The sequence below is a fragment of the Vanessa cardui genome, chromosome 19 (assembly GCF_905220365.1).
Source record: "Vanessa cardui chromosome 19, ilVanCard2.1, whole genome shotgun sequence".
NCBI lineage: Eukaryota > Metazoa > Arthropoda > Insecta > Lepidoptera > Nymphalidae > Vanessa > Vanessa cardui.
In genome coordinates this window covers 3146370-3261226 of record NC_061141.1, presented here as the reverse complement: position 1 = coordinate 3261226, position 114857 = coordinate 3146370, and the positions used below count along the sequence as shown (strand labels likewise).

The following is a 114857-nucleotide window of genomic DNA, read 5'->3' as shown; positions in this document are numbered from 1 at the left end:
GGTCAAGGAAAACATTGTGAGGAAACCTGCATGTGACAAAATTCATAGAAATTCTGCCAAATGTGTATTCCACCAACCCGCATTGGAACAGCGTGGTGGAATATGTTCCAAACCTTCTCCTCAAAGGGAGAGGAGGCCTTTAGCCCAGCAGTGGGAATTTACAGGCTGTTATTGTTGTTGTTGTTAACAATCATGCTCAGATCGACATAATATACTATTTCAATGGCTTCGCGTGGATAGAAAAACTGTAGATACATACATAATACTACATATATTTAAGGAAACATGTACATATAAACATGAATTTTCTTTCCGACTCAAAACTCAATTATCGTCATAGTTTATCCAATTTACATCAAACCGTAATTAATGATATCCTAACACCTTTCCCACTAATATTTTCTGCCATGGGTAAAACCCATGGGAAAATCCGTTTGGTAGTTTTTATTTAATATATTATTAATTATATTATTTTATGTTTTTGATTTATAATAATTACTTAGTATATTTCGAATATTTTATAGATCTGATGACTATCATCTACGCAGGAGATATATCAGTGCACAAGTAGAATCTAAATTAAAATTAAAATAACATAACAAATAATATTAAAGTAGATTTTTGATTTTATATTATTTATTTTTTATTCCTATTTATATAATATATAAATCGAGTGTATTATTAATTCACAAAATAAAAAATTAAAACGAAAAGAACATTTAATCATAAGTTAAAAATAAAGAGATTACATGTCTTATATTAAAAATAAATTAAATTTTATTATTATAACAATTAGTAGGTACTAATAAAATTATGCATCATCTCATGATAATCTTAGATCCGGCTGTTATTAATTACCCGACGCAAAAAGAGGGGTGTTATAAGTTTGACGTGTCTGTCTGTCTGTCTGTGGCATCATAGCTCCCGAACGAATGAACCGATTTCAATTTAGTTTTTTTTGTATTATAGGTGTTTTACGGGCGAGTATTCTTAGACATGTTTGCTGAAAATCGGTTTAGCCGTTTAAAAGTTATGGGGGGTTAAAGTGGGGAAGAAAAACCGAGTGTCTGCAAATATGCGCAAGTGGGGTATCAAATGAAAGGTTATGACTTGTACATCACAAAAAACAACAACTTTTATAAGTTTAACGTGTCTGTCTTCCTGTGTGTGTGTATTTCTGCGGCATCATAGCTCCAGCATAGCTCCAAAACTAAATTACTATCTATTAACCAAAATTAAAAATTACTAATCTAAGCAACAAACATGAAAGATGAGATAGGTAAGCATGTGACACTTATACATATAGGTACTTTAGGATTAATTTTCTTTTATTATTTTTTACTTTTTATAGGTAGCTTATGTTTTTTTGTGGCGGGGGTTTCTGAAATTTTTAATTTAATTTTTTATTGCGTTAAATTTCCGTTTATACAAATATATCATATAGCCAGTACCTACATGGTACACCCATGTCTCATATTATATTAAGAAAATAGTTAACATTTTTATTTAGAGATATGTTTGTTAGTTAGTTACCCATCCCGGCTTCGCACAGAAAGGTTGACTACATAAAACTACTACCTGCCTGGAGGATAGACCTACAAGGAAACGTAAAGTTTATTTATTAAACTTAAAGAAGAACACTTGGTTTCAGTTATTTTTACCGTCTAAAAATATACCATACCATTTAAACGTAATGGATTTGAAATTTCGAATTTTAATTAATAGACCGTGCAATAATACTTTTTTTTTAAATAATTTATTTTCTCGATGATTCGTCTCATTAAAATATTCTTTTAAATTCAAAATCAAGGCTCGTAAAAATCTGTTTAAAAAAAAGTTTTCACGATCAAGGAAATTTCTTTATCCATACAACGGGCTAGAACTAATAAAAAGAAAAAAAGCGCTGGAAACTGAATTAAAGCGTCATTAATTTTTCAATAATTATAACTGTAGGTCAATATTGCTTTATAATTTGTTTAAAGGATTTATTACGTTTTATTTGGACTTTTAAGATTAATTGTGTAACTAGACTATTTGCGTTTCGATATTTCATAATTTAAGTTCCTTTTTTGGGTATGTTAGTAAATAGTAAATAGTTTTGAGTAAATGAAATTCATAGTTATTATTTTATATATTTCACTTCTGAATTCATAATACATAATATAAATGAAAGAAGAAGAGTAACATTATCTAGTGTAACCTTCTGACTTCGATGAGAAGAACAATTCAATATTTCGTAACATTTTAGGACAATCGTTCGTGAGGCAGACATCACGACACGTTACAACTTCGCTGTGTTCAAATATGACCTTTAGCCCGAACATTTGTTTATACGAAATGGTGATTTTACGAATACTTAATGTGAAATTAAAATTAGATTCCATCTTGCATTATTATATCGAAATTGTTCGTAATAATGTATGTAAGTAGGTTCGTGATTGTCTAAGTTTATATCATAATATTTTTTAATGTTATTTAATTTTAATATATTATTGGCGATGACTATATGATTTCGGAATACAGTGTAATTTTCAAAAGATTCTTTATACAAGGATATAAATGTATGTGTATGACACCGTAAGATTACAATATATAGAAAAATAATACATTAAATTACAATCATATTCACAGATAGATTATAATCTATCTCGTCAGATTGTAATATAACTAATTTTGTAATCTTACGGTGACATATATACCTATCAAAACTTGGGAATCAATTTCATTCGAATTTTTATGAAGTTTATTTGTACTGATTGTTTTTTTAAACAATATATTTCAACCTCTCCAAGCTAATTCTATCGAGACTTCCTCGGGGAGAAATCAAGTCACTAATACTCCTCAAGCTCCACTACACCAAGTTCGGTAAATAATCTTTGGAATGCTAAGCGAACGAATCAAATATGTGCTATATAGGTTACTTCTAGTATTTTTGTTAGGGTATATATAAGGTCCTGTAAGCTCTACAGGAAAGTAGGTAGGTAGTTAGGGTCTAGTTGCCTTTGAGAGGTGAAACTGTCATTGTGTATGTGACAGACATTTTTAAAAATTCGAACTCATTCGGTTATGACGTTCTTTAATCTTAGCCATCAGAGTCATTTTTCATATTTTTTGATACAAACTTTATTTTTAATTACTAATCATTCCACCAGTGTGTCCAAAGCCTTTGTAATGAAACTTTTAACGTGTTAATAGCGTTTAAGTGATACTTATGTTTCATTAAGTCGACTAGCCTTGGAGATCCAACACTTTGAGTGAAGTGAAAAAGTGAATGGATGTCTCATTTTTGATAAAACGTAATTTCCACTGCACACATTAGTTCAAGTATGTTACAAGTCACTTCAAAGTGTTAATATATTTTATTTTATTATTATTAACAGAATATTGTACCTGTGGAAGTATCTTTCATCATATTTTCAAATGCCAATCATGAATACTGTGTATTGTTAATAGTATGTTAAGGTTTGAGGTATAAATAAAAAAAAATAGATGTAGAATATTTCCATCTCAAAATGGCTGAATTTTTATTATTCTCCATCAATAAAAGTTGCTAATTACGGTAATATTACTTATATATAATGATTATACCATCCTTTATATCTACAAATGTTAACTGTAACGTTTAGTACTGCTTAAAAAATCGTAAAATATTCTTTATGATTAATATATGTACATACATTGCACTCCTATCTTTTATTTTGGTTTGTTAAGTATATTTAAAATTATTAACCATCAAAATTATATAGTATGTACAGTCGGGGTAAGAAAAGGTTCGTCACCTTAAGATCTATTTTCTTGTGTTCAGTATGAGCGATAATCTGCGTACTAAAAGTTTAAGATTCGATAAAGGAATTAATTTGAAAACTGACGAAGGTTTTTTTTACTCCGGCTGTACATACGTTTATAAATAGAATATTGTATTTATAAACTATTTATTGATTGTTTTATGATTACCGTAATACTGTAATGTTTGTTAATAGACTTTTATGATACTAGCTATGAATTTTTTTGCCTAAAAATTTGATAATCTTTTAAAGTTACTATAAATTTAAGCGGCAATAGCGCAATGATCCTGACCCCTTGGAATAATATTGTCCCAATTTAAGCTAAGTATTTTGAGCTGAGATGGCCTAGTGGTTAGAACGCGTGTACCTTAACCGATGATTGCGGTTTCAAACCCAGGTAAGCACCACTATATATATATATATATATATATATATATATATATACATATGTGTGTGTGCTTAATTTGTATTTTTAATTCATCTCGTGCGTGAAAACATCGTGAGGAAACCTACATGTGTCTAATTTAATCGAAATTGTGCCACATGTGCATTCCACTGAACGTATCATCTTTTAATTCGTTTAAGTTATTGTTTAATAAAGTTAACATTAATGAATAATATTAATGACGTCATGATATGAAACCCGATAGGGTATTTCAGTACCCTACTTAAAATTCAATTTTTAATGTAATTGAAATGGCTAGTATAAATCCTGCATTGATGTCAGTCCTATATGACCCTGGGTATTGATTGTTCGTTAAAATCTTTGATCTTTGTAAAAAACCTATTTCATTATTAACCTCAGTTTATAAAATAAGTAACATTAGCTAATGATAGCATTTATAATAAATCAAAAATATATCTTCAAATCGCATATGAAATCAACATTTTTCGTTTCAGGGATGCAAGTATTTTTGTATTATCGATCATTTGCATTGGAAAATATAATTAAATTTTATTTGTTTTGGTTAACATATTAAATTACTTCAAATACATATTGATTTATTCAAAATAAATTAGCTTCAAATAAGCATAAATATAGAAGCAAGGTTTTATTTTATATTGAAATAAAAATGCACTTCATTGAATTTGCATACGCCTCATTTAATATTAATATTAACTTATATTTATAATATTAGTGCGTTTTCCACAGGTAGTATTTTTATATTATGTTATTAAATAATATGTATTATGATAAAAACCTTTGAAAATAAAATAATAGTACCATATGTCAGTGAGTGTGTGTTTTATCGGAATTTCCAATATACAAACAATATAGTTGAAACATCATACTATTACAAATTAAAAATGCAATAATGATCGAAAAAGAATGATAAATATCTAGAAAGAAGCCATAGGAATGTGAAATATCGTCACAAAGATGTTACAGGTGTCCCACGATATCGATATATCGATACGGTGAGTCACTATGAGGCGGATGCGGTCAATGCTTGGCCTTCACACGTGCCCTTTCAACTTCTATGTATGTGATCTCAGCGCTTGTCAAGCGCACACATTAGGCTAAAATGTGGTTTATTATCTCATGTGGATTTGCCTTTATGTATTGGTTTTGTTAAATATATGTCATGCATTTAAATTACTGGTATTATTTTTGTGATCGTTATGCAATATGCTATCGGATCATTTGCAAAAGGTTATCAATGCATCTGTGGAATGCGTTTCCTGTCCTGAATTTTCACTGTCTTACTCATCATCAAACAATTTCATAAAATGTTTTAGTCTAATTGTAAAATTACAAGCGTGGCTTCTGTTTCTTTGAACTGACTCTATTATTATTATTATTTTTATGCTATAGATTTGCGGACAAGCAGATATTGGCGCTGTTACATATATTAACCATTCCTTACATCGCCAAAGCGCCACCAACCTTGGGAACTAAGATGTTATGGCCCTTGTGCCTGTAGTTACACTGGCTCACTCACCCTTCAAACCGGAACACAACAATACTAAGTACTCTTGCTTGGCGGTAGAATATATGATAAGTTCGTAGTACCTACCCAGACAGGCTTGCACAAACCCTTCTAACTATTGACTAGCTGATATCTGAATCAGCTAGATATTCTAGGTTTTGGGCAATTTGGGATCGTGCAGTATAAGTGCTGGGTTTTACTGGCAGTGAATTCTTATTGTGTCAGAAAACTGGCAGTGTTACAGTCTAACGTCTCAGAGAGCACATCAAGTATTGACCCGAAGATCTGTTTACAGTCGTGTCTGTGACTGCGTACAATATCATCTTGTTGAGTAACGCCTCAAAGCCGAAATTATTCTTAATTGTAATAGCAATGACATGAATATAAAATAACATTTCATTGATAACTAGTTGTTCTACGAAATTTTTCTCATGTAAAATTTGTACGATAATTTCATGATTCAATTTTTTCGCAATATTGTGAGGCGTTTACGATTACCGTGTCATTCTTTTAACACATAGTTTTATATGAGGTGTGAACTTATATCATTAGAAGCTCATAGCTTCATTTATAGTATCTTAGCAATTGTCGACCTCCGTGGTCGAGTGGTGTGTACACCGATTTTCAATGGTACACCACTCCGATGTCCCGGGTTCGATTCCCGACCGAGTCTATGTAGATTATCATTAGTTTTCAATGTTGTCTTGGGTCTGGGTGTTTGTGGTACCGTCGTTACTTCTGACTTTCCATTACACAAGTGCTTTAGCTACTTACATTGGGATCAGAGTAATGTATGTGATGTTGTCTCACATTTATTAGCCATTCAGATTGATTTCCTCCCTATTCTAGATGGTGCTCAATTGTTCAGGTCAGGCCCATCTACCAGATCCAGCAATAACGTAAAGGTTGTCAGCAATAATAATTGGTTGTTTTTTTTTTTAAATTAATAAACGTTAACATATAATCCAAGGTCGTATATATTAAGCCAAATAAATGACATTAAAGAACAAAATAATTAAAGAAAATTTAAAAAAAGAACAATAGGGTTGTCAATTTATCTCAGCGAAAGATATCACTTAACGTCACTTACACTTAAACTTAAAACTTATTACAAAGTAAACACATCCTTGACATATAAGTAACAAAGGAATAGAATCATAACTGTCAAAAGCAATACATGCAAAGCGTAATAAAAATATAATATGGATATTAGCATATAGTATATTATGTAAATTGATTGCTAAATTTTACACAACTTGAGTAAGTTTTTTTTTAAGCAATCGTTTGGAAATGGTATCATATATGTATACATTTCCTATATGTTATTAGTAACAGTGTGATAGTTCAAATAAGCACACACACAGATAAGTTCATACATATACTGTTTACATAAAACGGTGTGTGGCTCGGCCAAAATAACTTTGTAATGAAATGCAACTCTCTCGTGTACTATACACGATATAGTATAATTATAGTATAGTATATTGTAATCTAATAGAGCTGAGATGGCCCAGTGGTTAGAACGCGTGCATCTTAACCGATGATTGCGGGTTCTAACCCAGGCAAGCACCGCTGATTCATGTGCTTAATTTGTCTTTATAATTCATCTCGTACTCAGCGGTGAAGGAAAACATCGTGAGGAAAACTGCATGCGACAAATTTCATAGAAATTCTGCCACATGTGTATTCCACCAACCCGCATTGGAACAGCGTGGTGGAATATGTTCCAAAACCTTCTCCTCAAAAGGGAGAGGAGGCCTTTAGCCCAGCAGTGGGAATTTACAGGCTCTTGTTGTTATATAGTAATCATCAGCTAAAGGAACAGATGCTTATGCCACAACCACAAGTACGCCATTTTCATACTTTTTTCTTATCTAAGGTTTAATTTCCTTCATAAACAATAACCGTTACACAAATGAGTGGCTCAAAAATATTATGTTGTAATCGATTAAAATATTCGATTCTTAATTCGGTTATGTTTTACATCGATTAATTATATTAATTAAGTATTATTTATACAAAAGAATATATATAGCATAATTAAAATATACGATCGTTTTCATTGGAAAGTATCGAGTTACTAGCTCAATGATTATTTATTATTATTAATAATCTAATCTTTTTTTTTTGGTATGGGTTGGCAGACGAGCATATGGGCCACCTGATGGTAAGTGGTCACCATCACCCATAGACAATGACGCTGTAAGAAATATAAACTATTCTGTACATCGTCAATGTGCCACCAACCTTGGGAACTAAGATGTTATGTCCCTTGTGCCTGTAGTTACACTGGCTCACTCTCCCTTAAAACCGGACCACAATTCTGAGTACTGTTATTTGGCGGAAGAATAACTGATGAGTGGGTGGTACCTACCCAGGCGAGCTTGCACAAATCCCAACCACCAAGTAAATCTATTTTTTCTTTACCATAACTTATAGGTTTCAGAACTTTATTTGTTAATAGTATCAATTGTAATAGTTGCATACATATATAAGTTTATTTATGTTTATTTTAATAATTGACTACTACTAATCTATAAATGTGATAGTAACTCTGTCTGTCTGTCACTCTTTGACTGCCAAACCAATTAACAGATTTTGATGAAATTTGCTATGAAGGAAACATGATCCAAGGAAAGACATAGGCTACATTTATGTCTTAAATATGACCGAACCTCTAAAACACGAGCGAACCCGCAGCCGACAGCTAGTTTTGAAATAATTAAATAAATATATCTTTGTAGATACACATATAAAAATCTCCAAATAGATTAAAATCATTGTATATATGCTTATGTAATACTAACGGCTAAACGTTGTAATTATATATGTACGTTGTATGTTGAAATCTATTGTATGATAACTAAAACCTCTGAACCGCACTTAATATGATCACCGATTTTTGCGTGGCACGCGTTCAAAAAATTTCGATATATGTACATATGTGTATGTTCCAAAGGCAGAAGAAGTAATATTAAGAAAACTAGATAGTCTATTATATTTGTCAATAGACACATACAACAATACGAACACTATTATAATATAGGTACTATATTCTTCATTACCTACTTATCCAATTTAATTTTCCTCCAAAACACAAATTGGTGTCATTATTTTTAAGAATCAATATTGAATACCAGATATCCCGACCACTCTTGTTCTCAATTCGAGGTTGTATATGTTTATTTACTACTGCTGCCATTGAAATAGACGATTTAAAACTTTTTAATTAATGCAAAATTAGGTATGTAAAAGTTTAATTAAAAATAGGATTTCGATTACTTACTTTGTATATAAGAAACATGTAATAAATAACTATTAATTCAATATTGAATGTATTTTTTAAATATTTTATCTCTATTTAGAGCTGAGATGGCCCAGTGGTTAGAACGCGTGAATCTTAACCGATGATTGCGGGTTCAAAACCAGGCAAGCACCACTATATATATGTGCTTAATTTGTGTTTATAATTCATCTCATGATCGGCGGTGAAAACATCGTGAGGAAACCTGCATGTGTCTAATTTCATCGAAATTAAAACAAAAATTTAAATATTTGTATGTTAAATATGTCTCTTTTAAAGCGTTCTTGTGTAGAATAGTATCAGCGTCGTTTGTAGTAAAAATGACAAAGTATGACCTAATTTTTAAGTTTAAAGATACTTACAGCAAAAAATCAATCATGATATTTACGTATTGAAGGATAAAAGAGAACATGCTTTTAGTAATTCCAAATTCAAGATTAAGATTAATATTTAATTCATTAACTTATTAATTCATCATTAACTTCTTTAATCACTTAATAAAATTAATGATTAATTTATCGATTCGTTAAAGTAACGATAGTATAGCTAAAACATAATATACTACCTATATTATATGTGTAATGAGTACATGAGCAAATATGACTCAATACGGAATGAATATAAACAAAACATCTCATTAGTAAGTCAGTATGGTATCCATAAATATAAATATATATTAATATGCTACATGTGTACAAATTCAAAACACAAAAAACCACTGAAATATCATAGAATTATGTAACATTTACTGTTATACTTATAACTAGCTGTGCTTGCGACTTCACGTCGTTTGAATTTAAAAAGAAGTTAACGTAATAACTTAAGTTACTCCTTATTTCACCATTTTGCCAGTGAAAGTCCCGTCAAAATCGGGCCAGCCGTTGCAAAGATTAGCCGGAACAAGCAAAGAGATAGACAAAAATTAAAAACATGACATTTTGGGATATGTACCGCGTATATACATATGCATTTATTAAAAAACGGTTATTTTAATGTTACAAACAGACACTCAAACTTTATTACATGTTTAGATTATAAAATTTTAGGGATACACCCATCACCCAATCACACCACAAATTGCGTTACCCTAAATCGGTTTTTAATATTTAACGAGTGAAATGGAAAGTGAGTATGAAGAAGAGTAACAACTGAGTTTTTTCGGTTCAACTCAATAGAATCTACATTCCGAATCGGCGGTAGCTTCTCTTAATACAGTTCGTAAAACGACGATTCAAAAGTGTTTGTAAAAGCCTACTTGAATAAAGTACATTTTGAATATAATTTTGCTTTCTTGTTTCCAAATTTCATCAAAATAAAATTCTAAATTACACAAAGCTTTGATTGAATCTAACTTTCTAAAATTTAGCAGTCTTGTACATCCGAAGGCTATGTTTTTAAATCTTAACCCCATAGCCTTATCAGATTATCAGATCTAACCTAACCTAACCAAATCGATACGACTTGAATACCTTCAAGAAAAGACCATACTTCTTCCTTAAAGGCCAGTAACGAATCTGCAAGCCCCTCGATGCTGCAAATGTCCTTTGGCCCTAGTAATCACTTTCCATCAGGTGACTCCTGCTCGTTTGACATCTATAACATAACAAAGGTTGTGTGTCATTTTCATTGATTACCTGTGCTTGGCCCAGTGGTTAGAACGCGTGCATCCTAACCGATGATTTCGAGTTCAAACCCAGGCAAGCACCACTATATATATGTGCTTAATTTGTGTTTATAATTCATCTCGTGCTCGGTGGTGAAGGAAAAACATCGTGAGGAAACCTGCATGTGCCTAATTTAATAGAAATTCTACCACATGTGCATTCCGCCAACCCGCATTGGAACAGCGTGGTGGATATGTTCCAAACCCTCTCCACAATGGAAGAGGAGGCCTTATCTCAGCAGTGGGAAATGTACAGGATGTTACCTTACCTACCTACCTATGCTTGTGCAAATCTCACAATGTTCAGCTTATGTTCGGTCGTTAATGCCGTAATTCGGTAAGGAGGACATTATAATCTCTGTTCTAGTCTCTGCAAAATTAATCTTATTACACAATTACGCTGACAATGATCGCTATTGTCTTGTTCTGTTCTTGTATTTTTGTGTACCTCCTAATTAAGACGATTCCCTTGCAATTTGGTGCAATCATGTTATATAATTATTTATCTATTGAATAGAATCATGAAATCAAGTTGTAGTTACAGCAGATGTCATGGTTGCATGGGAAAGTAATCCTGTGATGCTGAAGATACCGAACCGTTAGCTTTTAGTAGGTATTTCGTCGAGTCACAAATAACTAATTTATATTAATAGCTTTTCCTGGCGAGAAAAAGCTTCAACTGCTGAACTATTGTTAGTTATTGATTGTTTTTTACATTGATGACTTCAGTGGTCGAGTACTGTGTACACCGGTTTGCATGGATACGCCACTCCGAGGAATGGCGTATCCATGCAAACCGGTGACCCGCCAATCCGCCACTCCGGGAATCAAACCCGGCACGGATTGGATTCCCGGCCGAGTCGATGTATAAAATGTTCGTTAGTTTTATATGTTGTCTTGGGTCTGGGTGTTTGTGGTGCCGTCGTTACTTCTGATTTTTCATAACACAAGTGCTTTAGCTACTTACATTGGGATCAGATTAATGTGTGTGATGTTGTCCAATATTAATATATATCTTTGTATAACGACAAATTTGTCTTAAATATAATTCCTATTGAATTTAATTTGATAAATATAAACAGATATTATTATTTTTTTGCTGTCTGCACTCTTATTTGTATTCTGTCACGCACACTAAGACATCTTGTAATCACGAACGTCGGTCATACCAATGCATACTCCAGGGTGTCCCAGTACCCTGGGAATCCCCCCTAGCTGTTGAAGGCCCGTATAGGCGGGCCGACCGTCAGGGCGTCACGGTAGCATGCATAAGCGATCCCGTGGCACCCGCCGAAAGACGGAGAGGGTACCGCTGGTTTTTTAGTGGGTAAACCCGGTGTGCTTGGGCGCACTCGGCGTTCAGGGCTCCGGGGAGTCCTACACACCCCCCCACTTTCCATCACATGGGGAAGCGCGTAAAGCGTTTTTCCAGCGTAATAAAAAAAATACCAATGCATACAAATATAATTTGACGTGGAGGGGAGCGCCTTCGTGAGTGAATAGACCTATAAGGTACAACAACGGCTTGTAAAATTCCCACTGATGGGCTTCGGCCTCATCTACCTTTGAGTAGAAGGTTTTGGAAGATATTCCACCATGCTGGTAGAATGCGAGTTGGTGGAATTCACATGTGGCAGAATTCCTATGAAATTTGACATATGCAAATTTCCTCACGATGTTTTCCTTCACTACCGAGCACCTGATGAATTATAAACACAAATTAAGCACATGAATTTTCAGCAGTGCTTGCCTGGGTTTGAACCCGCAATCATCGATTAAGATGCACGCGTTCTAACCACTGGACCATCTCGCCTCTCTATAAGGTACATGCAGTCGTATTTAATACATCGATAAACAATTTCCTTGATTAGATCCGTTTGCGGGCATTGTTAGGTCATCATTATTTAACCAACACAATTTATAGTCCAGGGTATAGTACAAGATATTTTTATTTTATTTTATTTTATTTGGGATAAGTCTTAATATTAACAAATACAAATTAAATCACATCCCTCATATATATACTCATATATCGTCTTATTTATTCAACTTCACTTGCAATATCGTACGAATGCTCATGACATCGTGAAATAGATATAGGGTATTTTTTTATAAAGATTCAAAAATAAATAATCCACATATATTGTATACTAGTATTCGCCCGCGTTTTAGAGTGTTGGTTATCATGTGTTAGGCAAAAAAGAAGCCTATATGCTTTCTAGGTGTTCAACTTTGCTTCATACGAAATTTCATCAAATTCTGTTCAACAGTTTACTTTTGAAAGGGCTACAGACAGACAGACAGACATAGTTACTTTCACATTTATAATATTTATAATAGTATATGCTCAGGCGAAATAAAGACGAAATTGTGTTTTCTGAAATAACAAATTTTATTTAATTCACATCGCACTTATACAGAAGTTTTACTACAATTAACATATTGTAAACAAAATAGCTTACCTGAAATAACAAAAAACAACATTTAAAGCCTTTACTTCTAATTTAAATAATATTATAACGTTTCTTTAAAGATCACAAAACCTCTCTTTTCCACATTATTGGTTATTTGTGTTGTAGTTTAAATATTTTCTTTTGCGGTAGATTGACTGATACGGTAAATTAAAGATAATTGTTTTAGAGGTTAGCCTACTTCCTACTTCTGGTTCTAAAAATATATTATATAAGCTGCATAATATAAAGAAAAACAAATCACTAACAAAATATTACCATTAGCTTCTGTACTACAATTTCAGTTATAACAGGTTTTACTAGCCAATAGGATATTTAAACGTTTTATAAATAGACTAACTGTAAAAAATTGAAAGTTTGTTTTGATAATTTTCATACAAAAATTACGTGCGTGCTCAGCGAACTATTATGATTTTTTACATCGGTTTTTCTGCGGTTACTTGGGTATTTCTGAAGTTTAGTTTACATATTAAATTTAACTGTTTAGTAAATAAATAATATATAATTTGAATTTGCTTAGTTGTATGAGTCGTATGATTTAAAAAAAGAATTGAATGAAGTTGGTGAGGGTTTATCCAAGTTTGTATAATTTGAAATTGCTTCGAGGTTCGTTGATATAGAGAGATTTTAGATCTGAAACACACTCAGCAAACTATTGATTTAAAAACAAAATCTATTCCTCATCAGTAGTATAGGATTTTTTTTTATTGTATTCCCAAAACTCAAAGCTAAGCATAACTATAAAAACTAGAAAAACTAACATAACCTACCTTTTTTTATCTAGCTTGAAAAACGCGTTACGTTAAAACGTTAAAACGTTTTTACGAGGAAGTGGTGGTGGTATGTGGGTCACTAACTAGCACTCGGTACCTAGGACTACCCACTCAAAAACCAGCGGTATCTTCTCCGTCTCTTCGGCGGGCGTCACAAGATCGCTTTCCCATGCTACGGTGAAACCTAACCTAACTAGCAATTTATGGCAGATTCAACAACACAATTCATTAGACAGAGACCGATTATTACTATGATACTTTTCACATTATAATTGTACAAATTACTAACTGTTCAAGATTAAGTGAAACTTAACCTAACTAGCGATATTTAGCAGATTCGGCAACACAATTCATTAGACAGAGACAGATTATTACTATGATACTTTTCTCATTATATTTATACAAATTACGAACTGTTTAAGATTAGGAGAAATGACACGAATATTTTTACTCATTTCGTTACTTACCTTAAAATTTCCTAATGTCCCTTAAGTTACGGAACCATTTGGAAATAATTTCTTTACCACAACCCAACAATTATATCAGAACTTGTAGTTTTGGTAAAATATTTCATTGAATCGACTTCTGATATTGTATACATTCACAATAGGCCCATTGTGTCTGTAATTACAGTGTAATTTCCATGAGGCTCTACAAACTAGAGACTATTGAACAAATGTATATTAACCTATATTTTTACTAAATATTCAGATCAAAAGTTACCTTTGCTCAGCACGTTTTATGTTCATAACGATTTAATAAATTAAATTGTTTCGTTTATAATTACATATTAAGACTTGGGAGGTTTATAATTTCATATTGTTTTAACTACTATAAATCTTATTTGTGTTTATAATACATCTCGTGCTCGGCGGTGTAGGAAAACATCGTGAGGAAACCTGCATGTGTCTAATTTCATAATAACTCTGCCACATGTGTATTCCACCAACTCGCATTTTCTAGAAAACTTACTCCAAAAACGGAGAGGAATTTACAGGTTTTTGTTGATGATGATGTTATTAATGTTTTAAATATTTCATTCAACCTTTGATTTGTAGTTTAAACTTGTATATACATATTTCTAATATATTCTTATTGTTTCCAGAAACAATTGTATCATTTCGGTTTTGGATTGTCAATAGTATGTAAAACTTAATTTTAATTAATAATTGCTTAGCTTCAATGTTTAATTGGTATTTGAATTGGAATCTATCAATGCTACTGTTTTTTATTGACAAGCAAATATACACACCGAAATAACGGTCAGTACTGTAGATGAATTAGAAACACAAATTAAATATATGAAAATTCAGTGATGCTTGCCCGGGTTTGATCCCATAATCATCGGTTAAGATTCTATGCGTTCTAACCACTGGGCCATCTCGTGTCTTGAATTTATCTCATGCTCAGTGTTAAAAGAAAACATTGTGAGAAAATATACACGACATAAAATTGCCGTATTCAATTTAGTTCACTACTAAATCAATAAAATAACGATCATTTCTTTGTCTTAGCTAGGCAATGTCAATTGAGATATAGCAAAAATTATACATATCTTGTGCGTATATACACTGGCTCAATGGAGTTTGATAATGGAACGCTTCTATGAATAAGTAAGTTCCTCGATTTTAGAATCAGTTGGTTTGTTTCACCGAGCTTCATACATTACTTTTACAATAGCTTCTATATGTTATTAGATAGACAGATATAGTATTAAAAAAATCTTATTATCTATATGCGTAGATCTTTAAAACTACGATACATTAAAATGCGGTTTTCATCAATAAAGAAAACAACAGCAGCCTGTAAATTCCCACTGCTGAGCTAAAGGCTTCCTCTCCCTTTAAAAAGAAGGTTTGGAACATATTCCACCACGCTGTTCCAATGCGGGTTGGTGGAATACACGTGTGGCAGAATTTCTATGAAATTTGTCACATGCAGGTTTCGTCACGATGTTTTCCTTCACCGCTAAAAACGAGATGAATCATAAAGACAAATTAAGCACATGAATCAGCGGTGCTTGCCTGGGTTTGAACCCGCAATCATCGGTTAAGATGCACGCGTTCTAACCACTGGGCCATCTCGACTCAATGCATAAACATTATACATATATAGAACAGAAAAACGCAGAATGATAATTTTCTTAGATGGAAAAATATTAATTTTCCTTTTCTTTTTTACCCATATACCCGTTGCTTTTAAACCGTGTACCGTTTTTGTATGAAGCAGGGACGGGTAGCAAGTATGTTGTTATAGTCTTGACATTCAATATAAGATGTTCACACGGTGATCAGGTCAAATTTATTTTATTTTAGCATTGGTTTTATTAAAATTTCGTCACAGTTCCAGATATTAAGCATAGAAGGTTATATTCATATGTTTCCTATGTAACCTTATCACAAAAAACAGTAGTAACCTTTAAGAAACTACATATTTTAAGTACTTTAGATTAATGTACAGTCGGGGTTAGAAAAGGTACATCACCTTAAGATCTATTTTCGTGTGCTCAGTATGAGCGATAATCTGCTTTACCGATCGAGAATGACACATGATGTTTAGATTCAAAAGTTACTAAGAGTTTAAGACTTGATAAAAGAATGAATTTGAAAACTGACGAAGGTTTTCTTACTCTGACAGTACGTTATTATTGAAAAATATATAAGTTTATTGATTTTAAAACCTTTCCAATTTGAGAGCTTTATTTTTTAATGACATACAATTATAGAATCGACTAGCGTTGACATAGGCCGGGTAATTAGGTCAACTTATGGTAAGTGATCACCACTACTTACAATGGAGCTGCAAAAAATATAAACCAATAATCATGCCCTACCCATTGCCAATGAATCACCAACCTTGGGTACTAAGATATTCCTGTCCCCGATGTCCCTTTTGCCTGTAGTTTCACTGGCTCACCATCTGAAACACAACAATACTAAAACATTTTTATTTGGAGGTTGAATATATGGCGAGTGGGTAATACCTATCCAGGCCTATACAAAGCCTTACCACCAAGTATTACTAGCTTAAGGTTTAATGTATTTAGTATTAGCGACCCACCCTGGCTACGTACGGGTGCTCATACTAAATATACAACAGAATGTCTTTATATACCATATTAGAGCTGTCTTTATAAATGCAATGTAAAGTAAATAAAAAAAAATTCTTTGGGTCTTACATAATATCCTTTGTACATAACTTACTGTGTAAATGCTTCATAATAATTGGGTCTTGAATAATGATCCTTAAGGGTGTTAGCATTTCCTTTAACCTAGCCTTCAGGGTCATAAACCTTCCTCTACATACAATCTATTAAAAAAACAAAATCTTTATATATATAGAGAGAGACAGAGTATATAATGATAGTCCAATGTCAAAGAGCTTTAGAGAGATTACATAAAGTTTATTTTGATATGGGTTTAATGCGTAATGTCACAACAGACGAAAGAAAATTGTCGTGTCCGTTTAATGCTATTTCGTAAGTGACAGGGCTATTCAAGTCGGTATTGTTTAGAAATCGCAGAATTAGCGGCGAAGCGATAATTTGTAATGCTATTGAATAAGATGCTATCGTTCTAAACTGACTTACGAAATTATGTTATCAATTTATCTAGCCTTAACTTTTATTGAGAAAATGTTGATTTTTTTTTCGTTTTACATATTGTTATATTCAAATTTTTTATGTGTAGTAAGCCTAGTGATGTGAGCTGAGATGGCCCAGTGGTTAGAACGCGTGCATCTTAACTGATGATTTCGTATTCAAACTCAATCAAGCACTTTACATTTCTGAAAAGCTAAGAAAACAGTTATGTTTTTTAAACAATCTGCAGGCCAAGTTTCATAATGATTTTTTTAGTTTTTAAGGCATTTTTGAGGAAAAAATATTGAAATAAATTCGTTTTCCGTCTCGCATTTTTAAATTTGGACCGATAATTATTGTTTAAATATTGACAAACATCCAGTGTTTAATCGTTTTTATGAAACAAAAAAAAAAGATAGATTTTAATTGATACTCTTTAAAATAAATTTTTGAAGTAGCATTTTTGACAAATTTTGAAAAAAAACTAAAAAACGTGATAACTCAAAATGGTTCGCTTTTGGATTATGCATATGGGGGTTAAAATTTTTGCAAATAGCCACCCCTATTACCTCCTAACGGATATACGTCGAGTTACCAATAACCCTGTACATGTATGTGCTTAATTTGTGTTTATAATTCATCTCGTGCTCGGAGGTCTGACCTGCATGTGTTAATTTCATCGAAATTCTGCCACATGTGCATTCCACCAACCCGCATTCCAACAGCTCGGTGGAATATGTTTCAAACCCTCTCCTTAATGGGGCAGGAGGCCTTAGAGGCTGTTACTTTTACTTTTTAAGCCTAGTGACACTTGATGGTAAATGTCATTCAATAATAGCCACTGATGAAATGTTGTGTTGTTCCAGTTTACAGTGTAAGTGAATACAGGCACAAAAAATCTAATATCTAAGCTTCCAAGGCTGTTGTGTATTGGCGATGGAACGGATGGTTGATTTTTCCCACAGTGCCAATATCTGTAGATGATGGAGACTTACACATTAGGCACATTTGCTATGTACGTATTTTACCTACAAATTCGTTTTCAATTACGAAAATAAAACTCTTGTATAAAACAGTGGTCAGTGATGTTCCATGAAATTAAACGAAAGTAAGACTAGTCTTATTATTATTTTTTTATGATATAGTGTGGCGGACGAACATATGGGCACCTGATGGTAAGTGGTCACCATCACCCATAGACAACGACGCTGTAAGAAATATTAACTATTCCTTACATCGTCAATGTGCCACCAACCTTGGGAACTAAGATGTTATGCCCCTTGTGCCTGTAGTTACACTGAACACAACAATCCTGAGTACTGTTATTTGGCGGTAGAATAACTGATTAGTGGGTGGTACCTACCCAGACGAGCTTGAACAAAGCCCTACCACCAAGTAATAGAAAATATTATAATAGAAAATAACGTATAAAAATATTTACAACATGGATATTATATATTCATCAGGAGGATCGGAAATATATATATTCGACCACGATTATTGTGAATGCTTTTTAAATATCCATGTAAAGAATTATATATATTCCAATCACATCATAACGAAACTCAAACTGCAGTCATTTCAATAATCTTGAGAGTTGAAGACAATATTTAAAAGAGAGATTTATTTTAGTATGTATATTAATACTTTATATATACTTAAAAATATAAACAGATCACAGATATTAACATAAAATCGAAATTAAAATAGTAATAATAATTAATTATAATTTCATAAATTAGGTCAAAGTTTATTGGAATCCTTTTTTATTATTGATGAGATTCTAATTTTATTATTTATAACCGTAAAATGTTTAAAAAAAGAATTGCTATTTAAAATATCAATGTCATTTCAAGATGCTCTATGTAGAGTTCGATTTGATTTTAACTACTTAGTATAAATTACCTTTAAGGCCAAACATATAGTCATATATAAATTTCGAAAGTGCTAAAATGTTTTCGATTCGATAATCACTACATAAATAATAAATATATTTCTCATGATACTCAGAATCTGTTAGGAATTTGAAATCTATGAGATGCTGAAAAGTTTCGTCCCGTTATCGAACATATTTTTTGGATTAAAATTCAATCAATCCTATTATTGAATGTGTCCATATATCTCTATAGTGGCCGAGTGCCTGAATATCTACTCAAAACAAATGGTACCCTTAACCTAACCTTGAACCGTGGAAACCTAATTTGCCTGCACCTATTACCTCGTTGTGCTGACTTTAATATATTGGATGTATTGTTGGTTACGCTAAAGATACAGGCCTATTGCCTTGTCCGTTTTGTACAGATTGTGGAAGTAAGAAGACTGCATATTACCTAATGGTAAGAACCTGGTTGATAACAACCGACATTTTGTGGTGAAGGTAGTTCGGCTTATGACGCACAAAGGTTCTCTGCCCATTGATAGCAGACAAAATTGCATTGTGCTACATGTCCTATCCAACGGCGCTTCAGTTAGAATTGTTTACAAAATATTCAAACTTCGGACCATTCAGATCTCTGACAGAACGCTACAAGATTTTTTGTTATTTTTAATTGATTCCTTTAATCTGCCTTATTAAGTAGTAACAAAGCCAGTCAGTAATCGTTAACGAAATAAGTGTTTTATATTTAGATAAAATAACTATTGACGTGCCCTGGGTTCACAGGGTTGTAATTTATTTTAAAACGAGTAGTGCTCATTTCATTTCTCGTTCATAAAAAAGTTTTGTTAGGAATTTCGAATCCTACGACAGCCTATGAAAATGCTTTTTTGTTTCATTTTATTTTAAAGTGCTTATATAATATTTAAAATATGAAATGAAACCTCTTTTAATGTCAAATAGTGTACATCAATTCAATTATTCTCGGAGTTTGTTGAAACATCCATAGCTTCGCTCTCAAACCAACCAGAGACTTTTTTCAAAAGCAATTCTTTGTTAATTCGTAACAATTTAGTAACAGTTTAATTTTCTGCTCCAAACAAAAGCGTTTCAACAAATCTTGGCTTACGCTATATTAATATATAAGATAATTAATACCACATAGAAGAAATAATGGAACATTCAACCAAAAAAAATAAGTACTACATCATAGGTCCGAAGATTTCCTACATACAAACAATCAAATCGTACTAATTTATAATATTAGTAACGATAAGCTTTTTATACACTATATGTGAGCGTTTTTTGCCTAAATCGTGTAAGTAGCCGATAATAACCAATTTACCCAGAGACCTTGATCATTAAATCATTGATATTATAAGTGATGTAAATTAACAGATATCCTATTTGTATTCGTGTATATCAACTCACATCAGACAACACGTACGGTTAGTATGACATGTGTGTCAAATTAGATAAATTAATTAATTTTTTTATGTTATAGCTGTCAGTCGTGCAGGAGGCTCACCTGATGGAAAGTGATACCACTAACCATGGACATCTGCAACGTCGAGGGGCTTGCAGGTGCGTTGCTGGCCTTCAAGGAAGTACGCTCTTTTCAAGGTTCCCATGTCGTATGGGTTCTGGAAAACCTTAAAAACCTTATCAATATGTTGATTGAATAGTAAGATTGACTGTAATTTTCAGTATTATAATAACAATATTTAAAGTACGTTTGATTTGTTGACATAAATTTACTTTAAGTTTTACATACAAAATTCATATTAATTGCTGAAGTGTTTTATACATTGTTATCATTAAAAATATTAAAATATGTTTACGGAATAGTGTTCTTTTACGGGACGAAGAAAAAGGATTTACCCCCCCCCCCCCAGATGACCTTTCCCTCTCTTTCTAATTGTCCCTTTCTATTTGTATAAGATTTTGTATACCTCAAAAATACCTTGAAAACCACAATTAATATTTTTTTTAGTAATATCGTTTTTCAAATATAAATTTAAATTTGAGCAGGCGCGATCTCGATTTTGTAAAACCATTAAATTAAAAATAGTCTCATATATCAAACATATAAAAAACTAACATAAAATGTGATTTTTTTTGTCGACGGTACATCGCGTTGGATGCCTCACGTCTAATACCGGAAACTTTCAATTAATATGAGATTCAATTAATTGAAAACCGTCAAGTTTTATACACTAAGTAGGAGTTTTATTAATTATTTTATTAAATAACGACGACAAGGCGACGAGTACACCTGGTCAGGACGGGTCTACTTGGTGTTAATATATCTAAGACATTGAAATCTAATTAAGCACATTTTAACATGCTTTGCTTTTTCTACCATTTATAACATCTTGCATCTTAGTAAAGAAAATTTGTAAACTTTGTTTTAAAATTGAACATTGCACGAAAGTTATATTATCATTCAAATTTTAAATTTCATTTGAATAGACTGTTAAAGCTGAGAAGAATAGGTCCTAAGATGTTATGTCCCTTGTTCCTGTAGTTACACTGGCTCACTGACCGTTCAAACCGGAACAATAGTACTAACTACTGCTCTTTTATAGAAAAGCTAATGAGTCGGTACCCTTCCGCAGACATTTTTAACTTTGCCGTTTCGTAAATCGAAATCGTTTATAAAAAATACATTGGTAAAAAAGGTGTGGAAGTAATACCTGTTGACTTCCAGGCAGGATATATTAATTTAAATAATTGTATTAACATGACTTTGTATTTTTTAAATGTCGAAAAAGTGTAACTACTGAGTTTCTTGCCGGTTCTTCTCGGTAGAATCTTTTTTTTTATGTGATAGGTGGCAAACGAGCAGGAGGCTCACCTGATGGAAAGTGACTACCACCGCCCATGGACATCTACAGCACCAGGGGGCTTGTAAGTGCGTTGCCGGCCTTTAAGAAAGAAAACTACTTTTCGAACCGGTGGTAGCTTCACTTAATTGTTAATTGACGATTCAAAAGTGCTTGTAAAAACCCACTTGAATAAAGTTTATTTTGATTTTACACAGCCTTGCAACTGAGCTATCAATAATTTTATTGAATCATAATACTCTCTTGTGCCTAATTGTAAGTTAATTATAATTCACGTATTAAAAAAAATTAAATATACCAGAGCCGCCATCTTTATTATACGATTGAAACACTTGTAGAGAAACTAAACCATTCTCACTTGTTTTCATTGTAGGTTAATTGTAACGCGATATTAATCATAAATAAGATGTAATTCATTGTTAATTAAATTGTATTACTTCCTATTACAAACGTCAAAAGCGCCGACGCCGTATATATGCTTTGGCTTTATGTAATACTAACTTAAGCCACATGCTTTACAATGCCTCTTCAAAACATTTTTAACTACTACTGGACATGGCTTGACTGGATCTGTATATATATATATAATTGTACTAGCGACCTGCCCTGCTTCGCACGGGTGCGATGCTGATACTAAATATATACAGAATTTGTTTATTTATATTGAAGTAAAGTAACAGCCTGTACATTTCCGATGGCTGAGAGAAGGCCTCCTCTTCCATTAAGGAGATGGTTTGGAACATATTCCACCACGCTGTTCCAATGCGGGTTGGTGGAATGCACATGTGGCAGAATTTCGATGAAATTAGACACATGCAAGTTTCCTCACGATGTTTTCCTTCACCGCCGAACACGAGATGAATTATAAACACAAATTAAGCACTATATATGTAAGTGGTGCTTGCCTGGGTTTGAACCCGCAATCATCGGTTAACATGCGCGCTTTTTAACCACTGGGCCATCTCAATTGCCTGCTCATATTTATATAATAAACAATAATTTTAAAGTGGTATTAATAATAATGAAAGCAGATTTTATTTGTAATTTTAAAATTAAAACTGACTTTTAATATTCAATCGTAATTCCAATATAAAAACTTTTTGCTCAATATGTTTCAATATTAAAAAAATCCTATTCCAAATTCAAAAAGATTAATGACTATAAGGACAAACAGGCTATTAATTCTGAAATAAAAAAAAAATATGTCAAAACGTAATTCTAGGAAAGTAAAAGTTTTGAGCCTATGACACATTGAGTGCGTTTAACTACTGTTTCGTAAACGGCTCCTCTCCAGTTACTCAGTTCAAAACCAGTTCTCATCGCTATTTCGCCCATGTTGTGATAACCATCTTATTATGTCATTACCATGAGAATTATTAAATCATATTGAAACTTGTTTAAAAATATATGTTACAAAGCGAACATATATACGTATATTAGGTGTGTTGCTTTGCTCAATGATCATTAAATATTTTATTTTTTTTATGGTATAGGTTGGCGGACGAGCGTATGGGCTACCCGATGGTAAGTGGTCACCATCACCCATAGACAATGACGCTGTAAGAAATATTAACTATTCCTTACATCGTCAATGTGCCACCAACCTTGGGAACTAAGATGCTATGTCCCTTGTGCCTGTAGTTACACTGGCTCACTCACCCTTTCAACCGGAACACAACAATACTGAGTACTGTTATTTGGCGGTAGAATAACTGATGAGTGGGTGGTACCTACCCAGACAGGCTTGCACAAGGCCCTGCCACCAAGGGCAGAGATTTTTGTTACAGAGATAATAATAATTTGTGTTAAAGATATTTTTTCTAATGAACTCTGTGTGGCAATTATTTTTGGAGACAATAACAAATTTTTTAACAATATTGATAGTTGAAGGCTTTATACGTTTTTTTAAGCAACGCAGAGATGCTGGCTGGAAATATACAATAACATCATTTATTTTTTTACTTACTAAACTTAATAATAGAACGATACATCAAGACAATGTTTCTGTCAAAGATACAATACTACTAGCTAGCAGTTAGCTAAAATGTGGGCAATAATACTCATACGTAATCTCGAAGCCTCCTTAAAATGTGGAAACATTTTATGTTTTTCATGCTCAAATATAAATAAGAAAATAAATGTTGGACAACATCACATGCATTACTTTGATCCCAATGTAGTAGCTAAAGCACTTGGGTTATGGAAAATCAAAAGTAACGACGGTACCTCAAACATCCAGACCCAAGACAAAATAGAAAACCAATAAAATATTTTCTACATCGACTCGGCCAGAAATCGAACGCGGGACCTCGGAGTAGCGTACTCACGAAAACCGGTGTACACACTACTCGACCAAGAAAATCGTCAATTCCACGGAGGTCGTATGTTCCAATTGTCACGGCGTTCAGTCGAACAGATTAGAATTATACGAGCTGTAGTACACCATATGTGTGTTACAACGAGTATGAATATACATGAATGAATTAAACTATAGTAAAGGAACAGCCTTTAAATTATCAATGGGTGATGTCTCCTCTCTATTTTGAGGATAAGGTTTTTAAGCTTCCACTACGCTGCTCCAATTTGAGTTGATGGATACACATGTATCAGAATTTCATTGACATTACATGTGTAGGTTTTCTCGCAATGTTTTCCTTTGACTCCGATAAATAATGAGATGATTATAAGTACAATTTATACAGATGGAAATTAAGTACTGCTAGGCTATCTTTCAACCCGCATTTATCAGTTAAAAATCACCTTATAACCGCTGGATAATTACGACTCAATAGGAGAATCGATTATATGAATGAACAAACAATGTGGCTTACTGTATGTTTGTAAGTATTAAGTCATACGGAAATTAATCACACTGTTTTGATTTGTCGCTAGCATGTGACTTGTAGGGACTAAAATCGTGAAAATCTTAGTAGAGATCCTTGGTGGTAGGGCTTTGTGAAAGCCCGTCTGGGTAGGTACCACCCACTCATCAGTTATTCTACCGCCAAATAACAGTACTCAGTATTGTTGTGTTCCGGTTTGAAGGGTGAGTGAGCCAGTGTAACTACAGGCACAAGGGACGTAACATCTTAGATCCCAAGGTTGGTGGCACATTAACGATGTAAGGAATAGTTGATATATCTTACAGCGTCATTGTCTATGGGTGATGGTGACCTCTTACCATCAGGTGGCCCATATGCTCGTCCGTCAACCTATTCCATAAAAAAGAGGGGAATTTGGAGTTTTTTTATACGATACATGTGTTATCACTACATATTATTAAACAAAGTTCCCCAACAACAACAACAACAGCCTGTAAATTCCCACTGCTGGGCTAAATGCCTCCTCTCCCTTTGAGGAGAAGGTTTGGAACATATTCCACCACGCTGTTCCAATGCGGGTTGGTGGAATACACATGTGGCAGAATTTCTATGAAATTTGTCACATGCAGGTTTCCTCACGATGTTTTCCTTCACCGCTGAGCACGAGATGAATTATAAAGACAAATTAAGCACATGAATCAGCGGTGCCTGTCTGGGTTGAACCCGCAATCATCAGTTAAGATGCACGCGTTCTAACCACTGGGCCATCTCGACTCTTACTGGGCCATCTCGACTCTCGAACAAAGTCCCCCATGTCTCCAAAACTACTGAACGTATTTTCATGCGGTTTTCACTAATAGACAGAGGCATTTATAAGGAAGATTTAGGTATAAAATTAATTAGGGTTTTTGTTAAATCGACTGCATTGAGTTCCCAGATAACAAATTGCCTCTGTTGCCAAATTTAAATGAATGTTAAAGAACGCATATTTGCAAAAGCTTTTTTATAAAATTAGTGAATTTATATTGACATTGAGTATACCTAAACAATTAATAATAAGCGTCAATAACGCAATGGTTTGCGGGCCGCCTAGCAATGCAAGTAGGATCGAGCTTTTAACCAATTAAACAATTTAAGTTAATATTCAAGTCAACTTCATAGTTTTATTACTTCTATTCCATCGAGCGAAATTTTTAGGTACCTTGTTTCCTTGGTCATGCCATCATGGAACGGTTAACTGAAATTTTCTTTTTTTTTTATTTCTTTTTTTTTAGTTTATCGTGTCACTATGAATATACTAATGATGTCACTAAGGAAGAAAAGTTTTTTGAAAATTTTAACTTAAAGTGAAAATGGGATTCGTAAATTTATGTAAAATTAAGCATACGAACGAGCGTTCGAACTGTGACTGACATATGGATCTTTACTTCGATAAAACATTAATATTACAATAGCGTTGTGTACAATACAACTATTTAATTTTAACATTTACAAACTTTATAAACGATGTACAATAAATATTAATCGGTGAAATAGTTGTTAAAATTAATTTGTTATTTTCATGTTCTCATCATTACTTTGGATATAAAAATCAAGGCCCGCAATCTAAATACTGTTGGAATGAATAACTAAATTAATAATTGTATTGTTGTTTTAAAATGTATATCATTAATATACTTTAGTTCGTTTTTTGATTATACATGATCAATTTATTCAGATTATTTTATTACGAACTTTATAAAATAAGTAATACTAATAAAATTCTTTATAGTTCACCTTTATTTTGAGACAAACTATTTTTACTATCATAGAAATACAGATTAAATCGTTTTATAGATGACGATTTAAACACGCAGAGCATTTTTATATACAATTTGTTTATATAAAACGCTGACTTTTGATCTTTGAAGTAATCTGTAGGTAGGGCTTTTTACAAAACCGCCTGGGTACCGCCCGCTCATCATGTATACAACCTTCATGCTAGAATAGTAGATTACCATTAGTTTTCTATATCGTCATGGGTCTGGGTGATTGTGATATCGTTATTACTTCGGATTTTCATAACACAAGTGTTTTAGCCACTTACTTTGGGATCAGAGTAATGTATGTGATGTTGTCTCGTATTTATTTAACTACAGGCACAAGAGACATAACATCTTAGCTCTCAAGGTTGGTGGCGCATTGTCTATACAAGGAATGATTAACATTTCGTACAGTTAAGTATTGAATCTGGAATGAGGAACATATTGTGAGGAAGGTCTTAAGAATGAATATGGATGGATATAGTGGTAGAGGACGACCAATGAAACGATGGATGGATTGTGTGGAAGATATGGCTGGAAAGAATGTTCCTTATGTGACGTCAGATAGGAAAGTATGGAATAATAGAATAAGGGCATGATTACAAGGAGGATGAAGACAGTGCCAATTAATGTCTATTTTCGATGATGACCAGTCCCTTCCAATAACCATGACTATATAACCAAACTAAGTTATAAAGCATAGTTTAGTAACAGAATCAAACTAAAAATAACTTTTATACAATTAAAAATGAATATGGTCATTTTTATTATTGTTCTCGTTAACAAGACATTCGTAGATAATGTCGAAATATCGAGCTCCACCGACAAAAATAAAAAAACATAGTAAATATACCGTAATTAATAACTGTAATAATATATTTTTTTTTTTATTGTGCCGATGTTCATTTCAGCGAATGGCCTAATGGCCAAGAGCCAACACCTTAAGAGGCTCTCGTTAGGCAGCTGGGTCAAGGGCCTGATGCAGAAGGCAGTACTCCTCGGCACGGCGCGTATTGTGAGGAAGTTCCTCTCGCTGGAGCCCTGACCACCGGTGGCTTGGACCCTGTTCCCGCCACTGGTTGGCCTCTGTGTTTTATATTTTTAAAATATATTTTATATACTTTGTATTTTATATTTAAAAATGTATTATATATGAGTAAAGAAAAATAACTTTTTTATATTAATAGGTCAATGAACTTTATTCAATTACTTACACTAAAAATACATTCGATAATATTACTTTATAATTGTGCAGTCAAGTCATAATGGGTACTTCTATTTATATATAATTATCTCAACAAAATAGTCATATATAATAATGTAATTAATATGTATATTATACATAAGACGTTTTACATAAAAACAGAAGCTGATTCTTGATAATCTATAATATAATTAAAATTTAGTTGTAACATTTGAATATCACTCAATCAATAAAATTAATTATTAAATCAAGGTTCGACGACTGATATATAACATAGTTTTGTATGTTAGTAAACAAAAATGTGATGTTATTCTATAATTAATTTATTGTTTATCTTAAAAATGTTATTGAAATGGAATTCAGTTAACGAATAAAAAATATTTATTTAAGTAAATCTGAATATATAGTATAATTAATATTTATTTTAATAAATCTCAATATATAGTATTATTAGTCATTGAACACTAAACGTAATGAATGCTTATGGAATGATTGGAAGACTTCAAACTGCAAGACTGCCGCCAAAGAAAACTACTTCGTACCTTAAGGATTAAGTAAGCAAGAGTACGCAGAGAAGTACAAGGGATAACTTATCCTCCCTCTCAATATTTTGGAAAGTCAAGGAATAATGGTAGTTAATGTATCAGGATGATGTCTGAACAATGTAAGGATTTGAAATATGTTGGACTGAACTCAAGTTAATGTAGCTAAGTTACCGCCCATAGACGTAAACTGTTAAAATATGCACCATCCCTTACTGCGGTTTAAGTATATAAAACAAGGATGTTATCTCCCTTTCAAAAGAGAACACTACCTGATTAAATATTACTATGTGTACGGGAGAGTATTTAATAAATAATGAATTAAATAATAAAAATATAGACCATTAACACAGATAACAAAAGAAAAGTGATACCATGTATACTTAGCTTTACAATACTCAATGTAATAATACATATTCACGTTTTAGTTATTACTACGATAATTATAAGTCATGTGTTTAGTGTATGAAATATATGTAGGACACGGGGTTGGACTTAGCACGTGTGTGAACACGCTTTTGTCTGTATTGCATATCATCATATAATCCTTAAGAATAATAAAGATAGTTAGGAACTTATGGTACAAAGGTTGTGGGTTCAAATCTAGGTCATCGCTTTGAAACTTATTTCTGCGCAAGAAGGAAAACTTCAATGTAGAAATAAAATGCAACGTTTGTATATATAACGATATAAATGCTATAAATTTTCTTTTATATTGAAAGGGTGAAATAATTTCACTCTCAATATGTTGGACAATAAAATAACTAAGGACCGCGCTATTTATTATTCTAAATTCAAATATATGAGAACATCGCTGTTTATTAGTGTAACAATCAACTTTAAGTTCGAATTTCAAATTAAAATTAATACTATACACATTTTTATAACATTATTTTATTATTAATGTTCATAATTTTCCATAATATAGATATTCTGTGCTGCGTTTTATTAAAACAAAAATCGAATTCTCAATTCAAATAATTAAGGACCGCATTATTTATTTGTGTATCGTTTAAATTTAAATCCGAATTCTTAATTCAAATTATACCAAACACATTTGTATACTGTTTTTATTATTAATGTTCATAATTTTGCTTACAAGCTAGATATTCTGTGCTGCCTTTTTTATTCAAAAAACTGCACGGTTTCTTCTAGGTTTCTATTTCCCAATGTTTGTATTAAATATATTAAGATGTATCATAGTGATGAGCACGAAATGAATTATAAAAACAAATTAAGCACATGAAAATGTAGTGGTACTTATCTGGGTTTGAACCCATAATCATTGGTTAAGTTGTACACATTTTAACCACGGGGCAATCTCGGCTCCCTTAAATCAAATAATGCGTAATAATGCTTACCTATTTATGTTTATTTATTAATTGATTAAATTTTGAAATAAGCAAAATTTATGAATATGATATTACAAACTTATTATGTTAAATCAAATCAAATCAATTTTATTCAAGTAAATTTCACAATGAAGCGTTTTTGAATCGTCAACAATTAAATACTACCACCGTTTCGGAAAACAGCTTCTAGCGAGAAGAAACAGCAATAATTTGTTATTATTCCATTTATTATTTACAAGGACATAAGTAATTAAAACACGCTTCAATAGTTTTAATATATATTTTACCATTTATTTATTACTAGCTACTACTACTACATCGAAATTCTGACAGATGTGCATTCCACCAACCCGCATTGGAACAGCTTGGTGGAATATGTTCCAAATCGTCTCCTTAATGGAAGAGGAGGCCTTATCTCAGCAGTGGGAAATGTACAGGCTGTTACTTTACTAGCTAAGCTTAAATAAAATTTTAGCTATTACTAGCTAAAATTTTACGACCTGAATATGAATTACATAATATTGCTTTCATAATCATAAAATAAATTTGGACATAGATAACGCTTAATTGGTACTTCAGATAAAGATTATATCGATATTACTGAAATCTACTTATTATATATGTTTTATAAATTACCTACATTATTAAAAATGTCATATTGTTAGCTATGATAATAATGATAATAATCAAAATTTGGAAATATTAAACGTTGACACAAAAAAAAGGATATATTATGAAAAATCTATATTTTTATACTAATATTATAAATGTGAAAGTAACTCTGTTTGTCTGTCACTATTTCACTACCAAACCGCTGAACCGAATTTGATGAAATTTGATATGAAGAACTTACCTAAAACGCGGGCGATACTGCGGGCAACAATTAGTATTTACAAATATTTATGTGATCGAAAATAAACAATAGTTCATCAGATATGTTAACAAAGGTTAAAAACGTATAATTTAATAATTTAAAAGTTAACTAAACACACAATACGGGCGTTTCTAATGCTAATTACAAAATACCACATATGTCCATACATGCGATCTCTCTCTTAAACTTTTCTAAAGTAACACAAAAATCGTTATAAAATCTCAATCAGGATGAAAGACCTGACGTACTGACTTTTGAATATCATATTTGTATTTGTTATTTAATATCTGTAATACATTGAAATGTTTTCAAGCTTCCGTCAGCTGTTTTTTTAATACTTAATTTGACATTTCAACGAAAGGCTTATTAAATAAATAGCTTAATGATCATTTTCGGTTTTTATTTTCATAAATCGTTACGGTCATGTGTAACATAACACAGAGGGTCGGGTCACTTTGACAACATCGAGTTTTAGTTTCAACGTTACGGGGTCTAATAAACCATTCTTTTTTTTTTTTTTTAATAAATATGAGACAACATCACATACATTACTCTGATCCCAATGTAAGTAGCTGAAGCACTTGTGTTTTGGAAAATCAGACGTAACGACGGTACCACAAACACCCAGACCCAAGACAACATCGAAAACTAATTATAATCTACATCGACTCGGCCGGTAATCGAACCCGGGACCTAGGAGTGGCGACCACCACTCGACCACGGAGGTCGTCTATTCTAATAAGTACTTGTATTAAGTTTTCTGATGATGATGGCTCGGCCATCGTGATAACACGTTGAATGCGAAGCAAAGTCTAATACGCCTTGTATGTGTCTCCTTTGCTGTGCGGCTAAGAAAATCATAGAACAAATTTAAATCTAAAACGACTCTAATTTTTATCATGTTTTATATGAGATAATAGTTTGAACTATTGACCACAAAAGAAACCTTCACATGTCAAATAGAATATAACTAAATTTGTAGACGCCTACACGCAAATAAGTTTTAAAAAATATGAATAATTTTCAAAGAATTATAGAAACAAAGAGGAATTCCACTTCAACGTATAAGCGCTGTATTTAAAACAAAGATATTACGAGCATTAAAGACGCTTATAAAACTATAAATTGATCTTTAACATTGTGTTTATAAAGAACAATAAAAATCCTGTTCATTGGAACTATCATTTTATTAGAATTAAAAAATATATATATCGATGCTTCAACTTTTAAAAACAGTTACTAAATTATAATTATAGGTACAACTTTAACATCTGTTCGCTTTTATTCCTGTAGTTATAGCGACTGTAAAGTAGTAAAGTAACAACCTGTAAATTTCCCACTGCTGGGATAAGGCCTCCTCTTCCATTAAGGAGAGGGTTTGAAACATATTCCGCCACGCTGTTCCAATGCGGTGGCAGAATTTCTATGGAATTAGACACATACAGGTTTCCTCACGATGTTTTCTTTCACGGCCGAGCATGAGATGAATTATAAACACAAATTAAGTACATATATATATATATATAGTGGTGCTTGCCTGGGTTTGAACCCGCTATCATCGTTTAAGATGCACGCGTTCTAACCACTGGGCCATCTCAGCTCTTACGACTGTATCGGCCATTTTCTAAATAATCGAAAAATTCTTAAATATAGCTGAAATAACGTTGTAAAGTAAGAAAAAAATATTGCCAATTAAGAAATATTGATCAGTATTAATAATTAAGTATTTTTATTTAATAAATAAAATCATCTATTACGAATATTACAATTGTGAACAATGTCTGTCTGTCTGTTTTATCCCAATGATGAAGTTAGATGATGCATGAAGCAAGCTTAAATCTTAAGGATTTAACCCCCAACTAGCAATTTATAAATACAAGACTATTTAACACAAAATATTGTATATTAATACGTTATCACTTCAGTTAATAGATGACCTATACATACATTGTACCCGAGCTTAAGTATAGTTCAACAGACTATTCGTAGTTTCATAATTTAAGTCTTGCCCTTTTATAATTAATGTGAGAAACTTAAAGGACTCTGACCGTCAGCTGAGTTTATTTCTTATATTTCAGTATATATTCGTATACTAAACGTAAACGTATTTTACTTCACCGTTTTACCTCACCGCCGAACGCGAGATGAATTGTTAAAACAAATTTCAGATTCAGAATTCGCAGTATCACTATTTAAGAAATCGTATGCACTGCCTGAATCATCAAGTCTGTCCCTAACATTAGATTTAAGAAACTATCAGCAATACCCATCCAACAGTTACTTGGTGTAATTATTTTAATTGAGATTTATGAAGTTCTAACCTTTAATGGTTTCAAAATTAAATGCAATTAATCCAGATAAAAGAATGTCGATATGTATTTCAAAATATATTACTGATATTTTAGCGTTTGTTTTTGTTTTTTTTTTTTTATATTAAAGGTGCGATACAATTCAGCCTAAATATTTTGATACACTCGAAAATAGAATGAATTCGCAAACAGCTACACATTATTGCTCGTATTATAAAGATGAGTGAGCCAGTGTACAGGCACAAGGGATACAAAATCGCAGTGTCCAACATTGCGCGTTGGTGATGTAATGATTAATATTTCCACAGCACCAATGTCAATGGCTTTAACACTTACTCCCACTAACCCAATTGTGTTTTCCTACATATATTATTTGTAAAAAATCTCCTGTCCGTATATGTAAAAATAAAAACGAAAGAAGATTACAATCATCGCAAATATTATCTAGGACATTTACTTATGTACCTATAGTCAGATATTTAGAAGAAAATCTACCGAAGTGGATAGATATACAATTATAACAAATCTGAAATATTTAGCGTTTAATCTAAACAATAGAGTCATACTTAAATCCTGTTATGTATAAATTGACCTTAAATTAACAAGCAAAACTAATCAGAAGGCACGCTTTTGTTTTTAATAATTCAATAAATATGCTATTGTTTCCGAAAACTACAATAATATATATAAAAAATCATTTCGATGGATTCCAAAAGGATCCCAATTGTTTAGTGATCAATGATGTCAGTGGTGTGAGGCTATATAAGAGCTTTCTCTAGCGATGCGCGCGAGTCTCCCGACTCAGCCGCAGAACGCACTCTGACCCCGGCGCACGCGCACATCGATATATATTGAACTTGTGTTTGTGTGGTGTCGTGATTATTTTTCTTGTGTGCAGGGTGAGTTGAATTATTTTTTTAATATTGTAATATATATTATATTTATTGTAATTAATTATATTTTTGTTTAAAAAAACTGTTTGATTTAAAAAGAACATCGATTATAAAACCCGCAGCGCTTTGAATCACGATATAAATATAATTTTGAAATTACAACATCAAAACTGAAACTTCACCAATCGGGCACAAATGCTATGTGCATAAAAATTTTCAATAAATTGCCGGACGTATTTAAGCAAAATATAAATGAACCAAGCTACCCAAATAATTTAAAAGAAATTCTTAATAAAAAATGCTATTACACATCTCGAGGAATATCTGACAGATAATATTGTGATATAACGTCCGTCTCTCTAACATTTGCTACGCCCTAGCAGGGTTTATTTTACAGTATTACTTGATTATAGACATAGTCTTCACATCGCAAAATTAAATTTATACATGTAAATATTAATCAAACTAAGATCGCACGTATGTGCGTTACTTAAACTTTACTACTAAAACTCTCTGTATTAATGTAGTAACTAGGATTTTATCGACATAAATATATTAACATATTTAATTACAATAGTTATAAAGTATTTAAATTATTATTATTATTCAAGTAAAATAACAAGTTTTTCAAATAACATTACACGAAAGATTTCCGTGATGGAAAAGACATCAACGAGATCCAATCGTCGAGTTTATTTCTATCATTGGAATAATATAATTATATATATGTGAATACTAACTAAACAGGTAATATTAATAGGTAAAGTAATATTAAAAATAATTAAACATTTTATAAAAATATATATGAAAATAATTTTAAAATAATTCACGCTAAAAAAGCAACAATGTAATATACAAAATACCTATATTAAAACATTAATAAAATAACTATGAACTTACATAAACTAGGACATTTACGTTAAATGTTAAAGCTTTAGTCGTTTAGTATTCAACGTATTGTAGAGTCGATGACAGTTAAAGGTTGAATAGTAGGATGCGCAAGCGCATGTAATGCTAGGGTCACACTATCGTAATACATAGTTACATTTAAAGGTAAAATTATATGAAAAAAATATTTAAAAGTATAAATTTTTTTATTATTGATCATTTTACACAATCGTCCTACTGTTTTAATAAAATATTTTTTTTATTTAAAAATATAACGAATTTGATTATTTCATATATTATCTGTAAATGTTAATAAATGATTATATATAATATAACATGTATATATAACAATAACGATGTATAGCTCATTGGTTAAAAATAATGCTTTTCTATATTTATGACTCGTGTAGTTAAGTCCTTATATGGAAGCGTTCGTTCTGCCATGATCTATAGATCTTATGCCAGTTGCATCGCTCATTGTATCGTTTAAGTTTTCCGATACGATTTTATGTGATTGCCATAATGATATAATGTTTGTTTTTTTTTTTTATAAATACATACATATCTTAACAATGAAAATATATTTAATTTAAAAAAATCAAGGTCAAATGTTGTATTACATTCAATAAATTTGAGTTCCATATTTAATAAGAATTTTTTAGCATGTAAGTGACTTTTATGGCAAAGTTCGTCCGTCTAAGCTGCCTGACTATATTTTAAATATGATTGTATATCAAATATCTATACATACAAACTATAAAAATATATTATTGTGAACATTTTCAATGCGTTTAATGGTTGTAATAAAATATAATTTACTAACTAATACGTTGAAAATTAATAACAATAAATATTCTACACAATAAACGTTAATCAATAGATTATAATAAAGTTTAATTATTTTTATAAGCCTTAGAAAATTATATGGAAATAATTTATAGATATTTTTTCAATTGTGAAATCATGAACTATTAATCCAGTATGATATTTACTTTGTCAATAAATAACAGTTAGTGAACCATCTTGTGAATATATTTTGACCCGCACTGTGACCCTTTAGACTCCATACCCATTCTCTAAACATTCCAATAAATACTAATAACCCGTTTTTAGAAACTACTCGTAATTTCATTTATTAGAAATATCTATATATACCTTCTTGGTGGTAGGGCTTTGTGCAAACCCGTCTGGGTAGGTACCACCCACTCATCAGTTATTCTACCACCAAACAACAGTACTCAGTATTGTTGTGTTCCGGTTTAAAGGGTGAGTGAGCCAGTGTAACTAGAGGCACAAGGGACATAACATTTTAGTTCCCAAGGTTGGTGGCACATTGACGACGTAAGGAATAAATAGTTAATATTTCTTACAGCGTCATTGTCTATGGGTGACGGTGACCACTTAACATCAGGTGGCCTATATGCTGGTCCGCCAAATTACCATAAAAAAATCTACATCGTTATAAAGATTTTCATTTAACGTTTTCGAATTTCACACCTAATATAATTTGACCTGTACAATAATAAACTAGAAATTAAATAAAAATCTGAAGTAAGTAATCATACAGTTTAACAAATCAGACAAAAGAGATCAAAATGAGATGGATTGATCGCGCGATCAAAAGCAATTGTACAAAGCGTCACTGCGTTTACAAGTAAACTGATAGTCATCTGTCAGTCTATGATGAATCAAGTAACATATCTACAGTAGATATGTTACTTGATTCATCATAGTTTAGTGTGTCAACTAAATATCAAAACTGTTATTTTAAAATTTTCACTTAAACATAACAATATATGACGTGAAGTGAAAATACATAATTATGTAAATGAGGTTTTGAATGCTTAGAAACACAATTTGCGTTAATTACCCTAAAATATTTAAATGAATTCATTTTTTCAATGAAATGTACACATTATGTTATTATATTGCTTTCTTTGATACTGTAGTGTTATTACATTAAATTTATCTTATCCGAGATACATAATATATAAAAATAAGTAAATGTTTTATTAACGATGTTTAAAGTAATCTTTGTAGGGGGGATTTTTTTTTTAAATATCAATGTTCCCAGAGAGTTTGCATTTATAATTTATCTCGTGGTATTTCACCATTATGTGGTAAATTGTGTCGCGTACTTAAAAACGTAACATCGCAATGAACTGACGATCGCACAAATTAATTTGAATTGTATTGAATACCACGATATATTTTCATTAAATAAGTCATCATAGTAAACATACATACATATATTATAATCTTTTTTTTCATTTTGAGCCAACATCGAAAATATTAATTAAATGAAAGAATATTTTTTCAATTATCAAATCAGACTTCAGAATAAAATTTAATCGAATGAAGTAAATATTTATATTTATTTCAAGTTATTAGAGAAATTCTAAAATTAATCAAATATCATTGTTCATATAATCCAATAATAATATTTAAGATACTACGAGTCTACGAAGGTTATCTTATAAGCAATATAAACGGTGAAAGCAAGTTTATTTCACGGTGAGTATCAATCACGAGTCTGCTATAGAGAGAACTCTTATCCAAGCTCATGATTTACTTCGAACAGCAAACATTTCTTTATTCAAACGATTAATTCCATTTGGAATAAAATTATCAATTATTCCATACGTACGTAATTATAAACTCGATTATTTAATACTATCCAACCTCTTTTTGATATTGTGTTAAACTCGACAGCAAATCTTGATATTAGTGCACTGAAACAAACAAAGCATACTTATGGCTACATAATTAAATAATAGTATAGTTTTATATGTATAGTATAATCCCAAGGTATGTATTCCTATCGTTTGCGGTTATAACACTTTGCTTTCATAACAACATAATGTGTAAAATGTTTATAAAATTTGAGCCGTGATGGCCCAGGGGTACGACGCGCACATCTTAAGCGGTGACTATGAGTTCAAACCTAGAAAAGCACTAGTAAATTTTCATGTGCATATTTTGTGTTTATAAATAAAAATTCATCAAAACATCGCGAGGAAACCTTCATGTGTCTAATTTCATCAAAATTCAGTCACATATGAATTCACCAACCCGAATTGGAGTAGTGTGGTGGAATGTGCTCCTAACCTTCTTCTCAAAGAGGCTTTAGCCCAGCAATGGGAAATTTACAAGCTATACATGTTACATACAGAATCATATACATCGCAGATGGCTACACAATAATGACTATGTTAAAATATGTTACTAATAAAATAATTATATATATTGATTATTAGATAACATGAACATGAATGATTAGTATATAAATTGTATATTTATGCAATGGTTGCGATCAACCAATTATATTAACCCATCTTTAAGGTTTTAAGTGGTAATTCGATTAACGTACTCACGTTAATGGTTTGTAGAGGTCAAAAGTTACAAGCGAAAAGCCAACTTACCAACCACTAGCTTTAAAAATATTTTAACGACTTTGACACATAAAATCTTCATTTTGATAAGGTCGTATGTCTAATGGTATAATGGAGCACTTATGTATTAATAGCTCAATAACAATTATACCAACAAAAATCAGTTTATAATCATTTAAAATTTCTATATTAAAAAGGTCTTATGTAACATGTGTGTGTTTATAAGACAATATCAATCTATCATTTTAGTGATACGTGATTTTGACACTTATATCCTAAACAATAGAGTTCATGACACTTCTAAATTAAGGCGTATAGGATGTATGATACCAGATAAGGTTTAATAGAAAGTCAAACGCTTTTATTTGGTTCTTTCAACGTCTTAATCTTAGATGTCAAATGAGCGTTCCTTTTTTAAAATAACCAATAAGAAACGAGTTTATAAATATAATTATATTATGAGAATCTTTACCACTAACCCAATTAAATTTTAAGATATTTTATATATCTATAAAAAAATTATAAATGGGAAGGTAACGTTGTATGTCTGTCTGCCGGTTTCTCTTTCGCAGGCAAACTACTGAACCTTAATTGATAAAATTTTGAATAAAACTAGCTTGACCTCCAAGGAAGGCTATATTTTATGGCTAACATCAGACTATCTTTACCTAAAACTTTAACAAAGCCGAGGGCAACTACTTATATTTTATAATAGGCAAGTAAATACCAAACTCTACTAGAGACATCTCTTCCAAGATACAGAAGTATCGATACGAAAATAAGAGTAGGTTAAAATCGATTTTATAGATTTGTTTACGTGCCGACTTTGTTAATTACATACACGTAAAACTAATTATATATAACATACGACCAATAATAATCCTTCAAGGAAGACCACTGGCACACTACAATCCGATTGAATGTAGAAGTTGACAAATAAAAAATTAAAAAACTAAATTAGATCCCAATTAAAATTTTGTATAGTCATTAAAAGTTCTAAAATTGAAATGTGGTAATAAATGCGCAGTTCTATCAAAAATAATCGAAATCCAATAAAAGAAGATAAAACTGAGATACAGATAAATAATACCTATATGTTAAGATTTAAATATTAAAAAAAAATATGTTTATACAGTTTGCCTCAAAATTCAACGATAATTTACAAACTAGATATATCCCATTTTATGCCTTAGAAAACAATAAAATGTGTGTGTGTTTATTAAATTTTGTGTCAGTATAGGGAAACCTTTTTATTTATCGAGTTTCAAAACACAATGAATCTAAAGAAAATCCGATTAAAGAAAATGCATCTTTTTTAATATTTTTTTGTATTGTGCTATATTTTTAAGGTTTTTCAAATATTCTTATTTTGAGTGTAATAAAAAATATATATTATATACTTATAGAATTAATATAATACAATAGAATGACTTTGAATGGAACCTTGTAAGCACCCAAAACCAGTAAACAGGAGAATATTACACGAACGTATAAATATTCAAATTAAGAATTAATGCATAGACTGCGCATATAAATATAACCCAAATTAAGTTAGTTATATTTATAAATATATATTTATAGTTTTGTCCACTGCATTAATGTCAGAGTTCGAACAGCGAAAGCGCTGTTACGTGCGGGTTACGCAACCAGACATCGGTAACGACTCACAATGCACAGGCGGGTCACTGGGTAACGCTGTCAGGCTAAGATGTGTATAATTCGTTAAAATTCATCTATAGATTTCAAATGGTTGCGCATTCGGAAAAGAACTTCGTCTGAATAAAATGCAAGGGTGCAATACTGATACTAAATATACTAAATAATTTGTTTATTAACGACATCACATTAGATACTTCTAAAATTATCAATGTCTCTTTACTATATAGTCCATGTGTTATATACAAAAACCTTCCTCTCGAATCATGCTGTGTATTAAAAAAAACAGCTCCAAAATCCGTTGTGTAATTTTAAATATGTAAGCATACATAGGTATAGATAGCGATAAGCGTCTTTGTTATATACTATGTAATGATGACGTCTGTTTTGTAACTGAAAAAGATACTAAACATATAGTAACAGCCTGTAAATTTCCCACTGCTAGGCTAAAGGCCTCTCCGTTTGAGAAGACAGTTTGGAGTGTATTTCACCACGCTGCTCTATTGCGGATTGGTGGATATCTAACACACATCAAACTTATAATAGAAGATGCATTGCTTAATATAATCTTATTATATTAATAGCTTCGCAATTTCACCTGCTTTAATTTAGACTACTGATATTATGCATATGACCTAGTTTCATTACAATTGTCTTTCCTACGCCAAATACTAACCGTTCATTATATCTAAGTTTTAATAAGCAATTATTATTCAAGTAAATTGCAAAATAAATCTTTTTATTGTTTTGTTTTCAAATCTACGTCTAGAACTCTTCAAAATGATGCCCCATTACCGATTTTTTAAGTTCAGCTGTAATCTCATAATCACTGCGACAAAGATCGGCTGACTCAAATAGTATATAATATTTATTTTTCACTTTCCTTATTATATAGTTTCCACTTATTATATAACTAGTTACCATCCACGATTTATTAATAAATAGTTAGATCTTAGTCAAATTTGCCCGTTCTTGCTTGATTGAGCACAAAATCTACAAAGCTTCCCATTTATAATTATGATGATTCAATCATTATAATTCATCTCGTGCTCGGCGGTGAAGGAAAACATTGTCAGGAAACCTGCATGTGTCTAATTTCATCAAAATTATGCCACATGTGCATTCCACCAAACCGCATTGGAACAGCGTGGTGAAATATGTTCCAAATCCTCTCCTTAATGAAAGAGGAGGTCTTAGCGCAGCAGTGGGAAATTTACAGGCGAAATTTACGTTACAATGGTTATCGTCAAACCATACAACCGCTAACATCCACTATTAAATAAACAGCATTATAAACATTTATCTGATCTGTAGAGCTGATTTGGCCCAGTGGTTAGAACACGTGCATCTACCTAACCGATGATTTCGGGTTCAAATCCAGGCAAGCACCACTATATATATGTGCTTAATTTGTGCTCGGTGGTGAAGGAAAACATCGTGAGGAAACCTGCATGTGTCTAATTTCATCGAAATTCTGCCACATGTGCATTCCACTAAATCACATTGGAACAGCGTGATGGAATATATTCCAAATCCTCTCCTTAATAGAAGAGGAGGCCTTATCTCAGCAGTGGGAAATTTACAGGCGAAATTTACGTTACAATGGTTATCGTCAAACCATACAACCGCTAACATCGACTATTAAATAAACATCATTATAAACATTTGTCTGGTCCAGGTATGCGCAAATGTCAAGTTTAATAGGAGCCTGTTTTTGTATCGTTTTTAATTAACAGGTTTGGAGGTAAAGATGAGATGTGTTTTTGTTTTAATCTGTAACGTATCCTTGTATGTCATCGCGTTTTGCTACTGAAGGTTAATACTTCGATAAATAATAATAATATCATTTCAATATATGTATTTTAAAATCATTATTAAAGTTATATTTAATTCATACCGTGGGAAGAATTCAGGAATGTCATGTTCAAATTATTATAAATTAAAAAAAAAATGTTTTGACATAACATTTCTAACGAATTAAGCCTTGTGCGATTTGTATAAACGGCTTGATATGGAGTCTCTTTATTCTCAATTCTTTATACTACTGCCACACCATATATATACATTTAGTACTAGTTGTTACCAGCGGCTCCATGTGTGAGGCAAGAAAGTAGCCTATATCCTTTCTTGGATTCCAAGTTTGTTTCATACCAAATTTCGTCAAATTCGGTTCAGCGGTTTGGTCGTAAAAGACAGACAGACATAGTTACTTTCACACATATAATATTAATATAGATTTTATCCATTAATTCTCTTCATATTTCAAATATAAACAACAGTTGACCTATTATTTATAGAAAAGTTTTAAATGGGTGGTTTTACACACAGACACAATCGAAGCATGACAGGCTACCATAATAAAAGATTATTTGGTCAATTTTGATATAATCTATACGAAATTTAAAAAATCGATAAAGTATCAAGAACATTAATTTAGATGAATCTTGAACTTTGAAAATGATTACATAATAATATTTTATAGATTTGGTTATGAAGTGTTACATCTTTGTGAGCATGAGTTTCATTACATAAGGAGTAGTTTTAACACTATCCTCATACATTACGTACCATGCTTTTTATTTGTAGAAAATATCGTATTAATACTCGTCTATTAGATTCTTGATGTGTAGACAAACATATCCCTGTAACCATTAAACCTAATAAATCTCTAAAATATTGATTACACAAGAATTTCGGTTAGCACTAATAATTAACAGTGATTGTATTTGAAAGAAAATACCAAAAACTAAATATGAATACGCTTCATTCAAGCAGACCTTTGAGAAACACCTTATAATTATTATTATTTAAATCTCACCGAAAGCTCTATCGGAAATTTTTTTAACACACAAAATTATCAAAACTTCTTTATACGACTTCAAATAAAACGTTTTACAAAATACACCTAAAAAGACAATAAAAAATTAATTATTTATGAGCCACACTTACTCATTTTGACTAATTCAATAATTTATACGGAATATTTTACAAAGAAAAATGAATGGTATAAAAATCAAAATATTGAACTAAATATCTTTCATATTAATCAGTACCAAATCAGATGTTTTCTATTTTCGTTACAAATTTCCCTAATACCGTAACACCATAGCGTGTAATTAGTCCCCCAAAAATACATATTGACCTAAGACCCGAATGCATTTACTCATCGATACAAAACGAATCAAACGCCTCGTGAGCGGCGCTGGGGAACTGTGCAAGTGGGTCAACTTCCGTGAGAATCCACGGAACAATGTCTGATAAGATCCAAAGCCAGTTAACTCTGCATTTCCAGAATGTTGAAAACATTTGTATAAACATTTCGGTTAGGTCACTTTATCTTACGATACATCATCTGTTTATTATGTAATGTACAATCATAATAATGAATCTAGTTATTGCCTAAAAAATCTCTAAATATATTCCTTTTTCAAACGTAATACAATTGTCAGACCTATTGTTTAAACAATAAAAGTATATATTTGCAAAAATAGGTTAGGTTGACATGTGTGTAAAAAACATATATTAATAGAATATACTATATTTCATCACTGTCGAATATCTTAGTCTAATAATTTAAATATATATATATACCTTCATCATAGATTAAAAAAACAGCCTACTAAGTAGTCATGATTATAAAGTGTATGATATATTTAACTTAAGTAGGTTTTTTTATTGTTTTATATATAAAACCTCATCGTTAATAAATTAAAAAAAAAAAAAAAACTTTGAGATTAATAGTTATTTGTCACGCAGACTTATAAATAAAATAGAAGTAACATTTGATTTTTTTAAATGTATATTGCAAATATTAAAATGAGGAAAACAAATCTTATATAAGGAAGTATATGGTTCTATTACATAAAAAACTTGATAGATGGTTTACAATTTCGAAGCCGGAGTTTGGCAGATTAAAACTATATGATTCTTAAATTATTTAATGACCTGTAACTTCTTCAATTATGTAAGTCTCGTTTACAAACTTGAACGGTAGGGCTGGCGATTTGAGATTTATTTCTTATTTTATAAGTTATAATACTAGCGACTTACCACCACTTCGCACGGATACTTTATACGTATCGTTATATTATGACCAAATTACATAAAATCATTGTAAATTAAAGACTATGTGGTATTCTGATGTATGTCCTATATTACTATACAATTTCACCCAAATGCATTTAGTAGTTTTTCATGAAAGAGTAACAAACATACATACATCTATACTTATAATATTAGTAGGATTTTACAAACGTCATTCTAACACGTCCAATCTATTTTGTTAACAGATTTTTCATTTTGTGATTTGTAATTTTAAAAATAGAACATTTCAAAATCGACATCCCTACTAAACAATTGACATTTGAATAAATTTGACCAATCCATCACGCTGCAAGCGATGGCAAATTAGACGAGATAAGAAGTGTTATTTTTCACTCTAAATAACTGCAATGAAGCAACATCTATTATTTACAAATTAGAAATAAATCCCACGCTTATAAAGCGAATGTTTATTGTGGTCCATTCAAAATAAACTTTGTAAAAAGATTTTAAACATTCAAATATAATGAATGAAATTTCAAAATTACGTTTAATTATTCACATGTGAATTTGTGTCTCATACTTGATATATACTAGCTGTGTCCGAATTAATACGTTTGAATATAACAAAAAAAAAAAAATATTGTAGCCTAAGTTACTCCTTATTATATCAGTTATCTGCCAGTGAAAGTTACGTCAAAATCCAGTCCAGAGATTAGCCGGAACAAACTGACAGACAGACAGAGAAAAATTGAAAAAAAATGTTATTTTGGTATATGTACCGTATAAATATGCATTGAGTGACACTCCAATTTTATTATATGTATAGATAAGAAAGTATATCATAGAACAAACAGCTTAGAAAGCTTAGGCCTTATGTTTAATAAGGTATCTTCAAAAACGTGACACCAAATTATCCTCATAACAAACTATTACCACACACGACCCTGTATACAGATTACAGTGTGATCTTTAACGAAAACACTATCTGTAGTTGCATAATATTGCAGCATCCTTCGAACAGTTATTAAAATACTATTAACTTACCGGCTAATATGTATTAATGAAAGAATTACGAATAATTCGGTACAGGTCATATTTCACTGTCCACATATTGTAACAGACCTTAGTTTAGAGTCAAAAATGGCGTCTGGAATCATTTAAAATGATAAAATTATTAAATAATTAAAAAAAAATAGCTTGACCTGTTGACCTGTAATAATAATTAATTCTGTATATTTTAATGACTATTTCATAATCAGAAAACTATTTTCTCGTAATAATAATATTCTGATAATCACGAACTTAATTCTACGCATAATTAACTCGTCACACATGCTATATGAGGCGAGATGGCCTAGCGGTTAGAACGCGTGCATCTTAACCGATGATTACGGGTTCAAATGTAGGCAAGTACCACTGAATATTCAAGTGCTTCATTTGTGTTTATAATTCATCTCTTTCTCGGCGATGAAGGAAAACATCGTGAGGAAACTTGCATGTGTCAAATTTCATAGAAATTATGACACCGCATTGGAACAGCGTAGTGGAATATGTTCCAAACCCTCTCCTTAATGGAAGAGGAGGCCTTAACCCAGCAGTGGGAAATTTACAGGCTTTTACTTTACTTTACTTTTATATGCTATCATCAAACAATTTTCCTGTTGTGTTCTGGTTTGAAAGGTGAGTGAGCCAGTGTAACTACAGGCACAAGGAAAGTCCTCAAACACTTGGTAATGTAAGAATTGGTTAATATTTCTTACAGACCCATTGACCTGTGGTAGCTCTTTGTAATTAGCCCTTTTGCTCGTCCACCTACCGACATATATTATAATATATATGTATTTCTTATAAATAATGAGTTTATTGAAAAATTATCAGCAGTATAAAATATTATTTTTGGCGGTAATTAAAAAAATGACTGTTATTTTTAATTTATCAACATGCCACTTCTAATAGAGTATATGTTCTATACAACTACGTAAGAAAATCCGGTCAAATGTCACCTTTTAAATTAAAAGTAATTACAGTACCTTTCGATTGTAATACATCGAAAAGGTATATTATTAAGGAATCGATATTGAGACTCGATGACGAAATCGATTGCTCGATTATGTGTAATATCGACTCGTCTTCACATAAGCGACGGTAACCGTATGCCGTTTATGGTTGGAATTTTTTAAACACCTGTCATCATAAAGTTTGCCTTAACTTATGATGTGTCATATTTCACAACTTTTAAGAACTTGGAATAATTATTTAACATATTTTCGGTAACGCGAAATTACACCCACATTTATAATTCGTAATTCGTATTTTGTAATAAATTTCGAGTGTTTTTTTAGAGTTGGGAGGTGGACTGGCGAATTGGCTACCTAATTCCTTACTAATTTGCTACGGTGGCAAGTGATATGTTACCTGTACATATGTAATTATCTTTTATCTATGTCAGTTCAAACCCAGACTAGCAGTACTGAATTTTCATGTGCATAATTATTATGTTTATAATTTCTCTCATAAAACTTTATCCACCAACCTGCATTGGAGCAGGATAATGAAATGTGCTCCAAGCCTTCTCCTCAAAGACAAAGTCATAAGCCCATCGGTGGAAATCTTACAGGCTGATAATGTAATGTATATCTTGTAATAGGAATAACCCAATGTCATATAGGTTGATCTCGTTTAAATTACAATTCCAACCCGTGGTAACTTGAAATTTAAAAGCACATAACCACGGTTAATTTTGATTATATTAGTAGTATTACTACTTACTATAATATTATATTAGTAGTATTACAAAATTTGTTAACATACAAATTTAGAAATAAGTCAAAATGACGGTACAAATTTGTACTTACAACGCGTCAGTAAACAACATCATTACAATTCGATTGATCAATTGATAATTTAATCGCTTGTCAATCGATAGCATCAATTATATACCCGTCCGTACAGTTACATACTCGACCATATTAATCATTAATGATTTCGCTGTCAAATTCAATTAAATTACATCGTTTTAACAACGTTTCATACAAATACTGACCTCTGTTTTCATACACTAAAAATACACTCAGCGGCACAGAATGTGGCCCAAACACATAATGTGGTTAAACATCAAAATTAAACACGAAATAGGGGTATTTTTTTTTTGTACATAAAATTTAAAGGTATTAAAGTGGATATTTAGTAAAAAAAAAGTAATACCTCAATTAATTAATTTTTTATCTTAAAAATAACAAAAAACTCTAAAATTGGAAAAAAATAAACAAAAGAAAGTTTTAAAAAAAAATTACAAAAACTTACGGGACTTAAAATTAATACCGGGTATTGCCTCCTCTAGCCTTGATGACTGCCTGCATGCGATCAGGCATGGATTTAATAATGTTTTTTATGTCAACCTGGGGTATTTCTTCCCAGGCGGTTATCAAGGCGGTTTTTAAATCACTGATAGACTCTGGAGGGTTGATGCTGGATCTGATGCGTCTTTTAAGCATGTCCCATACATGTTCTATTGGATTTAAATCCGGACTTCGTGCTGGCCAGTCCAATTTTGAAATTCCTACCTCCGATAGGTAGCTATTCACGCAAAATGCTGTGTGAGGTCGCGCATTATCGTGCATGAAATTCCTGGCTTCCAATAAATTCCATGTATGGTAGAACATGTTCTTGGAGGACCTCTTCGATGTATCGCACTGCTGTTAAGCGACCTTCGATTATTGTTAACTCCGTACGTGCGTCTGAACTTATTCCTGCCCAGACCATAACAGAGCCACCATAAAAACTTACTGTTTGCCAGGTAGTGGTGGGTAAAAACCTTTCTCCTCGCCTTCTCCACACACGTTCGCGACCATCTGGATGCCTTAAGGCTACTCTGCATTCATTGGTCCACAGAACCTTAGCCCACTGCTCGTGAGTCCAATTAGCGTGTTCGCGAGCGAATTGAAGTCGAGCTACACGATGGTGTCGGAGCAGTTCTGGACCTCGTGCTGGTCTTCGGGAACGCAAGTTTTGTTCCTCCATTCTTCTTCTTATTGTTCGCTCACTTACACGGACGCCTCTTGTCGTTTGTAGACGCTGCATTATTTCACCCGCAGTAAGGAAACGATTTCTCAATATTGCGAGGATGATAAATCGGTCATCTCGAGCTGATGTGCATCTGATATTGCCACTTCCTGGTCTCCTCGTGTATAGGCCGGTCTCATCGTATCTTTTTAGGGCATATCTTAGAGTTGTACGTGGTACATTTAAAGATACAGCGATTTCACGCTGCGTTAAACCTTGACTCCGAAGTAACACAGCTTGAGCGATTTGTGCTGAACTTAAGGCCATAGTTTTCAGTTTTTAGTAAGAAAAATGACTAAAGATTAAATTAAAAATAAAACAATAAGGGTTAAATGCACGACCGTTTGAATATCGAACTTTAACTCAACTGAGTTTTGGGCGTTTTTACACTTAATAACGTTAAGTGTCACTTACGTTAAACAAATAACCTTTTTTTATAACTTTGAAACTCATAAATTAACAAAAACTAACGCTACGATACGCTGCCACTTAAAATTCTCATACGCAACATCAAAATTGCATGTTATAAGAATTTTAGAGTTTGGGCCACATTCTGTGCCGCTGAGTGTATTTTGTTCTACATTTGAAATGTACTTTTTAGTACTTATTCTCTTAATAGGTATAAAGGACTTTAAAATCACAGGCCAGTTGTAATTTCCTCATAATAATTCTTCTATACTAATTATTAATGAGGTATGTAATATACATAATTAATGTATGCATATATATCCCCCTGAGTGCTATTATGTTTATATCATATAATTTTATTTATTAATAAATGTCACCATTGAAAAGCCAGTACTTATATAAAAATTTTATATTAAAATATATAAACAATAAATTAATGAAATATTTTTTTATTATATTTGAATAAAAACAGTATTTATTTCGTATCTTATTAAATTATGGAATAAATTACTATATTTATATTTGTAAATTATTGTATCATATTACATACCAATAATATTCTTATACCAATATTGACTAATATCAATGAAATATATACAAATGACAAAATATTTTTTACTTTAATATTTACATAATTATGTTATAATGAATTAGCATCTTTATATTATATTTAAATTTAAAATAACATGTCATTCAGAATTAGCAAGCGATGTTTATAAACAAATGTTACTACTATTAATTCATTGACATAGTCAAATATTTATTATTACATTTTATTGATTGATTAACAATTAAGATTCTAATTGCACGCTAAGAAACTACTATTTTTTTTTAAATAGTCAACCGTTAAACGAAAAACTGGAGTATATAAGAGAGACAGTTTTTTATTTGCTTTGCGAAAATAGTAGATAGAATATTATTAATATTAATGATAACCTCTTATTATATGAGTATTAAGCACCATAGACCATAGTGAGTAAGATTATACAGAAGACTGAGGAGTATAATCGGCATCTGTGTCTTTATTGATATTTATTCTACACGGACATTTGAGTAGTAATGTTACTGCTGTCTTGGTCTTTATCTATCTGTTGCTCTTTCACGGTAGAAGCTATGATTTTGATAAAATGTTGTTTGAAACAAGCTTGAAGTATAAAGAAGGATATAGGCTACATTTTCATATCTAACCCTTAACGAGCAACCACAAAATCTCAAGCGCAGACACGGGCAAAAAAAAAAATTAAATAAATAATAACATCGCTACGTTTAACTCCACTAATGAACACAGTATATATATCTTATAAGTACTTAATCTATATATAGTTGTTGTTCTACAGATTCTTATGTATTTCATACATTATTCAAGTATTCGTGCAGGCTACGAGCCAAGAAAGACGTTATGGCCGGTTACTGTCGCCTCGACACGAGACATCAAAACAAACTAAGCGATTCGTCTCACACTTCGACGTTCAAAAGCGAAAGTGTCGTAACACACGTGTAACTGTTTGTCTGCCCTCACTACACGTATAAAAAAGATTTCCGATTTTCATTTCACATTAATCGATTTTTTTTATCTGTATATATTTAAAATCAAAAGAAAATCTTTATTCAAGTGGGCTTTTACAAGCACTTTTGAATCGTCAATTAACAAATAATTGAAGCTACCACCGGTTCGGAGAGTAGATTCTACCGAGAAGAACCGGCAAGAAGCTCAGTAGTTACTCTTTTTCAACATTAGATTAAGAAACATTAAGAAATACTTATTTGCGTAGATTGTCCTATGATTAGGACATGTGGTTTGGAATTGCAAAAAAAAAAATACATATTTTTGGTAAATTTTCAATAATAAAAATATATACAACTGAACGCTATCTATTAAAAACACTTTGACACCAATCAGTACATATTTAATCAGTTATAAAATTAATTAATCTACATAAATAAATATTGAGCCGTTTTTATTTTAATATTGCATAACCAAAAACTATTAACACTTGTATCAATATATGCAATGTGTTTCAATGAAGGTTTTAAGGTAATCAAATCAAATCAAAATAAACTTGATACAAGTAGATTCATTTAATCGTCATTTTACAATTAAGTGAAGCTACCATCGGTTCGGAAAGTAGATTCTACCGAGAAGAACAAAGTAGATTAGAACCGGCAAGAAACTCAGTAGTTACTCTTTTTCAACATTTAATAATACAAAGTCATGTTAGTACAGGGCAGACAATACCTGCTGACAGTTCTGCTAGACAATATAGCGGTATTTTCAATGAGTGCCGCGGTTATTCAGTATTATCCGTTAAATCAACGAAAACCTTTAAGATGGCTTACGTAAAACACGCCCACACAGACTCACTACGGATCACATCATTAGATAAACATTAAATGTCAAAATCGATGTGTAAACACGTAGCCAATCGGTGAACGCTTAAGTCGTGAGTGAAAATGTATATAATACAGTTGTTATGTACAGTCCGAGTAAGAAAACCTTCGTCACTTTTCAAATTGATTCCTTTATAAAGTCGTATACTCTTAGTACCTTTTGAAACTAAAGCACTAAACAGACAACTGCATATAAAATTAAACTTACAGACTACTCTTTGCTAGACGTGTAATGAAATTGCGACGCAATGTCATTCTCGATCGGTAAAGCAGATTATCGCTCATACTGAGCACACGAAAATAGATCTTAAGTTGACGAACCTTTTCTCACCCTGAGTGTACATAATGTGTATCCAAATACCCCATTGTTCCAAAAGTTCTGGACTTTTGAAATTGGAACAGATGTATTTAATTTGAACAGGAGCCAATAAAATCGTAGAGATAGTTATATTCCATATTCAAAATTGATTTAGGTTGAACAGAAAACGGTCCCGTAATAACCCTTATATAAATAATCTCAAATAAATCATTCTTTTTTTAATTTTTAATTACATATGGCCATAAATTATCCCAGTCCTAGTATTATAGAGTTACTTGCCGGTTCTCAGTAAAATCTACTTTTCGAACCTGTGGTAGCTTCACTCAATATAGAATATTCAATGACGATTCAAAAATGCTTGTGCCTACTTGAATAAAGTGCTGTCAAATAATATATCACTGTTGCAATATGTCACACTAAAGTGGGGGATCTCAGTGAGGCGTCCATTGTGAATTTGCGAATAAAGAGGTCACATAATTTCTTCCGTTCCATCCACGTTTCCTTTCTCCGTTGCTCACGATTTTAATTATGAATAGAAACGCAAATATAATATTTATGTCTAACTTGATAAGAAAGCTTTATAGATAAGCTTCCCTTTGTCGCATTTTTAAGTAATGTATCATGTGTATTACATACACATAAATGTTGAATCTAGTCGAGATGACCCAGTGGTTAGAACGCGTGCATCTTAATCGATGATGCGGGTTCAAACCCAGGCAAGCACCGCTGATTCATGTACTTAATTTGTCTCTATAATTCATCTCGTGCTCAGCGGTGAAGGAAAACATCGTGAGAAAACCTGCATGTGACAAATTTCATAGAAATTCTGCTACATGTGTATTCCACCAACCCGCATTGGAACAGCGTGGTGGAATATGTTCCAAGCCTTCTCCTCAAAGGGAGAGGAGGCCTTTAGCCCAGCAGTGGGAATTTACAGGCTGTTGTTGTTGAATCTATATTAATATTATTAATGTGAAAGTAACTTTAACTGTCTGTCTGTCGCTCTTGACACGTGATAAGCAACACTCTAAAACGAGCAAAGCCACGGGCTACTGCTACTATTACTACTAGTTATAAAATAAAATTATGTATAAACATATGAGTTAAAAATATTAAATTGAACTATGTATTACACATAATTATATACTTTGAATTATTTACATACTTTTAAAATAATTTCATTACGATGGCTAAATTTAAATTTAAAATTCGTTTACATACAATACTGCCTTCAAGATATCCCCATCGTTCGAAGTCACCGAGATATATATGTAAGGGCACTGAATCTCGAAGCCTCGATATTACAGGCTTTTATTTTACCCACTAAAGCCAAACTGGCAATTTATGACGTCACACTTGCTTTATTTAACATAAGATTGTATATTTGTATATATCTCCAAATAAAGGCATATAATAAATACTATAAAAGCAATCTTCAATGTAACTAAACGTAACTTGTACTGAACTTTAAAGTGCTTGTGAAGGTAACTTTGATGACGTCATCATCACAACTAACATGTCTCTAAATAAAAGCGTAAATAAGTACAAAAATAAACAATTAAAACATTATCATATATAATCAATTGAAAGGTATTTTTATATTACTACATTGGTACTGAGATTACAAAAGGCGTTTAAAATTTCATTATGTATATATCAGAAGCAAGCAATAGGTCAAATCCATAAAGTCTTATAATACTAGCGTTGAAAATCCACCATTAAAATTTAATGACCATTGTTTTCTTGAACAGTCATTATGAACATATGTTACACAATGTGTTAAACAGAAAATCGTACATTTTCAAAAGGTAATATGAAAATGTGAAAAATATGACTCGATTGTGACTTAAGACTTTATTATTTTTTTTAGATTTGGATGATACAGCCTAAGTTTGGTCGCTAATTTTCAAAAGGTAATAAGTAAATATGACTTGATAGTGACTTAAGACTCTATTATATTTTTTAAAAATAGATATTGATGAGACTGCCTAAGTTGGCTTTAGTAAAAACGAGATAGCACTACTTCCGTTTCATAATACTTAAATATTATTAAGTATTTTTCACCTAATATTTCTTCAAAGGAAATCTCTATAGCTATATTTTCAATGTTATATTATAAGATGATAACGAATTTATATATTTGTTTCCGTATTCAAATCATAACATTAGTAAAACAAAGTAGCTTATCACTGTCTGTCCTTATGTATGTGATGATTTTTATGCGGTTTTTTTAAATAGATAGTTTGATTAGAGTGAAAAGATTTTGTATATAATACGTGGACAATATAATAAAGAAATATTGATAATTTTAGAAGTTTGTCTAATGTGATGTCGTAAATAAACAAATTCTGTAGTATATTTTGTATCAGTTTTGCGAAGCCGGGGCGGATCGCTAGTATATCTATAAAACACTCAAAAGAAAGTAAAGTTCATTTTGAAAACTCCATTTAACCTCACCTCGGAACCTAATTGCCGTGACTTATAACTTTCTCGTGTAATTAATTCTATCACTTATCATGGAATGTTGAATTCTTAAACACCTGCAATATTATAATAATTATCAATAATCATTTTTAAAAAATACAGCTTATATAATCAGTGTGTATAACATACTAGTTGCCGCCTTTGGATTTGCTTGTGTTTTAGGGATTGATCGTATCTATTTTATCAAAAAGTAGCTTAATTCTAAGGTTGTGAAATAGCAATATACGGACAGACAGAGTTAATATCGCTTTTATAATATTAGTATATATGTATGACAAGAAATATAAGTTCATATAAATAGAGACGATCAAGATATTGGAATGTTTTTCAAAGCATGTATTTTAATAAAATCAAATCAAAAGTATTCATTTAATAGAAGCATTATATATATAATTTAAGTTAAAAGCTTACTTAGATACAATTTTTTGAGATATAGGTAGTAAAATGTTTATGGATATCGAGTCGATATGGTCCAGTGGTTAGAACGCGTGCATCTTAACCAATGATTGCGGGTTCAAACCTAGGCAAGCACCACTATATATATGTGCTTTATTTGTGTTTATAATTAATCTAGTTGCTCATCGGTGAAGGAAAAATATCGTAAGGAAAGCATGTGACAAATTTAATAGAAATTCTGCCACATGTATATTCCACCAACCCGCATTGGAACAGGGTGGTGGAATATGTGCCAAACCTTCTCCTCAAAGGGAGAGAAGTTGTTGTTTATTGATATGTTTACCAAATAGAGAATGACATATTAAAATGTAATATGAGCACTCGAACGCTCGAAGATGCAATAACATAGTTATTTTATTTGCAAACTAATTAACCTTTTAACGAATGGACATTACACGATGTCAACTGTATGCTATACTTGAACGTAAATTATTGATCTTTTATTTGCATATTTATGTTCGTATGACAAAATAGTCGTTCACGAAAATGAATGAATATTTAATTCGATTCGGTAAAACGAATGTTTATTTTTAAATAACGTTCTATTTAATTCGAACGCGTTTGTTTTTTTTTTTTGTTAGCTGTGGCAAAGGTCAACATATATAGTTATATATGTTTTGATTAAAATCTCACGAGTTTACTATTCATATTTTTATTCGTATTACATAATTTTATCATAGTAATGTTGACTAACAATTTCAAACAATAAAATATTTATATAATTAAATGTAATGATAGCTTGGTGACCAATTTTGACTTCGACAGCCTTAAAGGCAATTATGTAGAGCATTTAATCGTACAAAAGGGTACAGAATAAGAAACGCATTTTATATTCCCACAAGCTCATAATTTTATGGGTGATAATTAAACCAAGACTAAAATCTATGTAATCAGTTCGGGTGCAAGATTAACAGCCTTACTAAGGTATTAAAAACGCTACTACGCTAAAACTTGAGATGCGTCTGCAAGTTTCCTATAGAAAAATAGTCATCTGTTTCCAACAGGGTCTGACGTCACGGCATCAGAACTCTTTTAACCGAATACTAGACCTAAGAGATGATTGACTAGCACCCTTCAGTCTGTCTCTCCCTAGCTACGCCTTGAGAAACCCAATCTTCCTAATGAACAATAAATTTCGTGACTAGAAAACTCTAGCAGTTGCATGTTTACCCTTGGCATAGTATACATAGACTAGACGAGAGATACGTCATTACGATGCATTCCATCGAAAATCTGATACGCAATCTGTCATCTCAGTACGTGTACCGACTTCTGTCTGTTTGCACAATGTTTGCATAAATTAATTTGTTCAACGCATCTGTATATTTGCATGTATACATAGTTACAAAACCTCTAATATGCCGATGGATGTTAATTGATTATTTCATGCAGCGCTGTAAGGACGTTCTTTTAAAATTACGATATTGTAATTTTGGCAGAACTTAAATAATCGTAATACTTTATGATGACGCTTTTACAACTCAGTAACTCAGTTACAAGAAACACATACTATCTACCCTTACCAACGTCAGATTTGCTATTCCTCTTACACAGATAACAAAATTCATATACATAACAAGCTAATATAATAATATAACGTACTTTGGTTTTCTTTCTACTTTCATTTTATAAATCTAAAAGCGACCCGCCACGGTTTCATTACTAGTACTACTAGATTAATACTAATAGGTACTAAAATATTACAGAATTACTTAATCAACTATTATAATGTAATTAATATAATTTGCTATATTAGCTTAAGACGCTTCGGGTTAACCTTCCGAACCCACTTCAGAACATTTCCGGTTGTCTTTTGTTTTCAATTCGGTAACTTCAAATTTATCTCTTTATCATCTCATTTGTTTTCATCACACAATAGGCTTTACAAAAACTATATAGAAATATATTTGACGATTAGTTATTCGTATACTTCCTATATCTGTCTTAGAGTATGACTTAAAAATATATTTCTCAAACATTAATTTTAAATGATATGATTAATTAAATCTTAAATTATTAGCGACAATTTTTTGGTTCATTTATCGTTTCAATATTTAACATCGGTAACGGAAAGTAAGAAAAAAGAGCTTTCCGATACTTCAAGTTCACAAGTGACTTTGGACAATTCTATAATTAGTAAACAAAACGTATTTTATATTAAGTAATTTAAGATTAAATGCAAAATGGACATTAATTCATTTGAAATAAATAAAATTGATTAAAAACTAAATTGTGATGACTGTAAGTATTCAACAGAAATGCCATGTAAGAATTCACTCCAAATCTCACTCATGAAATATTGACAACTCATTTGTTGACACGATGATTCGCCATTTCGATACTTATATCCTATAGATTTCATAATTATTGTTGATAATTTCGCTTATCACTGACATTCACGCTCGTTCTACTCGTACGTTGATTTTGAAGCTTTTTTATTAAAAAATATATCAACAGATGTTCATATTTATTTATTCCCAAAAAAAACCTTCTCAAGTTACTATGATACGTTTTAAAATGACTTTAATATCAAACGATTAAAAAATGTTCTTGAAACTTATGAACCACTTAGTGTTCGATATTTTAATGCACATATAATTAAAAAAAACACGCTAATATAATTAAAAACTAATTCAACCATGGTCAAGAATACCGCTTCAACAAAAGTAACGTCCTCAAATTCTTGACCTTATAAATACCAATCTAAGTCCGTTTAACATAATAATAAAAAAAAAACAAAGTTACCTTGACGATAAACGATGAGACGATTTTTATCATGTTTTTATTAATGTGCTAAGAATAAATAACATTAATGTGCTCGTGAGATAGTACACGTTTATGTCAATAATTTGTTTTGAAATATTATTTTTTAAATATTTCATTATTCATTTGTTCCTACGCATCCATCGAACGCAACTTTAAAATTTTAATTCTGAACGTACGATACGCTCTTAATTTGAATTGTGTCAAATATTGTTTCGTCAGTATAATATAATACGGAAACTAGGCAAAGGAAACTGTTCATTAGTCCAAATAATATTTTATATATTCTTAGTTACGTGTAACTACTTCGAAATACTTACACTAAAATTAAAATGCTAATGTATACAATTGACGCTTTAATATTTAAAGTTTGAGTGAACCAGTGTAACAAGTACTAGAGTCATAACAGCTGGATTCCACAGCCAGTGGCCTGTTGAATGTACAAAACTCAGATATACATATATGGCTTGAATTAATGAAAATATTTATAATAACTCATTTCTACGTTCAATGTCATGGATAGCTCCTGTCATAAATAAATAGTTCTAATGCTTTCCTACCATTAGACATTAGATAAATTTATAAGTAAAAGGATATTATGAAATTTTCTCGCAATACTCTACGGAACCTCATAAATGGCTGTGCTAAATTTTTTGGTATATTGTATTTTAGTGACTAATTTGTTTTCAACCTCTGTAGTTCAAGAATGTTGCCAAAAGAGAAAAAAAAATATATTATAAAAATGCAATAACTTATACGTGTATAATTATTATAAAATAATATTTAAAGCCAATGTGAGGAAGCGCTACAGTAATATAAAATAAATTTATAACGTATTCTATCGATATAACCTTAAAATAAGGAATATAATTTCCTTAAACAAGTTTCAGATTAAACTATGTCAAGTTTAAAGCACAACAGCTCGTATATGCGGATAAACGGATATATGACCTAAAGTATTGTAATAGGGAATCCACATTCCATATACGAAAATAATACTTACATACTATTAAAATCGTAAAACGCAATAAACACACAATAGCACCTATTCAAAATACGAATAAGAATAAAACAAAAATAATTATTATTTTTAAAATTCGAATGTTTTTAAATCATGTCCAAGTTTAAAAAAAATAGATACTGGCAGTTTATTTAATGTCTACAGATAAATAAAGGTTACGTCATTCGGATCGATGTCAATGAAAGCGAAATCTTCTTAGATACGTCTCAATCGAGACAAACGGTCGATCACGAGAGAAAGCACGTACTCATTGTGGGAAATAGGTTTAGGTTTATTGCGATATGTGTAAAGGTGACGATTGCACAATGTTTTTTCTGTTACAATTAAATGTAATATATTCTAAATTTGCCTCTTTATTAATTACAAAAAAAATCGCTACCTACCACAGCAACAATGATACATAAATATATAATAATATCAATAATCATAATTTAAAATCTGAAAACGATTATTATTAAATAATTAATAATAATAATAATAAGACCTCTTTATGACAATATCAGCACAAAGCAAAAAGTCACACAAAAAAAAGTCTTTATTATCTATCGTTATTAACACAAGATCCTTATATATTTAAAATAGACCCATGGTCTATAAAAGAAAGTTAACACAATAAAATAATAGAACAATACAAACCAATAATCATAAATCACAGACAAAAAAATATTACAAGATGTCGCCGAGCCTTTATTATCTGTGTTGTTATGTCACACGCTTACAATAGTGATAATATTGCATAATCTGTGGATGAATGGGCTGACAGATGCTTACTAAGATCGATAGTCGATCTGAGATTTGAATGTAATTTTACATTAAATAATATTATGTATTATATGAAATATTTTCTATTACAAGATTTGTTTTTCATAGCATTAAATTGTCTTTTTCGTTTCATATTTTGTAATTTTAATTATATTTAGAATACCTGCTCAATTTTTATGGTAGATATATGTCGAACATGAGCAGGAGCCTCACCTGATGGAAAGTGAGGTGGTACTCACTTTCCATCAGGTAGGGCCCAAGAACAACACCAAGGGTCTTCCAGGTGTATTGCCACCTATACGAAATGTGTACACTATTTTCTTTAAGATTCCCATCTTGGGAATCCCAAGTCGTATCGATTCGAAAAAAATCCACCAGCTGAAACTGGTTCCAAAGAGTAAGTAAGTATGCGAGGCAAAAAATTCCTTAAAACTCCCGCTGTTTTGGATTTTCGGACATCAATGACGCAAAACCAAACCAAAATCAAAATCTAGCAATAGAATAACATAATGATAATTAAGATCGAATAGATCCAACCCAAGTCAACCGAATGATATTTACAGGTCAACACAAGTTATATTTAAAAAAAAATGTCTATGTCATAAACACATTACCATAAATATTTGACAGCGCCAAAAGGCTGTTTGAGTTGAGTGAGTTTAGAGTGAGTTATAAGACTATCTAATTAGTATATATATATTAAGTAACTACAAATAATAACAACAACAACAGCCTGTAAATTTCCCACTGCTGGCCTCCTCTTCCCATAAGGAGAAGATTTAGAACATATTCCACCACGCTGTTCCAATGCGGGTTGGTGGAATACACATATGACAGAATTTCTATGAAATTAGACACATGCAGGTTTCCTCACTTTGTTTTTCTTCACCACCAAGATGCATTATAAACACAAATTAAGCACATGAATAGTGGTGCCTCGGATTGAACCCGCAATCATCGGTTAAGATGCACGCGATCTAACCACTGGGTCATATCTGCTCGGCATTAAGTAACTGAGAAAGACTAAAAACAATAATGATAATTATACATACATTAAGATTACAAGCGTCCGTCTCTCACCATGTATATTACACATATTCTATGAAATAATACATACTATCGGAATGAGAAGTGAACTCCTCGCAAAGAAATAGTCACTACCATTGAGAAATTAATATTGCATTATTTAATGGACTTTTTATAAAACAGATCATTATATATAATACTAGGAAATATAACTAGTTTATTTAGTACAACAACAGCCTGTAAATTCCCACTGCTGGGCAAAAGGCATCCTTTCCCTTTGAGGAGAAGGTTTGAACGTATTCCACCACGCTGTTCCAATGCGGGTTGGTGGAATACACATGTGGCAGAATTTCTATGAAATTTGTCACATGCAGGTTTCCTCACGATGTTTTCCTTCACCGCTGAGCACGAGATGAATTATAAAGACAAATTAAGCACATGAATCAGCGGTGCTTGCCTGGGTTTGAACCCGCAATCATCAGTTAAGATGCACGCGTTCTAACCACTGGGCCATCTCGACTCTCACCATTTAGTATCGTAGGCATAAATAAAACCCTATAGAACATTTAATTAAAAACGTGTTCATTATGAAATAGGTATCTATATTTGGTGTGTTAAGTTATCATCATAAAAACCCACATATATAAAGTAACCTCTGTTTTATTAGTTATTAATTTAAGATTCAAGCAACCTCTGACCTTATCCTGTTATGGTATTTTTTGTAAATGGAAACCTTGATGAATGTTAGTTAATTTTGTTTGATTTTTTGACCGGTTCGAATTTTTTTTCTATTATTATTTTAAGGATACAGGATACTGATCTAAATTATTATTAAATACTATATTGTATTACGAAAAGGCGTGCACTTTGATTATACACAATACTAGCGACCGAATCCAGCTTCGCACGGGTGCAATACTGATACTAAATATACTACAGATTTTTTCATGTTTCTTTACTATATTGTCCGTGTATTATACACAAAAACCTTCCTTTCGAATCACTTAAAAAAACCGCATCAAAATCCGTTGCGTAATTTCAAAGATCTAATCATACATAGGGACAGACAGCGGTAAGCGACTTTGTTTTATACTATGTAATGATAATGATATCTAATATAGATTTATGAACTGAAAGAGATGGGCTGGCATGTGTGTAACTATATAGAAAGTGTATAACTAAGGGCTTTAAAAGGTGCGCCACCTTTTATTCTTTTATTTAACATAATATAACATACTCATACATACGTTGATGATTAAACATTTATATACTGTGCAAGTTAAAAAAATCTGCCATTTTTAAACAAAAGCGAAACAAATACACATAGGTATATATTGTTATTAGCATATTTTTATTTTTATCGAATACCATTAAAATATGTATAAAACTAATTCGCGATTAAATATATACAAAAATCACGTGTTTAATAACGAATGAACTGATGAATGGCAGACGATAAAAGAGATCCTGGTCATTACTTTTTTTTTAATCTGTGCATAAAATTATTTTCACTCGACAACATACTGTGTCAAACGTTTATCATCTGTGTATAATATGTATTTTTTCCCGCTCATTAGAAATTCTAATCACTCGAAAACCAGTATTAGGTCGGGTTTTGTTAACATGTTTAAATTTTAATTTATTTATGTCATGTTATATTTTTTTAACTGGCAACAATTTTACTTTAAGGATAAAAAAACGTGATTTATTTATTTAAAAATGTATGTATTTATTTTGATAAATGATAGTTTTACATTTTCAAACCAATGCTATCATATTATTATACAAAATATAAACATTTAAAAAATTGTCTGTATGTTTTTGGCCTTTATCATTTCCATTAAAAAATAGAATTATTTTTTTTTAAATAAATTCCATATTTGAAAGGTGAATATAACAATTTTTTTAATAAAATCAAACCAACATATCGTATGCCCTTTCAGTGCAGATACTGTCAACGTTTACAACATAAAATCGTTTAGCGATAATCACTGAACAAACAGGCCACGCCCACATCCGTGTTACATTAGACAATTATTATCAAATGAAAACATTACAGTGTCATAAATTTCGCATATGTCAAGGTCGCCGACCACTGCCGACCACTGTCGACCTGTTTTGATATTTTGCATTAATTAAATAAAAAATGATTTTCGGTTAAGTATCTTTACCTACTAATTTCCAAGGATTTTTATTATTTTTTATATTATATACGATACTGATTCGATTTGCATATATATCTATTATTAAATTTATAAACATATATATTTAATGATCATCGGATGGAGTAGTTAAATTTATTTTATTGAGTTATTTATTATTATTGAATTGGATTTTTCTTAATTCAACATTTAGTTATTTGATTTTACTGTATATTATAACAATATAGTACGGTGGGTTTAAGTACTTGATGATAATTATCGATGTAGGTATTAGCCGAACACTACTGAAGCTATTACAAAAAGTTATACTTTTATTCAAATTATTTTTAATAGAAAATAAATGTATCAATCTTTACTAAAGGAGAAAAGAAAAAAAAATCTGTTTTTCAAATATTTGTTCAAGAAGTTTTAAATACAGGTATTAGTTAACGGATTAAAAATAAAATCAAATGATAAAATTATACTTTTCTCCTTATTTAGTTACGTTAAACTTTACAATACTTAGTATATCCAAGCCTTCCCTTGGCGTCGCTTATGATAAAGATGAAGTGAGTATTGCCTCTTTACGAGGTATCCTGTCATACCAGGGGCTGATGATCACACTCCAGCTTGGGAGGGAAACGCGTAAATTGAGTTTTTCCAGCGAGATAAAAAAGTACGTTAAACGAGTAATCATAATAAAGTTAACATTAATGGAATGACATTGTAGAACCGATAACAGTTTATAAGAAAATAAAAACCTTTAAATAACATATAGATTGAAATCTATGATAAACAGCTAATCAAAATATTATAGACATTCAAATAAACTGTCATCTTTATAATTATTACACATTTTGCTTAATTAAATGCTGAGCCGATTTTGATGGAACTTTGTATGAAATCAAAAACCTTATTTCACTGAAAACTATTCTGTCACTGACATTTCACGTTCTTGTTCTACGGTGAGTTTCTAGTTTCTTCTTTACAGAATAACTCTACAGTTAAAATTAATACAACATATATATTGCATATCACAATAATTGAAATATTTCAACCATTTCAACACCACAATTTCAGACCTATACATATATAACTTTTTATATCTGTTAAGTAATTAAAATAGTTGGGAATTGTAAACAATTCACAACTCTACATGAATAATTATTTCAAAGATAAAATGTGATCGATGTTTCGAAATAAAACCGTTTACGGTTTTTAGCGGTTCTGTGAGAAGACGTTTCCATTGTCCCTGTGTTACTGAAATGACACCCACAGTGTTACCCAACGGCGCGGCCATTGTTTTAACGTACCGCAATATTTTAAATTCGCCCTTGAATAATACACGATACATCTTAATATTACGGATAAACTGTGGGAACGGTAACTCTGATTGAGATTTGTGTAAAACTAGTGACCCGCTCCGGATTCGCTTGGTTACAATGTCATGACAAAACAACGGTCTGTATATCTTTCCTACTGTTGGCCTAAGGATTCCTCTCCCCTTAAGGAGAATTTATTTAGTTTGATGGAATACACATGTGGCAGAATTTATATGAAATTGAACATATGCAGGTTTCACAATGGTTTATGTTTCTTTTTTCAAATTATAAATACAAAGTGAGCACATGAATATTGCTTAGTGCTTACCTGGGTTTGAAGCCGCAATCATCGGTTAAGATACGCGCGTTCTAACCACTGGGCTATCTCGGCTTTTGATAAGACATCACAGTAAAAACATCTAAGATTATCAGTGTTTCTTTACTAAATTTCCTCTCTCGAATTACTCTATCTATTAATTTGTTTATAATTCATCTCGCACTCCGCGGTGAAGGAAAACATCGTGAGGGAAACCTGCGTGTGTCAAATTTCATAGAAATGCCACATGTGTATTCCACCATTGGAACAGCGTGGTGGAATATGTTCCGAAACCTTCTCGTCAAAGGGAGAGGAGGTCTTAGCCCAGCAGTGGCAAATTTACAGACTGTTGTTGTATACCATGGGCATATACGATAATCTCCATCTTATAGTTAGAACAATGCAAAAAGTATTTAATTAAAAATCTTCAATATTATTATCCTTGGAATATATTGAATAAAATGTGATGAGCAAGAATATGAAGCGCAGGGATTTTGTAACGAATCATCGTGAGAACAAAAGGTTAATGAGTAATACATTAGAAACGTACATACATTACCGTAAATATATCGTTGCGAAGCATTCAAGACGCTTAAAATTATTCATGGACACTTTAAATGTATTTATAAAAAAAAAATAATGCTTCGATTTTCAAAAATATTCATTAATATTCTTAAGAGGTATTACTTAAATTTTAATTAATAGTCATATGCATTGCCATGCCTTTATATTCCCATTCGTAATTAATTATGCTGTACGATGATACTTATCATATGAGGATAAGTACTTAGTAAATATCACGAAATGTTTTTGGCCCAATTCATAATGGGGTATAGTTTGTTCCATCAAACCGAACTACATACTTATTACTTAATGGAAGGACTTTGTGTAAGTTCATCAGGGCAGGTACTTACCAGATATTCAACTGACAAACAACAATAATTGTTATTGTTGCATACAGTTTTGAAAGAGTTAGCCAGTGTAGCTACCTTTTAGCTGTCAAAATTTGTGGTGGTATCGATGTAAGAAATGTTTAATATTTCTTACTTATAATATATGCTGAATATTGTGTCCAATAAACATATTAAATTAATTATTAATAAAAACAATTTATCACCCACGAGAACTTGAAATTGATTCTTCTCAAGTCAGCGAGTCGCATCATGTCACTTCGATACTACACATCTAAAGCGAGTAAAGAGTACCTTATATAAAAATATAATTAAATACCATTTTAAAACTTACTGACAAAAAGAGTAAATATGTTGACAAACCTGATTGATAAAAACTAAAATGTTCAAATTAATTTCTAAAATGACTAACACAACCGCCTGATACCCCAAGGCTCTCATTTCTTAAGACCTTTAAACCTGGGCTTGAATTGTATATGTATTAGTCCAGCAGTCCCTTCAGATAAGAAGAAAAAGCGTCTTCCCATTTACTAGTACAGTATAGATTTTTAAATGCGATTATCTTATATTAGAGATAATATCATAAACGAATGCACGTTTTTAGCATACTCACGCAAAAGGTCCCGGTCGCACGGCAAAGGTTAGGTTCATCAAATTTCGATATTACGATAGCTTATTTAATATTATACAAATTGATTTTGACGGTTAGTTAATCTTTGATTATATCTCTTTCGTTTTACAAAATCCAAAGATTTAGATATTATGGCTACTTTATCGGAATACCTTTCAAACACAACTAGTATTCCCATCCATTCAGAATCCAGCCTATATTACGTATATATTAACAAATTCAAATTTTATTTTATTTCCGACTTTTGTTAGTATAAAAGCAGTTAACGATGTCGTAATTACGTAGTTATTACACTGAAAAAGTTGTCAATTGAAATTTGCATGCATGCATGCTATGCATAATAAGAACGTATAATTTTTAGTGACAATTTAAATTGACAACATACTTTTGTCACATTCAATAGTCAATTTTCTAAAATGCAGACGCAGCTTAACGCTTGTGAAGCCATCAGAAACAGTATTATATATTTTATACATGATTACAATCATTAATCTTCACATTTGAACTCGGGCACATTACTATTATATGAACTTTACAAAGCTTACGATGTGTTCTTTGATAATATATAGAATGTGAACCTCACGCTGAGCCTTTAATGTAATTATATACATTTCATTTGTTTCAGAAACATATATTTGTCCAAGGTAACATTTCATAAGGCCTAGCGGTTACGTAGATTTTATTTATTATTTGAACTTTTCACACCGTTTTAGAACGAATATATTTATAGAAAATTCTGATATTCTAATATTTAAATTTAGAATACAGTTCTCGTCAACTTCTTGTACAAGGTAATAAGCATAAAGCCAAGTAGAACACGTGAGTAACAAAGAAGGTTCTAATACGATAAGATTATTAATTTCGAATAAAAATAAAATATACGTACATTTAAATATAGAATTTGTTTTTAAGCTGTCATTGTTGATGCAAACTTTTTGAAATGCTAGAATAATGTAGTAATTACTCTTTCGCAAAACTTTATTATTTGGGTTTTGTGGTTTATCGCTTATTATTAACTTTGCAAGAATAGTTCTCAAGGTGTGTGTTGAGTTTACTAAATAAAATTAAACAACATTCATATATCAATCATCGTAAATTGTAATAAATCGTAAAATATATAAAGTTCGATTTTCGATTTAAATGATTCAATTAAAAATTGTGCTAAATTAAATCGTGAAGAATTCATTTTTAAATAACGACTACTTGCTCAAACATCAGCAATATAGATTTATTGTGGACTACCCTCATAATTTATAACTGTATATGTTACTCTATTAATAAAATTATTTAATTGACTCATAGCATACTATACACATTTATAATTATGAACACGACTACTGTGGTTTTCTTTCATTATAAATTCATTTTTATTTATATTAAGTACCAACAAACGTTATTTCATACACTTTCTAATGTTGTCATAGAAAATATTTTTAATATAGAGTCTTCCATACGATATACGTACACTTGGTTTGTATAATAAAGTAAATACATGATCTATCATGTAATTCATCTAATTCAGGCTTATAACATTATTTTACATGTAAAATAAATATTAATTATTAATATTATACGAAGTGTAACAAAACTTAATGTATATGTTTTGATACACTAATGGTTGAACTTTACATGAGTTTCACGTGTCACGCTGACCCGAATACCAAAAAGGTCAACACATTCAGATCCACAGATTAAATAATTATTATGTCAAATTAAATTAAAAGAAAATTACCGCCTATTCAATAACGTACTGGCTGAATGGATAATTAATTTCATTATGCGATTATGAACCAACTTCAGTAAAGTTATTTCGTCAGCTTTAATTTCAAAATAACAATATTTATATGTCATATTTTTACATACAGTATTAATACCACAAATCAAAAGATTATAAATAAATAAATATAAGCAACGTAAGCTACATTGACACCTGTGTATATATCACTGATACAATATAGGTATATGTATGTATATTGTAGATATCTATATATTATATACAGTCATATAATGACGAACGGGAGTGCGTTACATAAAATCGGGTTAATGCGCGTAGTTATAGCATACTAGGATAAAATATTATTGAATTCATTAATAAGGTGTGACGTCAGATATTATAAATTATAGATAAATCCATGTGTATATGGCATAAGGCCGGCAACGCACCTGCAAGCCCCATGTTGCAGATGTACATGGACTTTCCATCAGGTGAGCCTCCTGCTCGTTCGCCCCCTATTAAAAAAAAAGAGTAGACAGATGCCAAAATGTGTCAGTGTCACCACAACCATTTATTTTCGGAACTGAGATTATATGAGTAATATAATAAAGTTTGTAAAATTATACTGTAATACATGAATAAGCAAATGAATAAGGATATTATTGGATAATCTTTTATAATCGGTATTCTTAATGTATTTCTATTTATAAAATATTTATAAGAATAAACCGGTAGGTTGGATTGTATGTAAATAACTTGATTTGTCATTGTTAGTAACAAAACAACCAAGCAAATAACGAAAATATCAATAAAGTAATAATCAAGTAACTAAGATTTTTTTCAAATTATTATTATTAAATATTAAGAAACTATTGGGAGATAATAATTAAAAGATTTGCATCTGTCTTTATGTGTATTAGCGATAGGCTCACACACACTCAAATACAATTCACAAACAGAAGGATTGATTCTTTATAATACATTTATCTATAATTTTGTTTGTCATTTGCAGAAACAAATAGAACAATACTTATGAATCATTCTACGTATATTTGACATTCTATATATAATCAGGTAAACTGATCATTATTCCTTGACACAGACAGACAAACATTTTGCATAACATCTTACGCTCGCTTTATTAAGCACGAAACAACATCAAATGACATGACACATGTTTAAAATTTATTTTTAATGTCATTTTATTTTTATCAACTGTGAAAGGAGGTTTCACTGTAACAATTGTTTAGATTTTTTTCTTTAATAATGTTTTCTTTGTCACGATTTTTTTATTCAAATCTATCAAATATTTCCAAACAGTACTAGCTTTTGATCGCGACTTTGTCTATAGAAAGTGTTAAGTACTCCATGTCCATTAAATTCTCCTAGGTATACAACCGTGTAAACGTAAAAAAGGGTAAATACTGAGTTTGTTTCCGGATCTTCTCTATACTAGTAGAATAGGTAGAATCTACTTTCCGAACTGGTAGTAGTTTTACATTGTTTTCACACTGTTATAAGTAAATTCAAAAGTGCATTTATGTGTGTGTGCTTTTATGTTTAAGTACTAGAATAAAGAATATTTTCATTTTGCTCTTGAAACACGTAAACTTACTTTCGCGTATATAACTTATATATGTACTATATAACAGCAGATTCTAAAAATTCTTCTCAACATAATTTGATACGAGATAAATATTTATTTAATATTATTATAATTAAATCGGTTCCTTTGTTTAAATATTACATTTTTATTCATCTTACAAATGTGATGCGGCAGTTTCAACTACATAAGGAAATGTATTATTATAATTGTTGATGACTGTACCACGCATACATTTATATAAACTGCTTCACTAATCTAGTATTTAAATAAAAAGGTTGTATATTATGAGTTTCTGGTGATTATGTGAAAAATGATATGGCTGGAAAGAATGTTACTTATGAGATGACGTCAGATAGGGAAGTATTAAAGCAGAAGATATGCTTCGCCGTCCTCAAGTTAATTGGGATAAGGGCAGGAGTATGATGATTGTGAGGTTTTGGGTAGATGGTTTACTAGGTGATAGGGATTCCACCAACTGAATAATCTACCGCGAAAGAGGTGTGCTCAGTATTGTTAAGTCCGGTTCAAGGGGATAAATCAAAGTAACCACAGGCAAAAGGGACATAGCATCTTAGTATCCAAGGTTGGCTAATTAGCGCTATAAGAAATGGATAATATTCTTTACAGCGCCATTGTCTATGGGCGGTAGTACCATATTACCACACAGGTACCACTTGTCAACTATCCTCTTGGGAGGAAAATTATTCCACTATGCTTCCAATGTTGATCTATGGGTTGCAATGGTTTGGTAAAACACACACATACACATATATACTCACACATACATTGTGTACAAAACAAAAGTGGATTATCGTGATGGAATTTCTAAAAATTCCTTTACTCAGTGTGAGATCTACGGGTACGTTTATTTATAAAATAATGATTGTCGTTGCAAAATATTCGTCGGGACGAGACAAGAGAGTCCTTAATTATGCATCCGATATACGGACGTCAAATTCTGAGTTGTAATTTAATTCTTGCACAACTCTTAGGGCAACGGGCACAGATTTGCTCAACAAGAAATTAATGGCCCTGGCATATAACTTTGTTCGTAGTTTTGTTAACGTAATTTGGTTTTGATAATTTGTAATTATGTTTATTATTGTACGCGGGTTTTGTTTTGTGGTGAGTGCCTCTTAATTGATGATTGCGGGTTCAAATTCAAGCAAGCATCATTGAATATTTATGTGCTTAATTTTTTTGTTTATTCATATCGTGGAAGTTGATGTGTTTATTTACCTAGCATTTATTGAAATGTAACTTACAACATTAAATTTTTTTTTATTTAAATAACAAATATAATTTGAACAATATTTTTCATCTGTGCACGACTAAAATTAAGTGGAAAAAAAGATTTTCATACAATATCGTTTATGTTAATTATATGTTAAAATCTTTATTAAACTTCCTGCAAACTAAATTATATAAAAACTATATTTAATATTTACAACATCATGCATTCGATAAAAATACTATTAAGAGTCTAATTTATAAAATAAACCTAAGATTAAGGTACGCAAACCTCCTCTGTTTCATACCGTGGCTTTCATAACGCAACACAATTATTTAAGTATTTTTATTTAAATATTTGTAATGAAAACATATAATTATACATAAGTGTGTTTGTATGCGATGTTGCGACATTCTCATAAATAACATTTTATTCTGAATAATTATAATATGCGTAAGAGAATTCTTTGCGACATTGGGATTTTTTAATGAATCACGTTCAACGTCTTTGATATAATTATACGCATTTTGTTACGACCATGTGGTACTGTCATCATCCTCATCATTATCCCAATCCCGATTTTATCTGGGGTTGGCGCAGTATCTCTTCTTCTTCCACACTTCTCTTTGAAGTCATCTCAGAAGCAACATTTTTTAAAAACGTTTTTCACACAAAATTATTAATAATTATAACACCTGGTAACTGCATACCAATCAAATCGAAATCCAATATTATATTTACAGAAGAATTACACTCACTGTTTAAAATAGTTTGTATTATTATGTCTTGAAATAGTTTGTGTTATATGTCAAATGTCAATTTTTTCATTTGAATTATAATAAATGGTAATCTGTACCCTGCCGGCACAACTAAAAGCCATGAAACTAAGAATTGAATTGAATTGAAATAAATGGAATATGGTGTGCGAGTTAATAAAACGAGTTGTTACAAGAGCATTGGAGCTTTAATTCATATATGTAGTGTGATCAGAAAAATAGCGCAGTGTTGAACCCTCACTTATTGATTGTCAAATGATTAGAAACGGTTCGGAAAATAAAACATCCTGACTTAACATAGTTGATCCAGCGATTAGCATAGTTAATCCAGTTAGTAAAGCCACAGAAATTTTTTTATGCGATACTGAGTAACTACTGAAATTAATCATCCATATTACTTTGTAACGTCGAATTAAAATAATTAAAGAACACATAACATTCGCATAGTTTGTATCTCTTCATCTTATAAGCTTAGATTAGAATAGTTATGACGTAAATAATATCGAATTATACACAAATGATCATGGACATATTTACAGATCAATAAAGTTATGGAAGTCATCTCAATTTAATAGGATATAACTCCCTCTTGCCGAAAAACGAGGACCAAATCACCTAAACAATGAGAAAAAACTATAAACATCATCTAGTCTAACGGCCGTTTTCAATAATCTATCTATCCCTTGTTTCAGTAACTAACGATAACCAAATCTATCATTCTGCCTTTACTTTGTTTTCAATTACCTATCGACGGTAAGCATTTCCTATCTATACTAGCTATCTGTCATCGGGAGGACAGATAGTTTACTAGAGATAGGAACGCTCATATAATTCGTGGTTACCTACGTTTCTATATACGTTTGACGTTACTCTCGGATAGACGAAGCTATCTCTAGTAACGTCAATCGCTTATCCGTCAAATTCGGGCGATCGACTTGAACTTTTGAAATATTATTGCTCTAATTTTTATTAATGATGGAAAGTGTAGCAGTGATTATAGTGATATAGAATTATTACAAATTATAAATGATTGTTATACAGACAGTGGCAGTGTTTCCGATATTGTGCGATCACAAAAGAAGTATAAGCCACGAATAAATTACACGAATAAGCTAAATGATTACGAATTTGCATATCAATTCAGACTGCAAAGGTGCTGTAAATGAATTAAATAATTTAATTCAACCCTATTTGAAGACTACTTCTAAAAGGTTAATTTTGTCATTCTAATTTCCTTACATTACCTACATAAGGTACCTAATATAAGAATTCACTCATGTTTTAACTTTTTTCAGAAACCATGGTATATTTCTCTTGCATTAGATACTTTTAGCGCTACGATTTAATGCATTGGGCACTATGCTGGTAGCTGTTGACTCAAAGTTCAAAATTTGCAAGCAGTTATTATAGCTGCTGTGCTACATAATATTGCGAGAAAAATGCATTGATATTTCTGGTTCTAATTTACAAGAATTAGAACCAGAAATATCAATTGCAATTATACCAGATGAAAATAATTTTGTTCTAGATAACCAGAATTTTTTTATTCACGGCAATCACTAATAAATGATTACTTCAACAACACATAATTATACATATAAATATTGAATTTGTCAGCGTTTTATTTGTTTTTAAATATATAGGTATTTTACACTTAACAATTAAAAATCCTTCTTTTAAATGAAAAAACTATTTATTTATTTCATTATTTAATTTTAAATTTTCTAACTTTGCATTCTCTAATTCTAGCTGAAGTTTAGCAATAATGATTTCTTTTTCCTGTAGCTATAATTCAACTTTTTTCTTTTTCAATGTTTCGTCTCTGGTCATAGGTGCTGCCTTTGTTGACTGAAGAAGTTGGTATATTAATGATAAGAGGAGATGAACGCATTGTAACTGTTAAACATAAATATATCTCGTAGATATTTACATGAGCCATTTTGTCAAAATTGAAAGTTCAAACTGTCAAGATGTTTCGTTTTGTTATTGACTTTGGATGGCTAGCATTACCGTGACTTTGTTAAAAAGAATGCAAAATCACTAAACAAATACTTTTTTATATATTGATATTTAATTTATATTAAAATTAATTTATTACTCAATTTTATAATAGTAAACAAATAAAAAAGAAATAAATGAAAAACATATTTTGAAAGTGACATCGTTTCGTGGTTATCGTTAAACGAAACGTTGGAAGAAGCTAAGATAGGTGAGAGGGAAAAGTAATCTATCGTTGGTCGAAGACAGATGGCACTTATCCTTGATTGTGAAACGCATATTAACGATAGATAAATTCTATCTGACAATCGAGGATAGCGATCTATCTGTAATCTTAGATAGGTTATTGAAAACGGGCGTTAAACGTTTTATAGAAAAGTTAAATTTGTTTGATTGTATGCAAAGGACGACCTCCGTGGTCGAGTGGTGTGTACACCGGTTTTCATGTGTACGCCCCTCCGAGGTCGCGGGTTCGATTCCCGGCCGAGTCGATGTAGATTATCATTAGTTTTCTAAGTCATCTTGGGTCTGGGTGTTTGTGGTTCCGTCGTTACTTCTGATTTTCCATAACACAAGTGCTTTAGCTACTTACATTGGGATCAGATAATGTATGTGATGTTTGTCATATTTATTTATTTATTTATTTATTTATAAAGGGTAATCCCCGAAACAAATATTCGAATTTTAAATGTTTCGCTACTAGAAAACTGCATGCATAGCATAGCACATACCCTATATAAATAAAATGTATGTCACATATTTATCTTTATTAATAATTGCACTCGTGCAAAGCCAGGGCATGCCACTAGTTATTCACAATAAAGATCACGGATACACAAGCGTCGACCCTCAGACACACGATCCTAAGATTAATCATTCACGGTGAGATATTAATTATGAATACGTTACGAGAAGGTCCAGTGGTTGAATGCTTTAATCTTAGCCCAAGGTATCAGGTTCGAATCCTCTGAATTTTCATTTGTTTTATTTATGTTGATAATTATCTCGTAGTCAGCTAAGGAAAATGTCATGCTTTTTTAAATTACGAACAATGACCCTTTTTAATGAATTATTAAATTCCGATTAAGCTTAATGATTTTGCTTGGAATAAGGCTATAGCGCAAGAGCAAAGCTACGACTTTTTAAATATCACCATATGCCTGAAAAACATTGTGCTATGGACCCTTCTAATCTATATATATACATACACTCATACATAAAGGTTACCACAAATTGTTAGTTATGTACGTTTTTCGAATTAGATATTACTGCACATTAACTTTTTTATTTTTCAATATAAATGTTACTAGTGATAAAAATCGAATATTCAACAGACAATTAATATAAACTATTAAGATTCGATTTTTAAAAAAAGTTAAGACGTCTCGTTTTGTTGCAATCAAAATTATATAATATACTGAGCTGATTCTCATGGGGACCAGTCAGACCGGTCAGAAGGGTTTACGATGAGCCTGCCCATGTCACTTTGACCATGACACACAAACTTAAGCATGTAGTACCAGATCTTAAATAAATTTCATCTTCATTCAGCTTTAGTTAGGTAATAACTTTTCGGCCAATGTTACTTGTAAAAAAAAAAAAGAAAAATGTTTCGAAACACGACCGTTTTGGAAGCGATGGAATTATGATATTTTTTATGCTGACCGTACTGTAACGTAACGACATTTAATCCGCTTTCGGCGAACATTAATAAGTTTCGGTGTATTGTGTGAATTTTATGGCTAAGTTTGACATTGGCATCGTTTCGGAATCTTAATGTCTTACTCGATCTTCATACTTTATGGATTGTATTGTAATATTATTATGTGTTTAGACATTTTCGAATCTATGAATTGCTATTTCATATATTTGATGACGCAATGATCTTAAATCATTTTTATATAAGAAGAGAAAATTACTGTCTCCTGTTGCTGATTTTAAGTAGAGCATACCTTCTGCGCTTTCTTTTCAAATTTGACAGTGAATTTTCAATATTTTTTGGTAGTAAGGCTTTGTGTTTTTTCCGCCAAATAGTAGCATTCAGTATTACAGTAGTAAAGGAACAAGGGACATAATATCTTAGTTCCCAATATATTTGGTGCATTAGCAAAGTTAACTAGAAAAAATGGTTATAATTTTTTGTAGTGCCCTTGTCTATGGGCGGTGGTAATCACTTAACATTACTAGCCCATTTTCTCATCATCAACATCATACTATATATATTTCATACTTTATATTTACGGGATACAAAGTTGTAACGAAGGATTTAAAGTCAAAATGAAATCCATCTCTAAAGTAATCTTTTGGCTCGTTAGATTATTTTCCTTTCCATTGATGATTAACACAAAAATAACATCATCATAAAACATATTACAGTAATATCGTGATAAAAAATAGTAGTTTCCAAATCAAACCATATATTTAAATTTTCATAAACACATAATTCAATTTCAACTCGTAAATATAAACAAATGTCTTGATATTGAAACAAGCAATATGTACCTTAAAAAGGTCATCTCAAAGTCTAAATTGCTTTGAGCTTAGTACGTTTCTTACGTTACAATAACCCTTGAACTTTGACAAATGGCATCAAAACTATAATCATCACATATGTTTTGTTGGAAACGACCTTTTCATACATAATTATTAAAACCCTATTTGTGTTCCTAGTTTAACATTTGACATACAAGTTCGGAAATGTAACTTGCAACATATAATTATTATATTTCCATAAATGACGATGACTTCATTCTGAAATAGTAATGTATATATACTAACAAAAGAGAGAATAAATTATTAAGCTAATTATAATATATATTACGTATATTTATAAAACCGAGATCACCCAGTGGTTAGGCCGCGTGCACTTAACACATCGTGAGGTTACCTACATGTGTCTAAAGACTAATTTCATAGAAGTAGGGGGTAAGAGATAGAGATATATCATCAACATATCCTAGAGTTGAATAATGTTCACTTCTTAAGTAGTTAACAGACTATATAATCTAACATACAGCAATCATTGGTATTGTTGTGTTCCGGTTGGAAGGGTGAGTGACCCAGTGTAGGGCAAGGGTCATAACATCTTAAACTCAAACTGAAATAATTTTATTCAATATAGAAGCATTACACTTGCATATTGATGGTCAAATTAAACACTACCACCGGTTCGGAAAAAGGAACACCCTGACCTGAGAAGAACCGGCAAAAGAAACTCAGCGGGTCTTTTTTGTCAAATTAATAAGATACATAATTGTATATGAATAGAAACAGCCAGGAGGCGATCGTTTCATTCCCAAGGTGTGCTATCAAACATAAACTCGCTAATTGTAAAGTAACCTTTTGCACACATTTTTTAAAATTTGGCAACAAATACATATTGAACGCTTTCTGGGTTTCTGTTGTAAAAGCGCATTCTGTTGTACATTGCCCCACAAAAGAGTTACTGGCTCTATGCAGTCGAGTAACAGAAGTAACAAGATTGTGTTTGTTCCTTTTACCAATGTTATGAAAATCACTTATTCTCATCATATATAGTAAGCGATCCAATCGAAAGGAAAATATAAAGAAATATTATTATGTTTTTCCCTTTTGGAGATCTGTTTGGGTACCATCACATAACATGTTCTACCACCCAAAAAACAATAGTCAGTATTGTAGTATTCCGGTTTGAAGTGTGAGTGAGTGTAGGCAGGCATGGTTGACGATGCATTGACTATATAATAGGCTAATATTTTAATATTGTGTGTAATGATGATAATATAAAAAAGTTACATACTTGTATATTTTATTATACACGACAAGTTAAGCAACAAAAGGTAATTTAAAAGTCCCTGCGCTGTTGCACGAAGTATTTTATATTTGCATTGTATACTTGTAAGTAATTAGCTATAAAAAAAACTTGGGAACGTGATCTTACGACAATCATAATCAATCATATTGTTCTCTATAAGTCAGTTAAACGATCAATTGTTTCTGTATAGTCATAGAAACAGTCCGTTACACATTTCTTGACTAAACTGGAAAGCTTTTTGAGCAGGTTTAGGGATTTGATTCCATTTTCTTTTAATGTGGATTAATGGATATACAAATGGCAGATTTTCATCCAAACTATGGTGGTTTTCTTTCATCACCGAATACGAGATGGAATATTAAAAATTAATAGGTTGCTCTCGCAACCTTTGGTCACGAATCATCCTCACTCTTCTCTAGAGGATATGTAATCTAATAGAAATGGTAGAAAAGATTAATTCAATAGTATCTTGTACCCAAATTGGTCGTAGTTTTACTATTAATTAATTCTTATAATATTACGATAAACAAGTAAGCGCCAATATCGCAGTGGTTTGCGGATCGCCTAGTCAAAGTTCGCAGAATTAATCCTGAGACCTTAGGCTATTATCGTCCCCACTCCTAACAGAAGTGATAACCATTAAAGAAAAAGTAAATAGGAATACTAACAATTCCTTAATTAATTTGGAGCTTTGCTGGTATTCTATAATAAAAAGTAAATTCTAAATAAATCATAAAGATTTTGAATGTTATTCAACAATCGGAGTGCATAGTGCATACCACAATAATAAGGCTTCTATTTTTGAAATCATATTATATCTCACAAAGCTGTTAATTTTATAAGAGTTAGTAAATACACGATATACATACTTATAACTATATTAAATTATGCTTTTAGCATATATTTCAATTAGATAATAAAGGAAATATATATGTTTTGATTATGAATATATCTGTGTCGAAAAATGCGGAAACACACAAAGACCGGGTTCATCTGACCTCACGAATACATCGATTGGAGTTTACGTGATTTGCCAAACAAATTATCATTCTCGACTTCATTCACGACAATGGAATTTGTTAGTCGAAATAAAATCAAACAAAGTATAGAACAATGTGTTCTATATTCAAAATGTTAATAATCCACATTTTCTTTTTTTTTTAATTATTAAAAATTAGCGACCTGCCCCGGCTTCCTACATGTTCAATACTGATACTAAACATACTACAGTATTCGTTTTTACTATATCGTATTCTACTATAGTGTTATTATGTATTGTATACAAAAACCTTTCTCTCGAATCACTCTATCTATTAAAAAAAACACATCAAAATCCATTGCGTAGTTTTAAAGATCATAGGGACAAACAGCGGTTAACTGCTTTGTTTTATACTATGTAATGAAGAGAAAAATAGAACACCCAAATTATAATAACAAACTTTTTGGTCTAATTGCGGCCAATTTACTCGTACTTAAACAAGGCAACACAAGTATCGACTTAAGTATTTACACCACGCGATACTATGTGAACCGGACACTTGCATTCCCTTGTGTAAGAAGGCTAATTAATAGAAATATGTGTAGAATCTTACTATAAAAATATTCGTTCTTACGTAACTACCCTTAAGTTCGTTACTTTGACCTCTTGGGTAACGAAAAAAAAAAATTAAACTAAAGCTGGGTCTACATTTGTTGTTACTTATTACAAGTTCATTTTATAATTAGCCATATCATGTTCAAAGATTATTTACCAAATGTCAAAACTTCTCAACTTACCAGAAAGTGTAGTGACGTGTAGTATCCACTTAATAGTCGAGGAAATACAAACTAAAGATAAACGCACACATTTATTAAATACGCCTACATTCAATAATTAGCCGGATCATTTAAAAATATAGCTTTTATTGAAATATATTGTACGATGTATATAATGCATTAATATCCAAAACTAACAGTCAGTACAATAGACAAACGTGTAATATCCATTTAATGGAATGATGATAAAAAAGCGTGGAGTTAATACTTGTTGACTTCCAAGCAGGATATATTAATTTAAATAAATGTAATAAGTAACACGACTGTGTATTTTTTAAATGTTGAAAAAGAGTAACTACCGAGTTTCTTGCCGGTTCTTCTCAGTAGAATCTACTTTCCGAGCCGGTGGTAGCTTCACTTCATTGTAAAATGACGATTCAAAAAAGTAGTGCTTGTAAAAGCCTACTTGAATAAAGTTAATTTTGATTTTGATGCGCAGGACATATAGTTATATTATTTCCTTATATACTATCAAATATAGGCGGATCATAATATAATTGGGGCTAAAGTCGCGATCGAAATAAACGCCGGTGTAACGAAACGCGGTAATATTATACGTCGCGTCCGAATATCAAATGTGCTACCTGCCTTATGTTACTGAATCGTGACAAATCTTGCAAAGTATTACGAAATAAGCTTAACATCTTCTATTATATGCAGATGCCACTTGACACTAATATGTCAAATAGCATCGCGGTACAGATCTAGTATGTCAGGAAGGTGCGCTTCTCCACCTTAAATTTGTATCTGCGTGCATTTGTATGAGTGTTGCGTATTTACACGATATCTTAGTGTGCGTAAGATGACTAAAAGTTACATTACATTTTTTTACATTAACACCCTGTAAATTTCCCACTGCTGGACCTCCTTTAAGGAGAAGGTTTGTAGCATACTCCACCACGCTGTTCCGAAGCTTGTTGGATTCACGTGTGGGAGAATTTCGTTTAAATTAATCACATGCAGGTTTCCTACACGAGATGAGATATAATACAAATTAAACACATGAAAAGTCATTGATGCTTCCTGGGTTTGAACCCGCAATCATCAGTTAAAATGCACGCGTTCTTACCACTGAGCTATCTCGGCCATCTCTATAATTTACAAAAGTTAGTAACCTTTTGCTTAAAAGCGATTTCATCTTGACGTTTTGTAAAAACGTTTACATAATATTGGAAGTTTTAATTTATCCAAGCATCGCCATCCATTGTCGTGTCATAAGTAACACAGAGTGTGGCTTCGGTCAATGACATTTTATCTTAAGGTGCGTTTTATTCTTGCAAAACGAGCGTCGCAATGTCTGACGGCGTTAATCTTTACACAGACATTAATTCTCTCCACAAAGGTTTTAATTACAAATATTGTGTTACTCGTAACGAGCGGTAACCAATAAAAATATAAACGATACGTAATGTACAACCTTGAAAATGATATTAATTAAAAATAATTCATTTTGTTATACGCTATAATAGTCGCCCGCGGCTACGCTTGCGTTTCTTTGTCGGTTGTCATGTGTTAGGCAAAAAAGTAGTTGTTCAAGTTTGTTTTATAGCAGACAGACAGACAGATAAAGTTACTTTGACGTTTATAATATCAACATAGACCCGAAACGGGTTCTGCATGAGTACAACACTGTACTAGTATCTATTACGGTACTATACTACGGTACGGTACTACCCATCAGATATCCGAAATTAAAATCAATTCATAACCAATAATATTGTTTCCGCATATACATCTTTAACTATTAATCTTATCTATAACAAAACATTATTCCAATATTTTTTTTTACTGTTTAATTCATATTTTATGGCATTCGTAGTAACATTTAATTCACTACAAAATCTTATTAATTATCCTCACATAATAAATTAGAATATTTATTTAAATTTCCTTATATACATATATGTTTATAGCAATTTGTTTTTATAAATAATGATTATTTTAATAACAGTATAAGAATGTTATTTAATTAATTATATTCAATTAATTTTATGATTTCTTTATTTCCAGGGCCCCATGAAGCGGCTGTCATGCACATAGCGACACTGATTGCACTCGTGCAGGTATGTACGCTTCAACACAATTTAATTTAACATTTTAGTAAATTAATATACGATGACGTCATTCCATCTTAATTCAATACGCGTTCACGTCAAATTTTAAATGAATATAATTTACCATTTGACTACATAGTTGTATATGGTTGTAAATATTGTGATCGTGAGATCCAAATTAAAATTTTCGAAAAAAAAAACATTGACATGATTTGTCTTATTTTTTTTATAATAATATAGATTGCCAGTCTTCATTTGTTTTTTTTTTTAATTATATGTAGGCAACAAGCAAGTCTTCCGATCACCAGCATTTTTTTACATTTTACTTTGGGAACTAAGCTATTTCTATTCATATAAAATATGCATTTAATTGAATTGACTCTTTCGGCGGTTCTTCTCAGATCAGGGTGTTTCTTTTTCCGAACCGGTGATGTTTAATTAGACCATCAATAAGAAAGTGTAATGCTTTTACATTGAACAAAATTATTTCAGTTTGAGTTTAAGATGTGACCCTTGCCTTACACTGGGTCACTCACCCTTCGAACCGGAACACAACAATACCAATGATTGCTGTGTGTTAGATTATATAATCTGTTAACTACTTAAGAAGTGAACATTATTCTGCGAAAGGTCGATGATATATTATTATGTAATATTCTTGATGATTGCAATGCAACATAGCTTATAGCATAAATCTCCCAATTTATTCAACATGTTGAAACTTAATGTGAATCCCATAAGCTTCCGTCATTGGGACACTGCGACTACATTTTCTATTCATTGAAAATTAAACGTATGAAAATTTGGTTCCAAAACACATTGATTTTCGATTTTTTTTCTTTATTAAAAATTTATTTATATTTTAGGTATACTGATATTATAAATTCTTTTATTCCTTACTCTTTTTGCCTGACGAACAACTTCTAAAATGTAAGCGAAGCCGCTGACAACAGCTTTTTAAATGCGAAATTAAAACCCGGCTTTTTCGGCTGAAATAGAAAAATATTTTTCCTTTACTTTTATAAAATTTAAAAACTTTTTCACAAACATTAAACTATATTTAATGCTGGATAAGTTTCAATCGAAATTCCAGCGAGTATATTGTTTGGGACACACTTACTGAACGCATCCGTAAACGTCAAACATGGCCGCCCATTAAACTGTTAGGTCATAGATTTAAAATCAAAGTTTCTCGATTAATCGAATTTTACGTATATATAAAGTAAAGTAAAGTAACAGCCTGTAAATTTCCCACAGCTGCGATAAGGCCTCCTCTCCCATTAAGGAGAGGGTTCGGAACATATTCCACCACGCTGTTCCAATGCGGGTTGGTAGAATGCGCATGTGGCAGAATTTAGATGAAATTAGACACATGCAGGTGTCCTCACGATGTTTTCCTTCACCGCCGAGCACGACATGAATTATAAACACAAATTAAGCACATATATATAGTGGTGCTTGCTTGGGTTTGAACTCGCCATCATCGGTTAAGATGCATGCGTTCTAACCACTTGGCCATCTCAGCTCATACGTATATATGTTGTTCAATAAAAATTATAATTTTTTAACGTTCTATAATTATGGATAGATTTCCATCTGGTCTATGATAGAATTGCTCAAAATTGTTAATAAAGATATATTTTCAAATTGGCGGCGTTCAAATTAAGAATTCAGAAACAGTTGAATGTATAAACAGGCGCTGTTTATGAAACAATATAACGATTTTATTTCTCAACTCAAAATGGCTGTAATCAGGCGAATAATGCGTGAGAGGAGAAAAAAATCGCATTGTGTTCACAAGTAACAATAATCTTATAGATAAATTGATAGCAACGCAGCCGACTTTACATAAATAAATCTCATAACTTTGTCGGTATTGGGTACACGTGTAATTTTAATTTTATGGAGATTAATTGATAGTATTCTTAATTATAATAATTGGCCGGTTTGAGAGCTATTGGGACATGTGAACGAGATTAGTTTTGTTCTGAGATAAACCTATGAGGTCAGTGACGTGGTATGGTATGGTGGTGGGACTTAACGAATTAGTTCCCAAGGTTGGCACATTTGCGATGTAAGGAATGGTTAAAAAGTTCTTAAGACGCATATACCTATGAGTTGTGGTGACCACTTACCATACGGTGGTCAACTTGTCTATTCACCTACAATCGATGTGACTCTCGTCAACCAAATCAATCAAATATTCAAAAATGGGTGGCCATGTTGTTTTCAATGGCTAAATTGACGTTGAGATGTTCATTTTAAAGAAAAATTGCAAAATACATCGCCTTGTAACGAGATGTTCAAAGTTAAATACTTCCGCCATTTAATCGTAGGTTCTCGTAAAAAGTACTTAGACTTTCACTAGGTCGTCATCCTCATGGGATCGCTTTCGCATGTTAGCGTAACGCCCTGACTGATACCTATGTGGGTCTAAAATTCCTAGGGGTGATTTCCGAGGTACTGAGAACCTCCAGCGCCGCCTTTAAGGGGAAGGGGATAAGGTGCCCGTAGCGCCTTTTCCTCCTCCCCGGCTGTCTTCAGTGGCGCGGGTCTGCAGAAGCATTTGTTGGGAACCCTGATCCTTATCTGGTCGTATGAAGAAACCGTCCTATTGGTTTATGAGGATGGCACTGAGCATTACAATGCTAAATACGCTTTTGCTATTGGTCGGGGTGACGTCATGGTCTCTTTACTTGCTTGACATGGCTATCACTATATCCCAAAGAAAATTGTACATAATGTAGTATCTTTTATATATGTGAAACTGTCTTATTTAGAACAAAATTTTTAAACGTTAAAATAACAAGTTGAAACAAATGAAGGTTATGCTTAAATCAAACATTACGTTTTGACAAAGCTGTTCAAAGTGGACATATGTATATTTAGTTAACCTAGATGATTCGCTGACATCTAATTAATTTTACTTACTTGTTATCACTTTTTTATTACTTAAGTAACTGTATGTATTAAAATTGTAATATTCTTTACATTTTGGTTTATAATTTATTGATAACTTAAAATGTTCAAATTAAAGCTGATCATTTAAGCACAGCTGAACTACCATACTTAGAAAGCTGAAATTTGGTGCATAGACTTCTTTTATAAAGCAACTTTTCAGTAGGAAATGTTTGTTGGAAAATCATCTTTATTTATCGAAGGGAAACTGTCTGGAATTTCAAGTTGATATTAATCAATCATACATAATTAATTTTTACTAAGCTTTATTACCTGCTGTAGCTGTCGCTCGCTACAGCTGTTTCAGATGTCGGAACGCTCACCGCAGCCGAGCTGAACCTTCAGCTGGCTGGAGATGGTTTATCTCCATTTTTCGAAGATTCAAGTGATGAAGCCGGAGTCAATTTCGTTAGGGGTTCAAGAGCTGCAGATTCACCGCTGTCACCGGATATTGATGTACAATGTTCAGCCGATTACATTCAAGTAACGGTTGAATTCTCTGATATATACGATGGAATAATTTACAGCAAGGGCTTCCTGAATGATCCCAAATGCAAGTGAGTAATTTCTGATACCAATAATTTATGATACCAATTATAAATGTGTATAGTCTAGAGGATCATTGATTATCACAATTGCTCGTAAGCTGCTTATCAGTCTAGTACCTAGTTTTACTTTTAAACAATAAATCTCACATTTGTGATTTTTGTTTGTAACAAAAAACATACAAAACATCAATCTAATCAAGATTATAATACTTTTTTCAGATACGTGTCTGCCGGGGGCAGTCAGTCTCGTTACTCGTTCCGAGTACCATTGAATGGCTGTGGAAGTAGACCACTTTGCAATGCTTGCGGCACCATCGACAACATTCTCGTGTTCCAAGGAGATGAATTAGTTCAAGGATCTTATGATTTCGCCAGAAAGGTACGATTGGTAACACCATTGAGTATATTAATACAACTGCCCAACTGCTAGGCAAAAACCTTCCACAACAAGTTCGAGATTCATTAATTCAATTGTTTGCTGTTACTCCGATTGTTTGTCACATAATATATGTAGCAGACATACATATGTAGCAGATTTACAAAGGCTAACCCTTATAAACCCGTAACTTATTAACACGATATAACACTAAGGTCAAAAGCGCTACTACGACCTAAAAGTCTGCAAGATATTTGATTGGGCTTACTATAAAGTTTAATAAATTATAACACTGTTCATACTTACATTACTAATTCCAAAAATACCTCTATCAGTCTGATACTCTTTCACGACTAAACCATAAAAATGATATTGATGAAATTTCATTGCTGTCCATCTCCTTTTTTGGGGTTACATAGCCCACTTTTATTTCAATTCACCTATAAGATGCTACTATTGGACATGAATGTTTGATGAAGCCAGGGATTTAACTAGTACATAATAAATATCTTTGTAAAATCAAATTTTGATCCTAAATATGTTTCAGGTATCATGTGCTGGAACTGCTCTAGAAGTTTCGACTGGTGTCAAAAAGGAACAATCACATGTGCTAAAGCTAAAGCCTTTTATGGTTGACATGCTTGATGTAGTGGCAGTACAAGGACCGGCCGGTGGTGTAGAATGTTGGATGGATATTCAGAAAGGAGTTTTCCCTCAAGTAGGTTTTAATTTTTTTTTAAATGATTCGATGATTCGAACGAAACATTATTCAAATCTTCACGCTACATTTGGCAACATTTTACTAATAAGCATGTTTTTTTTTCTAGACAACTCCATTGGAAAATTCGATCAAAATCGGCGAATACCTCACAATCCTTATTTATTTGAAAGATATCAGAAATCAATTTAATCTTAAAATTCACGATTGTTGGGCTTATGATAATGAAGATTATGATAGTTCCAAGACAAATAAAATTCAATTGACTGACAAAGATGGTTGCCCCAAGTAAGTATAATATTTTGAAATGTCATGCATCTATAACAAAAGTTTGATTAACTTCGTTCTCTCATACGCAGGTCATAAAATTGATTCTTTTTTTAATTATAGTGATAGTGTGATAACAGGCTAATGATAATCGTAAATATAATTACTTTGTGAGTCAAATAGAATTGTCCGAATTTTTTGGGAATGCTCCTTTGGTAGATCAAAAACAAATATCTACTTTAATCAAGTAGGCTGTTATAAGCACTTTTGAATCGTCATTTAACAAATAGAAAACAGTAGTTTTCGATATATTTCTTTTACAAACTGACATATTCTTAGAACGCACGAATTATATACGATACAGCTCGTTAACGAAATTTGTTAAAAACGAATATACAAAAACTTGGAAAGATCTTTTACGTCACAGACTCACTTATCATAATTTTTTAAAAAGTTTGTTTATTAAATTATAGTTTCACTTTAATTTGAAACAAAAATATCTTAAACTTAACTCATATGTTCATGATTTTATTTTAAATTAAAGGAAAAAGAAATTCATCGACTCATGGCAGAAATCTACAAATACTGGAAAATCTGGTGCAACTTTGATCGCTTACAGCAAAATAAGTGCTTTCCGTTTTCCAGAGACCGACCAAGTCTATCTGACTTGTAATGTTGAGGTGAGATATAAATATCAATTTGAAATGAACGCTATAAAATTTAAAAATAATGCAGTTAATTTATTTCACAAATAAAACATGGAGGAACTGATAATCTTTGTTATTTCAGCTATGCACAAACAACTGTGATGCAAGCTGCAATGGAATTATAAAGGAAATAACAACTGCTATACCAGATACGAAATGTTATCCGGGATCAACTAATCCTCTGTGTTCAAGACCTACAACTTCTGCACAGCCGAACTGCTTCCCTGGCAACAATGACCCACGTTGTCCTAAGCTAACAACTCCTCAACCACCTAACTGCTTCCCTGGAAGTACTGATTCACGTTGTCCACAACCAACAACAACTGCTCTTCCAAGATGCTTCCCCGGCAGCAACGATCCTCGTTGTCCAAAACCGACCATAGCTACACCTAATTGTTATCCTGGAAATACAGATCCTCGTTGCCCAAGGCCTACCACACCTGAGGCACCAAGGTGCTTCCCTGGTAGTACAGATCCACGTTGTCCTAAGCCAACAACTCCAGCACCACCTAACTGCTTCCCTGGTAGTACAGATCCTCGTTGCCCAAGGCCTACTACACCTGAGGCACCAAGGTGCTTCCCTGGTAGTACAGATCCACGTTGTCCTAAGCCAACAACTCCAGCACCACCTAACTGCTTCCCTGGTAGTACAGATCCTCGTTGCCCAAGGCCTACTACACCTGAGGCACCAAGGTGCTTCCCTGGTAGTACAGATCCACGTTGTCCTAAGCCAACAACTCCAGCACCACCTAACTGCTTCCCTGGTAGTACAGATCCTCGTTGCCCAAGGCCTACTACACCTGAGGCACCAAGGTGCTTCCCTGGTAGTACAGATCCACGTTGTCCTAAGCCAACAACACCAGCACCACCTAACTGCTTCCCTGGTAGTACAGATCCTCGTTGCCCAAGGCCTACCACACCTGAGGCACCAAGGTGCTTCCCTGGTAGTACAGATCCACGTTGTCCTAAGCCAACAACACCAGCACCACCTAACTGCTTCCCTGGAAGTACAGACCCGCGTTGCCCAAAACCAACAACACCTGTATCACCCAGATGCTTCCCAGGAAGTAACGATCCACGTTGCCCAAGTCCTACAACTACTGTATCTCCAAAACCAGTATGTTACCCAGGATCACCAGACCCAACGTGTCCACAAACTCCAAAGCCAACATCTCTCACACCACCTACATACTTACCTCCATCCACAGAATTTCCTAAATGCTTTCCGGGCTCAACAGACGCTCGTTGTCCTAAACCAACAACTCCTGCTCCCCCGAGATGCTTCCCTGGTAGCACCGATCCCCGATGCCCGAAGCCAACAACACCAGCGCCACCTAACTGCTATCCTGGCAATACTGATCCACGGTGTCCACGGCCTACAACGCCTGAATCACCAAGATGTTTCCCTGGCAGTACAGACGCTCGTTGTCCTAGACCAACCACTCCTGCTCCTCCAAAATGCTTCCCCGATAGTAGCGATCCTCGCTGCCCTAAACCATCTACCCCAGCACCACCAAACTGCTTCCCAGGAAACACAGATCCGCGTTGCCCTAAGCCAACAACAACTGAAGCACCAAGATGTTTCCCTGGAAGCACAGATGCTCGTTGTCCTAAACCAACATCTCCAGCATCTCCAAGCTGCTTCCCTGGTAGCAGTGATCCTAGGTGCCCTAAACCAACAACACCAGCACCACCTAACTGCTATCCAGGAAGCACAGATCCACGCTGCCCCAAACCTACAACTCCTGCTGCACCAAGGTGCTATCCTGGCAGTACTGATCCACGTTGTCCAAAACCTACGACTCCATCACCTACCAAACCAGTCTGTTATCCTGGGTCACCTGACCCGAAGTGCCCACAACCTCCTAGGCCTACAACTCTGACACCACCTACTTACTTGCCCCCATCCACTGAAACACCTAAATGCTATCCAGGCTCGACAGATGCTCGTTGCCCAAAGCCTACAACACCAGCACCACCAAACTGCTACCCGGGAAACACCGATCCACGCTGCCCTAAACCCACAACACCTGAAGCACCTAAATGTTTCCCTGGTAGTACAGACCCTCGTTGCCCTAAACCAACAACTCCTGCTCCTCCAAGATGCTTCCCTGGCAGCAGCGATCCTAGGTGTCCCAAGCCAACAACACCAGCACCAACAAACTGCTATCCAGGAAACACAGATCCACGATGCCCTAAGCCCACAACACCTGAAGAACCAAGATGTTTCCCCGGAAGTACAGATGCTCGTTGTCCCAAACCAACAACTCCTGCACCTCCAAGATGCTTCCCTGGCAGCAGTGATCCTAGATGCCCCAAGCCAACAACACCAGCACCACCGAACTGCTATCCTGGAAACACAGATCCTCGTTGCCCTAAGCCAACAACTCCGGAAGCCCCAAGATGTTTCCCAGGAAGTACAGACGCTCGTTGTCCGAAACCAACAACTCCTGCACCTCCGAGATGCTTCCCTGGTAGCAGCGATCCTAGGTGTCCCAAGCCAACAACACCAGCACAACCGAACTGCTATCCTGGAAACACAGATCCACGTTGTCCTAAACCAACAACTCCTCCACCAACCAAACCAGTCTGTTATCCTGGGTCACCTGACCCGAAGTGTCCACAACCCCCTAGGCCTACAACTCTAACACCACCTACTTACCTGCCCCCATCCACAGAAATACCTAAATGCTATCCCGGCTCGACAGATGCTCGTTGTCCTAAGCCAACAACTCCTGCTCCCCCGAGATGCTTCCCCGGTAGTAATGATCCTCGCTGTCCACAACCTACTACACCTGAAGCTCCCAGATGTTTCCCGGGAAGTAGTGATCCTCGCTGCCCTAAACCTACGACACCTGAAGCTCCCAGATGTTACCCCGGTAGTAACGACCCTCGCTGCCCTAAACCAACAACCCCAGCACCACCAAATTGCTACCCAGGAAACACCGATCCACGCTGCCCTAAGCCCACAACACCTGAAGCACCGAGATGTTACCCCGGAAGTACAGACGCTCGTTGTCCCAAACCAACAACTCCAGCACCTCCAAGATGCTTCCCTGGCAGCAGTGATCCTAGATGCCCCAAGCCAACAACACCAGCACCACCGAACTGCTATCCTGGAAACACAGATCCTCGTTGCCCTAAGCCAACAACTCCGGAAGCCCCAAGATGTTTCCCAGGAAGTACAGACGCTCGTTGTCCGAAACCAACAACTCCTGCACCTCCAAGATGCTTCCCAGGCAGCAGCGATCCTAGATGCCCCAAGCCAACAACACCAGCACCACCGAACTGCTATCCTGGAAACACAGATCCTCGTTGCCCTAAGCCAACAACTCCGGAAGCCCCAAGATGTTTCCCAGGAAGTACAGACCCTCGTTGCCCCAAACCAACAACTCCTGCTCCTCCAAGATGCTTCCCTGGCAGCAGTGATCCTAGATGCCCCAAGCCAACAACACCAGCACAACCGAACTGCTATCCTGGAAACTCAGATCCTCGTTGTCCTAAACCAACAACTCCTCGACCTACCAAACCAGTCTGTTACCCTGGGTCACCCGATCCGAAGTGCCCACAACCTCCTAGGCCTACAACTCTGACCCCGCCCACTTACTTGCCCCCATCCACTGAAACACCTAAATGCTATCCGGGCTCGACAGATGCTCGTTGCCCAAAGCCTACAACACCAGCACCACCAAACTGCTACCCGGGAAACACAGATCCGCGTTGCCCTAAGCCCACAACACCTGAAGCACCGAGATGTTTCCCTGGAAGTACAGACGCTCGTTGTCCCAAACCAACAACTCCTGCGCCTCCGAGATGCTTCCCCGGCAGTAATGACCCTCGCTGTCCCCAACCTACGACCCCTGAAGCTCCCAGATGTTACCCTGGAAGTAGTGATCCTCGCTGCCCTAAACCATCAACACCAGCACCACCGAACTGCTATCCTGGAAACACAGATCCTCGTTGCCCTAAGCCAACAACTCCGGAAGCCCCAAGATGTTTCCCCGGAAGTACAGACGCTCGTTGTCCGAAACCAACAACTCCTGCACCTCCACGATGCTTCCCTGGTAGCAGCGATCCTAGATGCCCCAAGCCAACAACACCAGCACCACCTAACTGCTATCCTGGAAACACAGATCCACGTTGCCCTAAGCCAACAACTCCGGAAGCCCCAAGATGTTTCCCCGGAAGTACAGATGCTCGTTGTCCGAAACCAACAACTCCTGCACCTCCACGATGCTTCCCTGGTAGCAGCGATCCTAGATGCCCCAAGCCAACAACACCAGCACCACCTAACTGCTATCCAGGAAGCACAGATCCACGCTGCCCTAAACCTACAACTCCTGCTGCACCAAGGTGCTATCCTGGCAGTACTGATCCACGTTGTCCAAAACCTACGACTCCTTCACCTACCAAACCAGTCTGTTATCCTGGGTCACCTGACCCGAAGTGTCCACAACCCCCTAGGCCTACAACTCTAACACCACCTACTTACCTGCCCCCATCCACAGAAATACCTAAATGCTATCCCGGCTCGACAGATGCTCGTTGTCCTAAACCAACAACTCCCGCTCCCCCGAGATGCTTCCCCGGTAGTAATGATCCTCGCTGTCCACAACCTACTACACCTGAAGCTCCCAGATGTTTCCCGGGAAGTAGTGATCCTCGCTGCCCTAAACCTACGACACCTGAAGCTCCCAGATGTTACCCCGGTAGTAACGACCCTCGCTGCCCTAAACCAACAACCCCAGCACCACCAAATTGCTACCCAGGAAACACCGATCCACGCTGCCCTAAGCCCACAACACCTGAAGCACCGAGATGTTTCCCCGGAAGTACAGACGCTCGTTGTCCCAAACCAACAACTCCAGCACCTCCAAGATGCTTCCCTGGCAGCAGCGATCCTAGATGCCCCAAGCCAACAACACCAGCACCACCGAACTGCTATCCTGGAAACACAGATCCTCGTTGCCCTAAGCCAACAACTCCGGAAGCCCCAAGATGTTTCCCAGGAAGTACAGACGCTCGTTGTCCGAAACCAACAACTCCTGCACCTCCAAGATGCTTCCCTGGCAGCAGCGATCCTAGATGCCCCAAGCCAACAACACCAGCACCACCGAACTGCTATCCTGGAAACACAGATCCTCGTTGCCCTAAGCCAACAACTCCGGAAGCCCCAAGATGTTTCCCAGGAAGTACAGACGCTCGTTGTCCGAAACCAACAACTCCTGCACCTCCAAGATGCTTCCCTGGCAGCAGTGATCCTAGATGCCCCAAGCCAACAACACCAGCACCACCGAACTGCTATCCTGGAAACACAGATCCTCGTTGCCCTAAGCCAACAACTCCGGAAGCCCCAAGATGTTTCCCAGGAAGTACAGACGCTCGTTGTCCCAAGCCAACAACTCCTGCACCTCCAAGATGCTTCCCTGGCAGCAGCGATCCTAGATGCCCCAAGCCAACAACACCAGCACCACCGAACTGCTATCCTGGAAACACAGATCCTCGTTGCCCTAAGCCAACAACTCCGGAAGCCCCAAGATGTTTCCCAGGAAGTACAGACGCTCGTTGTCCCAAGCCAACAACTCCTGCACCTCCAAGATGCTTCCCTGGCAGCAGTGATCCTAGATGCCCCAAGCCAACAACACCAGCACAACCGAACTGCTATCCTGGAAACACAGATCCACGTTGTCCTAAACCAACAACTCCTCCACCTACCACACCAGTCTGTTACCCTGGGTCACCCGATCCGAAGTGCCCACAACCTCCTAGGCCTACAACTTTGACACCGCCCACTTACTTGCCCCCATCCACTGAAACACCTAAATGCTATCCCGGCTCGACAGATGCTCGTTGTCCTAAACCAACAACTCCTGCGCCTCCGAGATGCTTCCCCGGCAGTAATGACCCTCGCTGTCCTCAACCTACGACCCCTGAAGCTCCCAGATGTTACCCTGGAAGTAGTGATCCTCGCTGCCCTAAACCAACCACCCCAGCACCACCAAACTGCTTCCCAGGCAACACAGACGCGCGTTGCCCTAAGCCAACAACACCTGAAGCCCCCAGATGTTTCCCAGGAAGTACAGACGCTCGTTGTCCGAAACCAACAACTCCTGCACCTCCAAGATGCTTCCCTGGTAGCAGCGATCCTAGATGCCCCAAGCCAACAACACCAGCACCACCGAACTGCTATCCTGGAAACACAGATCCTCGTTGCCCTAAGCCAACAACTCCGGTAGCCCCAAGATGTTTCCCAGGAAGTACAGACGCTCGTTGTCCGAAACCAACAACTCCTGCTCCTCCAAGATGCTTCCCTGGTAGCAGCGATCCTAGATGCCCCAAGCCAACAACACCAGCACCACCTAACTGCTATCCAGGAAGCACAGACCCACGCTGCCCTAAACCTACAACTCCTGCTGCACCAAGGTGCTATCCTGGCAGTACTGATCCACGTTGTCCAAAACCTACGACTCCTTCACCTACCAAACCAGTCTGTTATCCTGGGTCACCTGACCCGAAGTGTCCACAACCCCCTAGGCCTACAACTCTAACACCACCTACTTACTTGCCCCCATCCACAGAAATACCTAAATGCTATCCCGGCTCGACAGATGCTCGTTGTCCTAAACCAACAACTCCCGCTCCCCCGAGATGCTTCCCCGGTAGTAATGATCCTCGCTGTCCACAACCTACTACACCTGAAGCTCCCAGATGTTTCCCGGGAAGTAGTGATCCTCGCTGCCCTAAACCTACGACACCTGAAGGTCCCAGATGTTTCCCGGGAAGTACTGATCCCCGCTGCCCTAAACCTACGACACCTGAAGCTCCCAGATGTTACCCCGGTAGTAACGACCCCCGCTGCCCTAAACCTACAACACCTGAAGCGCCCAGATGTTTCCCGGGAAGTAGTGATCCCCGCTGCCCTAAACCTACGACACCTGAAGCTCCCAGATGTTACCCCGGTAGTAACGACCCCCGCTGCCCTAAACCTACAACACCTGAAGCGCCCAGATGTTTCCCGGGAAGTAGTGATCCTCGCTGCCCTAAACCTACGACACCTGAAGCTCCCAGATGTTACCCCGGTAGTAACGACCCCCGCTGCCCTAAACCTACGACACCTGAAGCGCCCAGATGTTTCCCGGGAAGTAGTGATCCTCGCTGCCCTAAACCTACGACACCTGAAGCTCCCAGATGTTACCCCGGTAGTAACGACCCTCGCTGCCCTAAACCTACGACACCTGAAGCTCCCAGATGTTACCCCGGTAGTAGCGACCCTCGCTGCCCTAAACCTACGACACCTGAAGCTCCCAGATGTTACCCCGGTAGTAACGACCCCCGCTGCCCTAAACCTACGACACCTGAAGCGCCCAGATGTTACCCCGGTAGTAACGACCCTCGCTGCCCTAAACCTACGACACCTGAAGCTCCCAGATGTTACCCCGGTAGTAGCGACCCTCGCTGCCCTAAACCTACGACACCTGAAGCTCCCAGGTGTTACCCCGGTAGTAGCGACCCTCGCTGCCCTAAACCAACTAAAACGCCCGCAACACCAAGTTCATGTTACCCCGGTTCTAAAGACCCTAAATGTCCACAACCATTCGCACCTAGTAGTACAAACCCACCTTCGACATACTTGCCACCATTTCCAGCAGAAAATGAAGTAAAATCTTCTCGAGTGAACAGATTAGCTATAAAAAACTTCGATTATTACGATTCTCAGGCTGAAATAGGTGAGTTATTCGTATCTTTGAATTCAGTTTATCGCTGATCTCGTATTTTTATATCGTTTAATGTGTTTTATTATTTTTTCAGATAACTTTGATTCCTCACGAACGAAACCAAAAACAAGGAATGTTAGGGACGTAAGCAAATCCTTCTACGATACAATCAAAGAGAACGCTGGACAATTAACTGGTTTAGAGTACTCAGCAATTGTGGGATCTGTAATGTTCGTAATATTATCATTAGGTGTAACTATTTTTATATATAAGAACAAGGCAAGCCTTAAACGGAAACAAAATGTAGAAATTACAAATACTCATGCTTGCTAAAACGATACGTTTATTTTTGAAATGTAATACATTTTTTTGAAATGTTAATACCTATTTTATAAAACGAATCGATTTTATATGTAACGATAATCACTGCCTTTTAAACTTTTTATATGTCATACGGGCATTTTATATGGATGCCTTTTTTATTATAAGGGTGCCATAGGTTGATAAATTTTGACTATCATATTAGCAATGTAAAACTTGATTATGAACATAATTACCTATATTACTAGTCAAAATACATAATGACCCATTATATTAATGTCAATATATTTTATGTATTTTATTCCCTATATATAATTTTTATACTTATACTCATTTGTGATATTTGTAAATATATAACAATATTATGTTGTGGCCATCCGTTTATAGTTAAGGTTATAATACATTTTATTTTTTTTGTGAAACTGCCATTGTGTGTTGTGTTATATATATGTACTTTATAATTTTAAAAGAACATTACACAACGCAGAATGTTAGGAAATAGATGTTTTTGATGAAATACTAAATGTTTGAATATTGTGTTTGAGTCAATCTAAGTAAAACATTCTATGAATGTGTAAAAAACTGTTTTATTTCATTATACCCTTAGAATTATAATATATAAACTTTTCAAATAAAAAATGAGATTTATTTCTACACCCAAGTGAAACACAATTTCTTTTTCTTATATGTTTGTGTTATTAAGATGATGTAATAAATCAACAAAATTGTTGTCATTTGAGAATAAATTATTAACAGGAATGAAAATATATAAATTAAATCTGATTTAAAGGAATGATAATTAAATGAAATAAAAATGAAACCAAAACAATAGAAAGAGATAGAGAGATAAAAAAGGGAGAAAAACGATGACACGTAACGATTTCTGAAATATCATTTTATTCAAAGTCGCACAAAAGCCTTATAATATGAGATACGAAGCTTGGAAATAAACACTGACGATTTAGTATTAAAAACAATACTTAATTTAAAAATATTTTTATGATAGTAAATATAAATTTCTAATTCAGAGTCAGATAATATTTAAAAAAAAAAAGAACAATCTTACACTTAATTTAATATCAAAACAAAATTATAGCTAATATTCTCATTTAACTGAAATTTTTTGTAACCTATTAAGGTTAAAAATAAAAAAAAATCTATTCAAAATCAAAATGTATATTCAGATTGTGATGTTTGTGAAGATTTGTGTAGTAAGCCGTAAATATATCTTGTGAGATGAAACTATTTATAGTAGGTATGTACTTTTTTAGATATAGGTACAATACATAAGTATGTGCACAATACACTATGGTCAGGGAAATTGCTTCTATTTTAAAATACTGTAGACCCCCCAATCCGACAAACATTTTGCAGGGCATTGTCGTACTATCAAATTTGTCGGATTATAGAGTACCTTGTAATCCAACAAATTACATAGCCATTAATAAGATTATATATGTTATACTCTGAAAGGCCAATCTTTCTCCACTATCATCAGTCTTTAGTCAAACATATCAGATTCGAAATTAATATCAACCGTCACAATTAAAAATAATTATTTATTTAATTCTCTAAATGTTACAAAAAAATAATTATAATTGACTATTTAATATATGATTATTCAGTACAGGAGAGTAACTTTTTATTACTTAAAACGTTTAACTATGATATTGCTATTAACTTTTGCCAGGCGTTTCGAAGACATTACTTATAAAAGCCTCTAATTCATTATTATTATCACAGAACTAACTCAATTTTATAATATTGGTATAATGATTGATGTATCGATTCATTGCTATTTACTTTTATTATAAAAAATATTTGTATTATTGTCTTAAATAAAACGAATGAATTAAATAAAAAAAAATATCTGTTAACATCACTTTAATTTGTATCACAAAATGTTGCTATATTTTCTTCAAAGGCGTTAAGTTTAAGCTATTTCATAAGGATATAAAAATATTGGATTAGTCCACCTGTGCATACGCAAACAAAAATAAAATTACATAATGAATATTTTAATTATAAAAAGTTTATTAACAATATTATAAAACGTATTTCAAATATTCATTTATATCAAAACATCCATTGAACAACAATACAAAATAACATACAAAATAGTAGAATTATTCTACAAGAAGAATCTCGAACTCACCTCAGAACTACGAAATGCCAGAATATGATATGTGACATTACAATCATTATAAAATGTATAAGATACCATCTCAAATTCTCACGAGTGAGATTCGAAGTGCCTACTTACAGAATATCACTATTAGTTAACAAGCTGAGCATCAGTAAGTTATACATGATTTTTTTATATACATATGCTTTTATTATGTATAAAATATGTACATATATATATCTATTATACAGATGTTCATCGATCGATCAATTTTATCCGAATAGGACCGTTTGGCGTGTACATGGGATGTACGTGATATTCCAGCGGCTCGTGATGATACTCCATTCTAAATGAATTCACCATCTGTAAAATAAACCATAATTTATAGTATTAATAAAATAAGTTCGTGTATTGAAAATATTATAATGTATTGCTGCAGTTGATAGATACACTTTGAGCTTGGAGTAGTTGCGCAAAAAGGTTCATTAAAACTATAACAACTCGCCTTATTACCTTCACTGGTTATGGGAGGGCTGGTTTACTATTTTCCGAAATAATTAGAATTTCGATTCAATAGTGAACTGCTGAATGCATTCTTGGCACAATTCGAAGCGTTCTTGATTAATAAAGTAAGTATTCTTGAGTCTTATTTGTTAATAGTTAAAATGCATTTTAAATAATCTTATGTAATTAAATTTCGATTTATAACCATCGTACCATTAAGTACATGAGTACAAATGGTCGGTAGCAATGGTTTGCGATTGAGATCTGCTAACATTTTAAACGACTTTTTAATGAAAATGAGAGCGTGAAATACAACTTCTTTATCACATACTCTTTGAAACGAGAGGTTAACATGATTTTGTTCTGAACATGATACATGATCTGATCTGCAAGGTTAATGAAAGTGTGTAAAGTGTCAGCCTGTAAATTTCCCATTGCTGGGCTAAGGCCTCCTCTCCTACTGAGGAGAAACATATTTATGGGTTGGTGGAATGCACATGTGGCCGAATTTCGATGAAATAAAACACATGCAGGTTTCTTCACGATGTTTTCCGCCGAACACGAAATGATTTATAAACACAATCAAGCTATATAGTGGTGCTTGTCTAGGTTTGAACCCGAAGTCATTGATTAAGATGCACGCGTTATTACCACTGGGCCATCTTAGCTCTTAGGTTAATGACCTGGCTATTAACATACCTTACAAATAACAACTTGCATTTCCAATTCAGCAAATCGTCGTCCAAGACACATCCGTTTCCCGAAACCGAATGGAAGAGAAGCAAACGCATGATGTTTGTATGTGGATCGTTGTAGCCAACGTTCAGGACGAAACTCTGAAGCTTTGGAGAAGTATTCCTCGCTGTTACCCATCACATAATGTTGGAATATTACTTGCGTCTGGAAAACAGACATTATCATGAAATCATATCACGCATTTCTATATTAACAATTTATATATTTTTTATCATGTGGTAGATGAACGAGCAAATAGGACACATGATGGTAATGGTCACCAACGTTTAAAGACAAGGAGGCGCTCAGAAATATTAACCATTCCTTACATCACCGACGCCAGCAACCCTGGGAACTAAGATGTTATATTCCTTGTGAGTTGTGCCTGAAGTTACGCTAAATCACTATATATAAATACATCACTACGATTTCAACACTTTTGTACAATTAGTCTACTAAAAATCTAGGAAAGACTGAACACAAATTGCTAGAGACACAGCCAATTAAATACACAATAAATTTAAAACAACTTCCCTACATACAAGTTGACATAACTTCATAAGTACGTCATTTACAGGATCACTTTCGAATTAGTATTCATATCCAATTCTAATTAAAACAAATCCGTACATACAGAAACCAGACATTTATGAAACGAGATAATGTTTAACTTACACCTTTTGGTATATTGTAGCCACAGATAATAGTATCTTTGGTCAACTGTCTTCCATTACCAATGACAACTGGATACATTCTGTAAAATAAAAAATAAATAACAAAATGGAACACAAATTTAAAATTATCAAATTAATATTATTCCTGTATTGTATACCTTAGAACTTCCTTAATACAGGCCTTTAAATATGGCATTTGAGCCACATCACCAGCTCTCAGTGGTCTGCCTTTCAAAACACCAGATATTTCTTTGTATAGCTTATCCTGTACGTCTGGTCTTTGTGATAATTGATATAAAGTCGAAGCCACTGCATTTGATGTCTGAAATTCAATAAAAGATCATTCGAAAAATATCTTTGAATAACAATTGAATGGCTTATAGTGATCAAAATGCCCCAGTGGTCACGCGTACATCCTAATCGGTGATTGCGGGTTCAATCCAAGGGGTCACCACTAAAGTTTCATGTGCTTAATTTGTGTTTATAATTCATATCGAGTCGATGAAGGAAAATATCGTGAGGAAACCTGCATGTACCTAACTTTAACGAAGGCTACATTTGAATCCACCAATTTCGTTCGTGCAGCGTGATGGAATACCCTAATAATCTTCTCCCCATTGGGAGACCCTAAGGTTTCCTCTCCCACTGGGCTAACCCAGCAGTGGGAAATATATAGGCTGTTATTACAACTGAGTCGAGATGGCCCAGTGGTTAGAACGCGTGCATCTTAACCGATGATTGCGGGTTCAAACCCAAGCAAGCACCGCTTTCGCGTTTCATGTGTTTAATTTGTCTTTATAATTCATCTCGTGCTCAGCGGTGAAGGAAAACATCGTGAGGAAACCTACATGTGACAAATTTCATAGAAATTCTGCCATATGTGTATTCCACCAACCCGCATTGGAACAGCGAGGTGGAATATGTTCCAAACCTTCTCCTCAAAGGGAGAGGAGGCCTTTAGCCAAGCAGTGGGAATTTACAGGCTGCTGTTGTTGTTATTACAACTCTTAGTAATTTATTCGGTCGTAATTTGTGCAAGTAACTATGTACTTATCACATAATCTACCGTCGAATAGCAACACTTTATATCATTGAGTTCTGGTTTTAAGGATGAGTGAGCTAGTGTAAATACAAACACGAGGGACATCTTATTTAGTTATTTCTTACATTGCTAATCTACGCTTTGCCAATCCGCTTACCTCAACAATAAATCCTTCATAAATAATTAGTAAAGATTATCAATCATAATGTGTAATAAATTATCTGAAATAGTACAGCCTCGTGGAATAAACCGTAAACTTTCGGCTTGGAAATTTTGAAGATTTTAGATTAAATAAATATCGAATATTGTATCAATGATTATTCGTCATGGTCAGCTCAGACCACGCTTTAAGTCATCGTAGTTTTCATACGTACCGTGTCAATACCCACAAGGAACATATCCAGTGCTGTCACAGCTGCAACTCTCGGTCCAGCAGCAGCCACTAAATCTTGCAAGAGGGATTTGCTATCATTGTCTCGACATTCTTGCAACGCTCGCTCTACGTGGGATAGAGTTACACTGTGGACGTATTAATGATGTTAATGAAGCATTTATGATCGCTGTTGGAATCATTGATGAGCATGACATTTATTGTAGATATTATATCAATACAAATGCACAGTCGGGGTAAGAAAAGGTTCGTCGCCTTAAGATCTATTTTCGTGTGCTCAGTATGAGCGATAATCAGCTTCACCGATCGAGAATGACATATTGCGTTGCAATGATTTGACGTTTAGATTGAAAATGTACTATGAGTTGAAAACTGACGAAGGTTTTGTTACTCTGACTGTACAAGGATAAGTACATTTTAATGTATATAGTTTCTGGAAATATCAGCCATACTTCTAAATTTCTTTTATAACTACTGAGATAATTTAACTTCAGTTAACAATTGGTCGACTATAGACAGAATTTTGAAAATTAATTAATTAAGTTAAACACGTTGGAATATTAGCCTGTAAAGATTTAATTTATTAAATTTTTAAATATTACTGCATTGATACGCCATACGTAATTAAGCATGTTGATAACGTTACATTCTAAGTTTAGGTGTGTAGACATTTATACAATTTATCCTATTGTTGGACATTTTTAAGTTAAGAGTGAGGTTATGATGACAGTTGCTACATAAGCGGCTGAATACCAGCGCCTCGCCCCTATTCGATTTGCATCATATCATATCATATATCTTGATTTGAGGTTCATTATTTAAGCTTTGACATATTTTTGTAGATTGTTATATGTTTTGATTTTGAAATAATTTGTCTCATTTATTTCCAAACAATTGTTGAAGTAATTACAAAGTAATTACATGTTTTAGTTATAGGTAATAAATTGTACTTTAAAAAAAAAATCGAATCTGTCTTCTAACACTATGGTTATACTAATATAACTCAAAAGAAAACTACGTTGAATAATTAATTGGTAGGTAATATTCCTGAAATTCTTAACGAAATGACCTCACTGAACTGTCAATTGTGACAAACAAAAATATAATTAATTACCTCAGTATAGTGTCCAAAGCAGCTACATATTTCTTGAACATTGTGGTCGGATAAATTCTCCACCAAGGAGCTCTCAATTCCAATTCACCCACACAAAGAAAGAATGTGTTAACAGCATCTATTAAATGCTGACTTTCTGAACCTTCGCGTGACTCAAAACATCCCAGCCTCGTATCTAATGCTATTAATCCTAAAGCTGAAATAACATAAGATCCATCTTAAAAAAATGGAAATAAGAACTAATTAATTCATAGCAGAATTGACAAATAACAAGATTATTACGATTATTTATATTTCTGAAATAAAAATGGTGGAAAATAGTCAAAAATCAAAAGATACTTAATTCAAGTACGCGAAATCACTTTTGAATCGTCATTTAACAACTTAATATAGTTGAGTAGAATCGGTTTGGAAAATAGATTCAACCGAGAAGAACCGACAAGAAACTTAGTAGTTGATTGTTGTCTGATTGAATTATCAATACAATCAATTTTCTGAATTAGCGGTAGTTTTCCATTTAAATGATGATTCAAAAGTACTTCTTAAATAAACAGTATATTGATTTGATTTATGAAATATTCCAGTTTTTGGAAATATAATCGACTTACATTCCAAAGACCATTTGTGAACTTCATTTAAGAAATCGCTTGGAGTTTCTGATTCACTATTTCTTATTTCTCGCACCCTGTAAATTTGAAAATGTAAGCGTATTCAGTTACATTTTTAACAAGAATCTTTGATATTTGTTTATCATATCATAATTAAGGAATTATAACTATTGTTTTTAAAAAACACGTTTTCCAAATGATAACTAAAATTACTTAAGTTACACAAGGTACAAAAAAGAATCCTAAAACATATAAAACCTCATTTTATCTTGTACTTTTTTGAAAAAGGCTCATAATTTTTTGTCCAGTGAAACTGAATTGTGATCCAAAAGAAAAAAAAATGCTGTAATTCTCGTCATATTACCAAACAGTTATACGTACAGACACTAATCTTAATTATTTTATTCACCTGTTAACAAAAGCATCAGCTACTTCTCCGACCTGTTCAGTATATTGCGCCGCAGCACCGGTACTTAAGGCCACTCGAGATACTTTTGTCCTAAACGCTGCCCAGGAATCACCGTGCCTGATAAATTTAAATTCAAAATCATAAATTATTCAATTAATATAATTTTAAAAATTACATCGTTCATCTGTTATTCCAGTTTTATATTAATTTACAAAAAAAGAAAGTAGAATTTCAATTTAGTGAATTGGAATCCTACTTTCCATTTTTTGTGTTTCTCATAGCCTAAATAGATGAAATTGCTATTGTAATACGACCAAAAAAGATATCAAGCTCAGAACATGATATTACTAACAGTATATAAGTAATAATTTGATTTGCCTAAATTATTTTTACTAGATCAACCAGGGTTTGGAACAGTACAGATGTCTAGCAATTTCAGTCTTTTCCACATTATAAGACAAAAATTGCTGAACATCTGGTAGTTTTTATTGCAGACAATTAGACTGTAAAGCCAATATTAGATTTTTCCAAGTCGCCATATTTCATGAATTTATAACATTGTGGTAAAAGACTTTTGTGTAATATGCACAATATTTGTAGAATCTGTTAAAAATATACACGAACTTACACAGCAATAACTCCAGCACAATGTTCTTCAGCTCCGAAGAAGTCTTTCCTCAACTTATGTTTGTAATAATTTAAGGACGGCATCGAAGGTCTGGAATTAAACGTACATTAAGACCTACATCAGTTGGAAATTACACAGAGTAGAAACATAATGATTTGAATCATTGAAACCAACCACAGAGTATCAGTTGATTAATATTCCTACCTGTGAGGAGCAGCGTCTTCTCCTCGAAAGACCCTTTCAACCTCTCCAGCGTCAAATACAAAGAGCATGTCCGGTCTTCCCAGTAGACCCGCCATTTTAACGCACTTGCCATACTGCTGTCGTAGCGAAAGGCATACTTTATCCACGTGCTCCACTGAATAACCACCTGGATGTAAATATAAAATATTCAAGTTTTAATAAACTTACAACTTGTAAGCCTATTAAAAGGACAACACTCGAGATATATAACAGAAATATGCAGCCGAATACCAATCTACTTTGGGTGTAAATTTCTCGCCTGAAAAACCATTACCATTTATTTAATGAAAGCTTTATAATTTATGTGTATAATAATTATTTAATAATAAGTACACCCAAAAATTTCGTAACACTTTTAATGGTTAATAAAAAATACATCTGCATCCGAACTAGGAGACCGGTGGGGCATCAGAAGCCAGCGCCTTACCCTAACCCCATTTAAACTATTTTCTTTATAGTTTAACACAGCCAAAAATATAAAATAAAAATTAAATATATTAAATATAAAGGCACACCATCCTCTAATTCCCAGACGTATGTTACATCTATTTGGGCTAAAAAAAAAGAATAAAATCCTTGTTTTCCCTTGAGAAATAGAGGTACATTATTTTTTTTATAAATAAACAATAGACAAAATAAAAAAGTTGCATGAAAGCAATAATGTGTTCAATCATATGTTGTATATAACATTAGTGTTACATTTATATATAACTTTCACTTAATGACAAGAGAAGATAATATACTATAATAATGATCACGCACACCTCATCATTACGAATCGTGATGTGGAAACACGCTAACACGCTATTTGTCGCGCATATACATAATGCAAATTTAAGACTTATGTCGTTTTCATAAGGATACCATCATCGGAAAAAAATGGGACCCCACGGGAAGCACTACCTTTCAAACAAAAAAAAAAATTATCAAAATCGGTCCACCCAGTGAAAAGTTATGAGGTAACAAACATAAAAAAATAAAATAAAAAGAATAAAAATACAGACGAATTGATAACCTCCTCCTTTTGGAAGTCGGTTGAAAAGTAGTTCGGTGCCTTAGATCAGAGAGTCGCATGGTTTCGGGAAGAAACGCGCGCGCCTTCTCACCCCGCCTCAATAGGCGCCGCAGGGACCAGGGGGGGTCTCAGTACCTCGGAAATCCCCCCTAGGTGTTGGAGGCCCGCAAAAGCCTATCGAGCGTCAGGGCATCACGGTAGCATGCGTAAGCGAATGTGCCCGCCGGTACCGCTGATTTTTTAGTGGGTATTACGGTGTATCTGGGAAGCGCGTAAGGCGTTTTACCAGCGAAATAAAAATAGGAAGCTACATGCGACCGGTTTGACTGTATTGGCTTACCTACATCACTGAATCAGAACTATTGCTTAAGATTCACATCTTCTATATTATCATACATACATACTTACAATTACTAATCGTTTTTTAATGATGATATTGAATTGACAAAATCAGTATAATTTTCGTATACAAGCGAACACCATGCCTATAACATAAATCGTCAAACCGAATTCGTGCATCTAAAATGTCATGGCTAATTACAACCTTGTGCCGATTCCGATATTTCGTAATCGCTCATCATTGTTATGAAAGTTTTTGTACTCATTTTGTATTCAGAGCACGGGTACCATTAAATAACTTGGAAATGACATCGCGTGCACTAGTTAACATATTATTTCACTAGCTAACCGTCCCAGATTCACACGAGTATACAACCTACTAGTAGACGCCCGCGACTTCCCTCGCGTCATGTGTTAGCAAAAAAAAAATAGCGCGTCCTTTCAACAACAACAACAGCCTGTAAATTCCCACTGCTGGGCTAAAGGCCTCCTCTCCCTTTGAGGAGAAGGTTTGGAACATATTCCACCACGCTGTTCCAATGCGGGTTAGTTGAATACACATGTGGCAGAATTTCTACGAAATTTGTCACATGCAAGTTTCCTCACGATGTTTTCCTTCACCGCTGAGCACGAGATGAATTATAAAGACAAATTAAGCACATGAATCAGCGGTGCTTGCCTGGGTTTGAACCCGCAATCATCGCTTAAGATGCACGCGTTCTAACCACTGGGCCATCTCGACTTTCTTGGAGTTCATATTTGCTTCAAACCAAATTTCATGATTTTCGGTTCAGCGGCTTAGTGGTAAAAGATCGACACACATATAGACAGACAGAGTTACTTTCACATTTATAATATGAATATAGTTCTACTTTTATTTAAAAAAAAATGTTTTTTTTTATTCGGCTATGAAAGTTGAAATTTCGGCATTTCTCTACTATAATATGCATGTATGTATTATACATGTAAATTCCTTTTGAATCAACACGTCTATTAATAAAAACCGCATTTAAAACCATTGCGTTGTTTAAATTTAAACAAACAGACAGCGGGAGGCCTCTTTTATATTGTGTAATTATTACAAATTACCAATCTTAATTACACTAAGCGTGGGACCCTGTAACCAAAACCGTATAGGTATATTTGTATAATAATGTCTAATATTAGAGGTAAATGAGTTAATATTCTATATAGTTTGGATATTTAAATTATACCGAGAACGAATGATTAAAAAAATATTACATCTTCTCATCTTGGTGACAGGGCTTTGTGCAAGCCCGTCTGTGTAGGTACCACCCACTCATTAGTTATTCTACCGCCAAATAACAGTACTCATTATTGTTGTGTTCCGGATTGAAGGGTGAGTGAGCCAGTGTGACGACAGGCACAAGAGACATAACATCTAAGTCCCAAGGTTGGTGGCACATGGACGATGTAAGGAATAGTTAATATTTCTTATAGCACCATGAAAAAAAGCAAATATAAAATACAGATAAAATAAAAAAAAAACAAAAGTAATATTTGTATTTGGTAAACTTTTCAAAAATGGAAGTTCTCAAATCGACACTTTTTCTGTAACACTATCGTATTACAACTGTCTTAATCAGTCATAAACAATCTATAGTCATGGAATTAACTCTGTCTGTCTGTCTGACGCTCTTTCACAACCAAACCGCTGAACCGAATTTAATGAAATTTGATATGAAGCAAAATTGAACTTTAAAAAATGACATAGGCTACTTTTTTTGCTGGACACATGACAAACCTAAAGTGCGAGCAAACCGCGTGCGACTACCAGTAATTATATAAAATTGAAAAGATTGATTGTTTGAATATAGATAATCAACAAATTATAACTTGCGAGTTTAGTTCCGTAATACCACTATGAGTGAAAAATTGAACATCATTTTAGAGTCCTAGATTAAAGAATATATTTTGTGCGCTTTACACATTTCATAAATATTCATACGTATTTATGAATAAGGCTTTAAACGCATTGGTGTCTTTTCGATGGCGTTACAACACACCGTCCGTGGTGTAACTTGCCTAGCCAGGTACATATGTTAAAATAGCTAATCGATATATATATATATATAATATATATAAATATATCGAGAAGAAACAAGCTCTTGACCAATGATATCGTGTCAATTTGCTATCAAAAGTTTTTTATTCCCGTTATGTTTGGAAAAAGTATACGTATAACATATTTACATACGTTATATATATCGTTTTAAATATTCTACAGACGTAATTTTGTGTTTCATATCTTGTCTCTTTAAAATGCAGAAATGCGTTGAACAACCACAGATATATGAGGCATTGTAATATACATAGTTCAACGACCTTGAGTGACTTCCTTTACGGTCATATATTATATAAAATTCCGCAGACATTTTTAACTTTGCCGTTTCGTAAATTCAAATCGTTTATAAAAAATACATTAGTAAAAAAAGTATATTTATTCGTACAAGATTTTATAGACGATAAAAAAGCTTGGAATGAATACCTGTTGACTTCCAGGCAGGATACATTACACACATATATAATTGTATTTAACTAATATGTATATGTATATATATAATTGTATTTACTAATATTTCCGTTTTTTTTTGTCCCAACATTTTTTTTTCTTTTTTTTTGTAATTTTGTTTATTTGTTTCTCATGCAAGTGATTTTCTTGTAAATCTTTTTGAGAAATAAAGATCTTTAAACCGTAATAAGATTGTATTTTTTAAATGTTGAAAAAGAATAACAACTGAGTTTCTTGTCGGTTCTTCTCAGTAGAATCTACTTTCCGAACCGGCGGTAGCTTCACTTCATTGTTAAATGACGATTCAAAAGTGCATGTAAAAGCCCACTTGAATAAAGTTTATTTCGATTTTGATTTTATAAAGAACAGCTAACAGCTATATTATCAAGTGACCTAAACTATACCGTTAAGCTAAAAAGCGTCATATCCAGTATTGATAAATATTTAAATCAAATTGACAAGTTACTTTACTTTATGATACACCACACAGATCATCATCCCCCTACCCTTAACCCAATTTTTGAAGTCGTCGTAATGTCTTCTTCTTCCATACTTCCCTATCTGACGTCATTTCACAAGTAACATTCTTTCCAACCATATCATCTTTCACACAATCCACCCATCGTTTCATTGGTCGTACCCTACCTCAATATCCATCCACATTCATTCTCAAGACCTTCCTCACAATATGTTCCACATAACAGATAAAATAAATAAATACAACACAGATTAAGCCTTAATAATAGAGGCGTATAATTTTTGCGACCTTATCGCTACATAGCGATCTCTTCCCGCTAGCATTTAATAACAACGAATTGGGTTTTTCCCGGAAAAATATTACCGGTATCAACGCGGAAGATGATGAAGTATCGTCGGACTTTTGAAAGCAGATAATATAAAAATATATGGAGCCCTATCTCTCTATTCGACATAAAGGTACATTTGTGTTTGTGCACTCACACATGCATTATAATTTTAATAGTACAACAATAACAGCTTCTAAATTTCTCACTGTTGGGCTAAAGCCTCCTCTCCCTTTCGGAGAGAAGGTTTGGAATATATTTCACCACGCTGTTCCAATGCGGTTTGGTGGAATACACATATATCAGAATTTTAATGAAATTAAAAGCATGCAGGTTGCCTAACTATGTTTTTCTACACCACCGAGCACGAGATGAATGATAACACAAATTAGGCAAGTGATTATTCAGTGGTGCTAGCCTGGGTTTGAACCCGCAATCATCTATTAAGATGCACGCGTTCTAACCACTGGTCCATCTCGGATCCAGATATTAAGTTTAGTTAGTAAACAAATCCTTTATACGAACTCACACTACTATACAGATGGGCTTTTCAAAATACACAGTGACCAAATTTGGCTCATAGTAACTAACGTCGTGAACACGTTATTTAAGAGAGATTTATTATGGTGAGATACTCTCAAGCGTGTGTGTCAATAACGCTTAGGCTCATTTATTCAAGTAGGTTTTACATAATACCTTAATCTTAAAAACAATTATATGTAAATGCACGTGACCGTCAAATATCTTGTTGACACAAGTTATAAACCAATAAAATAAAAATAAAATTTGGGATTGATCATGTCTGTATGAATTCAGACACTGATATATATACATATATGTATTTATGTTATAGGGAGCAAACGATAGAAAGCGATCACCACCGCCCCTAAACATCTGTAACACCGGGAGCTTGCAGGTGCGTTGCCGGCCTTTAAGGAAGGAGTACGCTCTTTTTTCGAAGCAAACTCAAACTCAAATAACTTTATTCAATATAGAAGCATTACACTTTCTTATTGATGGTCAATTGAAACACTACCACCGGTTCGGAAAAGAAAATACCCTGACCTGAGAAGAACCGGCGAAAGAAACTCAGCGGGTTTTTGTGTCTCATATATTATATAAACAATTTAATATGAGATGAAATAGCCAAGAGGCGATCGTTTCATTCCCAAGGTGTGCTATCGAAGGTTTTGTTTATTACTCTAGATGAGAATTTTCTATGAACACATTGCGCTTTTTTGCTTACGTGTGAATTAATAGGACTGACATTGAAGATGCAGAATGAAACCGAACGAATTTACCGTATACGTTTAATTAAGTGATTAAATATAACAATTAATTATTTCTCATTTCTCATATGTGACAATCTATCGATGTCGGAACAAAACGTGAAGATCTTTAAAATCAATTACAATTAAATAAAATCGAACGGTATAACGCACTCAGTGAATTGCTGGGTGGTCCCCACGGTATGGTATTTCTTGGTAGGGCTCGATGTTTGGGAGGTCTTGCGAAACAAAGCCGCGACGGTGGCAACAGGTGGTAGCTTCATGGAACGGCCGTGAATCATGCATAGTGATTATTTCTTAAAATGTATCTACTCATATATTTGTTGTTTTTCATTGTTCTTTTTTTTAAATATAGAAATGATTTATTTCGTATTTTTATGTCATATGTTGCGCTGAATAATATTTATCTCAATCTTATATCAAACTAGCTTGTAGTGTGTGTGTAGCAAAAATTGTAAAAATAAAAATATTTTGGTATATGTACCATTTATATGCATTTAGTAAAAAGCGGTTATTTTAATATAACAAACAGACACTCCAATTTTACTATATGTTAAGATAAAATGTATAGCAATTCCCAATTCTTCACATAGTTTTTGAACTGTAATGACATAGTTTGTGAATAACATTCAATGGACTCTCTTGTAGACTGAAGATTAAAAAAAAAACAAATTCCGAGACAATAGTCGTTATTTATAATAGGATAATTAACTGGTTTTCATATCCTATCCTATATATTGTATAAATCCATTTTATATTATTTAGTAGAGGTCAAGGAACCCAGTAAAAGTTGGGGTCCCAATGGGGTCGGTGACGTCACTTGCTTGTATTCTGTGTCTATCGTACATATAGGCAAGCAAGGTTAACAAGTAAGTGACTTCATCATAAGCCCGGCCAATCAGAAGCGTTTTGTGTAATATGACAAATATTTAAAAAAATGAAAAAAAAATAATAAATAAATTAATTTGTATTTTCAACTTTCGTTAATAAATAACCATTTTAAAACTCATTATTTATACTGATTACAATAATAGTCGAAATAGCCTATTTATATCTCACATCTCGATACAGATCTTTATCAACTTGTAACGTTCTTTTAAAACGCGGTCAATGATGAGGATTTCATAAAGTAAATCAAAAGACCATTGTTTAAAATAAGATAAAAATATAAATTGCACTTAAATACTGTTTTTTCATAAACAACAACAGCCTGTAAATTCCCACTGCTGGGCTAAAGGCCTCCTCTCCCTTTGAGGAGAAGGTTTGGAACATATTCTACCACGCTGTTCCAATGCGGGTTGGTGGAATACACATGTGGCAGAATTTCTATGGAATTTGTCACATGCAGGTTTCCTCACGATGTTTTCCTTCACCGCTGAGCACAAGATGAATTATAAAGACAAATTAAGCACATGAATCATTAAACACATGAATCGTTTTTTCATATGATAAAACATTAATCCAAGGTTTCTTAAGATGCTCATTCAGAATCCAAACTTCAAAGATAATATACCTCAGTTTTGAGGTCAATGAGTATTGACCTGATTCATTGACCTCACAACGTTTTGCATTTATCTTTCAAAGATTACATATAAAGTCAGATTAGCTTAATCTCAAAAGCACGCTGAGATACAAAACTCACATTATTTCGTCAGTTTTAAGAATAAAATGTCGAAAGCGCCGAGATGGTACATTTAATTTTATGACTTAAAGATTTTACTTTAAATCTCATTTTTCAATGAAACAATTTTGGCGCTTAAGCTTATTTTCCTTTTGGATGATTATTGTTGTGCACATAATTACAAAATTTATTAATAATTACACTGGGGTCACTTACCAATATAAGGTATGAATCTCCAAGTGTTGCCCAGTAATGGAAGCGGCTTTGGTCCAGGTACTTCGTCCCAGGACTTCACAGCGGGGCCTATAGATTCCAGCACAGAGGCCACAGCGTGCGTCGATCGGGCTCGTTGGCCCTTAGCAGGACAAGCTTGAGGTCGAGACAGGTTTCCTAAAATACATTAATACATTATTAAATGTTACAACGTTGTTGTTAATTTTAAAGCAAGTTATTATTGTGGGTAAGTATATGTAATAGTTTGCTTGCGGTACCATCATCAAAAGAAGCTAAGCTATTATTTAAAATGTGTGAATAGAAGTTTACCTTTTCGATTTTAACACCTTATATAAAAAAAACAGACAATTGATGTATTATATTATTTTATTAGTGATGTAATATTAAGTTAATTAGATGTTAAGTTTGTTTGTATATTGTGTTTTGCTTGTACGGGGGTGACATAGTCAATCTGTTGACTAAACTCCCAGGTATAATTAAAGAATAATGAAAAAAAGTTATTATTGTACCCTGAGATACTCCTTATTACATCAGCTTTTTGCCAATGAAAGTCCCGTCAAAATCGGTCCAGTCGCTCCAAAGATTAGCAGAAACAAACAGACAGACAGACTAAGAGAATTTAAAAAATATATTATTATGCTAAGTATGTATTTGTACCGAGTATACATATGTACGCATTTTGTAAAAAGCAGTTATGTTAATAATACGAATAGATACTCCAATCTATACTTCTAAATTATAAATGTGTAAGTAATTCTGTCTGTCTGTCGGTCTTTCAATACTAAACCACTGAGCTGAATTTGATGAAAATTGTTATGAAGCAAATTTGAACTACAAAGAAGGACATAGGCTACTTCATTGCCTAACACAACAATCAACAACAACAACAGCCTGTAAATTCCCACTGCTGGACTAAAGGCCTCCTCTCCCTTTGAGGAGATGGTTTGGAACATATTCCACCACGCTGTTCCAATGAGGGTTGGTGGAATACACATGTGGCAGAATTTCTATGTAATTTGTCACATGCAGGTTTCCTCTTGTTTTCCTTCACCGCTGAGCACGAGATGAATTATAAAGACAAATTAAGCACATGAATCAGCGGTGCTTGCCTGGGTTTGAGCTCGCAATCATCGGTTAAGATGCACGCGTTCTAACCACTGGGCCATCTCGACGACACACGACAAGAAAACATCTAAAACGCAAGCGGACCATGGTGACACTTGTTTTATTATACGTATAAATAAAGTAAAATCTCATTAAACTTTCTAAAAGATATACTAACGTTCAATATATATAAAACCAAGCGAAATTCGGATCTTTCAAGTAATCATACTTTTATATATTATTCACTTTGAACAAAAACCTCAACAGCCTTCTTGTAAAAGTCAAGAACACATAATGGGTTTTTAATTATTTACTTTACTAGCTGTGCCTGCGACCTTGTACTCGAAAAAAAATATTGTAGTCTGAGTTGCTCTTTATTACATCAGCTATCGGCCAGTGGAAGTCCCGTCAAAATCGGTCCAGCCGTTCCAGAGATTAGCCGGAACAAACAGACAGACAGACAAAAATTGTAAGAAATTTCATTTTGTTATGTGTACCGTGTATACATACATATGCATTGAGTAAAAAAGGGCTATTTTAATATTACAAACAGATACTTCAACTTAATTATATGTATAGATTACACTCTTATCAAAGGTTAATCCTTAATTATAAATAGATGCGGCAATTACTTTATGCTTATATATTAGATGTTTAAAATCCAAGTATTGTAAACATAGCAATTCCTCTATTAGTGATTCGTCTAAGTGTTCAAAAAATGTATCTGAGGGCACGGCAGTGTTCCAGCCAAGTCTCGAGCAAAACCGGCACGGTCGTATCATCTTTTCTCGAAGCGATTCGCGGCTGTTTCGCCCCCTCTATATCTTCGAAGTGGACAAAGCTAGGAGTTTGGGTTTTCGGTGAATAATAGAAGCATTAAAACAAAGCTTAACTTCGAAATTACATGCCAATTGAATTAATAGTTTAGGATTTACGGTCGATCAAAGTTACAACATTTTGTCACTCACTGACCGATCATCAAAAATCTAAGGTACTTCTAGCAGACTTAGAAACTTCAAATTTTGCACCAAGATAGGTCATTAGCCATATATAAAGGAAAAATTATAAAAACATTAAAAAAGACTTGGCTTCTATGAGATCTCAAAACTTTTTACGATGGAAAGACTGCATCGAGAGACTTGGCATTTTTTTACATTTAATGTTTTTGGTGGGATTTATTTTAGATATAAAAGAATACTTAAGAAAAACCACATCAAAACATTGCATACGTTTTGAAATATTTATATTTGAAATCGGTTCTTTCTTATCCTTTATTTTCTTTTTTATTTAAACGCAATTCAATATGGATGAATAATGCAACTTGATCATGATCTTAATAGCATAACAAGTAATCATTAACAGGTATGTCCTAGGCAACGTCCAATTTAAAATATATACATGTCGGAGACGGTCATGAATTCCTTAGCGTAACGAAGCGCGGCACGAATCCCGCGTGGCGGCAGCACTGTCATTACGTCACGACGCGACTAACTTCGTGCTACGACGGAGCCTACCCGGTGGAGGCGCTCAGAGACGACTCACTTACGATTCCGCTCTCGTGAAGATCAGTACCTCCATCCTAGGAACTGTCATTCGCTTCGTTGTCAAGTGTGATACTGAATTCCTACTAAGTGTATTAAGTACTTTAAACGTAGAGTAAACGTGTTCCTGTATTCGCGGTTTCCTCTTTTCTCGATCACCCTAGTAATACGCCCCTATGATGCCTGACGATCGTACTGATGTCGCTGTCAATCCGACATACATATATCTATATCAATATTATAAATGTGTAAGTAGCCGTGTCTGTCGTTCTTTCACGACCAAACAACGTTATGAGGCAAACTTGAACTCCAAAAAAGGACATAGGCTCTTTTTTAGCCTAACACATGACAACCCTTTAAAACGCGAGCAAATCTGCGGGCAACTAGCATACTATAAGTAATTTAATTTCACGTCCTTTCTATTTTTAAACTTAAACGATTTTTATTAAAAAAAAATTGTAAGTACAAAGTTGAGTATTGGTTGAAGGCGATTTTGTTTTCATTTACATTTTTCTTGTTAAATAAAATTATTAAAAAATATTAAATAAATACCTATATCTGTTGTATCAGCCGCTTGATTCACGAGACTTGAAGTTCCCAGGCTCCGACCTCTGAGGCGCTGGAGAGGCCATTTCACAACTAAGGCTCTATGTCTCATTGTAGGCTACTGTAAAAAACAAAGTTAAAAAACTTTTATGAAAGAAGCTATTTATACATATGTATATTATATTATACATTTGTAATAACTTAGTGGTAAGGCTTTGTGCAAGACCGTCTGGGTAGGTACCACCCACTCATCAGATAATCTACAGCCAAACAACAGTAGTTGGTATTGCTGTATTCCGGTTTATAGGGTGATTGAGCCAGTGTAACTACAGGCACAAGGGACATCAAATCTAATTCCCAAGGTGGCGAATTGGCGATGAAAGGGATGGTTAATGTTTCTTAAATTACAGCGCCATTGTCTATCGGCGGTGGTGACCACTTACCATCAGGTGGCCCATATGCTCGTCCAACCAATAGCATAAAAAATGCAACATAAAAATTGCGTTAAATGCACATTGTAACGTTCGTGTATTATTTTGATAGTCATCACATCCTGTTGCCCGCGCCTCGCAAAACGTTCATAATGTTACCTTCAACTAAAGCTGCTATTAAAGTTGCATCATTATGTAATCTTAAAGATAAATATATTCTTACATTTACCTGTATCCATACTAATAATATAAATGTGAAAGTAACTCGGTCTGTTTGTGTTTTACAGCTAAACTATTGACTCGAATTTGATTAAATATTGTATAAAGCATGCTAGAAATCTAGGAAAGGAAACCTAGAAATATGAGTGTAGCCGCAGACGACAACCAATATAGTATTGGTGTATGTAAATATAATTTACTTTTTAACAAATTTAAAAAGTTTATTACGTCTGGATTCATCAAATATATTATATCATTAATTAAAGTAGTTCAATTAAGGTTTAAGGTTTTAGATTCCATCACAGGACTGATCCAATACTAATTGTAAATCTGTTGTTTTGAAATGAGCAACTATGCAAGTTTATTTTTCTCGCTAGACGCTGCTTTCCGAAACGAAGATACTGTTTAAATTTTGACGATTAATAAACGCTTCATTGCGAAATTAACTTGAATAAAATACATTTGATTTGATTTCAATATACATATTTAATAGCCCAAGACATAAAATATTACAAAATAAACATAAACAATATTGATAACAGTTTATAGTTCTAATAAAGACAAATCTCATTGACCAAGAACAACAACAGCAACATCCTGTAATTTCGTATCATATTTCACCGCACTCTTCCAATGCGGGTTGGTGGAATACACATGTGGCAGAATTTCTATGAAATAAGACACATGCAGTTTCCTCACAATGTTTTCCTTCACCGCCGAGCACAAGTTGAATTATAAACACAAATTAAGCATATGAGTATATAGTCGTTCTTGTCTGGGTTTGAATCCGAAATCATCGGTTAAGATGCACGCGTTCTAACCGCTGGGCAATCTCGGCTTAATCGGCGGATCAAGCAGCTTCATTCTAATTAACGAAAAACCTCACACTTAATGATAGCGAGATCTGCTGAGATAAAATCCCAATTCATTTAATTAATATTAACTGTATATTAATATTGATTAAATGTAACTTGTTTTGATCTGGTTTTGATTACTTTTACTTTAAAATCAATTTGAGATAAAATAAAAGTATATTAAATTATTCTTACTAGTGACGAAATTGATTTGTCTCTTACCGAATAAAATTTTACCGAA

At 33.3% G+C, this 114857-nt stretch overlaps 2 protein-coding genes across 5 annotated transcripts; one reads left to right on the top strand and one right to left on the bottom strand.

Annotated features, from left to right (window-relative positions):
* The first annotated feature begins 33910 nt into the window (after positions 1-33910).
* Positions 33911-94196, top strand: LOC124537810 (mucin-2-like). Of its 4 annotated transcripts, none has more exons than XM_047114723.1 (12): positions 33911-34033; positions 79961-80013; positions 83245-83519; positions 83730-83889; positions 84434-84604; positions 84714-84892; positions 85416-85551; positions 85661-88150; positions 88616-89080; positions 90791-90896; positions 91257-93305; positions 93388-94196. In XM_047114723.1, the coding sequence occupies exons 2-12, from the start codon at positions 79981-79983 to the stop codon at positions 93624-93626; spliced, it is 6303 nt and encodes a 2100-aa protein (XP_046970679.1). In that variant the 5' UTR covers positions 33911-34033; positions 79961-79980; the 3' UTR covers positions 93627-94196. The 4 variants fall into 4 exon arrangements, with proteins under 4 accessions (XP_046970679.1, XP_046970680.1, XP_046970678.1 ...); XM_047114724.1 differs by having other exon boundaries at positions 90791-91270; positions 91676-93305; XM_047114722.1 differs by having other exon boundaries at positions 90791-92288; positions 92409-93305.
* Positions 94197-95483: 1287 nt separating this feature from the next.
* On the bottom strand, positions 95484-113253 carry LOC124537944 (probable cytochrome P450 49a1). Its single transcript, XM_047114918.1, has 13 exons — positions 113119-113253; positions 109904-110077; positions 102049-102214; positions 101845-101934; positions 101217-101333; positions 100808-100884; positions 100200-100395; positions 99069-99213; positions 97811-97974; positions 97654-97732; positions 96943-97143; positions 95975-96102; positions 95484-95715 (listed from the first exon to the last, which is right to left on the bottom strand). The coding sequence occupies exons 1-12, from the start codon at positions 113222-113224 to the stop codon at positions 95995-95997; spliced, it is 1623 nt and encodes a 540-aa protein (XP_046970874.1). The 5' UTR covers positions 113225-113253; the 3' UTR covers positions 95484-95715; positions 95975-95994.
* Between the last annotated feature and the right edge of the window lie 1604 nt (positions 113254-114857).

Excerpts from the sequence above, each read along its gene's own strand:
- LOC124537810 (XM_047114721.1), top strand. The coding sequence starts at position 79,981 with ATGCACATAGCGACACTGATTGCACTCGTGCAG. Across the intron at positions 84,605-84,713 it reads AGAAAGGAGTTTTCCCTCAA|ACAACTCCATTGGAAAATTC; the intron begins GTAGGTTTTAAT and ends TTTTTTTTCTAG. Across the intron at positions 88,151-88,615 it reads GTCCTAAACCAACAACTCCT|GCACCTCCAAGATGCTTCCC; the intron begins CCACCAACCAAA and ends CCAACAACTCCA.
- LOC124537944 (XM_047114918.1), bottom strand. The coding sequence starts at position 113,224 with ATGAGACATAGAGCCTTAGTTGTGAAATGGCCTCTCCAGCGCCTCAGA. Across the intron at positions 101,935-102,048 it reads GAAGACGCTGCTCCTCACAG|ACCTTCGATGCCGTCCTTAA; the intron begins GTAGGAATATTA and ends GTTTAATTCCAG. Across the intron at positions 97,975-99,068 it reads TCCTTGTGGGTATTGACACG|ACATCAAATGCAGTGGCTTC; the intron begins GTACGTATGAAA and ends ATTGAATTTCAG.